Source organism: Dama dama, chromosome 1, assembly GCF_033118175.1.
Source record: "Dama dama isolate Ldn47 chromosome 1, ASM3311817v1, whole genome shotgun sequence".
NCBI classification, from domain to species: Eukaryota; Metazoa; Chordata; class Mammalia; order Artiodactyla; family Cervidae; genus Dama; species Dama dama.
In genome coordinates, this window is record NC_083681.1 from 78,230,082 (window position 1) to 78,374,260 (window position 144,179).

The window sequence follows — 144,179 nt, forward strand, 5'->3', positions numbered from 1 at the left end:
ATAGATTCGCGCCTCCACACCCCTATGTACTTTTTTCTTGCCAGTTTGTCCTGCTTGGATTTGTGCTATTCCACTAACGTGACTCCCAAGATGTTGGTGAACTTCTTATCAGAGAAAAAAACCATTTCCTACACTGCTTGTTTAATCCAGTGTTATTTTTTCATTGCCATGGTGATTACTGAATATTGCATGCTAGCTGTGATGGCTTATGACAGGTACATGGCCACCTGTAATCCTTTGATTTATAGCAGCAAGATGTCCAAAGGGGTCTGCATTTGCCTGATTGCTGGTTCATATACCTACGGGTTCCTTAGTGGCCTGATGGAAACCATGTGGACATACCGCTTGACCTTCTGTGGCTCCAATGTCATTAATCACTTCTATTGTGCTGACCCACCCCTCATTCGACTCTCCTGCTCTGACACTTACATTAAGGAGACATCCATGTTTGTGGTGGCTGGATTTAACCTCTCCAACTCTTTTCTCGTAATCCTCATCTCCTACATGTTCATTCTCACTGCCATCCTGAGGATGCACTCTGCTGAAGGCAGGCGCAAAGCTTTTTCCACCTGTGGGTCCCATCTGGCGGCAGTGACTGTGTTTTATGGGACCCTATTCTGTATGTATGTTACACCTCCCACAGACCAGTCAGTGGAGCAGTCCAAAATCATTGCTGTTTTCTACACCTTTGTAAGCCCTATGTTGAACCCCATCATTTATAGTTTGAGGAACAAGGATGTGACACAAGCCTTTCAGAAACTGATTAGAAGAAAGTTACCTTTGAACTAAAATTGCAATGTCTTTTTCTTTACATATTAAATAAAAGTTATATTTATGGGAACTGGATCCAAGTTTTAGAGCATTCCTGAAATGTCAATTTTAAATCCATGATGAAAAGCTATAAGCTATGACAGACTAGTTAAAGACTCAGCTTATAATTTCACATGTGACACATGAGTGCATTGTGTGTAAAGTGAGTGAAGTCACTCATTCATGTCTGACTGTTCATGACCCCATGGACTGTAGCCCACCAGTCTCCTCTATCCATGGGATTTTTCAGGCAAGAATACTAGAGTGGGTTGCCATTTCCTTCTCCAGGGGATCTTCCTGACTCAGAGATTGAACCTGGGTCTCTTGCATTGCAGGCAGAGTCTTTACCGTCTGAGCCACCAGGAAATCGTGTCAAAGGCTGGGCATTATATTTGTAGGTATTTCACTTTTACGTTTATATCTGAATATATATACATTAATTTTATATTAAAAAGTTATACATTCTCAGTAAAACGTTTAATATCTAAAATAATATAAAGTAAAATATTCCCTTCTCTTTGCCCCACTCTGATCTTCCATTCTCACTTCTTAAATTTACCATTGTTAACAACTCTTTATATTTCCAGAATATTTGTCTATATCCACAAATCAATGTATGGCATGGCCATGTATAAAAAACCACTAATAACACATGTTGACTATGGTGAGCTAAGTTTTAGTAGTTTATAATTTTGCGGTACTTACCATTCAGGTGCTTTGAACACATGGTTGAGAAAATGTGATCACAGCTGCTGATAAGACTTGCTGTTAACTCAGGGGGACAATGCATGATGGCACCCTCTTGTCCATGACTGACATCCGTTTATTTTTCTCCACCTGTGACAGTCATTTTCAAAAAGACATTTTCCTCCTTAGGCCATAATGGGAAGTAAAAATTTCCAAACAATTTATTTTTATGTATTAACTCCTGAAACAAAGAATGGTTCATACAAAGATTGAGGGTTTGCCTCTGGAGGAATTGTACGATCTCTAGAGTTTATCAACGTCATTCCAGCCGCCTATGGTTTTCACGCTTTCTCTCCTCTCTAATCTATTTTTTCAGGATGTGGCAGATATTTTCTGTCAATGCCATAGTTCAAGCTTTACCCACAATTGTCCTTTGTCACAACCAATTCTTATATATCCAACTTGACAATTAATTATGGTGAATTACCTGTAAGTATTTTAATGTTAAAGATGCAAATATTAATACTAGTTGAAGTTCCGTACCCCAGGCAAAGTTGATGAATGTTTAGTGGGTATCTACAATGAGCCAAGAACTGCTTCGTGTACCAGTGAAACTGCAAGAAACACTAGCGTTGCACAGTTTTATGAAACCGTAAAGATACAAGTCAAAAAAATTTTGCTAAGTGCTATAATAAAGAAATAATAAATAAAGAAAATGAAAGGACTGATGCTATAGAAGAAAGAATCCATTTATTCTGAGTAAATTGCAGTGAGTCTTATAATTGCACAAAACAGGAACTTGTTCATCTTTTGTACACCTGTCAAAATGTACCCATAAGTCCCAGTTCAGTATTATGTCACACCAGGCAGGGTCTGAACAAAATCAGTGTCGGATGTTACTTTCAAAGGAAAAGGATGACACAAATTTTATTACCCCTCAACTGACACCTTTTTTTTCTCAATTGTATTTCAAAGCATCCTTTTCACTTTAGACCTTATTTTTGCTCAATATTTCTTGCAGAGTAATGTTTTTATAGTCATTAGTTCCATGCTATCCTGTACAATTATTTAAATCTTTTCATTACTAGATATTGCTTTGAAATAACTTTAATTTGAAAGTTATATTGCCTATAAATTCTGTTAAAACATGCATGCAAATAAATAACTATTCTTTTAACATTTAACATTCAATTTCAATTTATAGCTTGTAGAATTCTACTTAAATATCTAGAGATCTCTTGTTTTTAAGCATGCAAACAATTTCAGTTGTGTAAAACTAGTCCTTTTATTATTTCAAGTGTTGTGATTGAAGGATCCATGTTTCTACCTTTGCAATCTAGCCAGGCTTGACACTAAATAAAGACTCAGTAATGATTGCAGCATTAAAAAATGCCCACTTTGAAAGTGAACAAAGTACATGTCTCCACTTTTACATATATAAGAAAGTTTTTGAAAGGACCGAGTGACTCTGAGGAAACATTTTTAAGCCAACAGTACTGTTCAGAAATTCAGGTGACCCACATTGCCATTGAAGTTTATAACACTAGCAATATGGTGCTCATATTTATGCACTTATTCACACAAGTTTAAGACATAAGAGGATTTCACCCACTACTTTCATGAATTGTTGTTGTGCTATCTAATCATCTCATCTTCTGCCACCCTCTTCTCCTGCTACCCCATGGACTGCAGCACGCCAGGCTTCCCTGTCCTTTACCATCTCCCAGAGCTTGCTCAAACTCATGCCATCCGACCATCTCATCCTCTATCGGCCCCTTCTGCTGCCTTCAGTTTTTCCCAGCATCAGGGTCTTTTCCAAAGAGTCTGCTCTTTGCATCAGGTGGCCAAATTTTTGGAGCTTCAGCTTCAGCATCAGTCCTTCCAATGAATATTCAGGACTGATTTCCTTTAGGATGCACTGGTTTGATCTCCTTGCTATCCAAGGAACTCTCAAGAATCTCCCCCAGTACCACGATTCAAAAGCATCAGTTCTTTGACATGCAGCCTTCTCTATGATCCAACTCTCACATCCATACATGACTACTGGAAAAGCCATAGCTTTGACTATATGAACCTTCATCAGAAAAGTGATGTCTTTGCTTTTTAACATGCTGTTTAGATTGGACATAGCTTTCCTTCCAAGGAGCAAGTATCTTTTAATTTCATGGATGCAGTCACCATCTACAGTGATTTTGGATCCCAAAAATATAAAGTCTGTCACTTATTTTCAAATTGTATTTGCCATAAGTGAGAGGACTGGATGCCGTGATTTTAGTTCTCTGAATGTTGAGTTTCAGGCCAGCTTTTTTTTTTTTTTTTAATTTTAACTGGAGGCTAATTACTTCACAATATTGTGGGGGTTTCTGCCATACAATGACATGAATCCTCCATGGGTGTACACGTGTTACCCATCCTGAACCCCCCTCCCGCCTCCCTCCCCATCCCATCCCTCTGGGTCATCCCAGTGCACCAGCCCTGAGCACCCTGTCTCATGCATCGGACCTGGACTGGTGATCTGTTTCACATATGGTAATATACATGTTTAAATGCTATTCTCTCAAATCAAGCCAGCTTTTTCACTCTTCTCTTTCACCCTCATCAAGAGGCTCTGTAGTTCCTCTTCACTTTCTGCCACTAGAGTGGTATTATCTGCATATCTGATTCACTTTCCTAAGGAGCAGTAACTATGGTAACATAGCTATATTTTCCTTCCCACCTATCAGAAAGATCAGTGGCTGTAACTGATAGTTTTCTTTAATGAAAACCAGTCCTGGTGTATTTAAACAAATAGTTGCATATTCCAGGGAACAATAATGCTGTAAGTCGAATATTTTTATTCATACATATTTTCTTTGGAGTAGTGGATATCTGAAGAATATTTAGACTTTCACACTCACACATGTACACATGGAGGAGAGAGAAAGAAATAATCATACTTTTCAAAGATCAGGCACTGTTTCAATATTGGCTTGGCTAAAATGTTTGTTTGAGTTCTTCCATCAGATGTGGCAGAAAACTTGAACGAATCTTTCTGGCCAACTTAATATCTGTTGTTTCACTTAATGTTATCACCAATACTATTATTTCAGTATTATAGTTCCTGTTTTAGAGATGAGCGTACAGAGACGACAGATTACTCACATAAAATCGCATAACTTGGAAGACTATTTCAAATATGTTTGACTTCCAAGTTTATTGCTTTTTTTTTTTTTTAACCAATTAAACCGTAGTTTTTTCACTATAGTTTGTTGAAGACAAAAACCACGCAATGAATAAAGCTATCATTTGCGGTCTTCCAATAATATTATTGATCAGGTATTTGACAGTACCTGGACGTTATAGTATATGGACAGTATATGGACGCTGAATCATATAGTCCACTATGAGAAGACATTCTATTTTATTATCGTTAACAAATTCAACATGTTTAATAAAGTAAGATTGATAATCAGATCCTGACTCCATCATTTGTCAACTAAATTAACAGTTAAAAGCATGAACTCTGGAATCAGATTCACTGAGCGTGTTCCTCAAACTCTCCCTGCCCCAGTTTTCGCATCTGTGAGATTAATACAGTGCTTTGTCAGAGGGAAGCTGTGTAGAAGAAATGGAGTAATACCTAAAATATTTAGCACAGGGTTTGTTACATAATTTGCACTCCCTCAATAAAATTAACTCATTTTTTATTATTAAATAGAAAATTGCTCACTTGTTTGAAACCCTTTCTTCTCATAGCTTTCTTTATTTTTCCATTATTGCATTTATTGCTGTTTAGATATAACACCCTTACAATTTTAGTTATTTAAATAAAACTTATGTTTCCTGTGACACTATAAACTTTTTAAAAAAGTGAAAAGTGAACTCCTTCAGTTGCGTCTGACTCTTTGCAACCCCATGGACTGTAAGCTGCCAGGCTCCTCTGTTCATGGGATTTTCCAGGCAAGAATAATAGAGTGGGTTGCCATTTCCTTCTCCAAGGGATCTTCCCAACCCAGGGATCAAACCTGGGTCTCCTGCATTGCAGGCAGACTTCTTACTGTCTGAGCCACCTAGAAATCCTTTTTAAGTAAGTGCCTTAAGGTCAGATATAATGTTTGAAAGCAATTATTTCTCCATTACTTAGCCTGGTACATAGTCAGGGTTTCCTAAAACATAGGTATGTGACAGATAGAAGATAGATAGAAGTATAGAGAACTCTTACAAAGTGGAAACTACAATTTAAATCTTATAATGTGAAAAGAATTAGACATCATGTTAACATACTGATGGTATCATAAGTGTGTATAATTTATTCATGTGTAATAAATCTGTTTTTATTTTCTTAGAAAATTTCATCTGGAAATGTTCAGAATAAATCAGACAAGAAAGAAGGATTTTAGCCTCCTGAAATTGACCAGTTGTTCAATTTTGCACCTTTCCTTCTTCATCTTATTCCTATTTCCCTGTATTCTCTTTCCTGTTGAAAACTTAGACCTCACTTTGAGATTAACACCCTCAACAGCCTGTCACTTTGCCAATCTACCAAGCTCGCACTTTCTGGTTAACATTTTGTTTAAAAAGGTCATTTCCTTGTCCAACTTATTTGAAGAGTATAATGTGATTACACCCCTGGTAACTCAAGGTTTTGTTCCTGCTGCTCTCTGTGACCATTACATCCATATGATTACCTACTCTTCATGTAGTTTCATGTATTTGTCATTAGTTAAGTCCAAAATGCATACTTACGTGGCTACCATTGCCTATATATGTGATTTTGCATAGATTTGTATATGGTATTACAGTTGTTTTCTGCAGAGCTGGTGACATGGAGCAACATTATGGTGTCTTGCCACTTTGTAACTACTAAGATGAAGTGAAATTGTTATTTATCATAGATGATATTGGAACTCCAAACTATGAATAAGAATATATGGTAATCTCAAAAATGTACATTTTTTCAAATGAATTTTCCATCTTTTTAATATTTGAAAACCAGAAAAATATCCCTGCTTTTTAATCCTCTTATGAATATGGTATTTCCTGGGAAGAATGAATAGTAAAATTGAATTATTGTCTCTCCTATATGTTTGTGATTCTTCATTTGAACTGCCAAATAAATACAAAGAATATAAAGAATGCCAAAGTTTAATTACTGCATATTTTTCTTTATTCATAAGCATGAAGAATCACTACCTGAAAAATTTGAATGGCTCATATTTAATTACCTTTTTACTATGGGATATTGTTAACATGATTTTAGTTTGTTTTATTTGAATAATACAATAAAATATTATAAAATGTTCAAGAATATTCAATCCAGAGTCAAGAGTACTATTTATATCAGTGATTTATTTAAAATCTTTGGCTCTGAAGCCTTGATTCCTTACTTTAAGACTCCTTTATCTCACATTCTGCAAGTAGATGTTCAATGGAAATTTAATTGTTGAATAAATTTTCCTGAGTATTAAAGAAATATGATACTCATTATTGAGTTTCAAAAATCAGAATGCATGTAAAAGTAGTCATTGATTTGGAAATTGCATCATAGTCAAAATTATTGTTTCTTTTGATGATCTTGGGTTGAGTAATCTATTGCAAAAAATGGATTTTTCCTAGAAAAATTCCTCTATTTCAGTACCTTAATGGAAGCTTGTTTACCTAGGCAGGACTATTTTGAGGGAAAGTTTCCTTATTTCACAGCTCAACTGATAGAGATTTTTTTTTTTCATTTATTTTTATTAGTTGGAGGCTAATTACTTTACAATATTGTAGTGGTTTTTGTCATACATTGACATGAATCAGCCATGGATTTACATGTATTCCCCATCCCGATCCCCCCTCCCACCTCCCTCTCTACCCGATCCCTCTGGGTCTTCCCAGTGCACCAGGCCCGAGCACTTGTCTCATGCATCCCACCTGGGCTGGTGATCTGTTTCACCATAGATAATATACATGTTTCGATGCTGTTCTCTTGAAACATCCCACCCTCGCCTTCTCCCACCCCAGACTACTTTTATTCCTCACTAAGATGTGTAGTTCTTTGCTTTCATCTGGGGATACACTTTACAAAAAAATATATTATATGAATTGGTAATTTGCATGTGTGCTAAATCTCTGCAATTGTGCCCAACTCTTTGCTACCCTATGGACTATAGCCAGCCAGGGTCGTCTGTCCATGAATTCTCCAGGCAAGAATACTGAAGTGGTTACTGTGCCTTTTTCTGTGATATCTTCCCAACCCAGGGGTTGAACCTGAGTCTCCTTCAGCTCCGGCACTGCAGGTAGAGTTTTTACTGCTGAGCCACCAGGGAAGCCCAGTAGGTCATTTATCCCCTGTTTATCTTTGCTGTCACTTTAGCTCCCCATTTATTTACAGATTTAGTGTTGTGTTGACCAGTTCCTTCTTGTCAAGATCCTAAGATGTATTGCTATGAATCACCTTTGTCTTCCAAATCACTGAACAAAAGCTGAGTTCCACTAATCTCTCAGCGGGGAGAAAAATTTAAAAAGCTATTGTTTATGGTATTTTTCTCATAACAGTCCAAGCAAACTAAGACAATAATCCACACAATAATCAGGCATCTAGAGTTCACTAGAAGACAATACATGGAAGAATATATACTGTTTGATTCCAGTTATGTGAAATTCAGAAACCGACACAAGGGCTCTACAGTGACACAAATGATCACATCATCATCCCATCATGTAGTCGCTCAGTCGTGTCCGACTCTGCCACCCCATGGTCTGCCAGGCTTCTCTGCCCATGGGATTCTCCAGGCAAGAATGCTGGAGTGGGTTGTCAGTTCCTTCTCCAGGGGATCTTCCTGTCCCAGGGACTGAACCCAGGTCTCCCACATTGCAGACAGGTTCTTCACCATCTGAGCGACCAGGGAAGCCCATTAAAAGTGAAGATGCAGCTAACTTGAGGAAGGAGGTGAGATGTGGTCTGAAGTAGTGTTCATCTTCTCCTTGCTTTCGAAGCAGGTCTTATAAGTTTGCTTACTGTTACATTTTAACAATTCATTTGACTGTCCATGTTTGTGCTGTGCACATTTTGCATGTGTGTATTAAACTTCACTATAAAGATTAAACATATATAAAAAATGATCCTAGTCTTCAAAGAAGAAAAGCTTCATTCCAATATCAAAGCATTCTGTTTGTAGAACACAGAGCATATCGATTTGCTAGGACTGCCATAACTAGGCACCACACGCTGGGAGGCTTAAACCAGAGAGATGGATTTTCTCCTAGTTTGGAGGCTATAGATTCAAGATCAAAGTGTCAGTAAGGTTGGTTTCATTCTGAAGCCTCTGTCTGGCTTGCCGATGCCTGTCATTCCCCTGTGTCTGCTCTATCCTCTGTGAGTTTCTGTGTACTAATGTCCATTTTTTCTTTTTTTTTTTCAAAAAATAATAAAGACAGCAGTCATCTTGGGTTGGGACCCACTCATATGAACTCCTGACACTTTAGTTTCCTCTTTAAAGGCACTATCTCCAAACTCAGATGTATTCTGAAGTACTGACAATAGAGATGTTGATATGTGGATTATAAAGGAACACAATTCAACCCATAAGACTGTGTAAGGTGGTAACACATTGTGACACAGAGTTATGATAATGGTGTGGAAGAAATTGCATTAAGCTAATAGTATGGCAAATATAATGTAGTATGAGCATCCATGGCAGACGTCAATACCATGGTGTGGATTTCCCGATGTAAGAAGAAAAATACTGAGACTGAAGGTTGGGTCCCATGGTAAATCTGCATTGGGCCCAGTTGTTATTTCTCCAGAGAACTCATGTATTGAGAATAATTATCTTAAAAAGTAATTATTTCACCCTCACATGTTTGTACAATCTCTTAGGAAAACAGTGTCAACCTACAAATGATATAAATTCTGCCTTTTCATTGCTCAGAAGAGCCATTGATATTCTTTCTGAAGACAGTTCTTCCCCCATTGGTAGGTAGATTTCTTTATTCTATGTGTATTTATAACCATCAAAAGCCTACTTATTTGTTCAATCATGTATGATACCAACATTAGACTTATGATTTATAAATAACTAGATGGAAAAAAAAAAAAATGCCAATGACCAGAAAAGTGCAGACTTTTAGTGAATATAGATGAAGTCTACATAGAGAAGCACACACTAATATTTTAGTTATTGTTAGTATGAGTTTTTTTTTTTTTTTCTTTTATTTCTTGCCAAAACAGAAGCCAGCTCTAGCTTCCTCGAGCAAAAAATAAATTGTTTTGGAAACACATGGCCTTGCAGATCAATATGTAGCCAGAATACCAGGTATAAAGGAAAAATCCAATGAGTCTGGAGATCAGTCAGCTCAGACTTCATAGAGTCAGTCTTCCATTGCAGGTTCAGTCTGGCCTTTAAGTCACACTGCAATCAATTTAATGCAAAAATAGTTTTCATTCAAGTGACCACCTTAAGTCACTAACTGACTCATGTAAGATATCTGCGGGCCAGCATTTGATTTCTGCATATTCCTCTTTGAACCAAGAATCTTGGCCCTCAGATTTCACAGTGAAACCAGAACTGAGACCAAGAAGGGAGAATTTTCATCACTGCCAGCTCCAAGCAGTGAAAAACTCTCTATAAAATATCCTAATGGGTTGGTAATGGCTGGAGAATTTAAAAGCTGGCCAACTGTCAGAATATAATTATGTATATATTTTTGAACAAAGTGAAGGAAAATTCCAGCTGTTCACCTAGAAAGTTCTTATTCTATTGAGTCTGAAAAAGTTGGAAAGCATAAAACTTGCCCAACTTAATTATTTTGTATTCTCCAGTAAGCAATTGCTTATGTGAAAATTATCCAAAAAGAACTAGGTCTTTTGGGAAAATATTGTCCTTTGATACCATACTCTTTTCTCTTTTTAAACTCTTTCTCACCTCTTTATTTAATTAGATATAAAGATAAACAAACTTGACTGTGATATTTGAGGATGGTTATGCACATAAAACATATTTTTCAAACAGAAAGACTAGGGCAGAGAAAGAGAAGGAGAAAGTGGATAAAGAAACAAGTGAGAGAAGCACAATTAGTAGGGAAGTAAAAAATAAGGAAATAAAAAATAATGGAGGGCCATGTCAAAAATGGAAGAGATTCTTTGAATACCACAAGATTTCAGTGCCAGACTGAGATTGTACTTAGAATGAGCAAGAGTTGAAATGGTGTAATAAAAAAGAAAGAGAAGGAAAATAAATTGGTGAGAAAGTCATTAGTGACATAGTAATATTAATTTTTCCACTTTATTGTAATCCAATATAAATGTAAGGTTCAATATCTCATGGATGAAATTATGAGAAGAAACTTCACCCCAGTGACTGAGTTCATTCTCCTTGGACTAACTAGTACCCAGGAATTGGAGATTTTCTTCTTTGCTCTGTTTTTCACCATTCATATGGTCACAGTGGCAGGAAATCTTGGCATGATTGTCCTCATCAGGGTCAATGCCCGCCTCCACACCCCCATGCACTTTTTCCTGAGCCATTTATCCTTTGTAGATCTGTGTTTCTCTTCCAATGTGACTCCAAAGATGTTGGGAATTTTCTTATCAGAGAGGAAAACCATTTCTTAGACAGCTTGTATGGTTCAGTGTTACTTTTTTGTTGCCTTGGTCCATGTAGAGATCTACACCCTGGCTGTCATGGCCTTTGATCAGTACATGGCCATTTGCAACCCCTTGCTTTATGGCAGCAAAATGTCTAAGAGTGTGTGCACATCCCTCATCACGGTGCCTTATGTATATGGAGTGCTCACTGGCCTGATGGAGACCATGTGGACCTACAACCTAGCCTTCTGTGGTTGCAATGAAATTAATCACTTCTACTGTGCTGACCCACCACTGATTAAGCTGGCTTGTTCCGACACCTATAACAAAGAATTGTCCATGTTTGTTGTGGCTGGTTTTAACTTCACTTGTTCTCTCTTCATCATCCTCATTTGTTACATCTACATTTTTCCTGCCACGTTGAGGATTCGTTCCACAGAAGGCAGGCGCAAAGCTTTCTCCACCTGTGGCTCCCATCTGACAGCTGTCACCATCTTCTACACAACTCTTCTCTTCATGTATCTTAGACCCCCTTCAGAAGAGTCCGTGCAGCAGGGGAAAATGGTGGCTGTGTGTTACACCACAGTGATCCCCATGTTGAACCCCGTGATCTACAGTCTGAGGAACAAGGATGTGAAAGAAGCTTTGATGAAAGAACTGTTCAGCAGGAAACTGCTTCCTATTAATAAATGAATTCAGTGCTAATGTTCTTAAGACTTTTTATTTTCTATAGACAATGACTTCCTCCTTCTGCTTAGTTCAGTAATTTGTCCAAATATATATCCACTTCTTGAAGAGATGGGGGAAATTTCCATGGAGAAAATCTTGCTAAAATATATTTGAGTATTCATGTCAATAGATAAGAATTTTGAATTCTCCAAGAAACCTTTGCTTGCCCAGACCCAAAAGTAAGAACTCATACATTGAGAAATCAATATCAGTGAAAAAGTTAATTTATATTTTGGAGAATAAAAATATTAATCATAGAATAGTATTTTCTTTTTGGAAGGAATTGGTCATTGTTTTAGACTGTCCCTTAATGGGGTGATTTACTATAAAATGTAGGTGATAACTTTCAAAATTTATTTCTGCTCAACACTACTAAATAAGCATGCCTTCCTTACCACTGGAAATGAACAGTTGAACTTTCAAAAAGGGGGAAATGCCCTCCTAATCTTGCTTGAGTTCTTTTGACTGGTCTATGATTAAGTTTACACAGATACATAAAGAGGAGGGAAAAAAAAAAAAAAAAAAACTCATATGTGCAGAGGTCTCACGCAAAGTGACAAAAGCAAATTGTTTATTTATCAGTTCCAGACAAAGATAATTATTTGTGAATATTTTACACAAAAAAGGGACTCCTGCTTGGGGTTGTGATCTAATGAAAGTCACAGTTGGTTTACGGTTTTTTAACTTGAATTCTCTAACTCTGGTGATAAAGATGATTTCTATCTTCTTGGTATTCAGAAGGTACCCTCACAGGTGAGATTCATTTTCCACCTTTCAGGAAAAGTGGAGGGCTAGAATGTGTTTTTAATTATTTTTCAACAAGTGTTTCTCAAGTAAATTTAATTCAAAATAATCAATAAGCCATTGCAGTTTATCTTGCTGTGACCTTTTCTGAACCTTCATGAACTCATTCAGTCAACAGTATGTCTCAAACCTTTACACTTATCCATCAGCTCAGCACTATACCCTGCTCCCATCAGCACTCTCTTTAGCCTGAAACACACAAGAGACATGGTCTTCAGAAAATCACACTTTTCTCCCATGATCTATATCTGGCTCCCCCCCACCCCTGCCTTGGGACTTTTGGGGGGAGGGGGGAACAAGATTAATTGGTCGAGTGTTACCTAAAAGTCTATGTAAAGAAATATACGTACATATGCATAGCTCCCTTGGACTTGAGGCGTCAAATTCTAATTTCTCCTACAGAAACCCCCGATAAAGAAGTGCCAATCCACTCCAGTATTTTTGCCTGGAGAATTTCATGGACAGAGGACCCTGGTGAGCTACACTCCATGGATCGCAAAGAAGTGGGACATGGCTGAGGAACTAACTCACACACACAAAGAGATAAGATGTGACTTGATAATCAGTCCGGTTTAGTCACTCAGTCGTGTCTGACTTTTTGCGACCCCATAGTCTGCAGCACGCCATGCTTCCCTGTCCATCATCAACTCCCAGAGATTGCTCAGACTCATATGTATCAAGTCGGTGACGCCATCCAATCATCTCATCCTCTGTTGCCCCCTTCTCCTCCCACATTCAATCTTTCCCAGCATCAGGGTTTTTTCAGATGAATCAGCTCTTTGCATCAGGTGGCCAAAGTATTGGAGTTTCATTTTCAGCATGTCCTTCCAATGACTTTTCAGGACTGATCTCCTTTAGGATGGACTGGTTGGATCTTCTTGCAGTCTAAGGGACTCTCAGGAGTCTTCCGCAACACCACAGTTCAAAAGCATCAATTCCTTGGCATTCAGTTTTCTTGATAATACACGTGTCTAAAACTATTAGATCAACCCATGTTGCAAAAATCATATCTATAATAATATAATATAATAGCATAATTTATTATATATAACAATAATAATAATACTTCACATTTGAATGGTAGTGGTGGTGGTGGTTTAGTCGCTAAGTCGTGTCCAACCCTTGCGACCCCGTGGACTGTAGCCCACCGGGCTCCTCTGTCCATGGGATTTTTCAGGCAAGAATACTGGAGTGGGTTGCCATTTCCTTCTCCAGGGGATCTTCCTGACCCAGGAATCGAACCCAGGAATTGAACCCAGGTCTTCTGCATTGCAGGCAGATTCTTTACCTACTGAGCTACGAGGGAAGCAAACCACACAGTCCTTTACCTTATCTCACTTTGTTTCACAGAATATTAAGAGCAGAAAATTCTTATTTTCAATGGAAACCCCATGGAAATGAAATTATTTTTCCTGTTTAGAGGCAAAGATACTGCAATTCAAATCTCACAGTGATGAGAGATAGTCAAATCGAGCACTACCTCTTCCAAGAATGTAGACTTGTGTTTTATACATGTTGAGGCCAACGGGTTGCCTTAAGGTAACCTAGACTTTAAATATAATCATCTGATGGAATATAAGAGGCCAGTTATAAGGTTCACACAAAGCAAGAAGCTAGAATAGACATTAAATTGAGGAAATTAAGATTGCTGCAGGACTATAACCTCTACAGAGATAGAGAGTCAACAGTAACAACGGCAACAACAAAATCAGGGTAATTTACTTAGGCTTTGACTGATGGGCAAACTGAAGATAATCTATTATGGAAACCCCCCCCAAAAAAAATGTCAATTCATTTTTCATTTTGGGTTGAGATTTAAAATGCCTTCATGAACTGTCAAATTCATTTGAAATGGATTTAAGGTGTTCCTGGTTTAGAATAAGCTTTGTGGGACTGAAGAAACATAAATATCGAACAGAGAAAAGAATTATCAACCATTCAAATATGAAGGAACTTCCGTAGATAAAGTCCTTGTTCATGTGAATTTCCAGGAAAATAGAAAAAAAAAAAAAAAAAAAAGGAAGGTTACTCAACTTCAGATATTGAATTTACATTATACAAGTTATTAAAAAACACATTTAATATTTGAAAGAAATAAAGGTTAACATTAAAGCCATGGGACTATAAAGATTAAAAGGGACAACTAGAACTTGTGAAGAGACTTCTTAACTACAACTGAGAACAGGGTAAGCAAGGGTTTTCCTGGTGACTCAGAAGGCGAAGCATCTGCCTACAATGCAGGAGACCCAGCTTCAGTCCCTGGGTTGGGAAGATCCCCTGGAGAAGGAATGTTAACCCACTCCCGTATCCTTGCCTGGAGAGTTCCACAGACAGAAGAGCCTGGCGAGCTACAGTCCATAGGGTCACAAAGAGTCAGATACGACTGAGAGGTTAACATTTAGCACAAGGAAAACAAAATCCATGAATGAGAACAAACCTGTGACTGCTTGTGGCTGCTGCTGCTGCAAGACCCTTCAGTCGTGTCCGACTCCGTGCGACCCTGTAGACGGCAGCCCACCCAGGCCTTCTGTGCACAGGATTCTCCAGGCAAGAACACTGGAGTGGGTTGCCATTTCCTTCTCCAAACTTGTGGCTAAATATACATAAATACAGACCATACGGAACAACAGTATAAATGTGGCTAGCTCAGAGACAGAATTGATTTACTGAAAATAATAACAAATTATAGAGACAGAGGAAGAGATGATAACTAAACGGTTTTTATTATGCATTTTTAAAGCAGAACAAACATTGCAAGTCTTCAGAGTTTACTAAGCTTAGTGTGGGCGTTAGAATAACAAACGATACTAGTGAAAGACCAAGCATAGCATAGTTTGCAAAAGCATCAGAAGGTGTATTAATAGACAATCCGCATATAGTGTCGCTTATATGCCAAAGAATCATCAGCATATATTTTACAGATATTTTCCCCAGATATTCATAGATATTATGTCAATATTCATTGGAACAACTGAGACAGGTGATGTTATTGTCTCAGATTTGTACTTGGGAAAACCTGAAACAACCATCTATTAAATGACTTGCCACAGGTTACAGGTATTAAGTGGCAGAGCTGGAAATATTAATGTGATTTAAGTCTAGTTCATTATAGAATGTTAGAATATTACCCAAATAATTCATGGAAGTGAATGAAAAAAAGCAAGTCATGAACAGGTTCTCACCAAAGATATATTCAAGAAACCAAGTAACATGTCATTTCATTTCAGTTTATTTGCTCAGTTGTGTCTGACTTTTTGGACCCCATGGACTGCAGCACGCCAAGCTTCCCTGTCCATCAACAATTCCTGGAGCTTACTCAAACTCATGTCCATCAAGTTGGTGATGTCATCCAACCATTTCATCCTCTGTTTTCCTCTTCTCCGCCTGGCTTCACTCTTTTCCAGCATCAGGGTCTTTTAAAATGAGTCTGTTCTTTGCGTCAGGTGGCCAAAGTATTGGAGTTTCATCTTCAGCATCAGGTATTCCAATGAATACTCAGGACTGATTTCCTTTAGGATGGACTGGTTGGATCTCCTTGCAGTCCAAGGGACCCTCAAGAGTCGTCTCCAACACCACAGTTCAAAAGCATCAGTTCTTTGACAAGTAACATGGCACATATCCTCAAATTCAATGGTGATTAGTTCAGTTCAGTTCAGTTCAGTTCAATCGCTCAGTCGTGTCCGACTCTTTGCAACCCCATGAACCGCAACACATCAAGCCTCCCTGTCCATCACAAACTCATGAAGTTTACTCAAACTCATGCCCATTGAGTAGGGGATGCCATCCAGCCATCTCATCCTCTGTTTTCCCCTTCTCCTCCTGCCCCCAATCCCTCCAAGCATCAGGGTCTTTTCCAATGAGTCAACTCTTCGCATCAGGTGGCCAAAGTATTGAGTTTCAGCTTCAGCATCAGTCCTTCCAATGGACACCCAGGACTTATCTCCTTCAGGATGGACTGGTTCGATCCACTTGCAGTCCAAGGGACTCTCAAGAGTCTTCTCCAACACCACAGTTCAAAAGCATCAATTTTTCAGTGCTCAGCTTTCTTCACAGTCCAACTCTGACATCCATACATGACCACTGGAAAAAACATAGCTTTGACCAGATGGACCTCTGTTGGCAAAGTAATGTCTCTGCTTTTTAATATGCTATCTAGGTTGGTCATAACTTTCCTTCCAAGGAGTAAGTGTCTTTTAATTTCATGGCTGCGATCACCATCTGCAGTGATTTTGGAACACAAAAAAATAAAGTCTGACACTGTTTCCACTGTCTCCCCATCTATTTCCCATGAGGTGATGGGACCAGATGCCATGATCTTAGTTTTCTGAATGTTGAGCTTTAAGCCAGCTTTTTCACTCTCCTCTTTCACTTTCATCAAGAGGCTTTTTAGCTCCTCTTCACCTTCTGCCATAAGGGTGGTGTCATCTGCATATCTGAGGTTATTGATATTTCTCCCGGCAATCTTGATTCCAGCTTGTGCTTCTTCCAGCCCAGCGCTTCTCATGATGTACTCTGCATATAAGTTAAATAAGCAGGGTGACAATATACAGCCTTGATGTACTCCTTTTCCTATTTGGAACCAGTGTGTTGTTCCATGTCCAGCTCTAACTGTTGCTTCCTGACCTGCATACAGGTTTCTCAAGAGGCAGGTCAGGTGGTCTGGTATTCCCATCTCTTTCAGAATTTTCCACAGTTTATTGTGATCCACACAGTCGAAGGCTTTGGCATAGTCAATAAAGCAGAAATGGATGTTTTTCTGGAACTCTCTTGCTTCTTCAATGATCCGGAGGATATTGGCAATTTGATCTCTGGTTCCTCTGCCTTTTATAAAACCAGCTTGAACATCTGGAAGTTCGGTTCATGTATTGCTGAAGCCTGGCTTGGAGAATTTTGAGCATTACTTTACTAGTGTGTGAGATGAGTGCAATTGTGCTGTAGTTTGAGCATTCTTTGGGATTGCCTTTCTTTGGGATTGGAATGAAAACGGACCTTTTCCAGTCCTGTGGCCACTGCTGAGTCTTCCAAATTTGCTGGCATATGGAGTGCAGCATTTTCACAACATCATTTTTCAGGATTAGAAATAGCTCAACTGGCATTCCATCACATCCACTAGCTTTGTTCATAGTGATGCTTTCTAAGGCCCACTTGACTTCACATTCCAAGATGTCTGGCTCTAGGTGAGTGATCACACCATTGTGATTATCTGGGTTATGAAGATCTTTTTTGTAAAGTTCTTCTGTGTATTTTTGCCACCTCTTCTTAATATCTTCTGCTTCTTTTAGGTTCATACCATTTCTGTCCTTCATAGAGCCCATTTTTGCATGAAATGTTCCCTTGGTATCTCTAATTTTCTTGAAGAGACCTCTAGTCTTTCCCATTCTGTTGTTTTCCTCTATTTCTTTGCATTGATCGCTGAGGAAGGCTTTCTTATCTCTCCTTGCTATTCTTTGGAACTCTGCATTCAAATCAGAATATCTTTCCTTTTCTCCTTTGTTTTTCTCTTCTCTTCTTTTCACAGCTATTTGTAAGGCCTCCTCAGACAACCATTGTGCTTTTTTGCATTTCTTTTCCATGGGGATGGTCTTGATCCCTGTCTCCTGTACAATGTCATGAACCTCTGTCTATAGTTCATCAGGCACTCTGTGTGTCAGATATGGTCCCTTAAATCTATTTCTCACTTCCACTGTATAGTCATAAGGGATTTGATTTAGGTCATACCTGAATGGTCTAATGGTTAACCTTACTCTCTTCAGTTTAAGTCTGAATTTGGCAATAAGGAGTTTATGATCTGAGCCACAGTCAGTCCAGGTCTTGTTTTTGCTGACTGTATAGAGCTTCTCCATCTTTGGCTGCAAAGAATATAATCAATCTGATTTTGGTGTTGGCCATCTGGTGATGTCCATGGGTAGAGTCTTATCTTGTGTTGCTGGAAGAGGGTGTTTGCTATGACCAGTGCGTTCTCTTGGCAAAACTCTGTTAGCCTTTGCCCTGCTTCATTCCGTACTCCAAGGCCAAATTTGCCTCTTACTCCAGGTGTTTCTTGACTTCCTACTTTTGCATTCCAGTCCCCCTATAATGAAAAGGACATCTTTTTTGGGTGTCAGTTCTAAAAGGTCTTGTAGGTCTTCATAGAACTGTTCAACCTCAGCTTCTTCAGCATTACTGGTTGGGGCATAGGCTTGGATTACTGTGATAATAAATGGTTTGCCTTGGAAACGAACAGAGATCATTCTCTCGTTTTTGAGGCTGCATCCAAGTACTGCATTTCGGACTCTTTTCTTGACTATGATGGCTACTCCATTTCTTCTAAGGTATTCCTGCCCACAGTAGTAGATATAATGGTCATCTGAGTTAAATTCACCCATTCCAGTCCATTTTAGTTTGCTGATTCCTAGCATGTCGACATTCACTCTTGCCATCTCCTGTTTGACCACTTCCAATTTGCCTGATTCATGGACCTAACTTTCCAGGTTCCTATGCAATATTGCTTTTTACAGCATCAGACCTTGCTTCTATCACCAGTCCCATCCACAACTGGGCATTGTTTTTGCCTTGGTTCCATCTTTTCATTCTTTCTGGAGTTATTTCTCCACTGATCTCCAGTAGCATATTGGGCACCTACCGACCTGGGGAGTCTCTCTTTCAGTATCCTATCATTTTGCCTTCTCATATGGTTCATGGGATTCTTAAGGCAAGAATACCGAAGTGGTTTGCCATTCCCTTCTCAGGTGGACCACATTCTGTCAGACCTCTCCAACATGACCCGACTGTCTTGGGTGGCCCCTCACGGCATGGCTTAGTTTCATTGAGTTAGACAAGACTGTGGTCCTGTGATAAAGTTGGCTAGTTTTCTGTGACTATGGTTTTAGTGTGTCTGCCCTCTGATGCCCTCTCACAACACCTACTGTCTTACTTGAGTTTCTCTTACCTTCGACGTGGGGTATCTCATTTAGGGAAAGGCAAATTAAAACTATAACTATAACATATTTGTAAGTAAGTAAGTGTTAGTTGCTCAGTCTTGCCTGACTCTTTGTGACCCCACGGACTGCAGTCCACCAGTCTCCTCTGCCCATGAGATTTTCCAGGCAAGGATACTGGAGTGGGTTGCCATTTCCTTCTCCAGGGGATCTTACCAACCCAAGGATTGAACCCGGGTCTCCTGTACTGCAGGCCAATTCTTTACTGACTGAGCTACACACAAACCTATCATACAAAATTTTTTTAAAACACCTTGTAATGTTAATATTGGTGAGACCATGAAACAAAACTACTTATATACAGTTAATGGGTATGTAATTCATATAACCAGTTTGTGAAACTATTTGACAGTATCAGTTTAAGCACAATATATACCTAATCTGTAAACCAGCAATCTTATCCAAAATTCTAACAAACAGAAGTGCATGGATATATTCGTACAGAGACAGGAGCAAGAATTTATTTTGTAATAGCCATATCAGGAAGCACTCAAGACATTTCTCAAAAATAGGCAGAATACATAAATCTAGGTACAGTCATGTAATGGATAGTATGTTGCTGTTGTTCAGTTACTCAGTAGTGTCTGATTCTTTGTGACCCCATGGACTGCACCACGTCAGGCTTCCCTGTCCTTCACTATCTCCTGGAGTTTGCTCAAATTCATGTCCGTTGAGTAGGAGATGGGTGGTCAAAGTATTGGAGCTTCAGCTTTAGCAACAGTCCTTTCAGTGAATATTCAGGGTTGATTTCTCCTAGGATTGATTGGTTTGATGGCCTTGCAGTTCAAAAGACTCAGCACCACAGTTTGAAAGCATCAGTTCTTTGGTGCTCAGCCTTCTTTATGGTCCAATTCTCACATCCATACATTACTACTACAAAAACAAAACAAACAAAAAGAAAAAAAAAAAACAACAAAAAACAACAATGCCGCTTTAACTATACAGACCTCTGTCAGAAAAGTGATGTCTCTGTTTTTTAATATGCTAGCTAGATTTGTCATAGCTTTCCTTCCAAGGAGCAAGTCTCTTTTAATTTCATGACTGTGGTCACCATCCATGGTGATTTTGAAGCCCAAGAAAATAAAATATCACTCCTTCCACTTTTTCCCCTTCTATTTGCCATGAAGTGATGGGACTTCCCATGTAGAACTAGTGGTAAAGTACCTGCCTGCCAATGCAGGAGACATAAAAGATATAAAAGATGCTGGTTCAATCCCCAGGTCTAGAAGAACTCTTGGAGGAGGGCATGGCAACCCACTCCAGTATTCTTGCCAGGAGAATCGCCATAGACAGAGAAGCCTGACATGCTACAGTCCACGTGGTCACAAGGAGTAGGACATGACTGAAGTGACTGAGCATGCATGAACAATGGGACCGATGTCATGATCTTAGTGTTTTGAATATTGAGTTTTAAGCTAGCTTTTTCACTCTCTTCTTTCACCCTAATCAAGAGGCTCTTTAGCTCCTCTTCACTTTCTGCCATAAGAGACGCATCATCTGCATATTTGAGGTTGTTAATATGTCTCCTAGCAATCTTGATTCCAGCTTGTGATTCATCCAGCTCAGCATTTCTTATGATGTATTCTGCATATAAGTTAAATAAACAGGCTGACAATATACAGCCTTGACACACTCATTTCCCAATTTTGAACCAGTCTGTTATTCCATTTCCAGATTTAACTGTTGCTTCCTGACAGACATATAGGTTTCTCAGAAAACAGGTAAGGTGGTCTGGTACTCCCATTTCTTTAAGATTTGCTGCAGTTTGCTGTGATCCTCACAGTCAAAGGTTTTAGTGTAGTCAGTGAAGCAGAAGTAGATGTTTTTTTGGAACACCTTTGCTTTTTCCATGATTCAATGAATGTTGTCAATTTGATCTCTACACTTACAGCAGTAATACAAGAACCATTGCTATTTAGATGCAGGGGCTTTAGGGAAGTGATTAGGTCACCGAGGCTTGGCTTTGCCCTAATGAACTGGATTAGTGCCTGCTCATGGTTAGTCATGTCCGACTCTGTGACCCCACGGACTGTAACCCACCAGGCTCCTCTGTCCATGTGGTTCTCCAGGCAAGAATACTGGAGTGGGTTGTCATTTCCTCATCCAGGGGACATTCACTATCCAAGGATCAAGCTCAGGTCTCCTGCATTGCAGGAAGATTCTTTATTTTCTGAGCCACTAGGGAAGCCTATGAACTGGATTAGTGCCCTCATAAAAGAGCCCAGGGTACTCTCTTGCCCCATGTAACGTACAACAAAAAGACCTATATGATGCATAACAAAAGATAGCCATTACGAGCCAGAAAGAATGCTTTCATCAGAACCCAATCCAATTTTAGACTTCCAGCTTTCAGAACAGTGATAAATAAATGTCAGGTGTTTATAAATCATTTGTTTATGTTATAATTACTATAACAGTCCAAACAAGCTAAAACAATAATCAACATAATGTTCAGATATCAACAGAATTTTCACCAAAAGGCTATACATGAAAGAATATGTTCTGTTTGATTCCACTTATGTAAAATTCAGAAAAAGACACAAACTATGTAGAGTGCTAAAAATAAAGATTCATCTAACTTGAGGGATACTGACACAGGAGATGAGAAGTTTGTCTGATGTAGTGTTGGTCTTCTACTTGGTTTAGAGGTTTGGTCATAAAGGCATTTTTGCTTTGTAAAAATTCAATAAGCTGTAAACTTATATTTTGTGCACATTTTGAATGTGAACTATAAGGGTTTGAAATATATTAAACATGCTACTACTCTTCAAAGAAGTAAAGCTTCCTTTGAATATGAAAGCAGTCTCTTTGTCTACAGAAGGAAGAACGCAGTTTGCGAGGGCTGCTCTAACTAAGTACCACGGACTGGGTGGTTTAAACAAAAGAAACTGCTTTCCTTCCAGTCTGGAGGATGGTAATTCAAGATTGAAGTGTTAGTGGGGTCGGTTTCATTCTGAAACGTCTGTCTGGCTTATAGACACCCACCATCTCCTGTGTCTGTCACAGTCTTTCCTGTGTGTATTTTTGTGTCCTAATCTCCTTTCTTAAAAAAGACACCAGTCATCTTGGGTTAGGATGCACTCATCTGAACCCATCACGACTTAATTTCCTCTTTGAAAACTATATCTACAAATTCAATCACATTCAGAAGTACTGGGAGTCAAGATTTCGATAGATATTAAATAAATTATTCAACCCATAACCCAAAGTGAGATGGTAATAAGTTGTGGCACAAAGTTATGATAACTGTGTGGAAAAAATTGTGCTAAACTGGATTAAGCAAATATTACAGGTAACAGAATATGGCATGAGTATCGATGGCAGACATCAATATTATGATGTGGACTTCCCAATGAATGAAGAAAAATATTGACACTGAATCTAAAAAACCAAAGAAAACACTAGAAAATAGTTGGGTCCCATGGCAAATCTGCATTGCACCGAGTTGTTATTTCTCCAGAGAACTCATTTAGGGAAAAACATTATCTAACAAAGTAATTACTTAATGCTCACCTATATGTGTAATCTCTTAGGGATATGTTATCAATCTACAAATAATATAAGTTCAGCCTGCATTATTGAGCAGAAGAGCCATGACATTGATATTCTTTCTAAAGATGGCTCTTCCTCCATAGGTATGTAGACTTCTGTATTATACCTTTATTTATAACCATCAAAACTCTACTTTCTTATATGGACAATCATGTGCATTACCAAAACTAGAAAACTAGACTTAATGATTCATAAAAGACAAGATGGAAAAAGGAAATGCCAATGACTAGAAAAGTGTGGATATTTACTATTTTAGGTACTGTTACTTATAAAGTGCTTTAAGTCATTTAGGTGGATGATAAGGAAATTGAAATATATTGAATGCCATTTTCTACGATTCTTTATTTAATGACTAATAGCTACCATTTATTGAGGACTAGCCAATCCATGGAGGTACAGTGTCAGAAATGACTGAGTATGCACACATACACAGACATATATGGATAACAATATTTTCCAAATTGCATACTTTATATTGTATAATCCTCAAAATAACCCTACCCATATAACTAATCCATTTTGAGGGAAAAAAAAAAAAAAAAAAAGATGAAGCCTAGAAATATTAAGAAACAGTGTCCTGAGTGCTTGGATCAAAATTGCTAAAGCCAGGATGGGAATTCATCAGGTTGACTCCACAGCCCGTGTTTTTACCAGTCATTTCTATGGCACGTACATTATTTCCTTCTGTGCTAAACCTGAGAACTATAATACTGGATGTTTTTCTGATGGACAAAATAGTAACGGTTGGTTTGAAAGTTAAATGAGGTATTATTTAGATCAGAACTTGGCCTATAAGATATCTTGATCTCAGTGCTTTATAAATATTCATTTGTTTAATCCTCAACCCCACCCTACAGCATCCTGTTCCTCATTAGATATGGATTTAAAACATGGGCTCCTGTGATTAAATGGAAGTAGATCCAAATATACTTTGATTTTGAGAAATAGAATACCATGTGCCCTATCAGTAAACCAAGGATGTCACTGTCACTGGTGGTTTGCAGTCCTACAAAGGTGAGCCTGTGAGCCCTGAGGAAGCCAGGAAGGAAACAAAGACTATCTGACATCTGGCAGCCGTCAGAGGGCTTGCCGGGTAGATCAAACTGGAAAGAATCTGCCCGAAATGTGGGAGACCTGGGTTTGATCCCTGGACTTGGAAGATCCCTGGAGAAGGGCATGGAAACCCCCTCCAGTATTCTTGCCTGGAGAATTCCTTGGACAGAGGAGCCTGGCGAGCTACAGTCCATGGGGTCGCAAAGAGCTGGACGTGACCGAGTGACTGACACTATAAGTCTAGCAGCCGTCAGACTGCCGCCGCCACAGATGGTGATCCCTGAGGACACTCAGGGTTTGAAAACCCATGATACTGGCCCCAAATAGCTGAGAAGGATGTCAAAGGAATGGTTTCAGTGAGCCCAGATTCTTGCACATCCCCATACAAAGAAAAGTGATAAATTCTGAAACTTTTCTTAACTGTAAGCTCTTATTCCTACTACCTGCCCTTCATTGCAAAACATTCTATCTACCCTAGATCACCCACTATCCTCCTCTGAGCAATTTTCTCAAGGTAACTTGGGAGGCTTGGAATCCTAAATATTTCCGCCCAATAAAACATAAATCTCAACTTTTAGGTTGTGCATATATAGATTCAAAGATTCGCTTTCTGTATCATGTTCTTAGTGAATATAGATGAACTCTACATAGAAAAGCAAACACTCATCTTTTAGCCGTTATTATTAATATGAGCTTTTGTTATTTTATTTCTTACAACAACGGAAGTCACCTGTAGGTATCTTAAGCACAAGCAAACTGTTCTGGAAACACATGTCATATTCCAAGTCAATGTGCAGCCACAATACCAGGCTTAGAGAGCAACCCAGGCAGTCTGGAGGCTAAGCAGTTCAGACTTCATAGAGTCAGTCTTCTTTTGCTGAATCAATCTGATTATTAATGTTCACTGCAGTCAATGAAATGTAAAAACCTTTTGTGCGCCTTGCACCACTAATTTACTCAGTAAGATATATAGGAGCAAGCATCTGATTTCAGCCTATTCCTCTATGAATCAGGACTCTTGGCCCTCAGATGTCACAGTGCAGAAGTGAGAGACCAGGAGGATGGGATTTCCGTCACTGCCGACTCCATGCAGTGGGAAATTCTCTGCAAAAGAATCCTAGCAGGGATCTACTGGTAGGAGAATCTAAAAGCTGTCCAACAGCCAAAATGCAATTATGGGTATATTTTTGAAAAAGTGAAGACAAAAGTTCCAGTTCGTCACCTAGAAAGTCCCTATGCTATTGAGTCTGAAAAGGTTGGAAAGCATCGAACTTGTTCAATTTAATTATTTTGGATTCTCCAGTAAGGAACTGGTTAGGTAAACTTATCTAAAATGTATAAGGTCATTTGGGAAAATATTTCCTTTGATACCCCATCTTTTTTTTTTCCTTTTAAACTCTCATATCTTTATATAATTGGAGATAAGAATGAGTAAATCTGAGGGTGATATCTGGGATTAAATATGCACACGAAGTATGTTTTGCAAATAAAAGGCCAGGTCCAAGAAAGACAAGGAGAAATTGGAGAAAGAAAACAGTGAATAAATCCTAATTAGATAGGAAATGAAAAATAAGGAAATAAAAAGTAGAGGGCTATGTCAAAAAAGAAAGAGCTGCCTTGAATACCACTAGATTCCAGTCCCAGGCTGAGATTATGTTTACTTAGAATGAACACCAGTTGAAACAGAGTGAAAAAAAAATTGCTAAGAAGGAAAAGAAATTAATAAGAAAGTCATGAGTGACATAGTAATGTTTATTTTTCATTTTCCTGTTATCCAATATAAATACACAGATCTCTCATCTCATGGAGCAAATCATGAGAAGAAACATCACTTCAGTGACTGAGTTCATTCTCCTTGGACTGACCAATTGCCTGGAATTGCAGATTCTCTTCTTTGTGCTGTTTTTGGCCATTTACATAGCCACGGTGGCAGGGAATTTGGGCATGATTGTCCTCATCCAGATTAATGCCCGGCTCCACACCCCCATGTACTTTTTCCTGAGCCATTTATCCTTTGTAGATCTGTGCTTCTCGTCCAATGTGACTCCCAACATGCTAGCAATTTTCTTATCAGAGAAGAAAACCATTACTTATTCTGCTTGTCTGGTGCAGTGTTATTTGTTTATTGCCTTGGTCCATGTGGAGATCTATATCCTGGCTGTCATGGCCTTTGATCGGTACATGGCCATCTGCAATCCCCTGCTTTACAGCAGCAGAATGTCCAAGAGTGTGTGCGCATCCCTCATCACGGTACCTTATGCATATGGAGCGCTCACTGGGCTGATGGAGACCATGTGGACCTACAACCTAGCCTTCTGCGGCCCTAATGAAATTAATCACTTCTACTGTGCTGACCCACCACTGATTAAGCTGGCTTGTTCTGATACCTACAACAAAGAACTGTCCATGTTTGTTGTGGCTGGATGTAACCTTTCCTTTTCTCTTCTCATCATGCTGATTTCTTACCTTTATATTTTTCCTGCTATCTTAAGGATTCGTTCCACAGAAGGCAGGCGCAAAGCTTTCTCTACCTGTGGCTCCCATCTGACAGCTGTCACCATCTTCTACACAACTCTTTTCTTCATGTATCTTAGACCCCCTTCAGAGGAGTCCGTGCAGCAGGGGAAAATGGTGGCTGTGTGTTACACCACAGTGATCCCCATGTTGAACCCCGTGATCTACAGTCTGAGGAACAAGGATGTGAAAGAAGCTTTGATGAAAGAACTGCTCAGCAGGAAACTGCTTTCCAGGTAAACAGAGTGCTAATTTTATTATTTTTATTTTCTTTATCCAATGACTTTTCTTAGTCCAGTAATAATTTGTCCAAATGTATATCTTTTTCTTGGGGGACATTTCCATGGAGAAAGTTGGACTAAAAAGAAATCTGAGGACCCATGTCATTGGACAGGGATTTTGAATCCTTCAACAAAGCTTTGCTTACCCCGATCCAAATGTAAAGACCTTTTTGTGGTTAGTTGCTAAGTTGTGTCCGGCTCTGCAACCCCAAAGAGAGCAACCTGCCAGGCTCCTCTGCCCATTGAATTTTCCAGGCAAGGATACTGGAGTAGGTTGCCATTTCTTTCTGCCAAAGACCTGTATAGAGAAGGATAAATTTCAGTGGAAAATCCAGTTTACACCTTGGAGAATAAAACCATTAACACTTCCTTTTTTGGAAGAAATGAGTCACATAGCTTTAGACTGTCTCTTATTGGGGAAAAATTGCTTTATTTTTTTTTCTTCCTCTTTTATTGAGATATAATTGACATACAGAACTGTATAAGTTTAAGGTGAACAGCATAATTTGATTTACATATTTCATGAAATTATCACAATAAGTTTAGTGAAAATCCATCATCTCGTACAGATGGATTAAACAGAAGATGTAAACATATTTAAAAAGAAAAAATTAAATAGAAAAAAAAATTGTTTTCTTGTGACGAGAACTCTTAGGATTTACTCTGTTAATAACTTTGACATATAACATACAGCAATGTTGATTATATTTATCATGTAGTACATTGCACCCTTAGTAATTGTTAATATTTATCTTATAACTGAAAGTTTGTTCCTTTTGACTACCTTCATCCAACTTCCCCTCTCTCCACCTCTCACCTCTGGCAACGATAAGTCTGATCTCTTTCTATTAATTGGTTTTATTTAACCTTAAAATTCACCTTACCTATTTTAAAAAATAAATCAGTACTAAACTTCCAGTCACCTCTCTTGACTCATAAAAATTTACATAAAGTATGTTTTAAAATTTTTTTATTTCTTTACATCAATTGTCTGTAGATGACAAGATGCTTCTCAGAACACTGTAGTTGAATGTATATTTAGAAAACCCCAATGTTCATCGCAGCACTGTTTATAATTGCCAGGACATGGAAGCAACCTAGATGCCCATCAGGAGATGAATGGATAAGGAATTTATGGTACATATACACAATGGAATATTACTCAGCCATTAAAAAGAATTCATTTGAATCAGTTCTAATGAGATGGATGAAACTGGAGCCCATTATATAGAGTGAAGTAAGCCAGAAAGATAAAGACCAATACAGTATACTAACACATATATATGGAATTTAAAAAGATGGTAATGATAACCCAATATGCAAAACAGAAAAAGAGACAGATGTACAGAACAGAATTTTGGACTCTGTGGGAGAAGGTGAGGGTGGGATTTTTTGAGAGAACAGCATTGAAACAAGTATACTAGCAAGGGTGAAACAGATCACCAGCCCAGGTTAGATGCATGAGACAAGTGCTCAGGGCTGGTGCACTGGGAAGACCCAGAGGGATGGGGTGGGGAGGGAGGCAGGAGGGGGGATCGGGATAGGGAATACACGTAAATCCATGGCTGATTCATGTCAATGTATGGCAAAAACCACTACAATATTGAAAAATTGCTTTAAAATGTAATTAGTGCAGTGTAAAAAACTTACTTCATCTCAACTTTATTAAGTATGCCTTCCTTAGCACTGAAAGCCAGCACTTGAACCATCAGAGAGGGGAAAATTTCCCCCCATTTCCCTTGATTTTTTCTTTTTTTCTGGTCACATAAGTAAACTGACACAGAACAGAGGGAAAAAATTAATTCATACACATTGAGGTCTCAAAGAAATGAGACGCCCAAAGTAACCAAAGCAAACTGTTTCTATATCAGTTTTAGACAGAGACCTAATTATTTGTGGAAATTTAACAAAACAAAGGGACTTTTGCTCAGGGTAATGAACTAATCAAAAAATAATAGTTTTTAAATGCAGCTTTCTTACTCTTGAATTCTCTACCCCTGTTGATAAGGACACTTTCTCTCCTCATGGTGTAAGGAGGATATTTTCACATGGGATATTTCCTTCCTATTTTTGAGGAGAAAAGGAGGTTCAGACTTTTTTTAACATATATTTTTTCATTACCTATTTTGCCAGTAACTTTGATTCAAAATAATCAATATGTCCTGTGATATATCTTGGGATGAACTTCTCTAAGCCCATAAGTCTCATCCCTTTTTACTTACCTGTCAACGTTGTTCTTTTGTCGATTTGCAGGTCTAGGTTTACAATGGTTTCATGAGCTGTCAAATTACAAGCCAAAAAGTGAATTTAAAGGGATCCTAGTTTAGAAGAAGCTTCATGGGACTGAAACAAACAAACACAAATGCAGGACAGAATGATCAACTATCAATCAGTTCAGTTCAGTCGCTCAGTCGTGTCCGACTCTTTGTGACCCCATGAATCGCAGCACACCAGGCCTCCATGTCCATCAACTCCCGGAATTTACTCAAACTCATGTCCATTGAGTCAGTGATGCCATCCAGCCATCTCGTCCTCTGTCGTCCCCTTCTCCTCCCGCCCCCAATCCCTCCCAGCATCAGGGCCTTTTCCAGTGAGTCAACTCTTCGCATCAGGTGGCCAAAGTATTTGAGTTTCAGCTTCAGCATCAGTCCTTCAATGAACACCCAGGACTGATCTCATTTAAGATGGACCGGTTGGATCTCCTTGCAGTCCAAGGGACTCTCAAGAATCTTCTCCAACACCACAATTCAAAAGCTTCAATTTTTCGGTGCTCAGCTTTCTTCACAGTCCAACTCTCACATCCATACATGACCAGTGGAAAAACCATAGCCTTGACTAGACGGACGTTTGTTGGCAAAGTAATGTCTTTGCTTTTTAATATGCTATCTAGGTTGGTCATAACTTTCCTTCCAAGGAGTAAGTGTCTTTTAATTTCATGGCTGCAATTACCATCTGCAGTGATTTTGGAACCAAAAAAAAATAAAGTCTGACACTGCTTCCACTGTTTCCCCATCTATTTCTCATGAAGTCAACTATCAAACTTAAAAGACCTTCCACAGATAAAGTCCTTGTTCATGCAAATTTGCAAGAAAATACAGGTGAATACTCTCAACATCACATATTAGAGTTATATGATGCAAATTATAAAAAAAATAAAAAATAAAAAAAACAACAGTTAAAAGAAATATGGGTTAGTATTGAAACTACAGGCCTATAAAGATTAAAAGGAATGACTAGAACTTGCAAAGAAACTATCTAGAAGAGTACAAGGAAAATAAGCTTCCGTGAATGAGAACAAACTTGTGACTAAACATGCATAAAATCAGACTATATAGAGCAAAAATATATAACTTGTGGGTTCAAAAGATAGAATTGACTTATTGCTAAACAAATTGTAAAGAGGGAGGAAGAAATGGTAGCTAAAAGGATTTTTAATCAGCAATTTTAAGGCGAAAAAAAAACACATTGGGTAACTTCAAGGTTAATTAAGTTTAGTGCAGTTGTTAAAATACCAATGTTATTAGTAAAACACCAAACATAGAGTCTATTTTGCAAGTAATTAGAAGATTAATAAATAAAAAATATATAGTGTTAACTATTTACCAAATAATAATCAACAGGTATTTTACATTTTTTCCAGATATTTATAGATATGCTGTCAATAGTCATTGGAACAGCTGAGACAGGTGATGTTATTGTTTCAGTTTTTTACTTCGGAAAACCTGAAACAGTGCCATTAAGTGACTTGCCTGATTACAAAGGGAGTGAGTGGTAGAACTGGGAAATGTATTACTTGACTCTAATTCATTACAGTGCATTAGACTATTCCTCAATTTATCCACAACTGCATGAAAAAAATGAATAACAGGTTATGAACAGGTAGGTTCTGAATAAAAATTTTCAAAGAATGAAGTAACATGTCACATGTGTTCAACTTCAGGAGTGATTAGGGAAATGCAAATTATTAAGTTAGTTGTATCTATACATATAACCCAGCATAGAAAAAATTGTAATAACACACCTTATAAGATTAAATACTGGTGAGACTATGAAACAACAGAAGTCACGAGGGCTTGCCTTTAGCCTCATGAAATGGATCTGTGCTCCTCTAGTAAATCTAGGAGAACCACCTTGCCTTCTATCATGTGAGGACACTGCAAAAAGACTGCCACCTATGATCCAGGAAGCAGCCTCTCATCAGAACCCAACTTGAACTTAGACATCCTGCTTCCAGTCAATGAGGAATAAATTTCATTTGTTTACAAGACACTTTTTTATGGTATTTTTTTTATTAAACCATCTAAACAAACTAAAGCAATAACCTGCGTAATGTCCAGATATCAACATAGTGTTCCACAAAATATTTTGCATAGAAGCCAATGTATTCTTTGATTCCAGTTATGTGAAATTCAGAAACAGACACATTAGTTATAGCATTAAAAGTGAGAATATAGTTAACTTGAAGCATAGTGAGTGCAAAAAGAGGTGAGGAGCATGTCTCATGTAGGGTTAATCTCTGTGATTCAGATGTTTGATCTTACAGGTATATTTATTTTGTAAAAAATCCACTAACCTGTCCAGCTATGTTTTGTGTACATTTTCTATGTGTGTATTAAACTTTGTTATAAAAGTTACTTAAAAACAATTAAAAATAAAGCTAGTATCCTAAGAAGGAAAGCTTCATCCCATTATCAAAACATTCTGTCTGTCTATAGAACACAGAGTATATTAATTTGCTAGTGCTGCCGTTAACAAAGCATTACAGACTAGATGCTGAGACAAGAGAGATTGATTTCCTTCCAGTTTGGAGGCTGAAAATTCAAGGTCAAAGTGTTAGCAAGGATAGTTATTTCTGAAGCTTCTGTCTGGCTTGTAGATTGCTGTCATTCCCCTGGCTCAGTATTCAGTTTTTCCTCTGAGCATTTCCATGACCTGATCTCCTGTCATCTTGAGTTGGGACCCACTCGTATGAACTCATGACACTTTAATTTCCTCTTTGAAGACTCTATCTCCAAATTCACTCCTATGCTGAGGTACTGGGGATCAATACTTCAATATATGGGTTTTAAAGAGACATGATACATCCCATAACACAAAGTGAGGTGGCTATAAACTGACACAAAGCCATGTGAATGGTGTGGAGGAAATTCAGCTAATATATAGAAAACAGAAGGTATGACCATCCATGGCTAGACATTAATGTCATGGTGTGGACTTCCCAATGACTGAAGAAAAATATTGAGACTGACCATAAGGAAGAAAAATGCTAGACAGTGGTGTGAGACCTTTTGATGGTATTTCAAGGGGCTCTGAGGAGCTCCAGTCCTATATGCCTCAACACAGAACAAATTCAATTAGAGGCAAAATGATAGATAAGATGTGATTTATTAGAATAAGACATATGAGACTTAAAAACAGGCAGATGATATGGCTCTGTGTCCTGAGAACTTAGTGGGTTGCAGTTTTATAATGCAAAGAAAAGTGGGGATGGGGAAAAGGCCACTTTCTTACTCATTCTTAAGTAGATATTATGTTTCCAACTTCAGTTCCTCTTCCAATTTGGGCAGGGATATTTTCTTGTCCCTACTTGGTCAAGGTGGAACAGTCATGGCACTAAGGAAAATGTATGTTAGGTCTCAGTACAATGAGGGTACATTTCACTTTGAAATGCAACTTTTCCATGAATTTTTTAGTGTGTGTGCTGAGCATGTCCTAGGTGTCATTAACTTACTGAGCTCCCTGGGTAGGATGTGGTCTCATGCCATCATTGTTTGATTATTTGGGGGCATATCTCATGATTATGCTGAACAATTTGTTGCTAAGCAAGTCTGCTTGGTTTTATAGTTAAGAAAACCTGTTTTCAAGTTTAATTAGGTTCCATTTATTTATATTTGCTTTTATTTCCAATATTCTGGGAGGTGGGTCATAGAAGATCCTGCTGTGATTTATGTCAGAGAATGTTTTGCCTATGTTTTCCTCTAGGAGTTTTATAATTTCTGGTCTTACATTTAGATCTTTAATCCATTTTGAGTTTATTTTTGTGTATGGTGTTAGAAAGTGTTCTAGTTTCATTCTTTTACAATTGGTTGACCAGTTTTCCCAGCACCACTTGTTAAAGAGATAATATTTTCTCCATTATATATTCTTGCCTCTCTTGTCAAAGATAAGGTGTCCATAGGTGCATGGATTTATCTCTGGGCTTTCTATTTTGTTCCATTGATCTATATGTCTGTCTTTGTGCCAGTACCAACTGTTTTGATGACTGTAGCTTTGTAGTATAGCCTGAAGTCAGGCAGGTTGATTCTTCCAGTTCCATTCTTCTTTATCAAGATTGCTTTGGCTATCAGAATGGGAGAAAATAATAGCAAATGAAGCAACTGACAAAGAATTAATCTCAAAAATATAGAAGCAGCTCCTGCAACTCAATTCCAGAAAAATAAACAACCCAATCAAAAAAATGGGTCAAATGTGTGTTTGTACATGTGTGTGCATGTGTATGTTTCAGAGTATTCAACTTGATCAATACTTTCTAGGAATTTTGTTTAGGAATTCACCTCAGGGTCAAACTAGTTTTCACATAAAATATTCAACATTAATAACATATAATATTGTATGCTATTTTTCTCCTGTTTATATGTGTAACTCTAAACTGCCTAACTTACCAACAGCAGAACTAATTTCTCTATTTAGCTGTATTCTTGCCCTAGATTATAAAACTTAATCAATTTGAAAGCCAGACAATTTCAGAGGTTATTATGCAACTAGTGCAATTTTAACTACTATGAAAAACTATTTAATCATTCACACAAAAGTTATTGCATTACACATATATTTAAAATATTTATAATTAATTTATATAGTTTGCAATTTAGTTTCTGCATGCAGTCTGAAGCAAGATACCAACACTAATTCTCATAAGATATCCCATTAGCAAATTAATAATCTCTCTATCCTTAATCATATTAAAATGCCAATAATAATATAGACAAACTTGTTTATAATTATTTTGGCCTACTTCTCAACATTTTAACCTGCAGTTGAATTAATTAATTCACTTATTTGTCCAAAGAATATTAGCTGAGTGCTTGTTATGTTTGAGGCTCTGTTTTAGTTATTTGCTATCAATGAACAAAACAGCAAAAGAAATCCTTGATCTCATGAGACTCATATTCCAGTTGTGTGAAACAAGCATAAACCATCAGGAAAATATGTAAATAGATTGTAGAGTATATTAGTGATGTTATGGAAAAATCTGGAAAAAAAAAATCATCTTATAAAGGAGCAAAGGGGTACCTACCTCTGGCTCAGATATGAGAATGAAGGTTGATTTCACTGAGAAGATGATAATTGAACAAAAATCTCATGAAAGCCGTTTAGAGATGAGCCATGGAGGTACTTACGGAGAAGCGTTTTAGACAGATGGAGTAACTAAGGAAAAGGCAGATGCAAGCATTCAAAGAAAGTTTTAAGAACAAATGGAAAAAAAAAAAAAAGAACAAATGGAAACCAGTGTGGCTGCAGCCTAGGGCAGTGAGAAAATTAATGGAATATGAGATCATGGGCAGATAAGGGACCAGAGGCCAAGATCCTGTGAGCCACTGGAAGACTTTTACCCTGAGAAAAACGAGAAGCTCTGAAAAGTTTCCAAGTTAAGAAGCAATTTGAAATGACTTGCTTTTAAAGACCCACTTTGGTTTTCAGTTTAGAATGGAGTGCAATTCAGAGTCTGTGATTGAGGCGAGAGAGATGGTTGCTAGAATATAGGAGTGAAGGTCATGAAAGGCCCGCAGATTCTGGAAATACTTTTCCTGGCTTGATATGCCAAGCAAAATATGTTATTAGATCCCAGAATACTTTCAAAATAACTTGAATTTTGGGGGAAAATAAATTTTGCAAATCTGTTACAAAACAAAAACTCAGAGATCAACTTTTCCTCTAGAGATATACTTTCCCCAGGGTTATTTCTAAAAGAAGATTCTTAATTGCTTTTTTTTTTTTTTTTTTTTTAATAAGGCATTCATTTAAGGGAAACTTCTCTTGTGGACTTCCAGTGTCTTTTCTACCTGGTATCATCTCATCTCTTACACAACATTCACTTTCCCATTCTGCTTCCTTCCTGGGAATACTTTGTTCTATTTAGAGGTTGGTATACAAACACATGTATCTGCAGCTGGAAGATGAAGCTTTCATCATATATTTCATTTTCTTGTATTCTTCATTAATTAACATCAATTATTCCATTTATATTATCCATGTATGGAGGTGTATATTTGTCAGAGAGAGAGAGACAGAAATTTTTATATTGAGATTTGAATATTTGATTATTAAAAGCTATTAATGAAGCTACAGTTTCCACAAGTGCATTCAGTAATAATTGCACCTTCTTATTTATTATTGGAGGAGGAAATGGCAACTCATTCCAGTATTCTTGCCTGGAGAATCCCAAGGACAGAGGAATCTGGTGGGGTACCATCCATGGGTTGCAAGAGAGTTGAATATGTCTTTTCATACTCTCAAGCAATGAAGCTAATACTGTTAATTAACACTTGTCACATAATATTAAGACATAGAGGAATGAAAAACCAAACAAACTAAGAAGAAAGCCTGCCTAAGTTCATAAATAAGTCGTGGAGCCAGAATTCAAACACTTTACAATAGAAACAGAATTCTCTAACTGGAATACTTACTGTTTCCTCTTTTCTGGCCCTGGGGGCGGGGGGTGGGGCGGGAATAATCTACAATTACTGGTAACTTGATTTGAAAGACAGAGTGATACAATATGGGGAGCTTGTGTGTATATTTTTGCCTGAAAAAATGGTGAGTAAAACTGTCTGTCTCCAAATCCTTCTCTTTTTTCCAGTCTCCATAATTCCTAAGATCAGACCTGACTATTCCATTTTCCCTGTGAGTTCATCAGAGCTTTCAATTACCTGTTAAACCACCACACAGGTTTTCATGTATTTTGCCTTTGTGAAGTACTAACAACACTGGTCTATTATACCATCCCTCTGGATCGTCCTTGGTACAGTTAGATGCAGTGAGATCTGACTTTCCAGATAAAAATTCCTCTTCTGCTAGTATTTTAGAAATAAGTGGACACTACTGGCACATTCTGTTGACTCAATATCAATATGTTCTATTGACATATTTGTAATCTGTTTCCATGTTCAGAATCTCTCCTTCATCTTTATATTTTCTCTATCATTTATGATGATGTCTAAAACATATCTTTCATTAATTTCACAATCTTTAAAAATCCCCCCTTTTTTTTTTGTTTAGGACATTCATCTTTTTCTAAAGCTAGCATACTATTTTTAAAACTTTTTTTAAGTTGCATTGTCTGGGTGGTTTACAAGTAGTTCTGTGTTCCATTTTTCTTGTTCTGGTTCCCTTGGATTGAGCAGGTTCACAAGCAGCTCAAAATGATACTGTGGCAATATGGCTCTCCTTTGTATCTCAGAAGGATCACTTCTAGAACACCACCCTCCACAACATCCCCCCAGGATCCCCAGATCTGCAAAAGCTCAAGTCTCTTGTATACAATGGTGTAATGATTGCATAAAATCTATGCACATCCTTTCATATACTTAAAGTCATCTCTATCGCGCTCTCCTTTCTCTTATTTAAAGCTAAGTAAATTCTAGCTAGACTAAGTGTATTAGAATTCTTTCCCAAACAGTTTTGCATAGCTTATGAGGTAAGTTGCATAATTGTAAGAATTTGGATAAGACACAAAGATTTCTCATTATTTGATGAATAAACATTTGTGGATTTTCCTACATAATACTTATTATCAGAACGCAAGGCACTAGTATTTTCTCAGGAAAAGATTCTGTGAAGTACTGTACTAGAAAGGTTCATATGATACAATCTCTATTTGAAAATAAATTTGTAACTATCCAAAAAGCTTCCCTAGACTCCACTGGATCTCCAAAGAAGGGTCAGTCATTCCCTGCTTTCTCCTCTGAGTATAAAACTGTAGGAATACATCATGACTTTACAAGGTTTAATTACATTACTACCACTCTCACTAGTGACACTGATCTCCTGGTCTTATATTTGAATCTGCAAAACATAACAGTGGAGGGTATCTAGTAGATTATAATTACATGCTAGGTTTGTCAGAGTCCTTATCCAGGGAATACACACAATATATGAAAGTGTGTAAGTGATTTAACCCTTTATTTCAAAGATTACTGTGAACAGTTTGTCCCTCTTTAAATGAGGCCAAGTATGAGGTTAGATTAAAAATAAATTTTATCTGATATTCAGGGCCGACAATTTATTGGATTAAATGGTTTTGCCCTAATAATCCTGGAAGTGAAAGTGAAGCTTCTCAGTCATGTCCGACTCTTTGTGACCCCATGGACTGTAACCTACCAGGCTTCTTCATGCATGGAATTTTCCAGGCAAGAGTACTGGAATAGGTTGCCATGTCCTTCTCCAGGGGTTCTTCCTGACCCAGGGACTGAACCCACGTCTCCCACATTGCAGGCAGACACTTTACCGTCTGAGCCACTAGGGAAGCCCATAATCCTAGAGAACATGCTTATATTAAAAGGAGAAAAAGTATTATTTTTGAGTTACATTAAAAAGAGAAATCTAACCCTCTATAAATATCTTAAAATAAATAATTACCAAAATGCCAGTTGGAAGCAAAGGATATTTAAGAAATAGTCTTCAGCTTCCCTGGTGGCTAAGTGGTAAAGAATCCACCTGCTAATGCAGGAGACTCCAGTTCAGCCCCGGGTTGTGAAGATCCCCTCGAGGAGGAAATGGCAAGCTACTCCAGTACTTTTGGTTGGAAAATCCCATGGATAGAAGAGTCTGGAGGGCTATAGTCCCTGGAGTCATAGAGTCGGACACAACTGAATACACACACACACACACACACACACACACATTTGGACAATTATAATTTTTAGGACTAGCATGTTTCAATCACATTTTTGTACAACTCTTATGTAAGTGGGTCAGTGTATTATATTTGTCAATGTAAATACCTTCAGGGAGCTTATTAAACAGCAGATACTCAGAAACAAATTGCTGACAAAGAGTGTCAAAATGAAGTCATAGATATTTAATTAAAAAAATAAAAGGGAGCATGAATAAAATATACATTGATAATAATCAACATTTGATTTTAAACTTATTTCCTCTTAGTTATCAGAGAAGTTTGTATCGAATATTGACTTAGAGGAGAGAAAATGCTCAACTTCACGGATGTGACAGAGTTTATTCTTTTAGGACTAACCAGTCGTCGGGAATGGCAAGTTCTCTTCTTTGTCATTTTCCTGCTGGTCTGCGTGGTCACTGTGGTGGGTAATATCGGCATGACCCTGTTAATTAAGGTCAGTCCACAACTCAGCAGCCCCATGTACTTTTTTCTGAGTCATTTGTCATTTGTTGATGTGTGGTTTTCCTCCAATGTCACTCCTAAAATGCTGGAAAACCTGTTATCCAAGACAAAAACGATTTCTTACGCTGGCTGTCTGGTACAGTGCTTCTTCTTCATTGCTCTTGTCCATGTAGAGATATTTATTCTTGCTGCGATGGCCTTTGACAGATGCATGGCCATTGGGAGTCCTTTGCTCTATGGCAGCAAAATGTCAAGGATTGTCTGCATCCGACTGATTTCTTTCCCTTACGTGTATGGTTTTCTGACTAGTCTGGCAGCAACATTATGGACCTATGGTCTGTACTTCTGTGGGAAGATTGAGATCAACCACTTCTACTGTGCAGACCCACCTCTCATCAAAATGGCCTGTGCCGGGAACTTTGTAAAAGAATATACAATGCTCATACTCGCCGGCATTAACTTCGTATATTCTCTGACTGTGGTTATCTTATCTTACCTGTTCATCCTCATTGCCATTCTCCGGATGAACTCGGCGGAAGGGAGGCGCAAGGCCTTTTCCACCTGTGGGTCCCATCTGACCGCCGTCGTCATATTCTACGGAACGCTTATTTTCATGTATCTCAGACGTCCCACAGAGGAGTCTGTGGAGCAGGGGAAGGTGGTGGCCGTGTTTTACACCACGGTGATCCCCATGTTGAACCCCATGATCTACAGTCTGAGGAACAAGGATGTGAAAGAGGCCATGAACAAAGTCATCGGCAGAATTTTAACAAGTTAAAATAAAGTTCTCTACTATTCATACATATTTGTCAACCGATATAGATAAGTACATAGCTGAAGACTGTGCATAAAAAGAAAATCAAGACAAAGACTAAAATTCAGAGAAAGAAGTAGCATGAACCCATTCATGTTCATATAAGTAATCAAACAACTTAAAATTAGTAAATAAATTAATAGAAAATGTTATTTGAGCCTAAGTTCACAGGTCTAGTCATTTAAGTGGTTCACACTCTTAGCTGGAATGAGATGATTTTACTTTTTTTTTAATTAAAAATTGCAGTGAGTGAGTTTAGGAAAGGCTTATCAGTTCACCTATTTAGAGGTTAATTTGGTGCAGAAAAATAATATTGTATTTAGTTTTCTAGGCTGAATGTGTAAAAATTGTGGCCTTGCTAATGGTTTTGAGATTGTGTGATATTTAATGCTACTTTCGGTGGATGGATCTGTTAAGAGACTTCTACTTTGAAAACACGAATCCTACTGTATTTCATCTTTCTTCAGATTTTTGGTGTTCACAAGACAGAGCAGAGTGTCTCTCTTTACTGATTCCCAAAACTTCTATATTCTAACTCTCAAGTCAACAGGGACCAGACTGGGCACATCTCATGTACCTCAGCTAACATCTTCATTCTCACTTAAAAGTGGGTAGAATTAGTAAATTTCTCATTTTGAAAGCACAGTTTTCCAGACTCCATTTAAAAATTAAATTGATATTCCTGTGGGATGTTTTACCCATTTTTGACCAAATGATTATTTGAAAATATTAAAATATTTTAAAATAATCTTTGCACTGAAAGAAATAAAAATTTTGTTGTGGTCTATTTGCTATTAACAATGACATGATATATATGTGTGTGTGTGTGTGTGTGTGTGTGTGTGTCCATGTGTACATACATATAATATTAACATAATTTAGCTTCTCTTTTGTAATTCAACAGATAAATTTTGTTAATACAAGTATGAGCCAACAACTTTAAAATTTGATTTTCTTTAAAGTTTCTATGTCCTCAAATATAAATAAATAATTCAAACCTACTGAAATGTCATTTGTGCATTTAATTTATATACTTAAGTAATCACAAAATTAGCTGCAAAGATATCAGTATAAAATTATACTGTTGCACTATGAAAACAAACCTTCTTTGTACAAGTGGATATTTTTATTTACCTCTGGAAAAGCAGAAATACACATGAACTAATTTCCACATACAGATAGGTATATCATGAGTGGTATTTTAAAGGTCTTTGCATATTAAAGTTGCTAATTTTGATTAAATTATATTAATATTACCTTGTCTAGGCTTGGAAAACTTAAACCCCTTAGACATGTTAACATCTTACACAGTTAATGTTACTTACGAAGTGAGTTAAAAGTGATCTCTTTTGGCAGTAAGACCATGTGTTTATCATTTGTTGCATAACTCTCAATATATCAACTTAGTTACTGATTATTAATACATTTAAAATCTATTTTAAAGCCTTTTAATTCTATATTAGCAAATGGATTTGAATAACCTTTGTTACCTCTTTTTTGTTTTGTTTTGTTTTCAAAAATGTACTGCTTTCTCTACTTTTTTTTGAAAGTTGGTTTATTGTTACATGGAAAATGATGATGTAAAGTCAATGTTAAATCATGTTACTGACTTTGCAAATTTCACATTACTTTGTGGGTGACCTTGAGCCACCTCACTGATAGCTCAGTTGGTAAAGAACCCTCCTGCAAGGCAGGAGACTCTGATTTGATTCATGGATCAGGAAGCTCCACTGGAGAAGGGATAGGCTACCCACTCCAGTGTTCCTGGGCTTCCCTTGCTGCTCAGCTGGTAAAGAATCAGCCTGCAATGCGGGAGAGCTGGGTTCGCTCCCTGGGTTGGGAAGATGACCTGGTGAAGGGAAAGGCTACCCACTCCAGTATTATGGCCTGGAGAATTCCATGGACTGTATAGACCATGGGGTTGCAAAGAGTTGGACATGACTGAGTGACTTACACTTTGAGCCACTTATTTTTTGTTTGTTTGTTTTTATCCAGTGTATTTGTAGATTGTAGCATCAGATCTCAAGATCTTTCTGGTTCATAATTTCCATGAGTCTGGATACTTTAGCAGAACTTAAAAGCAATTTTGCCACTTGCTGAATATTTGGGATAGCTTTGTAAAATAGATTTTAAGGTTGCATTCATTCTGCATCTATCATATCAAACTCATTATACTTAAGCTCTCCAATGTAAGTTGCATTTATCTTTCTCTGGCTCTCTCTTCTTTCTTCCCTCCCTCTCTAATACAGACAAACACACAGAAGCACATACACACACATCACATTTTATTCTTTTCAAATTTACATTTTTCTTGAGAGAATGCATATTGTGTTGCAATAACCTGGTACAAATGTGTTAACATGAGTCACTTTCTCCATAATAACTGGGAAGAAACTCAGGAGTCCTGGGTACTTGGCCACTTAAGTTATGATTTCCAGCTCTTCTCTCACAGGTTCCTGAAACCCTGTTAGCCATTTTATCTGAAAATACAAAGGTAAGACTTTACTTAAAGTATTCTTAGGCTAAATAGGCTCCAAGTTTCCTGGTAGAATCCCATGTAATACTCTAATGTAAGCCCATTCCATCATCCAAAATATGTAAGAATTCTTACAGATGTATCCCCATGAAAAATTAAATTGCAACCAAAATCTGAGTTCCACTGCTGCCTAGGATGAACGTGTGCATTTTGGAGTGTGTGCTAGTTGAGTGGGGAAATGTGGGGTGGGATTTATGGAGATGGATATGTGGGATATCTATTATATATTCTATGTATCACTGGGTATGCGTCCCCATGTGAATTAACAGGATAGGAACATATGCCTTATACATTCTCCATATGATACCCTCCACATGACCTAGGAAAACACTTTGTATTGAATAATTATAAAGGATGCAAGAAGGAGTAAGACACTATGTCATGTCTCAAATTGTCCATAGTTTCAAAACAGACACTTACACGTGATACAATGTGATAAGAACTCTATAAACAACAAGAACTAAATGCTAAGTAAATTCAGTGGAGGAGATTATTAATTTTATATAGGGAACCTCAGAGAAACAGAGAAGGCTGTTTTTGCAGGAATCACATAACCACACCTGAAGTCATCGTCTTTGTGACCTGGATTTAGAATCCTAAGACTCAGGGCCTTGCTCTGTGGCACTTCCTTGCCCAGATTTCCCTGTGTTAAAGGAGCGGTCCTCATTCACACACTGAGAACCACGTTTGTACCGTAAGACACAGAGGAATCACATGAGGCTGTTTCATGTCTTATAGAGGCTGGCCTTAAAAAAAAAAAAAAAAAAAAAACTAGATAAAACATTTGAGGGGATAAACATAGTTAATTAGCAATTGAAAAAAAAATCTGGGCTCAGAGGTAGGTTACTGTCTAAGATGCTAGTCCCCAAACTTCTGTGGGGAGTAGACTCCTAGCCCTGGGAAGCACACGCATTCTCTTAAGACAGCACTTTTTTCTCTGAAGATCCACATACAGCAGATTCACAAATGCTTGGTGAGCACTCTTCAATTCCAAAATATGGTTTCATTGTAAGCATGGAGCTTTTCAATCTTATCCTGAGATGTATCCAGGTATTACTGAGATATGTGCCTTTCTTACCTGTATAGTTCACTTATTGAAAACATGATAATTGCCCATTTACTTTACTGAAAAAATATTTCTTGTGCATGTAACATGCGCCCAGCATTGTTATAGGTCCTGGGGCAGGGCCGTGAGCAAGGCCCTCTCATCAGAAGTTTATTGCGATGGAAGAAGAACAGGTTCAGAGGACAAGCAGCAATGTCCTCCACAGATCATAAGCTGGAATAGGCTGCTGTTGAAGGAACTGAAGGGGAGGTGGTGTGAGTGCAGTATCCTGATCTGGCCAAGAAAGGAAACATGTTTGAGAGGGGGGCATGAATCCCTAGGCAACTCAAATGCATGCATGTAAAATTACCCATAATTTTTAGGCTGTACAAAGAACACATTTTTATTTCCCAAGTACATAACATTGTTGTAGAACACTTAAAATACATCAGTAATACAGAGGAAATAACACTCTTTGAGGTCAGGACTTGAGTTTTGCTTCGCCCTATTGAAAAGAAAAGAAAGTGAAAGTAAAGTCACTCAGTCATGTCTGACTCTTCGCGACCCCATGGACTGTAGCCTACCAGGCTCCTCCATCCATGGGATTTTCCAGGCAAGAGTACTGGAGTGGGTTGCCATGTCCTTCTCCAGGGCATCTTCTCAACCCAGGGATTGAACCCTGGTCTCCCGCGTTGCAGGCAGACGCTTTACCCTCTGAACCACCAGGGGAGCCCTAATGTTTATTGAGCAATAGAATGGGATGATGAATAGTGCAACTCTGGGATCAGGAATTTAGTCCCTGATTCACTGAAAGTGTGACCTTGACCAAGTCACTGAACTTCTCTAAGACTAAATTTTTGGTCCGAAAATGGATAACAGTAACGATTACCTCAGGAGGTAGTTATGAGAATTAAGATACCATAATGGCTGGCATGCGCTAACTGTAATAAATATTTTGTTGTGGTTGTGATTAAGTTTCTAGTTCTCCTTGTTTATAAAATGAGGAAGTTAGAAAGGATACATTCTTCATGCTTTGAAAAATGCATTTTGAAGATACATTTTTGTGCATTATATTATATGCCATAATTTTGGTTGTAAGGAGTAATACTCACTTCGTCTTTCACTGGAAAAGTCAAGTGGCGCAGACCAAGAAGCCCAGAGCCCGGACTTGGCTTATGCAGGATGACGGACTTCACAGAGCTTAGTGTGATCCAAACCCAAACAAATTATGTTATTTGATCCCAGGACACTTTCAAAGTAACTTGAATTTGGGGGAAAGTAAAATTATGCAAATCTGTTACAAAAAGTAGGACTCTTCCTCAGAGATTTCTAGGGAAATTTCTCTTGTGGATTTCTAGTTTCTCTTTTGCACATTGCCATCTCTTATACAGCAGTTTGTTTTGAATTCTGCATCTTTACTGGGAATGCTTCCGTTTATTCTGAGGTTGGTATACAAATATATCTATCTAGAGCTGCGAGAGGAGGATTGTGCCTTAGTTTTTATTTTCTTTTATTATTTATCAATTAACATTAATTATTCCATATATGTTATCCTTGCCTGGAGGTGTATATTTGTGTGTTTGTCAAAGAGGGAGACAGAGGAAATTTTTTGCAGAGGTTTGATTACTTGACTGTTACAAACTATTGATAGAAACTACTATTGACAGGAGTGCACTTAATAATACTTCTGCCTTGTATATTTATTACATATTTATATGTATATTATTGATGTGTAATGTCTCTTTTCATACTCACAATGAATTTAGCAGTATATTAATATTATATCATATTAAACATAGAGAAAGACAAAACAATAATAAAAATTGCCCAAGTTCATAAAGTAAGTCACGGAACCAAAATTCAAAATCTCACAATAGAGACAGAATTCTCTAAATGGAATACTTAATGTTTCCTCTTTCCTGGCCTTGGGGGAAAAACAATCCACATTTATAGGTAACTGAATTTGGAACACAGAGAAATACAACATGGGAGGTTTTGCATCCGTAAGTTTGCCTGGAGAAGGTGGGGAAAACCATCTACGTGTTTCTAAGTTCCCTAGACTCTTCACTTTTTTTCCAAACCTCATCCCTCCTAAGATCAGACCTGACCACTCCAGTTTCCCTGTGAGTTCGCCAAAGGCAACAATGATCAGACTAACCAGCACTCAGAATGTCACGTATTTACCTTTGGCAAAGCACTAGCACCAGTACCTTCTCATGTTGTTGTTTGTTTTTCCTGTTGCTAGGTTGTGTCCAACTCTTTGTGACCCCATGGGCTGTAGCATGCCAGGCCCCTCTATCCTCCACTATCTCCTGGAGAGTTTGCTCAAATTCACGTCCATTGAGTCACTGCTGTTATCTAACCTTCTCATCCTCTGCCTTCCCCTTCTTCTCCTGTGCTCAAGCTTTTCCAGCATCAGGATTTTTTCCAATGAGTTAACTCTTTGCATTAAGTGTCCAAAGTAATGGAGCTTCAGCTTCAGAATGAGTCCATCCAATGAATGTTCAGGATGGATTTCCTTTAGGATGGACTGGTTTGATCTGTTTTTTCACCTTTTTTTTTTTTCCTAGAGCATCCTTGATATCACCCAATTAGATCTGACTTGCCAAATAAAATGTTCTCTATTGCTTATCTTTTAAAAATGTGTTAGTGTGGGGACATCTCTAGTGGTCCTGTGGTTAATACTCACCACAGGTTAAAATCTGTAATCTGATTTTCTTTTTCCTGCTCCTGTTGGGCAAGTAAGTTCACAGGAAGCTCAAAATGACCCTTGGACGCATTTGAGACAAATACACTCCTCCTTCAGTATCCAACAGGGTTTGCTTATCTGCCCAAGACACCAAACTCTGTAGAGATCCAAGTCCCCCCTACACAATGGACTAGTGTTTGCATATAACCTATGCATATCCTCCTGTATAATTCATCATCTTTAGAATAGGTATGACATTATAGTATTTATACATTAATACCACTCTAAAGATTACCAAGGTTTTTCCAGTGGTCATGTATGGGTGTGAGAGCTGGACTGTGAAGAAAGTTGAGCACCGAAAAATTGATGCTTTTGAACTGTGGTGTTGGAGAAGACTCTTGAGAGTCCCTTGGACTGCAAGGAGATCCAGTCCATCCTAAAGGAGATCAGTCCTGGGTGTTCCTTGGAAGGACTGATGCTGAAGCTGAAACTCTAGTCTTTTGGCCACCTGATGTGAAGAGCTGCCTCATTGGAAAAGACCCTGATGCTGGGAGGGATTGGGGGCAGGAGGAGAAGGGGATGACAGAGGATGAGATGGTTGGATGGCATCACTGACTTGATGGACAAGAGTTTGAGTAAACTCCGGGAGTTGGTGATGGACAGGGAGGTCTGGTGTGCTGCGATTCATGGGGTCGCAAAGAGTCAGACATGACTGAGCAACTGAACTGAAAGATTAGCATTAATCCCTTTGTCTTACTTATTTCTTAATCTGCAGCACATAACAGTGGAGGATATCTAGTTGATTATAATTGCATGTTAAATATGAAAGAGTCCTTAGCCAGGGAATGTGAATAATGAGGCTTGCCTCTTTATTTTGATGACTATTGTTCCCAGTTTATCTCTATTTATTTTTTTTTCTGTTTCTTTTTTTTTTTTTTCATTTATTTTTATTAGTTGGTGGCTAATTACTTTACAATATTGTAGTGGGTTTTGTCCTATATTGGTATGAATCAGTTATCTCTCTTTAAATGAGTGCAACTAGGAGGCTTAGATAAAGGATAACTTTTTATTTGGCAATTAAGGCTGATAATTAAGTTTGAGCAATCTCAAGAGTTAGTGATAGACTGGGAAGCCTGGCATGCAGCAGTCCATGGGGTCACAAAGAGTCAGACACAACTGAGTCACTGATCTGAACTGAGGGATGATAATACATCTGATTAAGTAGCTTCCATTTATAATCTTGGATAATATGGTTACAATTAGAAGGAGATAAAGTAGCATTTGTGACGTGTTAAAAAGAGAAACTAACCCTCTGTAAATATTTTAAAAATGTGTGACTACCAAATATGCCAGTGTTAGAAACAAGGGATATTTAAATTGTAGTTAATGGACAATTGACCAGTTACAAATTTTAGTATTAGCCTGGTTCAATCACATTTTGTACATCTGTTATATAATTAGAGTTATGTATTTATCCATCTAGTATTCATAATTTTCAGAGCTTGTTACATAGAAAGTGTTCAGACATGATTTGTTTAAAAGAATGGAATAACACATTCATAGATAATTAATAAAGTAAAAATTGAAAGGGGCATGAAAAAAATATAAATTAGCAATAAATACTTGATTTTAAATTTGTCTCATTTTAATTATCATAGAGGCTTGTAAATAATATTGACCAAGAACAGAGGAAATGCTCAATTTCACGGATGTGACAGAGTTTATTCTTTTAGGACTAACCAGTCGTCGGGAATGGCAAGTTCTCTTCTTTGTCATTTTCCTGCTGGTCTACGTGGTCACCGTGGTGGGTAATATCGGCATGATCCTGCTAATTAAGGTCAGTCCACAACTCAGCAGCCCCATGTACTTTTTTCTAAGTCATTTGTCATTTGTTGATGCGTGGTTTTCCTCCAATGTCACTCCTAAAATGCTGGAAAACCTGTTATCCAAGACAAAAATGATTTCTTACGCTGGCTGTCTGGTACAGTGCTTCTTCTTCATTGCTCTTGTCCATGTAGAGATATTTATTCTTGCTGCGATGGCCTTTGACAGATGCATGGCCATCGGGAGTCCTTTGTTCTATGGCAGCAAAATGTCAAGGATTGTCTGCATCCGACTGATTTCTTTCCCTTACGTGTATGGTTTTCTGACTAGTCTGGCAGCAACATTATGGACCTATGGTCTGTACTTCTGTGGGAAGATTGAGATCAACCACTTCTACTGTGCAGACCCACCTCTCATCAAAATGACCTGTGCTGGGAACTTTGTAAAAGAATATACAATGATCATACTCGCCGGCATTAATTTCACATATTCTCTGACTATAGTTATCGCATCCTATCTCTTCATCCTCATTGCCATTCTCCGGATGAACTCGGCGGAAGGGAGGCGCAAGGCCTTTTCCACCTGTGGGTCCCATCTGACCGCCGTCATATTCTACGGAACGCTTATTTTCGTGTATCTCAGACGTCCCACAGAAGAGTCTGTGGAGCAGGGGAAGGTGGTGGTCGTGTTTTACACCATGGTGATCCCCATGTTGAACCCCATGATCTACAGTCTGAGGAGCAAGGATGTGAAAGAGGCCATGAACAAAGTGATCAGCAAAACATTTTTAATAAACTAAAGTTGTGTTACTTTTGTTCTCTGCATTTCATCCATATTCGTTTGTCAAAAGATTATTGCTTAGTACACAGCTTTAGAGAATTCACAAAAAGTAAGAACTTTACCCCTTACGAAAAGTAAAAAAAAATTAAAATTCAGAGGGAAAAAGTGAATTTTCTCTCTTATTGATACAAATAGTCAAGCTTAGCTAAAATTAATAGAGATTAATTTCTACATTAATTATCTACATTAATAGAGAAGATTATTTCAGCCCAAGTTCACAGGTATATGTGTTGACATTGTTTACATCCTTTGTTAGAATAAAAAGATTTCATTTTTCTTATTAAAAAATGTAGTGATGAATTTAAGAAATACTTATCTATTTGTTTATTTAGATTATAATCTGAAGTCGAAGAAATAACAACATATTTCATTCAGTTCTCTAATGTAAGGTCATCACGATGGTGGTCTTGCTAATGGTTTTGATTTTCCTGAGGGGAAGGAGAAGCACATGTGCGCTCATTTCCGCTCACTCGCACGTGCATTGTGGGCAACATGTCAAAGCTCTCTGCACAGAAACAAACTGGGAATTGTGTTCAAATTATAATAACATCACTGGGTAGTTGAGAAACTTAAGCCTGATATTTAATGGCTTTTTCAATGTGAAAGGTGGATCTGTTCAGAGACCTTTGTTTTGAAAATAAAAAGACTGTGATATGTAATTATTGTCCAGTACTTTTGTATTTAAGAGACACAACAGCGTGTCTCTCTTCTACTGATTCTAATAGCTGCTATGTTTCAACTCCAAGGTCAACAGGATCTAGACTGTGCACGTGTCATGTACCCCCGCCAAAGTTCCACCATTCTAACTGAGAAATAGATAGAATTAGTGAATGTGTCATTTTGCAAGTACAAAGCTTCAGATTTCTCCTCACAAATTAAATTAATATTCATGTAGATTATTGTGCACATTTTTGACCTAAGTATGATATTAAATATTAATTTCTTTTTACTTGAAAGAGGGAATATTTGGGTGGTCTATTTTTTGTTAGCAATGACACATCCTGACTTAATAGTGTAAACATAGTTTGGCTTCTCTCTTATAGCTCATTTCATCTAATACAATGATGAGGCAACAGGTTTATAACTTGGACATCTGTAATGTTTCTATGTCTTCTGATATAAGCAAACAAATAAACAAACAAATAATCTGATATCTTGACACAGAAACATATAGCCACTGAAATGTCACTCACACATTTAAATCATGCGTTTAAATCATCACAAAATGCATAATTTATCTACAGAGATGTAGATATAAAATGAGAATGATGTATAGAGAACAAATATTTCTCTTTGTCCAGTATTATTTTTATTATATTTATATGTTTGTTGTTGAATGTGCTGGATCTTCATTGCTGTGAGGCTTTGCTCTAGCTGTGGACAGTGGAGGGAATTTCTGTTTGTAAAGGCTGACCTCTAGTTGCGGTTCATGGGCTTTTCATTGTGGTGGCTTCTCTTGTAGCCCAGCACAGATTCTAGGGTGTGTGGACTTCAGTGGTTTCGGGTTCAAGAGTTGTGGCCCCCAGTCTCTAGAGCACAGGCTCAATAGTTGTAGCATTTGGGCTTAACTGCTCTGTGGCTGCCGGGATCTTCCTGGATCAGGGATCAACCCATGTTTCCTGCACTGGCATTCTTCAAATGAGACACCAGGGAATTCCTCTTTGTCCAACGTGAGTCTTTATTTTCCTCAGGGGAAAGCTAAAGCACATGTAAACTCGTTTCCATTCATTCACACATACATCATGGGCAACATTTCAAAGCTATTTGCATGTAAACAAATTGAAGATTTTGATTAAATTATAATATCATTGTGTCTGTAATGCAAAACTTAACCTCCCTAAAGAACTTAAGCTCTTACTTAATGTTACTATTTGGGTGAGCTAAGAGTAATTTCTTTTGTCTCTAAGACCATTTCACCATTTATTGGAAAACTCTTGGTATTCCAAATTAGTTCCTGATTACTAATCAATTTTTAAATGTCATTTTAAAGCTTTTAAATTAAGGATAGCTTTCATTGGAATAGTTTTGTAAAACAGTTTGTAAAACTGGATGCTCTTGTTACATTGTTTCTATGTTTACCGACATCATTATAGTGAAGCATCTTCAGCATAAAGTGTACTTATCTTTCTCGGTCACCCTTCCCTCTTCCTTGATCTCACCCTCACTAACACACACACACACACACAAATACCACAGTTCCTTCTTCTGAAATCTACATTTCCTTGAGGGAGTGCAGATTACATTGTAATGACCTACTGCAAGTGAGTTTACCAGATGCATTTTCTCCAGTTAGTGAGAAGGAATTGAGGAATCCAGCATACTTGGGCACTGAAATTGCAATCATGAGCTCAGCTCTCATGAGTTCATGAAACTCTATTGGCTATTTTGTCTTAAAAATACTAAGCCAAGAATTTATTTCAAATATTCTTAGGTTGAAAAAGCTCCAAAGTTTCTGGGAGAAAGTGAAAGTGGGAGTGAAATTCAGTCGTGTCTAACTATGCGATTCATGGACTATACAGTCCATGGAATTCTCCAGGCCAGTAAGCTGGGGTGGGTAGCCTTTCCCTTCTGCAAGGGACCTTCCCAACCCAGGGATCAAACCCAGGTCTCCCACATTGCAGGTGGATTCTTTGCCAGCTGAGCCACGAGGGAAACCAGGCGAGGATAGGTAGGGATGCATTTGGTGTGTCTATTATGTGCTCACTGTGTCTCTATGTGTTCCAATAGGTGTGAAGTGTGTATATGTGTGTGCTCAGTCATGTCCAGCTCTGTGCAACCCCATGGACTGTAACCCACCAGGCTCCTCTGTGCATGGACTTTCCCAGACAAAATCACCGGAGTGGGTTTACGACTTCCTTCTCCGGGATCTTCCCGGAGCCGGGATTGAACACTTGTCTCTTGTGTCTCCTGCAGGATTCTTTACCAATAGTCCCACTTGAACAGGATACGATGTGTTACACACCTTCCTGCATCCTTCACAGGACCTAACAAATGCTTTGCAGTAAACAATTGTGAAGAGTGCAATAATAGAACACTATGCCTTTTTTCAGATTGTTCTAATTTCACATTATGAATCAGGCAATTGAAATTATATGTGATACAATGTAATAAGGACTGTATAAGCAATATGAGCTAAATATCCTATGTGGCTCAGACAGTAAAAAATCTGCCTGTGATACAGGAGACTTGGAAGGTCAGGAAGAACTCCTGGAGAAGGGCATGGCAACCCACTCCAATATTCTTGCCTGGAGAATTCCATGGAACTAGGAGCCTGGTGGGTTATAGTCCGTGAGGTTGCAGAGTTTGACATCACTGAGTAACTAACACTTTCAGGGTGGAAATGCAGGTGAGGAAGTTATAAATTTTACATAGGTAGCCCCAAGGAAATGGTGGTGAAAGAGAAGGTCATTTTTATACCAATTTAAAAAGTAGATTCTGATTTATCTACATCTTTGAGGCCTGAAGAATAGAATCATGAAACTCAGTCTCTTGCTCTGTGAGTGGTCCTGCCTAGATTTCTCTGTGATAAATGAGTGATCCTTATGGCTACTTATACTGAGAACCATATTTGTACCATAAAACCCAAGGGCATCACATGAGGCTATTTAGTGTCCTGTAGAGGATGGCCTTAAAAATTAAAGTTAGGAAAACATTAAGGTGATAAAAATCAATTGGCAGTTGAAAAGAATCCTGGGTCAGAGGTAGATTTCTCTGAAAGATACTAGATCTAAGACTTCTGTGAGGAGTCGATTCCTATTCCTGGGGAGCACCTGGATTTTCTCAAGCTAGAAGTTTTTCTATCTAAGTGTTACTTAGATATATGCCTCTCTTCCCTGTGTCAGTCACCTATTGAAAATCTGATAATCACTCATTTTCTTTATTGAATGAATATTTCTTGCACTTCTACCATGTTCCCCGTGTGTCATGGGTCCTGGGGCAGGGTCATGTCCAAGGCTCTCTAATAAAAGCTTTCTTGCAACAGAAAAACAAGAATAGCTTTGGAAGAAAATCAGCAATTTCCTTCATAATTCTTCATAAGCAGAAATAAGCTCTTGTTATAAGAACTGAAGGGGAAACAGTGTGAATGTACAGATCTGGGGAGGAAAGGTCACAAGTTTGATGGATGGGCATAAATTGCCAGGCAAATGAGTTAAAATGATCGAATGTATATACCACTATAATATTACCAACGATTTTGTGGTTGTACAAAGGACATTGTCTCTGTGTGGGGAGCATGCTGCTAAGCTTGTATGATTTTAGCTCTCCACCCAGGAACCTGGGGCCACGACAGTGGAAGCACCTAGTCTTAACCACTGGACCACCAGGGAATTCCCACAAAGGACATATTTTTGTTTCCCAAGTACATAAAACCATATACGTGCATGCTGAGTCACTTCAGTTGTGTCTGAATCTTTGAGACCCTATGGACCTGGACTGCAGCCTGCCTGACTTCTCTGTCCGTGGGATTCTCTAGGCAAGAATACGGGCCTGGATAGCCATTCCCTCCTCCTCCGGGGAGTCTTCCTGACCCAAGGATCTAACTCCCCAGCATCTCTTAAGTGTCCTGCATTGGCAGGCAGGTTTTGGGTTTGTTTGTTTGTTTCACCACTAGCGCCACCTGGGAAGCTCACATAAAACCAGAATAGAGCATGAAGTGTACACCAGTCATACAGTGGAAGAGGCTTCCCTGGGGGCTCAAATGGTAAAGAATCTGCCTGCAGTGCAAGAGATCTGGGTTCAATCCCTAGGTCAGGAAGATCCCCTGGAGGAGGGAATGGCAACCGGCTTCAGCATTCTTGCCTGGAGATCCCATGGACATTGTCGCCTGGTGGGCTACAGTCCACAGGGTCACAAAGAGTTAGATACAACTGAATGACTAAGCACACACAAATATAGTGGAGATGGGATTCTCTGGGGTCAGGAATTGAGATTTTTGGTATGCCCTATTCATGTTTACTTGTTGGCAATAGAATGAAATGATTAACTGTATAAACTCAAGAATCAGGAATATAGCCCCTGCCGCAATGAATCAGACTTTGAGCAAGTCACTTAATCTATCTAAGGCTCTAAATTTTTGTCTGTAAAACAAGAATAATAATAATTAACTCAGGAAGTAGTTGTGAAAATTTAGCTAGCATAGTCCCTGGCATGTGGGAACTTTAATAAACACCTTGCTGTTCCTATTATTCAATTTCTACTTCTCCTTGTTTACAAAATGAGTGAGTTGGAGAAGATATATTTTTCATGCTTATATATGTCATATTTTTGGTGACAGGGGATGATATCTACTTCATATTTCATTGAAAAAGCCATCTCACAGAGACCTAGAAGCACAAAGCAGGGTGTTGGCTTATGCGGAAACAATGACTTCATCACCGAGCTTAGTGTGATACAAACCCAAATAAAATTATGTTCTTTGATCCTAAGACACCCTCAAAGTTACTTGACTCTGGGGGGATAGAGTATTGTGCAAATATGTTACAAAAAAACCCCCAAAAAACCTGGCTGTGGACTCTTCCTCTTGAGATGTACTTTCCCAAGGGTCATTTTTCGGTGAAGACTCTTAATTGCTTCTTTTTTTCTAAGGCAAATGTTTAAGGTAAACTTCTCCAGTGGATTTCCAGTTTCTCTGTTGCTTAATACCATCTCTTACACAGCACTTATTTTTCAAATGTGCATCTTTACTGGGAATACTTCATTCTGAGGCTGATATACAAATCCATCTATCTGGAAATGGAAGATAGAGGTTGCATCTTAGATTTTATTGTCTTTTATTCTTTATTAATTAATATTAACTCCATATGTGTTACCCATGTATAGGTATGTATGAGCAGGAGTAACAGAGAGAGATAGAGAAAGAGAATGAGATTTTCTTTAGAGATTTGATTATTGCAAACTATTAATGGAAGCAAAACTTTCCAGGAATGTATTTAATAATAATTGTGCTTAGTATGTTTATTATGTAATAATGTGTAAAGCTATTTTAATACAAACATACCATTAATTTAATACTGTAACTATTGTAATATCATATTAAGATAAATAAATGAAAAGCAAAAGAAAATAATAATAAAATTTGTCCAAGTTCACAAAATAAGTCATGAAGCCAGAGCTCAATAAAGTCTGACAATAAAACCAGAATTCTATAACTGCAATACTTAGGATTTTCTCTTTCCTGATCTTGAGGGGAAAAGAGTGCAGCTATTGGTAACTGAATTTAAAATGCATATAGATACAATATGGGAAGTGTATGTATATATTTTGGCCTGGAAATGGTGAGGAAAGTCCTATAAGTGCTTCTAATATCCCCAAAACGTTTAATTTTTTGAGACATCATACCCTGTATGATCGGACCTGACCACTTTACCTCTCCTGTAAGTTCGTAATTGCTATCTACTTCCTGGCTAAGCACCACTCAGGTTTTCATATATTTAGCTTTTGCAGATACTTACCTGCCTCCTGACAAACCTGTATGCAGGACAAGAAGCAACATTTAGAAATGGACATGGAACAATGGACTTGTTCAAAATTGGGAAATGAGTAGGTCAAGGCTGTATATTGTCACTCTGCTTATTAAACTTACATGAAGAATACATCATGAGAAATGCCAGGTTGGATGAATCACAAGCTGGGATCAAAGTTGTGAAGAGAAATATGAACAACCTCAGATATGCAGAAAAAGCTATTATGATGGCAGAAGGTGAAGAGGAAGTAAAGAGCTTTTTAATGAGGGTGAAAGAGGAGAGTGAAAAAGCTGGTTTAAAATTCAACATTCAAAATATATCCAGGCCCATCACTTCATGGCAAGTAGATGGGGAAAAAGTGGAAGAAGTGACAGATTTAATTTTCTTGGGCTTCAAAATCACTGTGGATGATGACTGCAGCCACACATTTAAAAGATGCATGCTCCTTGGAAGAAAATCTCTGACAAACATAACAGCATATTAAAAAGCAGAGACATCACTTGGTCAACAAAGGTCCCTATAATCAAAGCTATATTTTTTCCAGTAGTCATGTATGGACGTGACAGTCGGACCATAAAGAAGGTTGAGGGTCGAAGAATTGATGCTTTTGAACTGTGGTGCTGGAGAAGACTCTTGAGAGTCCCTCGGACTGCAAGGAGATCAAACCAGCCAGTCCTAAAGGAGATCAGTCCTGGGTGTTCACTGGAAGGACTAATGCTGAAGCTGAAGCACCAATACTTAGTTCACCTGATCCAAAGCGCCAACTCATCTGAAAAGATAGTGGAAAAGATTGAGGGTAAGAGGACAAGGGGCAACAGAGGGTGAGATGGTTGGATGGCATCACTGACTCAATGGACATGAGTTTGAACAAACTCCAGGAGATGGTGAAGGACAGTGAAGCTCAGCGTGCTGCAGTTTGTGGGATCTCAAAGAATCATACGTGACTTAGCGACTCAATAACAACAAGCTTTTGCAAAGTATTGACACTACCATTTTACCATATCTTTTTTTTTCCCCCTGGGTTAATCTTGGTCCCACGGAATTAGATAAGTCTTTCTAAATAAAAATTCCTCTACCATTAATTTTGAAAAGTGTGGAAGGGTGAAAATCACAAGCAGTCAGAGGCTCATTCTGTTGAATCAATGTCAGCATGCTCTGCTGACATGTGGGTAATGTTTCTCAGGAATCTCATCTTCTTCTTTGTATTTCCTCTATCATTTATGATGGTATCTAAAACTTATTTTTTTCACTAATTTCTCTTTGAATACTAAGGTGGCAAACTTTAAAAATACACCTTTTTTCTTGTTATAGAATCATCTTTTTTCAAAACTTAACATGTTACAGGGAAGAAAAAATCTGACTACCTTTTGGATTTGTTTATTTTACCTTAACCTTTGCTACCTATGGCTTTTGTTCACTAAAAAGACACTGTCTATACACAATAAACTGTGGAAAATTCTGAAAGAGATGGGAATACCAGACCACCTGACCTGCCTCTTGAGAAACCTGTATGCAGGTCAGGAAGCAACAGTTAGAACTGGACATGGAACAACACACTGGTTCCAAATCAGGAAAGGAGTAGTTCAAGGCTGTATGTTGTCACCATGCTTATTTAACTTATATGCAGAGTATATCATGAGAAACGCTGGGCTGGAAGAAGCGCAAGCTGGAATCAAGATTGCCAGGAGAAATATCAATAACCTCAGATATGCAGATGACACCACCCTTATGGCAGAGAGTGAAGAGGAACTAAAAAGCCTCTTGATGAAAGTGAAAGAGGAGAGTGAAAAAGCTGGCTTAAAGCTTAACATTCAGAAAACTAAGATCATGGCATCTGGTCCCATGACCTCATGAGAAATAGATGGGGAGACAGTGGAATCAGTGTCAGATTTCATTTTCTGGGGCTCCAAATCACTGCAGATGGTGATTGCAGCCATGAAATTAAAAGACGCTTACTCCTTGGAAGGAAAGTTATGACCAACCTAGATAGCATATTAAAAAGCAGAGACATTACTTAGCCAACAAAGGTCCGTCTGGTCATGGCTATGGTTTTCCCACTGGTCATGTATGGATGTGAGAGTTGGACTGTGAAGAAAGCTGAGCGCCAAAAAATTGATGCTTTTGAACTATGGTGTTGGAGAAGACTCTTGAGAGTCCCTTGAACTGCAAGGAGATCCAACCAGTCCATCCTAAATGAGATCAGTCCTGGTGTTCCTTGGAAGGGCTGATGCTGAAGCTGAAACTCCAATACTCTGGCCACCTCACGCGAAGACTTGACTCATTGGAAAAGACCCTGATGCTGGGAGGGATTGGGGGCAGGAGGAGAAGGGGATGACAAAGGATGAGATGGCTGGATGGCATCACCAACTCAATGGGCATAAATTTGAGTGGACTCCAGGAGTTGGTGACAGACAGGGGGGCCTGGCGAGCTGCGATTCATGGGGTCGCAAAGAGTCGGACACAACTGAGCGATGGAACTGAACTGAACTGAACTGATACATAATGGGCTTCCTTGGTGGCTCAAACTGTAAAGAACCCACCTGCAAATGCAGGACACGCAGGAGACCCAGGTTCAATCCCTGAGTTGGGAAGAGCCCCTGGGGAAGCAAATGGCAACCCACTCCAGTATCCATGCCTGGAGAATGCCTTAGACAGAGGAGCCTGGTAGCCTTCAGTCCATGGGATTGCAAAGAGTTGGACATGCCTGAGAAACCAGCCAGCACAAATAACACATAATGGGCTGCCTCGGGGAAACCTGCTTCCCCTGCCTGAATGTCAAATCAAAGTGCCTTTGTGCAGGGAAGCATTCTGACCCTGTCCAGCTGAGCCAAAAATAAGAAATTAATGTATGCCCTCCCTGAGGCTGGCTATTCCAGGAGATACTTGGAAGATTAATCTTTTTACTTTACTTCCTTACCTCCTCCCACTTTGTTGCTGTTGTTCAGTCACTAATTCATGTCCAATTCTTTGCCACCCCATGGATAGCATCACGCCAGGCTTCCCTGTCCTTCATTATCTCCCTGAGTTTGCACAAACTACTCTTCAGAAGTAACTGGCATCCAGACCCTGATAATATGGTTACTTTCGGTTATTAGTCTGCCATCTTCTTGCTCTGCCAGTTGTCCAAATAAAGCCGTTATTCCTTGCGGTAGCACCTGGTCTGTCTCCAATTTATTGCCTGTCGTGTGGCAAGTAGGGCTTCCCATATGGCACTAGTGCTAAAGAACCTGCCTGCCAATGCAGGGGCCATAAGAAACCCGGGTTCAGTCTTGGGTTAGAAAGATCCCCTGGACAAGGGCATGGCCACTGTCCCTAAATTCACAAAGATTTAGACACTACTGAAGTGACTTAGTGCATAAGCAGGTGGTGAGTAGGGCAAGTTTGGACTGTGCAACATACTCTTTTTGTTTGTTTGTTTTGTTTTAATAAAATAGCGTTGCTTGGGCAATTTACAGTTAGATCTGTAAACTACTTTTCTTGATGCTGTTTCCATGGACTGAGGATGTCCACAGGCATTTCAAAAATGATCCTGCAACATACTGGGGACAAATATAATCATCCCTAAGTATCTCAAGGGAGATTGGTTCCAGGATGGCCCTTCCCCACCACTCCCCCAGGACACTGAAATCCACATGCTCAAGTCGCCCCTACAAAATGGTATCATGTATTATTATACAGAACCCATGGACTGCAGCCTGCTAGGCTCCTCTGTCCATGGAATTCTTCAAGCAAGAATATTGTAGTGGGTAGCCATTCCCTTCTCCAGGGGATCTTTCCAACCCAGGGATGGAACCCTGGTCTCCTACATTGCAGGTAGATTCTTCACTGCATGAGCCTCCAGGAAAGCTCATTATTATAATCTATGCACATCCCAATATATATTTTGTCATCTCTAGGTTACATGTATACTTACAATATTTAGCTACGTCATTACCACTATTAATAGTGATATTAATCTCCTTGTTTACATTGCTCTTCTTTGTTTACTTTGCAGAATATAACAGTGAAACATACACAGTAGATTTAAATTGCTTGTTAGGTATGGAAAAGTCTTTATCCAGGAAATATATATAATATATGAATGTGTTTGGGTGGTTTACCACTTTATTTTGAAGCCTATTGTGATCAGCTTGTCCCTCTTTAAATGAGTACAAGTATGAGATTAGATTAAAAATAATTTTTGATCCAACATTTAGGGATGATAGATTATTTGATTAAATGGCTCCCATCTCTAACCATGGAGAATATGATTATAATAAAAAGAGGTAATATGATATTTTGAGTTATATTAAAAAGAATATTAACTGTCCATAAATATCTTAAAAATAGGTGACTATAAAATATACCGGTATTGGAAAAAAGGGATATTTAAGAAGTATTTTTGGACTTCCTGGTGGCTCAGATGGTAAAGAATTTGCCTGAAATGCAGAAGACCCAGGTTTGAATCTGGATTGGGAAGATCCTTGGGAGAAGGGAACAGTTACCCACTCCAGTATTCTTGCCTGGAGAATCCCATGGGCAGAGGAGCCTGTGGGCTACAGTCCATGGGGTCACAAAGAGTGGCATAAAACTGAGAGACTAACATTTTCACTATTTTCTCTTTCAGTCTTGGATAAATGGCCATTTATCCAATTTATCCATTTAAAATTTAAATGATTTTTAGTACAAGCTTTGCTCAATCACTTTTTGTAAAAACCATGACAACAGCAACGGGGTCTGTGTATTTCTCCATTTAGGTAACCTTCAGAGAGTTTGTTAAATAGCAAATGCTCAGAAATGATTTTCTGAAAGGAGTGTCAAAGTACAGCCATAGATCAGTCCAGTTCAGCTGCTCAGTCGTGGCCGAATCTCGACACCATGGACTACAGCATGCCAGGCTTACTCGTTCATCAACAACTCCTGGAGCTTGCTCAAACTCAAGTCCATCAAGTCAGTGATGACACCCAACCATCTCATCCTCTGTCATCCCCTTCTCCTCCTGCCTTCAATCTTTCCCAGCATCAGGGTCTTTTCCAATGAGTCAGTTATTCACATCAGATGGCCAAAGTATTGGAGTTTCAGCTTCAACATCAGTCTTTGCAATGGATATTCAGGACACATCTCCTTTAGGATGGACTGGTTGGATCCCCTTGCATTCCAAGAGACTCTCAAGAGTCTTCTCCAACATCACAGTTCAAAAGCATCATTTCTTCTGCACTCAACTTTCTTATGGTCCAACTCTCACACCCACACATGACTACTAGAAAAACCATAGCTTTGACAAGACAGACCTTTGTTGGCAAACTAATATCTGCTTTTTAATATGCTGTCTAAGTTGGTCATAGCTTTTCTTCCAAGGAATACTCATAGATAATTATTAGTAATCAAAATAAAGGGTCCATAAATAAAAAGTATAAATTAATAAACAATCAATACTTGTATTTAAAATTTGTTTCCTTTTTATTATTCCAGAAGTTTGTATCTAATATTGACCAAGAACAGAGAAAATGCTCAGTTTCACAGATGTGACAGAGTTTATTCTTTTGGGACTAAGCAGTCATCAGGAATGGCAAGTTCTCCTCATCATTTTCCTGCTGGTCTACATGATCACCATGTGGGTAGTATCCGCATGATCCTATTAATTAAGGTTGGTCCCCAACTCTGCAGCCCCATGCACTTTTTTCTCAGTCATTTGCTTTTTGTTGATATGTTGTTTTCTTCCAATGTCACCCCTAAGATGCTGGAAAACCTGTTATCCGAGACAAAAACACTTTCCTATGCTGATTGTTTGGTACAGTGTTTCTTCTCCATTGCTCTTGTCCATGTAGAAAATTTTATTCTTTCCATGATGGCCTTTGACAGATATATAGCCACTAGTAAACCTTTGCTCCATGGAAGCAAAATGTCAAGGATTGCCTGTATCTGACAGATTACTTTCCCTTATGTACATGGTTTTCTGACTAGTCTGGCAGCAACACTATGGACCTAAGGCTTGTACTTCTGTGAGAAGATTGAGATCAACCACTTTTACTGTGCAGACCCACCTCTCATCAAAATGGCCTGTGCTGGAACCTTTGTTATATACACTATATATATGTATATATACACATATATACACATAACCTTTGTTATATACAACAGTTTGAATATAAAATGATTATTCATGCCTACATTAATCTCACCTATTCTCTGGCTATAGTAATCATATCTTATCCATTCATCCCCATTGCCATTCTACAGACACATTTAGCAGAAGGGAGGCACAAGGTCTGTCTAGTCAAGGCCATGGTTTTTCCAGTAGTCATGTATGGATGTGAGAGTTGGACCATAAAGAAAGCTGAGTGCCGAAGAATTGATGCTTTTGAACTGTGGTGTTGGAGAAGACTGTTGAGAGTCCCTTGGACTACAAGGACATCCAACCAGTCCATCCTAAAGGAGATCAGTCCTGGGTGTACATTGGAAGGACTGATGCTGAAGCTGAAACTCCAATACTTTGGCCACTTTATGCAAAGAGCTAACTCACTGGAAAAGATCCTGATTCTGGGAAATATTGAGAGCAGGAAGAGAAGGGGAAGACAGAGGATGATATGGTTGGATGGCATCACCGACTCGGTGGACATGAGTTTCGGTGGACTCCAGGAGTTGGTGATGGACAGGGAGGCCTGGCGTGCTGCGGTTCATGGGGTCACAAAGAGTCAGACATGAATGAGCAACTGAACTGAACTGACTGAAAAGGAGTGAATGAAAAATATACAAATGAGACAATTTAGGGAATGGAGTGAGACAAAAACGGAGCATGCTGATAAACACAGAAATAAGAAGAGGCAGGATGCACACAGAATGGCCAAAGATCTCTTTGAGGATATGACTTTTCAGTTATGGGCAAGTAGCCAGCTATGTAAAATATTGAGGAAAAAGAGAATGAAAATACAAAAACTTAAAAAAGGAACTATTTTAAAAAGTGTATAAACTCTCTCCAACTAATAGCAACTCACAATTTGGAAGTTGATTAATCACTGTGAACTATTTTCCTACCCCTCAAATTATTCATATGGGAATTCAATACACCATAGAGAAAATGAATTGGGCACATAACATAGGCACTGATATTTCAGTTCTGGTCTGGGTTCACCTGTGCCCTATATTTTCATGATTGTAGACCATCATTCTCTGATGACTCTCAGTCTAGCGTTACTTTTATTAGAACTCTGTGAGGTTAACATCACTGTAATAGTTTAGCAAAAATAATTGTCTAATACTAGTAGTATATGAATGTAATTTTCTGTTTTAGAGTTAAGAAACTAATAAATATTGCAATAATTACCTATAAGGCCTGTTAAAGGAAATAAATGTGATTATATAGTCTTATGTTAGATTTTGTGCAAAGTCTACATTGATTTTTATATTATTTGAACTAGAATATTGATAAACAGGACTCAAAATTTTCAAGAATAAAATAAATCCATTCATTTCTTTTAATCTTTCCATAGGCAATACAGACTGGGTCTAAGTGAAGGCAATGCCAAATTTCACAGATGTGACAGAATTTATTCTTCTGAGGCTGGCCAGTCATCAGGAGCTTCATTTCTCTTTTTTTGTGGTGTTTCTAGTAGTTTACATGATCACTCTGATCGGGAACATTGCTATGATTATTTTGGTCAGCATCAGCCCCCAGCTTCAGAGTTCCATGTACTTTTTCTTGAGTCATTTGTCTTTTGTGGATGTGTGGTTCTCTTTCAGTGTCACTCCAAGGATGCTGGAAAACGTACTATCAGAGACAAAAACCACTTCCTACGTGGGGTGTCTGGTGCAGTGTTACTTCTTCAGAGCCCTTGTCCACGTGGGAGTATATATCTTGGCTGTGATGGCCTTTGGTCGCTACATGGCCATCTGCAACCCTCTGCCTTATGGCAGCAAAACGTCCAGGACCGTCTGTGCTGGTCTCATCTCTGTGCCCTGCATCTATGGATTCTGTTAGCCTGATCTGCACTCTGTGGACGTATGGCCTGTACTTCTGTGGGAACTGAAATCAACCACTTCTGTTGTGCTGACCCTTCTCTTATCAAGATTTCCTGAGGAGGGGTCCACATTAAAGAATACACCATGATTGTTATTGCTGGGGTTGATTTCACATATTCCCTCTCTGTGGTTCTCATTCCCTATAACCTCATCGTAGCGGCCGTGCTGCGCATGCGCTCTGCCGATGGCAGGAGGAAGGCTTTCTCCGCGTGTGGGTCCCACCTGACGGCTGTCACCAGGATTTACGGACTCTCATCTTCATCTATCTCAGGAGGCCCGCTGAAGAGTCTGTAGAGCAGGGGAAGATGGTGGCTGTGTTTTACACCACAGTGATTCCCATGCTGAATCCCATGATCCACAGTTTGAGGAACAAAGATGTGAAAGAGGCGGTCAACAAAGCAATCCTCAAGACAAACTCGAGGCAGTGAACCTGCAGTACATAATTCCGTGTATGCCACTTCCTGTTATAAATGTCCAGGCATATAAATTTCCTGTTTAAAATAGACTGTGTACAGGCAACACTTAAATATGCTAAGAGGTCCAGTCTAACACAGCGATGGTTTATCCCATGAATGGACTCTCAGGACTAAGCCTCCTTTATCTACATGTGCAAACATACTAACACTGACCTATTACTGTTAGTCACAGTGAATGTAAATTTGTGCTAAGTGTAGTTATCAGATAACTGATAAATACATTTGGATAAGCACATGTTAATTTGGAGGTATCTTTGTAAGAGCTGAATATGATTTCTTAGGATATTTTCTATATATAATTGCCTTTCACTTGTTTTATAAGTAATATATAATTTCCTGAGAAAAAAATAAGACTTCATCACTTTTCTATGAATATAAAAGTTGATGGATCCTCATTTACTAAAAAAAGCTTTCAATAACATTCATACATGCATGGACTTTTGAAAACAAAAATATATTCAGAATCTTCAACTAGTGTCATGAATCAATCAGAAGGTTAATTCTCAGTATGTATTGCTCTATAATTAACACTATTTGTGTTTCAAACAATCTGTTGGCTCACCGTAATTCTATTCTTTGGTTTGGATTTTGGCTAGTTATTTTTCTCTTTATTAATTTAAATAGGTGAAATATTTATGACTAAAGCCTATCCTGTCCTTCTCATAGTTTAAAAAGATGAAGCAATATGGATTTTTGTCATTTAAAATCTGACCTTTGATCAGAAGAATGTCCTGTTAAACCTTTGATTGCTATGATAAAGCTATTGTTTGATTCCAAATTCTTGTCACTAACATTACACTCTTAATTCTGTGTTTAGCTGCTTAAATCAAGCTTTTAATAACTACAGTGGGTCAACCAGATAAGAATCTCTGTAAAACCGAATGCCAATGCACTAGACATGTGTTAAAACATGATCAGCACAGCTCAAACTGGTATCCGTTGGGTTCTGATGACAAGTTTATGATTCAATTTATGTTGATTGGTGTCCACTTAATCTACCTTCATTCTTATTATAAGTAGAATACATTTTTCGTCCTTGTTGACTCTTGCTAATAATACCAACATAAAAGCAAATCAGAAACAGAAGTAATTTCTCATGAATGAGTTTATTCTTGTTTAAGGGCTAATCCAATTAAAAGGGGTGCACAATTGAACATGTGTAGAAAGACTCTGAGAAGTAGCATTTACTTGTGATAATATCACTGGAAAGATGGATTCCTTTTAACACAGAAAGTATTGTTACTCAGGCTAATATACTAAGTGCCCACAAGCCACATTCCCTCAGATTGGTTCTGAGAAAAGGCAGATGGTGGGAGGAGAGTTCTTTTTCATAACTTTAGGTTCTGAGCAGGAAGAAAGAGTACTGTTTGATTAGTGTTGGAAACTACATTAACAAAGGTTTTTTGTTTGTTTGTTTGTTTGTTTGTTTTATGTTTGCAAATTATCCAAATTTGCTTTTAATAAGTTGGTGTCAAGTATGAAATGATAGGCTGCTCAAGAAACAATCGTATTGACAGAGATCATTATAACTCGACCCTTTAAGATCACATTTTCTGTGATCCTTATGGCAGACATATTCCTCAGTGTCCACTACTTTATATTTTATTTTATAAGTAAAACATTTGCCATACAGCTGTTAACCACCATTCCCTTTGTCCCTTGTCAGTGAGATACATAATGTTGTCCAGTCTTGGCAACAATCTATCAGTAGAAAGTGATGCCTAAAACCCAAAGATCATCTTCTCTGTATTAAAGCCGTTAGATACGGACTTTTTTCTCTTCCTTCCCACTTGAAAATGTTGCCACTGAAATGATCACTTTTTAGACAAAGATGGAAACCACCTACTGAGGGTCTAATTGCCTTTCCCAAACCCCTTAACTCACACTGCTGCCTGAGAAAGGAATAAATTATTAAGTCACTTCATCTTGTTGAGTTCACTTAGCTATAGTGCTCTGCTTGTTCTTATAATACTTTCCATAAACACATCCTTGGCACTTCACCTCTGCATCTTACCACTCACTAGGATGACTTTTACCTGAGAATGATCAAGTCTCTTCAGAAACTATTCTGGTATTGAGAGAAGGGCATCTTGTCTTCTGTCTTAACCAGAAGGAGAGAAACTCAAACTTCTGATCTATCTCAGATATTAGGTTATATATCCCTTTGTCCTAACTACTTGATGAATCCTTGGGCTTGTTACGACCTTTAAGACTCCAGTTTTCACATTAACTGGTTTTGGATCCCTTTTGACCCATCATCTAGGCCATTTCACTAGCCATTTTAGGTACTTACAGGTCTCTTCCTTAAGGTTAGGAAACCTCAGCTATTATTTTTTTTCTGCACTGTACTTACAGGTACAGATAAGATGTGTTTTCACCAGACATTTGAGCCAGCACATCTTTAACTGTTCTTACTTATTAGTGGGGCTTCCCCAATGGCTCAGCAGCAAAGAATCATTGGCAATGCAAGAGTCATGGTTTCAATCCCTGGGGGAACATCCCCTGGAAAAGGAAATGGCAACCCACTCCAGTATTCTTGCCTGGAAAATCCCATGGACAGAGGTGCCTGGTGGGTTACAGTCCATAGGGTCACACAGAGTCAAACACAACTGAGCATGCACACACTTACATGCACTTATTATGAGTGAAATTGTTCCCCCAAAAGATGTGTTAAGTTCCTAACCTGAAGAACCTCGGAGTTTGGTTATAGGGGCATTGGGTTATAGGGTCATTATTTGGATATAGGGTCGTTGAAGATGCAGTTGTTAATATGAAGTCATACTGAAGTAAGGTGGACCGTTAATCCAGTGTGGGTGACGTCCTTACAAGAATGAAGAAATGTGGACACAGATGTAGAGGGAAGAAGACCATGTGAAGACAGCAGAGACTGGAGTGATGTTTACAAGCCGAGGAATGCCTGGGGCCATGAGCGGCTGGAACAAACAAGGACGGAACCTCCCCTAGAGCTTCACAGAGAGCATGGTTCCGCCAGTACCCTGACTTCAGACTTGTAGGCTCCAGAAATGTGAGAATATAATGTTTGTTGTTCTAAGTCAACGAGTGTGTGGTATTTGTTAATGCAGATGGATGAATTAATATATTAATATATTTAATTAATTAACATTATATATTAATAGTATACATTAATTAATATATATCTGTTAGTATATTTGATTAGTAATTAATACATTAATATATTTCTTTACTGTATTGTTTCAGTGTTAGAACTTTGGTTTTACTTTAGTCTTTTTTAGCCTCCCAGGCTATCATCCTTTCACCTCTGGGAGCTCTTCAAATGTATCTGAACTGTCTTTGGTAAACATGTGGTTTTGCAGCAACCTCCCCTGAATCCAGTGTGCTACCCAGAAGGGGCACCAGCTTCCTTTTGAAAGCTTCACTAACCTTTAAACCCTTCTCACACTGCCAGTCTCAGGTTCAGCCCTTACTCTGCAGTTTGCTATATAAACTCAATGCTGTGTTTTTAACTATTTAAATTATACTTTGGGAATTATTTAAAAAGTTAGCAATGACAAAGATGTTCTCTTTTCTTGAGTTTTATCTTTGGCAATTGACAGTCATGATTTCCAAGATTGATTTTTCTGCAACTGTGCTCCCTGACTCCAAAAGAAGTTGAATTAAGAACTTGAAAATCAGGATTGTAACTCATTGCTTCTGTTCAGAATTTGTATAATGTACAGCCACTTAGAACACCTTTTTGCTGCTTTAGTAATGGCATATATTAAAAGCATATATTAAAATAGAGGCATATTTAAAATAAAGTTTAATATAAATAATTTAACATAGCAATTTTGATGTCTTCACATAAATCTGAAATCTAATTTAACAATGAAATGTGTACTAAGATAATTTGGATAAAATAAGCTAAAATGCTTCTGAATAACTTATACAATAATTTTTTTTTTGCCAGTATTTTCCAAAATAGCAGACTGTTCAGCATATTCAGGAGTGTTTTTGATTTTGCCCTACAAGAATAGCTCACAATATCACCCACATGGTAGACACCAAACATTTGAATCTGAATTAAATATATATATATATATATATATACATATATATATATATATATACATTCCAGTTGATGGTTTAAGTGGGTCTTAGATTGCATCACTTTTCAACCATCCCAACATAAAACTATACTCCTGACATCTGACAGCAACCACATTTATAACTTGGTTTTAAACTACTGCTTCCTGTCCCCTCAACCCTTGGTAATTTCTTCAAATCCCTAAAATATAAAAGTATCTTAAGCTTTGCTGAGGGAATATAGGGTTATGTCTTCATTTTTGTTTTGATACAGAAAAAGAGAGTATGACTTTACAAAATCTGACCCTGATTCCCAGATCTGCATGGCAAAAAATGATATCTTTTTGAACAACATGAGAACCATAGAATTACAGAGAGTGACCAACAGTGAATCTAGTGGGAGTCAGAAGCAGAGAGGAATGATTTTTAGCAGACAGGATACAGTTGAGGAATAGCTACTGCAAGGAATGATGTGGGGATGGACGGGAAATTTACTTTACCACCTCCCTTTTTCTGTCTCCACAATGTATAAAATAGAAACATTTTTGAAGGCAGTGGCTAAATCTTATTATCAGTTAAATAGAAACTCTCCAGGTCAAAACTGTCAAGTGACACATATGCAAATAGAAGCAATTTGTTAAAAATGTGCATTATAATCTTTTAAACTTTTCATCTTATAAATTATGTGAAAAATAGAACACATGTGCAAAGTCATTTTGCTCATATAAAAATGGTAAAAATAAAATTAACTTATCAAAGATAATAAAAACAACATATCTACATGTGGCATAGTTCCAAGACAGTCAATGTTGCAAGTTACATTCTAATGTTTATTAGAGACAGGAAATAACATTTTTCAAAGGCTTTCCTCAAGGCATTTTTTACCTCTTGGTTCCTCAGGCTGTAGATCATGGGATTCAACATAGGAATGACTATTGTGTAGAAGACAGAGGCCATTTTGTCTGTGTCAAGGGAATGGTTGGATTTGGGCTGCAGATACATGAAGATCAGAGTCCCATAGAATATAGAGACAGCAGTCAGATGAGAACCACAGGTTGAGAACGCTTTGCGCCTCCCTTCTGCAGATTGGATTCTCAGGATGGCAGCCACAATGTATAGGTAAGAAATAAGGACCGTGGTCAAAGAGCTGATCATGTTGAACCCAGCAAAGATAAAAATCAAGATCTCTTTAAGGCTGGTGTCTGAGCAGGCAAGGGCCATCAAAGGGACATCATCACAATAGAAGTGATTAATAACATTGGGGCCACAGTAGATCAATCGAAAAGTAACAACTGTGTGGAGGAAAGCAACAGAAAAGCTGTATAAGTAAGGGCCTGCTACCAGTTGCACGCACACCTTTTGGGACATGATCACCACGTAGAGAAGAGGATTGCAGATGGCCACATAGCGGTCATAAGCCATCACTGCAAGAAGGAACATCTCCAAAATCAAGAAGCTCAGGAAAAAGCCCAGCTGTGCCGCACATGCATAGAAGGATATGGACCTGTGCTTGGTCAGGAGGGTCTCCAGGAACTTTGGGGCTATTGACGAGGAGTAACAAAAGTCTACAAAGGCCAGATTACTGAGAAAAAAGTACATGGGCATGTGAAGGTGAGGATCCAACCGGATTAAGGAAATCATGCCAATGTTTCCCACCAGAGTTAGAGCATATACCACTAAAATGAGAAGAAAGAGAAGGATTTCAATCTCTCTCTGGACTGAAAAACCCAAAAGAATGAATTCCATCACCCTGGTAATATTCTCTTCAATCATTTGTTCTAGTCTCTGAACTGCTGAAAAGAGACAAGTTAAAGACAGAAAAGTTATCAGGAGTAAGGAATTGTCATCAGATCCCAAAAGGTGCATGTTTTAACTTGAAGTAGAATAGCAGAACAAATAAATATTTCCCATCTCAAACTCTCCTGTTTGACATTTATAGTTTTCTGAAGCCAAAAATTGAGGTTTAATAAAAATACTGTTTATAAAGATATGTAATATTTTAGGTTTAGATTATTTAAGCTATATTTAATAGTAGAGACAATAGAGATATTTTAAATATCCTGCTCCCATATTTACATCTCAGTGGAGTGAAACTTTATTTTTTTATTTTTGGAGTAAAACTTTAATATGTAACACTTTATCTGTTTTAATAGACATTTAACAAATGTACATTATGCTAAATATAATACAAAGCTAAACAGGATATTCAATGGATAGAAATATTTATATTTGTGAATTAGGCAAATTTTGGATTCATATGTAATTTATACTTTTTCAAATGCTACTTTCTAAAAGTTAAAAAGTACACTTGTAGTTAGAGTTAGAATACACATATGTTTAAAAGTAGAGTTCTTTATAATCATTTATTCAATGAACATGAGTTTGAGCAAACTCCAGGGGATGATGAAGGACAGGGAAGGCTGGCATGCTGCAGCCCATGGGGTCACAAAGAGCCAGACACGACTGAGTGAGTGAACAACAAATAGTTTTACATTAATTATTATCAACACTTATTATCAGTAATGCTTTCTAAATTATCTGGCAAATTTTTAGTGTAACAATAGCAAACACTCTTACTTTTAAAAGGTAGCCATCTCTTTGACAAGAGAGATAGCAATTATATGGAAATGGTACTCCTATCATGATGTTCAACTTGCATAATATGGTTTTTGAGAGTTCTATGCCTCTTTCCACTTCTGAGGCTAAGAAAGATAACTAGCTAATTTAAATTTCAGGAGTAAAGTTTAAAAAAGAAAAGGAAAAAACAAAAAACAAAAAACCTCACCATATCAAATTAAAATGAAGTGTGCAAAATAGAAAGAGTAACCCCTTACTTTTCCCCTAAATATTTTACTCAAAGGGAAGATTTGCTTTTTCTTGTTGCTGTTTTTTAACAAGTTACTGTGAGTAGTTAGAAAACGTGTCCTTTTAGTTTTTTCTTCTCTTTGTACTGACTCAGCTTAATGCGATGACTTGTAACTAATGTGTTTTCCAGAAAAAAGAAAAAAGTACACATGCACATATGTATACATATGTGTGTGTGTGTTAGGTCACTCCAGTTGTGTCCGACTCTATGCGACACTATGGGTTGCAGTCTGCAAGGGTCCGCTATTCACAGGAGTTTCCAGGCAAGAATACTTCAGTGGGTTGCTGTGCCCTCCTCCAGGGAATCTTCCCAACCCAGGAATCGAACCTGCATCTCCTTTGGCTTCCACATTGCAGGCACATTCTTTACCGCTGAGCCACTGGAGAAGCCCATATATACATACATACATATACGGTAAATTATCTGCCTGCAATGCAGGAGACCCAGGTTTGATTCCTGTGTTGGGAAGATCCCCTGGAGGAGAAAATGCCAACCCACTCCAGTATTCTTGCTTGGAGAATCCCATGGACAGAGGAGCCTCATGGGCTAGAGTCCATGGGATTGCAAGAGTTGGACACAGTTTAGTGACTAAATTACCACCACATATATACACATACATATGCGTATATACAAACACACACACACTTACACATAAGACATACATAAAATGTGACGTGAAAACTGTTTTCCCCCATCCATCTGTTTTTCTCTTGCTGGAGGCAAAACCCAGCTTCTGAAAGGTGTGTTTCAACTAACTTACCTTCCTAAGCAGACAGCTTAACAGAGCTACCGGCACTATAGCTCACCAATCTGGCAAAAGACTGGGAAATACAAAATATTGGTCTGAACATCATTTGCCCGTTTCCATGATGGTAATATAATAACTCTAGTCTCACTTTGGTCTTCCATGATAACTATCACTTTGGATATTTTAGAGGTAATTAGCAGAAATTTTGATACTGAGTTACTTTTCTTTGAGTATACATTGAAATCAGGCTTATTTTCTTATATTTCTTCTTTGTAATAAAAGGCAAAAATGCAAAACCCACACAGCCTCATCAATTCTGAAAAAGGGAAAGAAAAAAAAAAAAAAAACACTTCCCTATTTTGTGAATTACTTTCAGCCACAAATGTCTCTTTTTTACATTTTTTTTTAAACCATCAAAAGTTTCCCCTAAGAGAAAGGCAACACTCACACATACAAATGCTCTTCTTCCTTAGGAATTGGCTTCCACAATTTCATCAATAGGGTTTTCTCCTAAAGGAGACCCAAGTCTTGGGCAGAAGTCAAAGAGGATACTTCATTTGGGGTGGGCTAAGAAAGGTATTTCACTATTGTGTATACATGTCAGCTTCATCCAGTTGGAGCAGAGTTAGACAGGGTCATCTACTTTCCTCTAAATGGCAAAAAGTGTAGAGGCTTGGAAAAGGAGGGTTATGAAAATGACCGACAGTGCCTCTTAACCCATCAGGTTGTAGAAGAAATCTTCCCCTGAAAGTTGAAATACCCAGGGTACCTGAATTTGTAGAGTAGGCCTTTATAAAGTACAGTCTCTATTCCTTGGGGAGTTAATTCCTAATATTCCCCAGAGATGACTGCACCAGTTTCACTGACCCTCCAGGGTTCAACTGTGATTAGAAAACTTCAATTAGAAAAAAAAAAAAATAGCTTATAAAGACAAAGGTAACAATAGGTCTTATTTTAAAATAGAATGATGTCATCATGAAATGACTAATCCTTGATTCAGTTCAGTTCAGCCACTCACTCATGTTCAACTCTTTGCAGCCCCACTGACTGCAGCATGCCAGGCTTCCCTGTCCATCACCAACTCCCAGAGCTTGCTCAAACTCATGTCCATCAAGTCAGTAATGCCATCCAACCATCTGATACTCTGTCGGCCCCTTCTCCTCCCACCTTCAATTTTTGCCAGCCTCAGGGTCTTTTCTAGTGAGTGAGGTCTTCTTAGCATCAGGTGGCCAACGTATTGGCATTTCAGCTTCAACATCAGTCCTTCCGATGAATATTCAGGATTGATTTACTCTAGGATCCACTTGCTGTCCAAGGAACTCTCAAGAGTCTTCTCCAACACCACAGTTCAAAAGCATCAGTTCTTCAGCACTCAGCTTTCTTTATAGTCCAACTCTCACATCCATACATGACTACTGGAAAAACCATAGCCTTGACTAGACGGACCTTTGTTGGCAAAGTAGTGTCTCTGCTTTTTAATAGGCTGTCTAGGTTGATGATAGCTTCTCTTCCAAGGAGCAAGAGCCTTTTAATTTCATGGCTGAAATCACCATCTGCAGTGATTTTGGAGACCCCCCAAAAAAGTCTCTCACTGTCTCCATTGTTTCCCCATCTATTTGCATGAAGTGATTGGACCGGATGCCATGACACTTGTTTGGTGAAAGTTGAGTTTTAAGCCATCATTTTCACTCTCCTCTTTCACTTTCATCAAGAGGCTGTTTAGCTCTTCTTCACTTTCTGCCTTAAGGGTGGTAAAATCTGCATACCTGAGGTTATTGATATTACTCCCGACAATCTTGATTCCAGCTTGTGTTTCATCCAGCCTGGCATTTCTCATGAAGTACTCTGCATATAAGTTAAATAAGCAAGATGTCAATATGCAGCCTTGAAGTACTCCTTTCCTGATTTGGAACCAGTGTGTTGTTCCATGTCCAGCTCTAACTGATGCTTCTGGACCTGCATACAGATTTCTCAGGATTCAGGTCAGGTAGTCTGGTACTCCCATCTCTTTAAGAATTCTCCACAATTTGTCATGATCCACACAGTCAAAGGCATTGGCTTAGTCAGTAAAGCAGAAGTAGATGTATTTCTGGAACTTTCTTGCTTTTTCTATGATCCAGTGGATGTTGGAAATTTGATCTGTATTTCCTCTGCCTTTTCTAAATCCAGTTTGAACATCTGTAAGTTCACAGTTCACGAACAGTTGAAGCCTGGTTTGGATAATTTTGAGCATTACTTTACTAGCGTGTGAGTTGAGTGCAACTGTGTGGTAGTTTGAGCATTCTTTGACATTGCCTTTCTTAGGGATTGGAATGAAAATTGACCTTCCCGCCCTGTGGCCACTGCTGAGTTTTCCAAATTTGCTGGCATATTGAGTGCAGCACTTTCACAGCATCATCTTTCAGGATTTGATATACCTCAACTGGAATTCCATCACATCCACTAGCTTTGTCCGTAGTAATGCTTCTCAAGGTCCACTTAGCTTCACACTCCAGGATGTCTGGCTCTAGGTGAGTGATCATGCCATCATGATTATCTGGGTCTTGAAGAGCTATTTTGTATGGTTCTTCTGTGTATTCTTGTCACCTCTTCTTAAAATCTTCTTCTTCTGTTAGGTCCATATGTTTTCTGCCCTTTATTGAGTCCATCTTTGCATGAAACTTTCCCTTGGTATCTCTAATTTTCTTGAAGAGATCGCTAGGCTTTCCCATTCTTTTGCTTTCCTGTGTTTATTTGCACACATCACTGAGGAGGTCTTTCTTATCTCTCCTTGCTATTCTTTGGAAATGTGCATTCAAAGTGATATGTCTTTCCTTTTCTCCTTTGCCTTTAGCTTCTCTTCTTTTCTCAGCTATTTGTAAGGTGTCCCCAGATAACCATTTTGCATTTTTGCATTTCCTTTTCTTGAGGATGGTCTTGTTCACTGCCTACTGTACAATGTCATGAACCTCCACCCACAGTTCTTTAGGCACTCTATCAGATATAATCCCATGAAACTATTTGTCACTTCTACTGTATAATTGTAAGGGATTTGATTTAGGTTATACCTGAATGGCCTGGTGGTTTGCCCTACTTCCTTCAATTTAAGTTTGAATTTGGCAATAAGGAGTTTACAATCTAAGCCACAGTCAGCTCCCAGTTTTGTTTTTGCTGACTGTATAGAGTTTCTCCATCTTCGGCTACAAATAATATAATCAATCTGATTTCAGCATTGACCATCTGGTGATATCCAAGTGTAGAGTCTTCTCTTGTGTGGTTGGAAGAGGATGTTTGCTATGACCAGTGCATTCTCTTGGCAATACTGTTAGCCTTTGCCCTGCTTCATTTTGTACTCCAAGGCCAAATTTGCCTGTTACTCCAGGTATATCTTAACTTCCTACTTTTACATTCCAGCCCCCTATAATGAAAAGGACCTCTTTTTTGGGTGTTAGTTCTAGAAGGTCTTGTCAGTCTTCATAAAACCGTTCAACTTCAGCTTCTTCAGCATTACTGGTCGAGGCATAGACTTAGTTTTCTTTGATTTTGATATTGAATGGTTTTCCTTGGAAACAAATAGAGATCATTCTGTTATTTTTTGAGAGTGCATCAAATACTCTTGTGGAATATGGTAGCTACTCTATTTCATCTAAGGGATTCTTGCCCACAGTAGTAGATATAACGTCATCTGAATTAAATTCACCCATTCCAGTCCATTTTAATTCACTGATTCCTAAAATGTCAATGTTCACTCTTGCCATCTCCTGTTTGACTGCTTCCAATTTACCTTGATTCATGGACCTAACATTCCAGGTTCCTATGCAATATTGCTCTTTACAGAGCAACTGGTGATTCCATCACCAGTCACATCCACAACTGAGTGTTGTTTTTGCTTTGGCTCCATCTCTTCATTCTTTCTGGAGATATTTTGCCACCAATCTCCAGTAGCATATTGACTACAACCTGGGGAGTTCATCTTGCAGTGTCCTATTTGTTTGCCCCTTCATACAGTTTATGGGGTTCTCAAGGCAAGAATGCTCAAGTGGTTATCCTTGATTGCGCATGTCCAGTTCAGTTGCTTCAAACAAAACACACACACAAAGTGGTAAACTATTTAAATATCCCAACTATTTCTGATGCATCGTCATCATTTGTTTACATCTGTTTCTTCCATTCCCTGTGATCGTCCTAATTGAAGGGATTCTGATTCAAACTATCTGCTTTACATCTACTAACTGGGTTTTTCACTTAGATGTTATAAATCCTAAGCTGTTTTCTTTATTCTTTGCTATGTGTAGACCTAAGAACAATAAATACCCTTTGTCTACATCATATGTCATTAACATTCAACTTTTAAAATTACACAGCATTAATTTGTTTTGTGACTTGAGGCAAGAATCTAAGCTATTGTTTTTCCACACAGCAAATTAATTTCCCTAAAATTATTAATTAAATAATCCATCTCTTTCTTACCAATTTATAATTAACAAGACTTTAAAAATATTACCTCATTTACTAAAATAACTCAATAAAATCCATGAGCTCAGAGTTTTAGAAAACTTGATAGGTATAGGGCATTTTTATATATGCATTACTTTATGAAAAGAAAATGTTCTTTTCAGAACATAAATAAAGTACATTTGACACCTGAACAACATGGGTTTGAACTGCATGGACCCACTCATATGCCATTTTCTTTTCAATAAGTACTACTACAGTCCAACTCTATCCAAAGTTGTTTGACTCTTCAGATGAACTGCATACCTCCTGCAAAGTTAAGGCAAATTCTCCAACCAGTAGGGTTCATGTCCCTAATCCTACATTGCTCACGGGTCAAATGTATATGTACGCATCATAGTATTTGATATACAGAAAAACATGAAAAATAAACTGTATAAATCATCCACTACATGTAACTACTCTTTAAGTTTGAATACAACTTATTTTTCCTTCATGATTTATGTACTTTATTAAAATATGCTCATAGAGTGTATGATGATTTACTACTTCTAATGCCCCCCCTTTTTTTGTGCAGCGAGTCAGTCGTTCATCAATACCCGGGGGGGAATGGATGCAGGACACCTCTCCTCTCTCCCCACCAAATGCAGGGCTGATCAAGGCCCTCATACAAAACGGCATGGCACAGCACAGTCGTCCCTCCAATTCAGAAGTTCTGCATCAGTGGATTCACCATGTTTCCAGGATGAACTGCCAGATTCAGGACCCACAAATATAAAAGTCTGACTATATATCAGGATTCTGGGCTTCCCTGGTGGCTCAGATGGTAAAGAATCTGCCTGTAGTGCAGAAGACTGAGTTCAATCCCTGGGTCGGGAAGATCCCATGAAGAGAATAGCAACCGATTCCAGTATTCTTGCTCGGAGAATCCCATGGACAGAGTAAGCTGGCAGACTATAGTTCAAAGGGGTGCAAAGTGTTGGACACCAGTGACTAACACTACTGTTACTACAATATCAGGAGTTTATATACCATGTAAGAGTCTTTCCAAAATATGTTTCTAGTAGACTGTAATATATCCAATTTTAATATTTTGTTATTTTTTCTAATTAGTAAAATGCTTCCCTGGTGGCTCAGTAGTAAAGAATCCACCTGCCAACACAGGAGACACGAGTTCTATCCCTGGGATAGATCCCACGGAGAAGGAAATGGCAGGAAGATCCCCGGGAGAAGGCAATGGCAACCCACTCCAGTATTCTTGCCTGGAAAATTCCCTGGACAGACGTTGCTAGCTGACTACAGTCCATGGACATGACTTGTGACCAAAGGAGTAGGACGCGACATAGTGACTAAACAACAACAAACTAGAAAATAATAGTTCTATAATAAATTCTCTTTGAGTATAACAAATTTGAGTCTAACAAATAAATAATATATAACAATAATACAAATAAAATAATAATACATATTAATTTAGGATATATTAATATACATACTATATTATATTATTATATACATTATTATTATAATATATTTAATTATGAATATAAGCTATTATATTTGCATTATATTATAATATTTTGTAATTATATTATATATTACAAACATATAATATAATATATTTTATAATATAATTATATTTAATATATTGACAGATAATGATATATTATGCATCATTATATAATATATATAGTATAAATATATATAATATATATATAATATATAACATATAATATATATAGTATATATATTATATATACTATAATATATATTTAATATATAGCATATATCATTATCTGTCAATATATTAAATATATATATAATATACATTATACTATATGATATAATATATACAGTAGAGTTTATACATTTATATAGTATATATATATAATATATCTTATATAGTATATATATAGCATATAGTATATATTATAATATATAACATATAATGATACATAAAATACTATTATATGTTAATATATTAAATGTCATAATTATATTATAAAATATACCATATATTTTATAATATATATCATATATTCTTATATATTATATACATTATAAAATATATAATTGTATATGATATATTATTTATATGTTTATAATATATATATTTATATAATATACAATATCACATATTTATATTTTATTATAATGTATACTTATATATTCATAAATATAAATTTTATATTATATTTATTTAAATTTAACTTATAAATATATAATATATTACAAATATATTATGTTATATATAAGATATAATAATATATAATGTGATACATAATATTTAATAATATAATTATTATGTAACATATGATATTATATATAAATATAAATTGTTATATTTGAAATATTATTAATATATAATAAGAGATTATATCATTGTATATCATATGTTATTTTATATTTATTATATATAATTTTTATATTATAATATAGTTAATTATAATATGTAATAAATATATATAATAAATATATATTATTATACATAATATATTATAATGTATATTATAATATATAATCAATAATATATAATAATATATAGTATAGTGTATAGTATAATTATAACATATATAAATGTATATAATTCTATTTATAATGAATTTATAAACATAAATTATATCTGCATTTATATATTTATTTATAAATTTATAATAAATATTTATAAATAACATATAAATTATATATTATATATTTATTTAATAATAAATATTAATAATATATTACATATTTTATTTTATAATATATGTTTATAATATAATGTATGGATTTATAAATTTATTAACTTATAATAATTTATTATTATTAACAGAAATAACAAATAATATAATAAATTCTCTGAGTATGCAAATTTGAATATGAGAAATTAGTCAAGATTAGTTTAGAATTATCAAATATTTTTAAGATTAAACTGAAAAATAGAAATGTTGAGTAAGACAGTAAGTCTGCTTTAAAACTTTTTGCTCTTGTTGTTCAGTCACTAAGTTGTGTTCAACTTTTTGACCCCGTGGACAGTAGCATGCCAGTCTTCCCTGTCCTCCGTTATCTCCAAGTGTTTGATCAAACCCATGTCCACTGTGTTAGTGATGCCATCCAACCATCTCATCTTCTGTCGCCTCCTCCTTCTGCCCTCAAACTTTATCAGCATCATGGTCTCTTCCAATGAATTGGCTCTTCGCATCAGGTGACCAAAGTGCTGTAACTTCAGATTCAGCATCAGTTCTTCTAATGAATATTCATGGTTAATTTCCTTTAGGATTAACTGGTTTGATCTCCTTGCAGTCCAAGGACCCTCAAGAATCTTCCCCAGCATTACTATTTGAAAGAACAAATTATTTGGCCCTCAGTTGTCTTTATAGTCCAAACCCCTCGTCTGTACATGACTACTGGAAAAAAGAATTAGCCTTGTACTTACTTTACTACAAAATTATCTTTTATGCATCATTGTTCTTTGCAAAGTTGTTTATGTTTGTATGCTGCCTCTGTGCATGTCCTCCCACCTCTCATGAAATCATTCCAATCAGCCTTTAATTCCCGTTATTCTATATAAAGCCCACTTAACAAGATATGAAGAACTGACTCATTGGAAAAGACCCTGATGCTGGGAAAGATTGAGGGCAGGAAGAGAAAGGGGTGACAGAGGATGAGATGGTTGGATGACATTACTGACTCAGTGGACATGAGTTTGAGCAAACGCCTAGAGATGCTGAAAGACAGGGAAGCCTGGCATGCTGCAGTCCATGGGTTTGAGAAGAGTCGGGCACGCTTAGGGGCTGATTGACAACTCCTTCTCCTCCTGTGTCCACAGGCCCTTCTCTATGTCTGAGTCTCTGTTCCTGCCCTGCAGACAGGTTCCTCAGCACCAGTTTTCTAGATTCCATATGTATGCAGTAATATATGATATTTTTCTTTTTCTGACTTACTTCACTCTGTATCGCAGGCTCTAAGTTCATCGACATCACTTCAAAACTTTTACAGGGGTCCACAGAACTGGGAATAATTAGGCTGTTTATGGCTTTCTGACTACATTTATCTTAATTCTTCCCCCTCCCCCCATTCCATTCTTTCTATCTATATATATATATATATTTTGGGGCATGCCAGCCTGTGTGTGTGTGTGTTCTAGGCTCCTCTGTCCATTGGATAATCCAGGCTAGGATACTGGAGTGGGTTGTCATGCCCTCCCTCAGGGGGATCTTCCCAACCCAGGGATCAAACCCACATCTCTTATATCTCCTGCACTGGCAGACTTACTCTTTACCATCGACTCACCTGGGAGACCCCATGGTTGCATTTGTTCCCTCTGCCTAGGATACCTTTCTTTGACACCTCAATCTTTCACCCCCTGGACACTTTCACCGTGTGAAATGTGAGAACACTAAAGTTAGATTCTCTAGGCCCAAATTCTGGCTTTGTTGGTGTGCCATGACAATACTTATTCACATAACACCCTGTGTTTTGTTTTCAACATCTTTGAAACAAAAATGGACAAAGTAACTGCTTCTGGTGTGGCTTTAAGGATTAAATTTGTGTGTAAATTATGTAAATATAAAGGATGTAAATTGTGTAAAAGATCTAGAATCATGTCTATATTATCATAAATGTCACATCAGCATTAATTACTAGTACACTATTTCTCTTGTTTAACTTACATTTTTTCCCCAATATCATTTATCATTATACCAAACTTTTAGTTGGTTTGTTTCTTCGTCTTCTCTGTTATTTATCATGTGGGAAGAAGTTTTGGTCTCTTATCAGTCTCTTTGTATGTATTTGTTGACACAAACTGGAGGCTCAATAAAGATTCCCAACAGAACTGTAAGAGTTTACATTTTTTTCTGCACTTGTATTAATAACTATATATATAGTTTTCACTTGCCAAGCTCATTCGTTAGAAATGATATTTTTTCTTTGATACCTATTGCTTTTATGCCATTGCTGTGGTTTAGTTGCTTTGTCATTTCCAACTCTTTTGCAAGCCCAAGGACTGTAACCCACTAGGCTCCTGTGTTCATGAGATTTTCCAGATAAGAATCTGGAGTGGGTTGCCATTTCCTTCCCCAGAAGGTTTTCCTGACCCAGGGATTGAACTCGTGTCTCCTTGATTGGCAGGCAGATTCTTCCTCACTGAGCCACCAGGAAAGCATTAAATCTTTAGTAAATTGTATGTTAATCATTAGCAAAATTTAAATTTTACTAATAATTAAACAAACATAAAAGAGGAAACATACTTTGAAAATAATGAGATTGGTATTGTTGGGAGTCAGACTGCCAAAACTTTTTGAGAAATTCATTTATTGCTCAACAATAATTTATTAAGTCCCCAGTTGTGTCAGGAACTACAGATAAAGTGGCTAGAAAATGACTGCATTTAGTTATGTTTTCTTTTTTGTTGTTGTTTTTTAATTCCTAAATCAAGTTACCTAAGGCTTTTTATTTTTTTTGATCCAGTTTTTGGTACTTAATTTCTAATATACCTAGTTTCAATCTTTCTTATTTAACTACGAAGGAGGATACGGCTATTCATGAATAATTCTCTACATATACCTTCATTTGTATTCTTTTAGCTTTTATTTGGACTTCCCTGGTAGCTCAGATGGTAAAGAATCTGCCTGCAATGTAGGAGACCCTGGTATTAAACATACACACATACACAATTATTTCTCTGATACTTCTAAGCTGAAAATTTGACTTTTTCCTTGAAGCAAGTTTTTTACTTGTTTTCACAGAGTAAGTTGGTTTGAGGGCTTCCCAGGTAATGACAAAGAATCTGCCTGCCAGTGCCAGAGACACAAGATGCATGTTCCATCCCTGAGCTGGGAAGATTCCCTGGATTAGGAAATGATAACCTGCTCCAGTATTCTTGCTTGGAAAAGTCCATGGACAGAGGAGCTCGGCAGGTTACAATTCATGCAGTAACGAAGAGCTGGGCATGGCTGGATGCTGGGCACTGGCGCTGACTGGACTTCATTAGACACCTTCATATCTTGTTTTCATTGTGATGAGATCTTTGTGCCCTGTCTAATTTCTAGAAAATGATCAAACCATAAATATGAGCATTTTAATCATATATTGGTTCATAATTTCCATTCCAGAGTTATGAAGAAACCAAAACTTTGTCTAATTATTGCAGCTCACACACTATCACCTAATCCAAACTATGCATGCATGGTATATGGCATCTCACATTGGTAGTACATATATTTTACATTTGCTATTTCAATCCTATCTCCATCTGAGTTAGCTTTTACCTAGCTGACTCTTCAGGATTTTTTTTTTTTTAATTCAGGGAAGTATTAAACCCATTGGTATCCTTTAATGCATTCTAGCAGGACCTTCCCTTATATGTTAAAAATCTGAATTATGAAAAAAAATTGTAGCAGCATTGAATTTGAAAAAAATAATCAGTGATTCTATTACCAAATTATTTGGCATTAGTGAATATGAAGTATCTTTCCACAAAATTTACAAGTTCCCAAGTGCTTATTGCTTACCCATAATATATGAAAGAAATTAGGTTAATATTTCCATTTCTAGTCAGTTTGCAAAAATTCAGAATATGTGGGAAAACTAAGAAAAATATATATTTTTTGTAGAAACCATTCTTTACTTGTCTATTTTAATTGAATAATTGCTGATCATTAAGTAAAGAGAAACTGAAGTCAGAGTGTGCTTAAGTGTCAGTGATGAAACTGTCTCTCTGGGTCTTATTACAAAACTCTTCCCTGCAAACAGAATTCCCTACTGTAATTGATAATTCACCTTTTAATCAGTTTCAAGGAGACTTATTAAAATGATGTTTCCCAGCTTTTTCTTGGGGATGTATTAACAGAAACCAATTTCAACAAACAAAGTTTCAGCTCAGGATTAATGAATATGGGGTGCAGTTTGAGTGTGTTGAAGTAATCATCTGACTCCTCAGGGATGACTCTGTCCTCAGCCTTGGAGCATCTTCCTTTGGGAGATCAAACTGCAGGCTGCACTGGGAAGCTCAGAGGTTTTGGAGCAGGATGTAGGTTTGACTCAGGCTCATCAATCACCTCCCCACACACACTTGGGAAAGTCATAAACTCTGAGTCCCAATTAAGAAAGAAATATACTATTTATAACACCAGGCACTTTTGATGAGTAAACCTTTAACGGACAGTAAATGAATTTGCAAACTGCAAATTGACGCTGCTGTAATAATTGCAAGTAGAATGATAGTAATGATAACTGTGACTAAGGTTTATTGGGTCCTAATTACGTGCCAAGCAAGGCACTAAAAAGGTCTACATGCGGTATACTGTTATTCCTTACAAAACATGACGGTGATGAAAAACATGCCCGTGTTTTAGACAAGAGAAGCTCAGATAATTTAAATAATCTGTCTCAAGTCACTGCTGATTAAATCATTAGCTAGTATCAGGAATCAAGGTCGAACTGCAGAATGGCTATATATTTCAAAGTTAATGCAATCTAAAATTCTCAAGGATGTACTATTACTGTGTCCCTTTCAGAATGTCTAACAAAGTTCTTGGATACTTGTGTCATCTGCAGTAGTAGGATAATAGATGGATGATAGATAGACAAATACATACATACATATATACCTATGTATATCATTAAGTTGTCTTAAATATCTCAACCACAGAAATCATTTTTCTTTCCTCAAGTTAGAATCCCACTATAGAACCCCTCATTACACCAACATACACCAGAGAGCAATAAGCTATGAAGGTACATCTCTAAATTCTCTTCTTTTTGAAGTACACACACATCATCTATAATATGTGTTTTTTTCATTTTGAATTCCATTTTTTCTATCACGTTCAGAGGTAACAACTGTAAGGACAGTTTGAAGGTATATATATATTTTTGTGTGTGTGTGAAGATTTGCTGACCTGTATGATAATAGTTTTAATAAAGATCTATTAGAATTTCAAACCACAAGCTGAAACAGCTACTTACAGACTTTCAATGATTTTTATCTTTTTACTAAAAAAAAACTAATTATCATATAATCAGGTTTTTTACTGTGGAAATGTTCAAACCTATACAAAATTGCAAGATTAGATACAATAATTTCCTCCATAAAAACTGTCAGCTTTAACATGTCTGTTCATTGTCAGATATGTTCCATCCATACCTCTTGTCGTTCAGTGGCTTGGTTCATCTGTAGGTCCTTTCATGTTGCTGCAAATGGCATTATTTCATTTTTTCTTTATGGCTCAGTAGTAGTATTCCATCGCATATATTTTAATTGTAAGGACATATAGGATGGATAAACAACAAGGTCTCACTGTATAGCACAGGGAATTATATTCAATATTCTGTGATAAACCATAATAGAAATGAACATGAAATATATATATATATGCATATATATATATGCAATATACATAATGCATGCCCAGTCACTCAGTCATATCCACCTTATTGCGACCCCATGAACTGTAGCCTTCCGGGCATTATATATATATACACATATATATATACACACACAGAGATATGAATCACTTTGCTCTGCAGAAGAAATTAGTGTCAGTATCCTTTAACAAAAAAAAAAATTAAAAAAAAAAAAAGAAAATGTGGCATATACATATGTAGCAATATCAGCCTTAAAAAGAAATACGTGACAACATAAATGAGCCTGGAGGATATTTTAAGTAAAATAAGCCAGTCAGAGTAGGATAAATTGCTCATTATTCACTTATATAATGTATCTAAAATAGTCCTTCAAAGAAATGGTAGAACAGTGGTTGCCGGGACCTGGGAGGAGGGGTCAATAAGAGTTGTTTAGGAAAGAAAAGTATCAGTTATAGAAGATGAATAGCTCTAGAGGTCTCCTGTACAACACTTTGTCTATAGTTAATATCTTATTGTGTACTTAAAAATTAAAGTGGGCAGATCTTATGTTAGTGTCCTTACTACAGGTTAAAAAAAAAAAAAAAAAAGTAGAAAAAGAAAGAAAGAAACAGGGGCTTCCTTGGTGGCCCAGTGGTTAAGTATCTGCCTGCCGATGCAGGGGACACAGGCTCTACCCCTGGTCTGGAAAGATCCCACATGTTGCAGAGACACTCCGCCTGCGCACCACAAGCTCCGACTTCCGAAGCCGTGCTCCTAGAGCCCGAGCTCCATAACGAGCACGGCCGCTGGAGCCGGAAACCCACACACTGCGATGAAGACCGAAAGGAATGAATTAAAAATGACATAAAAAAGAAACAAATCAAGGCAATCATGGTATCATAAATGACAAGAAGTGAGACAATGTACAGCATTTGCAGATTTCAGAGGGATCTAACTAAGACTTGACAAAAGCTTATTGTGGGTATCGATCATATAATAATCATACAAGCTAGAGCGGACTGGGGTCAGCGCTGTGGGAAAAACTGGGCGGAAAGGACAGGTTAGGAGAAACCGGAAGCAGCGGATAACTTTTTCAGGAAGTTGGTCTACTGCTGGGAGTGCCGTTTTCATGCACAAACATATTTTGAAATTGGTTTAAAGTTGATTTTCTACTTTGAAATTTGTGAAAAAAAAAAAATCTGGATTTCACCATTAATGATAACGTTTACTTTCCTGTGCAGATTCACCAAGATAGAGTCTGACACTGTGTTGAAATGGTTCTGTTTTTCAGGTAGTTTTTTGGAGTAAGTATGTTTATTTTATTTTTTTTTAATGTTCTGATTTACTTCCCTTTTTAAAGCAAATATCTTTTGAGTATTCACTATTTATCATAGAGTTTACTGAGTCTTTACATACATTAATACATTCAATAGTCATTAAAACATAAAACATGTTTTACTTGAGTTTACAATTGAGGAAGTTGAGATCTAAAAAGAATACGGACATTACCCACATTCTCATAATTTACTCAGAATTTAAATGCTGGTCTTATCCTTTCACAAAACTTGAGTTCTTATTTAAATGAATGAAAGTGTATGGCCTTTTTACATTGCTGTTTTTAATACAGCCTACTTTTGCTTCTGTGGAAATTTTCTAATAAGTAAACTTGAAGTATAGTTCCTTCAGGAATACAGATAATTATATTTTCTTCAAATCCCAAGTATACTTTGTTCAGCTCATCATACTTTGAGAGAAACAGAGAAGGAGATATTACATCTTTCAGATATCTCTAGAGGTTCAAATTTCGACTCAGAGGGATCTAGGAGCTATTAAATCGCCCAGACAACTTTGGAATGAGTACATTTGGAGCCAGAATCATGGCTAAGCAGGTGAGTCACAAGAAGTTTGTAGAGTGAATAGTCAACTGTCCACCTGGAACTTAGCTTTCCACTAGAAACCTTTCTGCTTTATAAGCTGCAGTATTAAATGGAATCATAATGCCTCCAACACCTTAACTGCATTTCTTACTTTCATACTCTGTATTTCAGTCCTTCCTATAGGATATCTATGTGTACTTCAAATACTTTTAGAAAACTTTTTAGAAGTTTGACCTCCTGAAATTTGGCTCAATTACAGTTTTCATGTTTGACTTCTCTAATCATTAGGTTCATACCAGAGCAAAACGGACTTATCCTCCAGTATTGTTACACATTGGGTCGCATAGCTTGATGGATTAGGAATATGGGCTCTGCAGTCAAACAAACCCAGTTACACCCACACTGTACCATCTACTCTCTGTGTTGCTGTTGCTGTTTAGTCGCTAAGTCATTTCCAACCCTTTGCAACCCCATGGACTGCAGCCCACCAAGCCCCTCTGTCCATGGGATGTCCCAGGCAAGAGTACAGGCGTGGGTTTCTATTTCCTCTTCTAGGGGATCTTCCCAACATAGGGACTGAACCTGCATCTCCTGCACTTGCAGGCATATTCTTTACTGCTGAGCCACCAGGGACGTCCCTACTCTGTGACCACAGCTCTAAGCCTGGGTTTTCTCCATTGCTACTCAGATATGATGGGATAGAAATTTCATCAGAATATGTTAGCAAGGAACTATGAAAAGTGAAAGTGAAAGTCGCTCAGTTGTGTCCAACTCTTTGGGACCCCATGGACTTTACAGTCCATGGAATTCTCCAGGCCAGAACACTGGAGTGGGGAGCCTTTCCCTCCTCAAGGGGATCTTCCCAACCCAGGGATTGAACCCAGGTTCCCCGCATTGCAGGCAGGTTCATTACCAGCTGAACCACAAGAATACTAGACTGGGTAGCTTATCCCTCCTCCAGTGGATTATCCCCACCCAGGAATTGAACTGGGTTCTCCTGCATTGCAGGTAGATTCTTTACCAACTGAGCTGTCAGGGAAGCCCACACCACAAGTGAATTCATGTTCTGCACTATGTACAGTATCTGTACAGACAGTCCTCAACTTCAACGGATAAATAATAATAGTATTAAAAATAAAATTTGAAATATGAAGGAATTATACACAGCAATGTCTTGAGGCTCCTTTTTTTGTTAATATTTCATGGTCCCACTATGTGTGAATAAAGACAGGATCAAAAATAAAATCCAAATAGGCTAACATTGGACTTAGACAAACTAGTCTTATTTTTCCAGAGCTGTCCAAAATACAAGTAATTATTCTGAAGTATTCATCAAGAACTACTATATATGCTTCCACAAAACTTCGTTTACAACTCAAGGTAAGTACTTTGGATATTGTAAGCCCCTGAAATACACTGACACATGTTTATGGGAAAAGGTGTTTATCTACATATAGTATAGAATAAATTATCTAACAGACTACTTAATTAATGTTATCTCTCAGAAATAAACTACAAAATGAGGTAAATTTTTGAATTGGAAAATAATGCTAAGTCTTTTTAATTCCTGTGCAAATAAAATTATATTTTCCCATAGATCTGATTAATTGCCTTTTAACTTACATAGCATCAAGTACTTATTTTATAAAAGTAAGTAAATCATGCTAGATCATTATTATATTTTAAAGGTTTGGGGACTTACACAAAATTGAAAAACAGGGAAATATAAGTGTACTTTCATTTATCTATTATGTATTTTTAACTGCCACATGTGTTACCTAATCCAAGCTCACTCTGCTTACTGCAAGGCAAGCCAATTAACTGTGAGTTTAGGTGTTGAGGCAAGGAATGTTGACTTTATTCAGAAAGCCAGCAGAGAAAGAAGATAGCAGACTGATGTCTCAAAATAATCACCTAATTAGGGTCCAGATGACAGGTTCTTTTATAGAACAAAGATGAGGGGAGGGCGAAGAAGTAAATTAAAAAGGCAATCATCTCCTGGAATGGCAAGCCTTGGGCAGAGGATGTGTTAATTCCTTCCCTCCTGTAGCCATCCACAGGTGAACAGGGTCTTGAACAAATGCACTTTGGTTTAACATTTAGGCAGACGGGCAGGGTTTTCCGAAGTAGACCAATATGTATGAACAGTATTCTTTCAGTGAACAAATGCAACAGGAAACAAAGGTTAAAGAAAAGAAATATATCCAACATGGAGTAAGTTTTTCCTGTAACATATACATGGAAAACCTTGGTGGCACCAAAAACACTGGAATATTACTATTAGTTGTCTCAAGTGCTTTCTTTCAGATCCTATTTAATTTTTCGTCAGCATCTTCCCATATTTTCTACATCATAAAGCAAAGCACCACTGCTTTGTAAAGCTAAGTAAGGATCAAGAAGACTACTCAGAGAGTAATAGATTCCTTTCCCTGGAGCAAGAATGGCACGTCACTGGAGAGCTTCAGCTACCTTTTGCCCACAAGATGGTGTGACTCACGGATAGAAGATGCTAACGATCACCTTCCCCAACACTGGCAGAGGCCGTAGAAGGTGTCATTTTTATTCTTCAACTCACAACAAATTCTGAAAAGTCCATCAGATTAAATGGCTAAAGTTAATCTTACTTTTGTCACTGAATTCATTCTCAAGGGAATTACAGAGCGGCCAGAGCTTCGGGTCCCCTGCTTCGTGGTGTTTCTGGTCATCTATCTGGTCACGGTGCTGGGCAACCTGGGCTTGATAACCTTGATCAGACTTGACGCTCGACTCCACACACCCATGTACTGTTTTCTCAGTCACCTGGCCTTTGTTGATCTTTGCTACTCCTCTACTATCACTCCAAAGATGATGCTGAACTTTGTTGTGGAGCACAATGCTATTGGTTTCTATGCTTGTGCAACGCAACTGGGCTGTTTTCTCACCTTCATGATCACGGAGTGTTTCCTCTTAGCTTCCATGGCCTACGATCGCTACGTAGCCATCTGCAGTCCCCTGCATTATTCCACACTGATGTCAAAGAGAGTCTGCATTCGATTAGTGGCAGTTCCATATGTGTACAGCTTTCTGGTTGCCCTGTTCCACACCATCATCACCTTCCGTCTGACTTACTGTGGCCCCAATGTTATTAACCATTTCTACTGTGATGACCTCCCTCTCTTGGCCCTGTCATGCTCAGACACACACATGAAGGAAATTCTGATCTTCGCCTTTGCTGGTTTTGATATGATCTGTTCGTCTTCCATTGTCCTCACCTCCTACCTCTTCATCATCACCGCCGTCGTAAGGATCCGCTCTACCCAGGGGCGACGCAAGGCCATTTCCACCTGTGGCTCCCACATGGTGGCTGTTGCTATTTTTTATGGCACGCTGATCTTTATGTACCTACAGCCCAAGTCAAACCACTCCCTGGACACAGACAAAATGGCCTCTGTGTTTTACACAGTGGTGATCCCCATGTTGAACCCACTCATCTATAGTCTAAGAAACAAAGAGGTGAAAGATGCCTCCAAGAAAGTCTTGGGAAAAGGTTGTGAAACTTTAAAGATACTAAAATTAAGAAAATAATAATAATATTGCATTAAATGCAAGAAGAAAAATAAGTCAGTCTTTCCCTTTTTGACATTGCTTGTAATTTCTTTACCAGTAAACTGAAAATGTGATCGCTACTTCAGCAGACCCTGATAAGTACTACAAGGACCCAGGTCAATTCTGGAAAGTCAGTTTGATTCTGAGTCCTGCTCAGGACATAGTAGCATTTGAAGACCATGAGATCATCTTCAAATACAAACACAAATACACTCCCAAACACATATACATGCATCCCAAACAAAGGTAGCAGCATCTTTTTCTTAGAACTCAGGACTCTAAAACCAAGACTGCCTGAGTTTGAATTCTGTCTTCTTTTATTAGCTGTGAAACTTGGGACAATTGACCTGAACTCTGCATGACTCTTTTTCCAACTTTACAAAATAATGGGAACTGAATGGTTGACTGGTTTTGAAGGTTAAACAGGTTAATGTTTATGAAAGTCTTAGAACAGTATTCTGTTGTAGTAAGTGCTATGCCTGCTACGTCACTTCAGTCATGTTCAACTCTCTGTGACTCCATGGACTACAGCCTGTCAGGCTCCTCTGTTCATGGGATTTGTTGGGCAAGAATACTGGAGTGGATTGCCATGCCCTCCAGGGGGTCTTCCCGACCCAGAAATCAAACCTGCATCTCATATGTCTCCTGCAGGCAGATTCTTTACCACTAGTGCCACCTGGGAAGCCCGTAAGTTCTATGTGTCATTATATAAATGCTTTTATGTGTAATTAAAAATCAATCAGTTAAGTTCTTAAAAGTTTATCAGTCTTAAATAAGAAAGACAAAGCTTAGTTAGATTTCTACTACCTTCCAGGATTTTAATCACCTAGTTCCACTTAATCCTATGTGTCAAATCTACTGGAGTGTAAGGTTTCACTTCTAGGTCTCAATAATTTATAAATTGTCTAAGGTCACATAACTAATAATAAGATTATTCTAAGTTCAAATTCAAGTCTATTTAAAGTTTATTTCTTAACACGTTGGAAGTGAGGAGTAAAGGGTACTATAAATTGCACTCTTAATCTCAGTCGTGCCCAGTTCTTTGCAACACTTTGGACTGTTCCCTACCAGGCTTCGAAGTCCATTGAATTCTCCAGGGACGAATTCTGGAGTGGGCTGCCACTTCCTACTCCAGGGGATGTTTCCAACGCAGGGCTTGAATTTGCCTCTTCTGTGTCTCCAGCACTGCAGGCAGAATCTTTACCACTAGAGTCAGCTGGGAAGCCCTAATTATAGATCATTGTGTTATTGTTATTTAGTTTGCTAAGTTTCATCAGATTCTTTGTGACCCCGTCCATGGGATTTCCCAAGCAAGCATACTGGAGTGGGTTGCCACTTCTTTCTCCCGGGGTTCTTCCTGACCCAGGGATTGAACTTAGGTCCCCGGCATTAACAGGCAGATCCCTTACCACTGAACCAGCAGGGAAACTAATTATAGGTTATCTATATTTAAATGTGTCATTATCAGATTTTTAAATATAATTGGAAAACATGGTTTATAAGAACTTATATTTTAAAAATGAATAAATTCTTATATAAATTCAAATAGAAATAATCTTAGGCTACAATGGATTCTATTCAATCACCCTTATAGGATCATGACATGAAATTTATTTATTTATTTATTTATTTTTGACATGAAATTTAAAAATTAGTGATTCTAAGCTTTTTTTTATTATTATTTTGACAGTTCATAAAAATTAATTAAATTACTGATCTAATATTATCATTTTACCATTTTGGAAGGCGATTTTGGTAGTCACAGTCATTATATAAAATACAGTTTGAGGTTTGTAATGTTGTTGTTGTTGAGTTGCTAAGTCACATCTGACTTTTTTGTGACCCTATGCACTCTATCCCACCAGGCTCCTCTGTCCATAGCATTTTTCAGGTAAGAATACTGGAGTGGGTTGCCATTTCCTTCTCCAGGGGATCGTCCCAATCAGAGATCAAACCTGAATCTCCTGCATTGGCAGCTGAATTCTTCACCCCTGAGCCAATAGGGAAGCCTTGAGGTGTATTATACAAGGGAATTATTTCCTCTTCTGCACTTAATTTGTAAGGAACCCATGTATGTTGCCATGAGGTGTGTTTGGAACCTTGTGAGTTGAATGAATTCTCAGATTTTTAAATCAGGTTTGACAGAGAACATGGTGCTTCTATTCACTGCACTATGACTGTGAGTACATGTTTATATGATGGATATTCACACATATTCTCACATATCACATACAAAACACATAGAAACAACATAGGAAGTTTCTCTTTCACAGGTAAAGAAGTTCAAACCTAAAGAATCTTAATGCCTCAGTTGAGGAACTCTGCTCTTTTGGAGTTTCACTTTACCTTTTTGCATCCAATAATTATTTACAATAGCAATGTTGTAATTGGAGTTTTCACGTCTACACAACTTTAATCCCTTACTATTAGCAGTCATTTCTTAAAGTAATCCTGACTTTTCTCAGGGAAGTTCAAGAAGAAATTCACATGTAATCAATAGTTACGTTATTCAGCTTCTTCCTAAACAGACACGTACAATTCTGTGCGACCTTTAAAACTGTGCTGTGAAACATCATCCCCTCAGCTAAAATACCAAAACCCACATTCTTATGCAGCCCTAGGAGCAGCACTCCCAGGTCCATCGCAGGCCTGCACTCACTCCAGCTGGAGTCAACCAGCCAGAGTCACCAGTTACAAGCGGCAGACAAAGAGATGCATCCACACAGAGATGCTCCTTCAGGACAAGGGGAGAGAGAGGTTTTGCCTGCTTAGTAGAAACAGAAATCAAAAGTCAAACATAGTGAGGAGACAAAGGAGTGAGTTCCAAACAAAAGAGTAAAATAAAGCCCCAGAACAAACCCTAATGAAATGGCCTTTAGATAAGTGTTTATCTGATAAAGAGTTCAAAGAAATGATCAAAGGAGGCCCACCAAACTCAGAAAATGAATGGAGAGATTCAGTGGGAAACATCAACAGAGACAGAAAATATAAGAAAGACAACAAAATTGAATACAATAACTGAAATTTAAAAAGATATGTATATATATATACATGAGAGGGAATCAATGTTCATGTCAATATCAAGATTCACATTAAAGGGGTCCTTGAAAGAGAAGAGAGAGAGATGGGGCAGAAAATGTATTTGAAGAAATAATGGTATAGAGGTATGTTTTTTTTTCCCCATAGTTCCAGATTTGTTTCTAATGAACAGTCATGTTTTAAAACAACTGGACTATATGGTGATCTCTTACTTTTACCTAGTTTGTTTCACTTTTTCTATTTCATAATCAGTGCTCCCATTTCATTTAGCTTATGTTTTCCAATTTCTCCATCTCTTCTTTTTTTTGATGTTCTTTCTTAAACCTTTTTCAAATGTAATAGAAAAGCTTTTGTATACACTTATATAAATAATATATATAATATATGTATTTTAGAAAAATTATGAGTTTTTGCCAAACTAAAAAATGTATGACATTTGATTCTACTTGTTTGACTTACTCTGAATAGAATGTTAAATTTCTAATGAAAAAATAGACATGCAACAAAGGTTTACTGTGTAGCAGGGAACTATACTCAATATCTGGTAGTAACTTATAATGGAAATAATTTCAAAAATAATATATTTGTATATGTATTTTTTAAAAAGCAGAAAATTACCTTAACCTGAGGAAGAAAACAGACCCTTTGGTATAGAAAGCAAGCTCCTCTCAATTCTTTTCAGTTTCTTGAGTGACAATTGAATCATTTTAAAAAGGACAGCACACTTTCTTTACTACTTATTTTTATGTGATATATTTAAACAAAGACCATCACTCACTTATACAATTTATTTACTAGCAACAAAGAAAAAGAAGAAAAATACCTGACATTTATTGAGGGCTTGCTATTGCTTAGCCTAATTTTGAATTTTATCAACTCATTTAATCCTTTTACCAATGCTAAGAAATAAGTTGTGTGCATTTAAGTTTAGCAATGTGAAAATCAGGATTTACAAAATAAAGAAAGTGAGCTTTAACCCATTTTACCCTTTTGAAAATGATGAGTAGAAAACATATGAAGTTAAATTGTCTTGAAAGTATGATTTATTAATTTAACAAAATAAATTGTTGTAGAAGTACTAGATTTTCAAGAATACGTTTAGAATGTAAATATTCCGATGAGTTTAATTTTTTGTTGCTTACCTATAAGTACCTCATATTCCCTCAATTATATTTTTTTATTTGCATATTAGTTCAGAGAAGCCCACGTTTTAATATAGTTTGACTGCTTCATAGTAACATTACAGTGTTATCTATGAAGAAAAACCGTTAGTGATTATATATTTACAGACTGATTTTTTTCCCTCAGACCTTCTTGTCACTTAATTTGGTTTTTAGATAATTAAATTAAGCATAGGATGTTGATATTTTATTATATAAGTAATATCCAGGCTGAGGACCATTAGAGTTCATGTCTCCTGAATATCTCAACTTACATGAAAAACTTGTACCTCAGAGCTGTTAAAATCCTTTCCTTATATTCTAAGCCAAAGCAGTTATGTAATAGCAAAGGGACCAAATAACACCAAAGTGTAGAAGTGAAATATGGTTAGACCTCTTAGAAACTATTAAGAATCTAGCTTTTGGGAGATGATGGAATATTCTCAGAAACTTCTGAAATTAGCATCACTGGAAGGCAAAGAAATGATAAAAGAAAAGAGTTTTTGCCCCAAGTGTGGTGACTTTTCCCTCCATTTTCTTTTCCAGAGTATGTGAACCCCATGAAAGATTCATTCATTGTGCCAGATTCAGGCTCATCTATCTTTCAAATTATTTTTCTAATTAAGCAAATAATTTAAATTTAGTTTTTAAATGAATTTGGATCAATGTTCAAAAGCAGTTCAGTTCAGTCGCTCAGTCCTGTCCAACTCTTTGTGACCCCATGGACTGCAGCACCCCAGGCTTCCCTGTCCATCACCAACTCCTGGAGCTTACACAAACTCATGGCCATCAAGTTGGTGATGCCATCCAGCCATCTCATTCTCTCTCATCTGCCTCTCCTCCTGCCCTCAAACTTTCCCGGCATCAGGGTCTTTTCAAGGAGTCGTCTCTTTGCATCAGGTGGACAAAGTATTGGAGCTTCAGCTTCAGCATCAGTCCTTCCAGTGAATATTCAAGACTGATATTTTCCTTTTGGATTGACTGGTTTGATTGCCCTGCAGCCCTAGGGACTCTTGAGAGTCTTCTCTGACACCATAGTTTAAAATGTTTAAAATAGTCACTAAAAATCTGTTTTAACAAAATTAAATTCATTTTTTTTCTCTAGTTATTAGCCACATGCTTATTAAAGAACTACATAAACTGTTTTGGACTTTTTTTATTTTTTAAATACCTGTCTCAGTAGAGGGTTATAAAAATTAGCTGCTACCATCCATTTAAAGAGTTTCATCCAGCACCAGACACACAGAAGATTCAACTGATTTTATCTCTGTTTTTACTTTGAAAAGCTTGGAACTAAATAAATTAATATTTTATTAATGCAATCCTTACTAAATGCAACAAAGATAGTTTAAATTTTGTTTCAAGAAAATATATGCTTATTTTAATAGCAGGAATGGAAGAACCAAAAAAATTCAGTTTCAAATATGCTCAGAAACAAAAGAAAAACTAACTTTAAAATGACCATTCAAAAATAAATTTATCATGGCCAATTAGGTAAGTGAGTGAGTGAGTGATAGTTGCTAAGTCATGTCCAACTCTATGAGACCCCACGGACTGTAGCCTGCCAGACTCCTCTGTCCGTGGAATTCTCCAGGCAAGCATACTTGAGTGGGTTGTCCTTGCTACCCAACTATAGTTTTGATATGCATTTCACTCACAGTGATATTGAGTATCTTTTCATGTTGGTTTTTTTTTTTTTTACTATCTATATATCTTTGGAGAAATGTCTATCCATCTTCAAAATATCTACAGGCAGTGCATGCTAGAGAGGGTATGGAGAAGAAAGAGGCCTCCTATGCTGCTGGTGGGGATGTGAGTTGGTATAAGCTCTGTGGGGAACAGCATGGAAGTTCCTTAAAGTAAATAAAACTGCAGCTGCCGTGTTGTTCATTCACGTCCGATTCTTTGCAAACCTGTGGACTGTGACCCACCCGGCTCCTCTGTCCGTGGGGATTCTCCAGGCAAGCACACTGGGGTGGGTTGCCGTGCCCTCCTTCCAGTGATCTTCCCCACCCAGGGATTGAAACCAGGTCTTTCAACTTTACCAGCTGAGTTACTGGGGAAGCCCACCTGGGCATATATCTGAAGAAAACCATAGTTTCTAAGAATACATGCACCCCAGTGTGCATTGCAGCACAATTTTCAATTGCCTGGACATGGAAGGAATTAAATGTCGATCAACAGAGGAAGGGATAAAGAAGATGTGGTACATATGCACAATGGAATATTACTCAGCCATTAAAAAGAATGAAGCAATGCTATTAACAGCAACAGGGATGGACCTGGAGACTGTCAAAGTGAGTGAAGTGAGTCAGAAAGAGAAAGACAGATGTATCATATCCCTTATGTGGAATCTACGAAAATGGTACAGATGAATTTGTTTCCAAAACAGAAATGGAATTACAGAAATAGAAAAGAAACATGATTGCCAAGGGAGGAAAGAGAGATGAGTGCGTTGGGAGGTTGGGACTGACCTATACACACTCTTGTGTATAAAACAGATAACTGAGAAGAACCTGCTTTAAGGCACAGGGACCTCTCCTCAGTGCTCTGTGGTCCCCAAATGGGAAGTGAATAGGAAAAAGAGGGGGTATATGTATATATATATGTGTGTGTGTGTGTGTGTAACTAATTCACTTTGCTGTATGGCAGGAAACTAATGCAATATTGTAAAGCAACTATACCCCAACACAATTAATTAAAGCATTTGTGATGAGATTTAGGGGCAGTGGGAGGTAGGATGGGCTTCCCAGTTTGAGCTGGCAGTAAACAACCCGCCTGCCAATGCAGGAGAAGCCTGGGCCCCTCTTCCATCCCTGGATCAGGAAGATCCCCTGGAGGAGGGCATGGCAGCCCACTCCAGTATTCTTGCCTGGAGACTCCCATGGACAGAGGAGCCTGGCGGGCTACAGTCCACGGGGTCACACAGACATGACTGAATTGGCAGCATGCATCCATGCATGGGCGGTGGACTGGCCTTAGAAAGCTCAGTGGTGTGGGCGCCGCACGGCATCCCAGCAGCGTGGGCGATGCACTTTCAGAGAATAATTATGCCAAATATTCAACATGAAGCTGTTTGCACTTCTGAGATATGAAATGTCTTTGTCTTAAAGAGTTCGTATTGTTGATTCCATTTATATAAAACTGTAGGAAATTAGCAGTTAGACATAACTGAAGCAACTTCGCATGCAGCATGCGTGGAAGAATCGCAAAGCAGTCCACAGTGAGAGGATCCAGACTGGCGGCCGCCCAGGGCCAGTGCAGGAGGAGCCTCGGGGGAAGGGACAAGCTCGCTCAGCGTTTTCACGGCCGTGATGCTTCAAAACTCATCAAGTTGAGCACTTCAAATATGCACAGTTTAAAAAGGTCATTTATATCAATTTGAAACAAAAATGAAAAGGAATGAAATTGTTTTAATGATGACAATACAATAACTAGTTAGCTTTTATATTTTCATTTTGTTGATTTTAAAATAAAGCAAATCACGTTGCCAACTCTTTCTAAAAGGGCTATGCATGCAATAACAATGCTGAAAATTATGTTACTAATTAGGTGTAATAGTCAGTGCTCATGAAGTGCTTGGCATGTACTACTAACTATGTAAGCCTTTTATAGTCATAATCTTATTTAATCTTCACAATCAGTCCAGGACAAAGGAACTATTACTATCATAGATGAAGAAACCAAGAAAAAGAGATGTGAAATATAATAATTTGCCTAAGATAACATCTATTATTTGGAAAAACTAAAATCACACAGCAAACTGTGTGAAGGAAGACTCCATGTTCCTAATCGCAACTGATACAGAACAAGCAAGGAGTTATATGGCAGGAAAGAGGTCCAGTGAACTAAGCTGACACAGGGTCAGGATCGGTTTCACCAAGGGCTCAATGGCAAGGTGGCTCTGCTGGTGCTACTCTTTGAGCTGAATGCAAGGAGAGGAGTGTGAGGAAGATAATTCAGAGTGTTGGGGAAAAAAATCTTGCTATTAAACTTTGCCTTAAGCAACCTAGACGAATGGATAAGGAAGCTGTGGTACATATACACTATGGAATATTACTCAGCCATTAAAAAGAATTCATTTGAATCAGTTCTAATGAGATGGATGAAACTGGAGCCCATTATACAGAGTGAAGTAAGCCAGAAAGATAAAGACCAATACAGTATACTAACACATATATATGGAATTTAAAAAGATGGTAACGATAACCCTATATGCAAAACAGAAAAAGAGACACATATGTATAGAACAGACTTTTGGACTCGGTGGGAGAAGGCGAGGGTGGGATGTTCTGAGAGAATAGCATTAAAAGAAGTATACTATCAAGGGTGAAACAGATCACCAGCCCAGGTTGGATGCATGAGACAAGTGCTCAGGGCTGGTGCACTGGGAAGACCCAGAGGGATGGGATAGGGAGGGAGGCGGGAGGGGGGATCGGGATGGGGAACACATGTAAATCCATGGCTGATTCATGTCAATGTATGGCAAAAACCACTACAATATTGTAAAGTAATTAGCCTCCAACTAATAAAAATAAATGGAAAAAATAAATAAACTTTGCCTTATTTTCCAGATTATCTATGCAGCAAACTTGAAATATAAGATACCAAATGTTGGCCTATCTTAGTATGACCCATATGACACAGAATTCAGACAAAGTCACTATGCCCGATGTTCCATTTCTTTAATTATAAAGATGTCTTTTCAAACAGGTTAAGATATCTCTATCTCTGTTTCTCTCTCTGTCTTTCCTTGTTTCTCTGTCTCTTTCTCCTTTTACAATTTAACATCTCAAAATTTACAAAATGCCTTTCACGTGTAAATCACAAAGAATGACAGAGTGGGTAAGACCTATTGAGTAAATATGAACACTGGAAGTGAGGAATTTGGCTCTATCATTTATCAGCATTTTGACTCTAGATACGCCACAACTCCAAGTCCTCTGATTCCTCCCTGTCCTTGATTTTTCAGTTATTTGATAGCCAAATGCAACTTTTCTATAATTCTCTTCAGTGCATTCTTTACTTCCTGATTCCTCAAACTATAGATCAATGGGTTTAACATGGGAATCACCACCACATAGAACACCGAAGCAAATTTATCTGTGTTCAGAGAATGACTTGAATTGGGCAGGAGGTACATAAAAATGATTGTTGCATAAAATATGGTGATGGAGGTGAGATGGGAAACACAGGTAGAAAAGGCTTTTTGCCTTCCTTCAGCAGAACGGATCCTCAGAATGGCAAAGAGGATAAAGATGTAAGAAATGATCACGATCAGTAGAGAGCAAAGGGTGTTGAACCCAGCAATGATTAAGAGCATCAGCTCTTTGACTTGAGTGTCAGAGCAAGCCAGTGCGACCAAGGGAACATCATCACAATAGAAGTGGTTGACCCTATTGGAGCCACAGAAAGACAAGAGGAATGTTGCGACTGTCTGTGCAAGACCCACAATGAACCCATAAACATATGTGCTAGCAATGATCCAATTGCAGAGTTTTTTAGGCATGAGGATGGCATAGAGTAAAGGGTTGCAAATGGCAACATACCTATCATAGGCCATGATTGAAAGCAAATACTGTTCGCAAACTACAAATGTGATGAAACAGCACACCTGAATGGCACATGCATAAAATGTTATACTTTTAACTTCACACAGAAAATTCACCAAGGTGTTTGGGGTGACAGATGAAGTAAAAGAAAAATCAATAAAAGCGAGATGGCTGAGAAAAAAATACATGGGTGTGTGAAGCTGCGGGCTGACTTGAATTAGCACAATCAAACCAAGATTACCCAGGACACTGGCTAAATAGATTACTAGGAATACACCAAAGAGAGTGGCTTGAAGTTCTGGATTATCTGTGAGTCCCAAGAGGATAAACTCAGACACTGCAGAATAATTGCCTTTTGCCATAGTAGAGATTTAATTTTTTTTCTAACAATAAAACCCCCTAGAGCACACAGTCTGAGTATTCCTGTCTCCCTTAGAGATAATCAGGCAGATGTTGGGAACTGATTCTCATCCACCCTGATCTTATGTTGGACACATTCAAAGGTGACTCTCCATGCAAATTCTGGTTTCAGAATGAAGTGATTTGTTCTCTGCAGAATTTCCAAAGTATGAGATTCTGTGGGGTTTGGAAAGATAGAAAGATGGCAGTTTATTTAAAATCTAACATAATTGAATAATTTCTTATCTATTTTTAATAAAAGAAAATAAAGACAGAGCTATTTGAGCACAAATTTTTTTTAATTATTGAAATACTTTAAACAAATATGCTGATTCTTTGAAAATTGTTAATTAACAGAAAACAATGAATTAAAAAAATAGTTTCAGAATGAGTAGTATGAAAGGTAATTTTAAATTCTGACTATCTCTATATGAACTGTTCAGGATAATTTTTATTTTATTTTGTTCTCTTACTATGGCTTCTAGTTTTCTTTCAATTACTATGTAATATTTGGGAATTAAAGGGAGAAAAACCCTTAGAAACATAGATAGTCTTGTTTTTTCAGAAATATGCATGGGATGATTAAAAATACATTAAAATAATTCAGAAAACATATTTATTAAGTGGCTCCTAACATCTAAATGCAGAACAGGAGAAGAAAAAAATCAAGATAATTTTGTAGAACTAAAAACCGGTTTCTGGCTTGTTAAAAGAAACAGTTTGATTTTTTAAATTTTTCTACTACTCCATCTCAGATCATCTTTCCATCAACCCTATCAATTGGTGATAAGCTATTGTCTTCATTTTCAGATATGGAAACTGAGAGAGAGAGCTTAAACCCTCTTCCTATTTCATGATTAGTGTGGGGTGAAATAAAATAGCTCGTGAACTGGTTCTGGACTCCCTGACCTCAATTCATAGTTTATAGAAATGAACTCTTTTCATAGAGGCAAGAATTTCCCCATTAATCAGAACATTTTGGAAAGGCGATATCTAAGTCTGTCCACCTTAAGTGCTTGAAATAGTGCCTTTCATGCTGTATGTGCTAAGTGAGTAAATTTTAGCTCTTAAAATGGGCTTCCCCACGTGGCAGCACAGTAGCAAAGAATCCTCCTGTCAATGCAGGAGATGTGGGAGACAAGGGTTGGATCCGTGGGTCGGAAGATCCCCTGGAGGAGGAAATGGCAACTCACTCCAGTATCTTACCTGGAACACCCCATGGACAGAGGAGCCTGGCTGGCTAAAGTCCATGAGTCAGACACGACTGAGCACACGCACATGGTTTTTCATTTCATTAGTATTAATAGTATTCAGATTTAGGCTTATTCTCAAAAGAAGTGACTCTGCAATCCCATCATACCAATGACTGTAGGTTATTCTTTTTGCAATATTTTAAGGTGAGGTCTTTGTCCATTGCCCCATTGACTTGTGCTCTCAGATCATTACCTTTCCTGGCTCTCAATTTTTCTGGTACTTATATTTCTCTGATGTGTTGGCATCTGTGTAACTCTTGCTCTGACATTACCAAATTCACCAATATCTTCAGTCACTTTAGTTTCCTCTCTTTAAACTGAAACTTGGATCATCCTTGAAAATGTATTTCTCTCCAGGTTTCCAAAGGCTGTTCCATTTGAAACTATCCACATATGTTAAATCTGGCAGGTGAAATAAGGCACTGTTCATGTTGGAACACTCTTTCTTGGTTTTTGCTATGTCTTGCATTCAGGTACAATTCCCTGATGCTTAGAGGCTTATCCGCATATTCACTGTCAACACATATGCATCCAGGTCACTCCCTCTTATTCACTGAAGGCTCTGGTATTGATGCCATCGTGCTTATCTTCCACAAATTTGCCATCAATGTCCTGAACACCACTTATGTCATACCTTGGCCTCTTAGATCCTTGATCTTGGAATCAGCGACCCCACTGCTATTCCACTTGAGCATCCTACTCCCGTGATTCCATTTTGAAGCTTATTTTATGTGACAATTAATAATAGTAGCTATTCAAAATAAAAAACTTATCTTATGACCACAACTTTCTGAACTTTCCTTTCACATCAGTTATGACACTACAACTTTGTATGTATCCACTCAATCACTTTAACCCTAAGTATCCTTTACCTACTGTTGGCTTCTTTATTCAATGCTCACCCTAAACAGCTTAGACTCTGTGATCAATTGCCACAATGACTATTCGCAGCATACACATTTCTCTTTCTAACATATAAACTTATATTTTGGTTCCCAAGCTGTTTTGTTCATCCCATATGTTCATCCTCTACTAATTTATTTGATCTTCCCCATCAGTTTAAAAACAAGATACATGCTGAAATCGTTACTAATGACCTGTGACTTCTTTTCCTTGTCCTCTATCCATCAACCCCTCTCCTCTTCATTCTTTCAGTACTAAACATCTGGAAAGTCATTTGCTTCATCTTTAGCATTTATATATCAACCTGTATTCTGAAATTGTTCTCACCATAATTGTAATACAATTACTAATTCCAAGTTCACCAACAATCTCCTTCTTCCCTTAGGCAACAGAGATTTCTTTTATGTTGTCTCTGTAGCCCCAAATATCATTGACATTAGTTTTCATGAAAACCATTGTTTTGTTTTGGTTTGGTTTGGCTTGCAAATCATAAGAATCCCATCTTTATGTCCACTTTTGCTCTTTTTGGTGGCTCCACTCCCTGTGTTTGTGTTTTAATTAAAGCATTACTTTACATTTCGTTCCTAAGCCATCTTGTGTCATTTTTTGCACACTCTTGTGGAGCTCTAATCAAATGTTCTGGGGATAGTTGTCACTTTTGTGTCACAAAAGTCTAAATTTCTAGGCCGGATTTTGCCTCTGATCTCCAGGTATATATTCAAGAGATTCCCAGACAACTTCATTTAGGTATTCCCAAAGTACCTAAATATGGCATGCTCAAAAGAGAATTCTGCAATTCAAAATCCATCCTATATTTTTCATCTGCTTTGAAGCATGCATTTTCTAACTCAGTGAGTGGTGTCATCTTCCAGCCAGTTATTCAGGCACAAAGCCAAGAAAATATATTTCATATATCTTTCTAAACTCCACTGATAAAAATTAGATACTGAACACACTAATTATTTAACGTATTTTTTTTCAAAACTTGTAATTTAGGCCTCTATCACGACTTACCATATTATTGTCCAAACATTTATCTTATCCATCCTTTCTCTGTTCATTGTGACTAGAGTGTACTTTCTAACATGCAAATCATAGCTTAGTGTTTCCTATTGACGTAGGATAGAGTACAAAAGCTTGGCTAACTTAACCTTTGATAAGGAACCCCTTCTTTTCACACTGGTCTCACTTCTGTGACATTTTTCACATAATTCCCAGGCTTCAGCCATCATGATACTATCAGTTTCTCAGATGTGACCATGAATTTTGTACATAGTTGAAGCAGAAACTCTTCCTTCTGTCTTTACAATCTAGTTGGCTCTATCTTTCTGTGTATCCATCAGATCTCAGGTGAGATTTCACTTCTTGCTAGAGGTGTTTCATTACTTCTCAAGGGTTATGTCTAACAATTCATTCATCTATTAATTACTTTGTAAAATAATCTAAATTTCAAATTTTTGAAAAAACAGATGGTTATTTTTCCATCTCCCCCAACCTTGTAGGAGCTAGCACTGTTTAGAAACTCCAAATATACTAGTAGAATAATGGAACAAATAAATACAAGTTTTGTGTTACCCTAAACCCTTTTCTACTTCTTCCATTACCTTGATTTTTCCTCACTGCCTGCTGCCTTTGAGCAACTCACAATGAAACCAAAAAGGGGTCCAATATACCTTGTGGCAAACTCTGTGAATGTCAACAAAACTTAACATCACTTAACTGTAGTGAGTGTATTTTCTATTATTTGTTGGTCCCTCCAGAATGTGTCCCCTGTGTTGCATAATTTTAAGCAATTTCTGAACAAAACAATGCAATGATGTCTCACAAGCATACACAATCATTATGGTTAATCTTTTGGGATTCAGTTTGCTTAACAGACAGGGACTGATGACTTGAAATTTCTGATCATTATGCCGAATCTAAGTAAAATAAAACATTGATAATTACCAGCAAAGATTATTTTAACATGTGGGAAAATAACTCAGAAATGTTTAACTGCTTTTATTTACTTTTTATACTTTAGTATGAGCTTTATTGGGGTTTGCAGGGGCACTAGTGGTAAAGAACTCTCCTGGCAATGCAGGAAACATAAAAGACAGGTGTTCAAACCCTAGGTTGGGAAGATACCCTGTAGGAAGACATGGTAACCCACTTCAGTATTCTAGCCTGGAAAATCCCTTGGACAGAGGAGCCTGGTGGGCTACAGTCCACAGGGTTGCAAAGAGTCAGACACAGTTGAAGTGACTTAGCATGCACACATGCACATGAGCCTTATTAAATTTTTAATTTTATAAGAAGTCAGTGCACATTAAAGCAATGAGTTAACTTTGCTGTTGGACTTTGCGAGGCTAACAAGTAATAGTTTATACTGCACCAAAGATCCAGCCCTACATCTCCAACCCACTCAATTGTCTGTTGGGTTGTAAGGAAATAATAATTAAGCCATGAGTTTGTTTGAACATTCTGTTCAAAGAAGAAAATAATTTAAAATTAACTTTATTTTTTCCTGAAGTCTAATGGAAAGCACTTAAAGGCATGCAAATCAGAGAGAAATGAGCACTTCTTTGCTTCAAACTCTCTATCAAATTCTCTTCATTCCACACATGTATAGAGTGATAAATAGAAAGACATACAGATAGAAAATTCATAGACAATGCTTATTACAAAGAAAGAAAGAACAATTATTATTAAATGTGGATATTTTATCCTAGGAAGTTGTTATGATTTTTATAACACCATTCTCTCTAGTAGAATAAAAGCATAAATGACAAAGAACCTTAAACATAAATTGTACAGAAGTCATCATATTTGTTTGCATTTTATTTCTAACCAATCTGTAATGATTTAACTCTGTGGTTTTTCTTAGAGGCTTGGTAGAAATTCAAGAAAGTTGAAAGGAGATCTAACAGCATGAACAAGGCTATGAGTGTCTAAAATACATTCCTCAATTATTTTAGGAAAATATTTTAAACATTTTCTTCCTGTCAAAATCATAAAGTCTATCTTCCAGATTTCTTATTAGAGTTAATTTCACTTCAAAGTTTTTTTGCAATCCATTCTATGATCACTATTGCTTCATCTAATTGCTTTTTTGAAGAAAACCCCCAAGTTTTAGAGTCCTGAAGCAAAAATGATTTATTATCTCTCATAATCCTGTGGGCTAAGGACAATCTCTCTCCACATTGTGGTGTCAGCTGGGCAGTAGGCTGGCTGTATAGTCCATGAAGACCTCAGTCACGTGGCTGATATTATATTTGATGAAGCAGACAGTTGGATGTGGTCCATGTGATGAGTGTCTGGCTTGGGCTTCCAATGAAAACATGGTGGTTGAGTTCAAACATTTAAAATTTCTCTGGAAAAAGGTTCTATCCTTAGAAGTTGTACACTTTTAAGCATTCTATTGAATAAAGCAGGTCACAGGGACCATAGCTCTGAACTACATGCTGGATATTTCAAAAGACTACCAGATTTGATTTAATCTCAGAAAGTAGCTTCTGCAAGTAATCCAAAAATATTGGAAATCTCTGTGTTGGAAAAGAATGATGTTTGAGTCTCTGGAAAACTGAAATCAGCATTACTGCACAGACCTTGGAGAAAAGCCAGACCTTCTGATGAAGAAATAAAATGGTTTTCTGCGTTCTAGTGCACCCTAGTAGAAACAGTGCCAGATGATGAGACAGCAAGTAAACATTTAGCATCTGCTGCTTATTCTGTGCTGGATATTACAGGATCCACCAACTCAAATTTCGGTCCAACCCAATAATAATCCATCAAATGGAAGTCATTTGCTTACAACCTGGTTAAATTAGGTTGAGATGTTAGTAACAAATTATATGAACAAGGGATGCAGATTTTATATGCCTGTCTCTGCCGCACAGACCCCCACACAGTCCATGCTACAGTTTAATAAGCTAAGGGTTCCAAATTAGGAGGTCCCAAATAATATCCCGAGCTTCAGTTCAGTTCACTCAGTCATGTCTGACTCTTTGTGACCCCATGAAGTGTAGCACACCAGGCCTCCATGTCCGTCACCAACTCCCAGAGTTTACTCAAACTCATGTCCATCGAGTTGGTGATGCCATACAACCATCTCATCCTCTGTTGTCCCCTTCTCCTCCTGCCTCCAATCCCTCTCATCATCAGGGTCTTTTCCAATCAGTCAACTCTTCTCATGAGTTGGCCAAAGTATTGGAGTTTCAGCTTCAGCATCAGTCCTTTCAATGAACACCCAGGACTGATCTCCTTTAGGGTGGACTGGTTGGATCTCCTTGCAGTCCAAGGGACTCTCAAGAGTCTTCTCCAGCACCACAGTTCAAAAGCATCAATTTTTCAGCACTCAGTTTTCTTCACAGTCCAACTCTCACATCCATACATGACCAGTGGAAAAACCATAGCCTTGACTAGACGGACCTATGTTGGCAAAGTAATGTCTCTGCTTTTTAATATACTGTCTAGGTTGGTCATAACTTTCCTTCCAAGGAGTAAGCATCTTTTAATTTCATGGCTGCAATCACCATCTACAGTGATTTTGGAGCCCAGAAAATAAAGTCTGACACTGCCTCCACTCTTTCCCTATCTATTTGCCATGAAGTGATGGGACCTGATGCCATGATCTTAGCTTTCTGAATGCTGAGCTTTAAGCCAACTTTTTCACTCTCCTCTTTCACTTTCATCAAGAGGCTTTTTAGTTCCTCTTCACTTTCTGCCATAAGGGTGGTGTCATCTGCATATCTGAGGTTATTGATATTTCTCCTGGCAATCTTGATTCCAGCTTGTGCTTCCTCCAGCCCAGTGTTTCTCATGATGTACTCTGCATATAAGTTAAATAAGCATGGTGACAATATACAGCCTTGATGTACTCCTTTTCCTATTTGGAACCAGTTTGTTGTTCCATGTCCAGTTCTAACTGTTGCTTCCTGACCTGCATACAGGTTTCTCAAGAGGCAGGTCAGGTGGTCTGGTATTCCCATCTCCTTCAGAATTTTCCACAGTTTATTGTGATCCACACAGTCGAAGGCTTTGGCATAGTCAATCAAGCAGAAATGGATGTTTTTCTGGAGCTCTCTTGCTTTTTCGATGATCCAGCGGATGTTGGCAATTTGATTTCTGGTTCCTCTGCCTTTTCTAAAACCAGCTTGAACATCTGGAAGTTCACAGTCTACGTATTGCTGAAGCCTGCCTTGGAAAATTTTGAGCATTACTTTACTAGTGTGTGAGATGAGTGCAATTGTGTGGTAGTTTGAGCATTCTTTGGGATTGCCTTTCTTTGGGATTGGAATGAAAACTGACCTTTTCCAGTCCTGTGGCCACTGCTGAGTTTTCCAAATTTGCTGGTACATTGAGTGCAGCACTTTCACAGCATCATCTTTCAGGATTTGAAATAGTTCAACTGGAATTTGGAGCTTAAGAGCATTCAAAGAAAGAGGTTCCAAATAAGATTGGAGTGGTAAGAGTGTTAGTGAATCTGCCTGCCAATGCAGGAGTTGCAAGAGATGGGGGTTCAGTTCCTAGGTCGGGAAGATTTCTTGGAGTAGAAAATGACAACCCACTGGAAAATTCCATGACAGAGGAGACTGGCCGGCTACAGCCCACGGAGTCGCAGAGTCTGACATGACTGAGCATACACGCACAAATAAGATTTGAGCCAAGTGCAAAGAAAGGCTTTTACACCATGTAGGAAATAGAGGTGGTCCTGATTGATAGCGGTGAAAGCCATTTATCTCAGTGGGTAGAACATGGTCTTCTATTTCAAATGGGGAGACTGGCCTGAAGATCATGGCCACTTTCTGACCCGTAGACAGGGACAAATAGTGCTGGACACTTGTTTATGGGACTGAGGATATCAAGTGTCCAAGAGCATAGCACTTTGAAGAAGAGGACTTTAGATGAACTTGTGAAAGAGGCACGAAGCATGCTGATTTTTTTTTTTTTTTTAACTACCAAGGAGTCACTGGGCTTCCCAGGTGGCTCAGTGATAAAGAATCTGCTTGCTAAGCAGGAGACAAGAGTTTGATCCTTGGATCAGGAAGACCCCCTGGAGACGGAAATGACAACCCACTCCAGTATTCTTGCCTGAGAAATCCCATGGACAGAGGGGCCTGGTGGGCTACAGTCTGTGGGGCCACAAAGAATAGAATATGGCTTAGTGACTAAACAGCAAGGAGTAACTACTGCAGAAGAGGTCTGCAATGATGAGGATTGGAAAACCCATCACAGGCATATTCGCCACCTTCCCTTCTCCCTCACAGCCCCAGGGACACCCTGGACAGCATAGTCACAGTGTCAGGAATGAAGACCATGAGTTACCAAACACATGGCTCCTTCCTACTGCTGCCAATGTTGAGTGCCCAATTTTTAGAGTCAGAGACCTATGCCAAGTCCTGAGTGTGGCGCCCCTCTTTTGAGAAGGTGTGCCTCTGATTTTTCATAAAAATCAGAAGCACATGATACAACAGTTATATCAGATCCCTTCAATGTTGGATGGGACAGCAGTTTGTCCTCACTGAAATCAATAGATTGAAAAGGAATTTTTCTTCCCAAGACCCATTATCCTAGGATGTGTCATCTTTCAATAGTTTACAGGGCGTTTTGTTCTTGAAATAATATTCCCTCAGAAGAAATACACTCACTCTAAAGCAATGAAATTTGACATGGCCATGGCATATAATGAATGGTCTTAACCGTTTATCTCTTGTCAAGACTCGGTTGGCTTGATTCGACTTATGAATGGCAACCTGACATCACAGGCAAGTCACCAGCTCAGAAAATGATTTGACTACATTGGTGCACCGTCCTCCATGATACACTGTAGGTAATGAACCAATGAGAACATAAGTTATAGTGTCCCTAAGAGCATGGGATCATGGGTCTGGAAATAAAGACATGATAGTAGAATTGATCCTTCTCATCATTACATCCTGTGACCAATTTTCTGATTTTATGTCTCCTATTCCTATAATATTAGGCTCTCTGGAATGCAGGATGAGGATCCCAGATGGCAAATATTTGCACTAGCAGCTCAATTACTGTTCTAAGAAATTGGAATCTGTGACTATTTCACACTAACAGACTGGGAAACAAGAAGGACTTAGTTTGCCAGTTAAAGTAATCAACTCGGATTTACTTAAGAAATTAGGGGTACCCATGCACAATGGAGCCAGGAAAAATATATATGAAACACAGGAATTCATATGGCATATTTAGAACTTCTGTGTCCAGTGATAATGTCACTGCCAGTGGGAAACTGCACAAGCTGTTAATATAAATTAACAAAGATCAGGCAATTAATTTCCCAGTAATTATGCAACATAAAATTTATGTCACTGCACCCAAATTTAATCAGTGGAGCTAAAGTACAGGCTGAATATAGAAGGGGCATTGCTTAAATGATCATGTTAAAATGTTCAACCAGCAGAGTTTGGCTGTTTCATACAAAAATAAACACTTTTTTTTTTTTTTTTTTTTTTACCATACAAATCAGCAATTTTTCCAAAGGATTTGAAAACATGAATCTACATAAAAATATGCATAAAGATATTTATGGCTAATTTATTCATAATTGTTAAAATTTTAAAGCAACCAAGATGTCCTTCAGTAGGTGAATGGATAAATAAACTGTAGTACATCCAGACAAAGGAATGTTATTCCAAACTTAAAAGAAATGAGCTATTAGCTATGAAAAGACACAGAGGAACCTTAAATGCGTGTTACTAAGTAAAAAAAGACAACCAGAAAAGGCCACGTACTATATAATTACAACTCTACGACGTTCTGGAAAAGGCAAAACATCGGAGATGATCAGAAAAATCCATGTTTGCCATGGGTGAGGGCAGTGGAGACAAGATGAATAGACAGAGCAGAGAGGATCCTTAGGGCAATGAAAATACTCTGTGCAGTAGTACAATGATGGATTAAATCATTACACATTTGACCAGAATCATAGAATGCACAATACATAAAGTCAAGTCCTAAGGTAAATTATGGACAGTATGTTATTAAGATATATCAGTGAAGATTCATCTATTGTAACAAGTGCACATTTTGGTGAGTGGTGTTGATAACTGGGAAGTTATACATCTGTGACAGGAAGGGGTATAAGACAAAGCTCTGCATCTCCCTCTCAATTTTGTTGTAAACATAAAACTTCTCTAAATAATAAAGCCTTTCAAAAAATGCCCAACCATATAAATGTAACACTGTAAAGATAATAATAAGTTCATTTTATGGACATTTTAAAACCAAAACACTTTCACCAAGCAACATATTATATTTAACTTTGGTTCAACATGGAGGAAAAAATTTACACAGTGTTTATATTATTTGTATACCTCATGCCTCTCAAGATAGCCTAAAATCTTCAATATTAGAGAGAAATGAGACAAAATTATGGTTTTAAAGTGCTTTATTTTTCATCTCTATTGACAAAGCATTTTATGTTCAAAGAGAATGGATAGTCTTTATCTCTTATTTAGAATTTGACCATTAAAATATTTATGAGATATCTACTATATGTGAGACAAAATAGGGAAATATCTGTTTTCAAGGAGGAAATAAGACATCAGAAAACTGAATTACAAAAGACAAAGTCTCCCCTGCCCATTGATACTGAATCATTGTACAAGCCTTGATTTAAAATGTCCTAAATCTATACTCTGATGGCATAAAGTGAAGAAGAACTGAAGAGCCTCTTGATGAAAGTGAAAGATGAGAGTGAAAAAGTTGGCTTAAAGCTCAACATTCAGAAAACTAAGATAATGGCATCTGGTCCCATCACTTCATGGCAAATAGATGGGGAACAGTAGAAACAGTGGCTGACTTTATTTATTTGGGCTATAAAATCATTACAGATGGTGATTGCAGCCATGAAATTAAAAGATGCTTACTCCTTGGAAGGATAGTTATGACCAACCTAGATAGCATATTAAAAAGCAGAGACACTTTGCCAGCAAAGGTCTGTCTAGTCAAAGCTATGGTTTTTCCAGTGGTCATGTATAGATGTGAGAGTTGGACTATAAAGAAAGCTGAGTACAGAAGAATTGATGCTTTTGAACTGTGGTGTTGCAGAAAACTCTTGAGAGTCCCTTGGACTGCAAGGAGATCCAACCCATCCATCCTAAAGGAGATCAGTCCTGGGTGTTCATTGGAAGGACTGATGTTGAAGCTGAAATTCCAATACCCAGGCCACCTCATGCAAAGATCTGACACATTTGAAAAGGCCCTGATGCTAGGAGGGATTGGGGACAGGAGGAGAAGGGGACAAAAGAGGATGAGATGGCTGGATGGCATCACCAACTCAATGGCCATGAGTTTGGGTGGACTCCGTGAGTTGGTGATGGACATGGAGGCCTGGCGTGCTGCGGTTCATGGGGTCGCAAGGAGTCGGACACGACTGAGCGATTGAACTAAATTGTAATCTATACCCAGCATATCTTTAGGAACAACACAATTCTTATTTTTTATTCAAATACATCTTTTCAATAATTTTTCTCAAAGCATCTTTTACCTCCCGATTCCTCAAGCTGTAGATCAATGGATTTAGCATAGGAATCACCACAGTATAGAAAATTGAGGCAAATTTGTCTTTATCTAGTGAGTGGCTTGACTTGGGTTGCAGGTACATAAAAGTGAGGGTCCCATAGTACATAGTAATAGAAAACAGGTGAGAGGCGCAGGTAGAAAAGGCTTTCTGTCTCCCTAAAGCAGAATGCATCCTTATGATGGCAAAGACGATGAACACATAGGATATGAGGACAATGATAAGGGAACAGAAGACGTTGAAGCCTGCAATGGCTAATAACATCAGCTCTTTGACTCGTGTGTCAGAGCAGGCCAGAGCGATCAAGGGAACATCGTCGCAGTAGAACTGGTTGATCACATTAGGGCCACAGAAAGTCATTTGAAATGTAGCCACTGCTTGTATGAATCCCACCAGGACTCCATAAATATAAGAGCTAGTGACCATTTGGATGCAGAGTTTCCTAGGCATGAGAACTGCATAGAGTAAAGGGTGGCATATGGCCACATACCGATCATAAGCCATGACAGACAGCATTAATAATTCCCAAACTGAAAATGTGATAAAGCCACACACTTGAGTGGCACATGCATAAAGTGACATGCTTTTAATTTTACGAAAAGTGTTTACAAGGGTGTTTGGTGTGATGGTGGAGGAACCATAAAAATCCACAAAAGCCAGATGACAGAGGAAAAAATACATGGGTGTGTGAAGTTGAGGACTCACTTGTATCAACACAATCAAACCAAGATTACCCAAGGCAGTAATCAAGTAGGTCAACAATAAAACACAGAAGAAAATGAACCGAAGCTCTGGGTTATCTGTGAGGCCCAAGAGGATGAACTCAGTAACCGCTGAGTGATTGCTTTCTGCCATGAAATAAACGATTCTACAGTAAATTCCACCGGAGCACAACTCTGAATAGTCTTGACTTCGTAAGGAAGTGTGAGAAGGTATCCCTCTCTCTCCAGAATGTTATGCTAAATTCAGTTAAAGTAGAATCTTGATAAGGACTCTGAATTATGTGTAGATTTACTTGTGAATTTACTGTAAAAAACATTTGGTCCAGGTGGAAATTCCACTAAGAAGCTGCAAAAGAAGAAAGGGAGAATTTCAATTAAAATTTTACAATTAAAAAAATACAATAGCAAAGCCTGTGTTATTTTCTTTAAAGAAAATAAAAGCATTCAGGATATATCAAAGTGACTTTGATAGCAAATACATTAACATAATTTCTTAAGTTGTAAATTTCTTTCACAGAACTGTCATTTTATCATTTCATAAAAATATTAAAAATTAGCAAAATCAAACATGGAAAGTATAAGTTAAAAATCAAAATACTAACAGTATGTATCTTTTGGGAACCAGTTTGGTATAATATTAAAATTTTCTTCATTTTGTTTATCTTAATATTCTATTTTTCAATACATACATAATATTGATATTGTAAAATTTTCTGGCTATCTTTTGGGAAAATACACACCAGTGAACATTTTCCCAGATTGTAAAATGTTTTTAAATAATTAAGATATATGTTTTTAAGCTCTATCTTGAAGTATCAAATAGTTCCAAGTGAATAGCATTTGGACAGCATTTAGAAGAACCTCATTTCACAGAAGATTTATACAGACCCAAGGTGGATTCTCAATGCTCAAAAACTGGTACAATTGAATTTGTTCCCATCCTTTCTTAACAGGGCAGAGGATAAGTTAATATGATTTTCCTTTATCATTGTATTGTCTCAGGTTACTTCACATACACCTTATAGATTTTCAAGACAGTAAAAAACATGACAAAATAAACAAAAAGCTCCTCCCATGTTAAATTTGGATTGACATCCCCTTGAAAACTTATCTTGGTTATTCCTTTCTCTTTCTGTTCCCCTCACCTATTTTCACCTATTTTCAACCAAACTTATTGGAACAGGTATCTGTCCCCAATTTCTCAAATATATCTATAACTATTTTCAGTCACTAAGTTGTGTGACCCCATGGACTGCAACATGCCAGGCATCCCTGTCCTTCACTATCTCCCAGAGTTTGCTCAAATTCATGTCTTTGAGTCATTGATGCCATCCAAACATCCCATTCTATCTTACCCTCTTCTCCTCCTGTCCTCAATCTTTCCCAGCATCAGGGTCTTTATCAATGAGGCTGCTCTTCACATCAGGTGGCCAAAGTGTTGCAGCTTCAACTTCAGCATAAGTCTTTCCAGTGAATATTCAGGGTTGATTTCCTTTAGGATTGACTGGTTTGATCTCCTTGCAGTCGAAGGGACTCTCAAGAGTCTTCTCCAGCACAACAATTTGAAAGCATAAATACTTCGGCACTCAGCCTTCTTTATGGTCCTACTCTCACATTTATACACGACTACTGGAAAAATGATAGCTTTGACTATGTGGACCTTTGTCAACAAAGTGATGTCTCGGCTTTTTAATATGCTGCCTAGATCTGTCATAGCTTTTCTTCCAAGAAGCAAGCATCTTTTAATTTCAAGGCTGCAGTCACCATCCACAGTGATTTTGGAGCCCAAGAATCAGTTTCCACTTTTTCCTCTTCTATTTGCCATGAAGCATTGGGACCGGATGCCATGATCTTGGTTTTTTGAATGTTGAGTGTTAAGCCAGCGTCTTCACTCTCCTCTTTCACCCTCCTCAGGAAGCTCTTTAGTTCCTCTTCACTTTCTGCCATTAGAGTGGCTCTTTGTGACCCAATGGATTGTAGTCCACCAGGTTCGTCTGTTCATGGAATTTTCCAGGCAAAGATACTGGAGTGGATTGCTTTTTCCTACTCCAAGGGATCTTCACAACTCAGATATGTAACCTGCATCTCTTATGTCTCCTGCACTGACAGGCAGACTATTTTACCACTAGTGCCACTCTGGAAGCTCCATTTATAACATATCAAGCTGTAATCCACCTCTCTTTCCCATTAAAAAAAAAAAATTCCCTGAGTATGTTTATTATCAACTATCCTATTCTCAAATCCAACAAAACCTATATTTTGTGGCAGCACTGTAGCACTGAACTCTATTGAATACAAGTTTGGGCTATAAAACAAAGCAGTCTTTTGAGTTTGTTTGCCCATTTGATTCTCAACCTTGGAGTCTGTTCCTATTACTATACCTTAGATGGCATGTTCTTCATGTTCTCTCCAAAGCTCCTTCCTCTCATTTTGATACCTTCTTGATCAATTATCCAATCTTATGTGCTCAATAGACATCTAAATGCTGATCATGAACAAATATATTAATAAATTATTTTTCCAGCTATCTTTTTTTCTGCTCCACCTTTATACATCTAAATATCTCTCAGAAATTACCATTTAGATATTCACCAAAAGTATTGCACACAGAAAAGAACTTGATATTTTTGCACATGGGACCCAAAACTCAAGGCTTGGAATATATATTTTCTAGCGCAATGAACAGTCTTCCCAGATAGCGTTAGTGGTCAAGAATCTGCCTGCCAATGCAGGAGACATAAGAGATGTGGGGTCAATCCCTAGATAGGGAAGATCCCCTGGAGGAGGAAATGGCAACCCACTACAGTATTCCTGTCTGGAGAATTTCATGGACAGAGGAGCCTGCCGGTCTCTAGTCCATGGGGTCACAAAGAGTCTCAATGAACATTGCCATTATCCACTTATTATCCAAGTCAGAGAGCAATTCTTGCACTATGCTTTCCTGATCCTCATGCCAATGTTCAATTTGCCCCCTTACTACTGATAAAGAATCTGCCTGGCAAGGCAGGAGACTCAGTAGATGCGGGTTCAATGCCTGTGTTGGGAAGATCCCCTGGAGAAGGAAATGGCAGCCCATTCCACTCTCCTTGCCTGGGAAATCCCATGGACAGAGGAGCCGGGTGGGCTACAGGTGGGCTATCCAGTGAGTCAGACATGACTGAGTGACTAAACAACACCACTAACAATTTTATCCCTTACACAATTTTAAAATTTAGTCATATATACTGCTTTATTTGTCCAAGCACAGTGATGCTTTGTTTGTTTATTTATTTATTTATTTTTGCAAATGAAGCCTAACTTTTAGTCTTGCCTCCTATCGGTCTTATTTTTCTCTGTTCCTCAATTTTCAGCTTATATGAAATTTTACGGAAACTTTATTCTTATTTTCTCCTGATTAAATCCTTCAGTGTCTCCCCATCACCGTTTGGATAAATTTCAAGTTCTTTCTCACAGCTAACACAACCCTTGAAAACTTCATTTCTGCATCTCAGATCAGGTGCCTCCTGAAGCATTTTTTATCTAGTTTCTATGTCAGAGGTATTCCAAATTGCAGTATATATTTAAATATGAGATAGAATTTTATACATCCTTTATTCTCTTCCTAGAACACTTTTCCTCTGCCATCATTCATTTTATTTGTCTGATTTTCCTTCTACTTTATTTTCTCTACTCTATTCAATCACTTCCTCTTAGAGGATTTCAAGGCAGTTTAAGTCCTCCTCATATATACATTCTTGCAGCTACTGATTCCTTCATAATACTTACCACACATATTGAAGACAATTATCAATATGTTTATAACACATCCTAAGCTTCAAGTCCTTTTGGCAAGCAATAATATTTCTATTTTATGTTCAATCTAATCATTACCTCCACTGTACCTAGTATACAGAAGATGGTCAATAATTATCTTTTAATGATTAAGTGGATAAAAGTTATATTTTTGTAAGTCCAAATTCTTTCCCAATAAAAGGGATGGAGCACATTTTTCTACTACCTGATGCTTTTCAATATTCAATATATCATCATTCAATTCAGTAACAAACCCCTAAATAATTTGGTGTACCTGAAAGGAATCTTTGTGAAGCCAGTAACATTTTAAATTACCTGGGTATTTATGAGACAACTTTGTATTTTGTGTATATAGTCCCTCAGGGAAATTTCTTTTTGTACTGCATTCTTTTTAACAAACATTGAAAGATAATATAATTATACATACAAGAACATAATTATTTAATGTTTAGTAACTGGGGAAAGAACTGTTTCCCATGAAATGGTAGATCACTTTTTCAACTATGTTTAGTTAAAGAATCTAGAGAAAAGGAAAATTTTAATGATCTCTGTTGGGAAAACAATTTGATTAGTTGCTATGTCTGCTTTGATTATTTGTTTTGAAGCATGTCACATTGGCTTTATATTAAAATTATAAATTTATTTAAAATAAATGTTACATCTATGGGCCTTGTATTTAGTAGCAGTTTTGGGAAACCATTGGATAAAATTGACTTTCCCAATAAGTAACTTTTATTCCTTCCTTCTGAGATTAATGTTCAAATCAATAGTACGATTGATGTTTCAGTTCAGCTGCAAAGATTAAAATAATATTCATTTATTTCTCTTCAGTATCTAGAAGACAAAAACATACAAATCATAGGTCAGTTGACATTTCACAGAAATATATGGACCACTCCATTCACAACTTGCTTCAGATATCCAGCCAGATGATACCACATGTCTAAGAAGAAAAGATAATAAGAGTTTTCTTCACATAATGGGGCTTTCTAGGAAGAGAAGGGTGAATTCCCAGTCTGATCTGAAAATATGGCTAGGAGGAGCCAATAATGGTTATGGGGCTTGAGGTTTTTTATTGTGATGAGTGAGTGGGACTGAGTGAGGATTCCCACGTGCAGGAAAAGACTTGCAGTGTTTGAATCTTTTGCAAAGGAAGGAGCAGTGGGTTCCTTACTCCAGTTATGGACTAAAAGGACACAAAGTGGTGAAGCTGGAAAGCTGTAACTGGTCAAACAGGAGAAGACAGAGTGAGATACTGCTCTGCACACCTCTTTTTTTCATCAGGCTCCCCATCCTGTGATATCAGAGATGAATTTTATAATCATGTATTTGAATACATCCTTTTCTGTCCCAAAGTGGAAAGAATCTTTCTGTGATATAGGGTAAGATTATTTGTGTAGTAAAATAAAGGGATCAAGTCAAGGAAGAGTGAGAAACAAAATTCTATGAGTTGGGAGTTGACTGAGGTTTGGACAAAGGCACCCAAGAGGATGTGCCCTCGGGGCTGCACCAGCCTCTCTGGTGAGCACGCGCGGCCAGTGGAGACAGCGTCCTGACCAACAAGCCCCTCAGGAGCCTGTGCCAGGAGTCTGGGAGGTGAGCCTGGACAACAGTCTGACCATGTCTCAGCACAGAGTCCATCAGCTTGTCATCCGAAATCTCCCAGGCCATGTCCAGCACACGCTGGTCCACTAGTGGTCTCCCATGGGAGGAAGGGATGACACCCAGATTGAGGAATGGCAATACTCAAGGAGACGCTGGTGTCTAGGGAGCCTTAGTCAGGAGCTTATTTTAAATGGAACATTCTGAATCCCTTGGGGGGGGGGGGGGAAAGCTTGCTATATATTACTTATTGTATTTTTGGTTCCTGGGCTGTTGCCAATGGCCTCGCTGCTTAGCCTGCCACATGGAAAGCTGCATACAGAGAGATCTGTGGCCCCACACAGTGGAAGCAAGCAGTGGTTGCTGATAAATTTGCCTTAGACTTTCTCCAACTGGACTAAGGTGAAGTCCCTGAAATCTAACATATCCTGATGCACTGGATTAATGTCGTGAGGCAACAGGGAAGGTCACTGAAAAAAATTTCAGGTGAAAAGGTCTCTGCCTTTCTCAAATATACTACAAATTGGGGAAAATTTGGGGAGCTTGGATTGGCTCCCGAAGAGCATGTCTGAGGTTTATATGAAGACTGGCCTCACCCTGCTTTTTGGAACCTTGTGACTGTGTATATGCTTGCTCTGTTGTGTCTGGTTCTTTGCAACCCCATGGAATGTAATCCACCAGGCTCCTCTGTCCATGGAGTTTTCCAGGTAAGAATATTGGAGAGGGGTGCCTATTCTAGTGGTAAAGAATACGCCTGCAATGCAGGAGATGCAGGAGTCATTTGATAACTGGGTTGGTAAGATCCCCTGGAGGAGGAAATGGCAACCCACCTCAGTATTCTTGCCTGGAGAATCCGATGGACGGAGGAGCCTGGTGGGCTAGAGTCCACGGAGTCAGAAAGAGACACGACCCGACCAAAACAAGTGGGCAGACAGGCAGGCGTATCTATGTAATCTCCCTTTTCTGGTACTGTGTGTATGCAGGCGTTGAAATATAATGGTGTACACTTGAAACTTTTATAATATTGTAAACCAATGTTACCTCAACAAATAAAGAATGTAAACATGTCAGTTCCTTTTACACTAATGGGAATTGTACCTTCAAGCAAGAGACTGTATCATAAACCATTTTTAAAATGTATTTCAGCTTTGAATTACCTTTTATAGATCATCACCATGGGTCTATAATATCTTGAAACATACTTGAGAAGACCCGTCTAAGGAGTACATAGCACGTAGTACATAGTGATGCAGGCCCAGTGGAATCTGTGGAGGTGACCCAGAATCTGACAGGTGCTGGCTCTGATTTAAGGCTTCTCTGCTTGGGCCAGGAGGCACTCCAGGCACAATAAAAGTGATACAGTGGACACAGAGGTTGGTTTTCCTCTGTCATGTCTGCAAAGTACTTACCTCCCAACATGAAGTAATGAAATCGAGTCTAACAGAGCTGTATTTATCCTCCTAACTTAAAAAAGTTGAATACTTGAGAAAAGGCCTTGATATGTTCATTACTGTGGCTGTAATTTTAAGGCTGATCATAAAATTATTAACAAATATACAGCCATTTAAAAATAGTATACAAAATTGCCATTTAAAGTTTTCTTAAAAAGTATAGTATATTGCTTTGTAACAGATTGTGACAAATGAAAACTACAATCTTAGTAATAAGCCCTTATAAAGAAAAGGCAATTGTGTTAAAATAAACTTTAGGGAAGATGGATGAATTGTTTTGTTTATTTTCTTAAGGAAACATATATTACTTTTAGGTATTACTGGTGAGAAGTTATAGCCTTTTAAAGTTACAAAGGATTATGAATCAAAACATCAAAATAAGAAATGTGTTAAAAATATTGTTCAATTAAAGCATTAAATTAAAATTAAATAGCAAATGCTAGATTACTTATTTAACTTTTTATTTTAACATAAATTCAGAGTTTCAAAAAAAGGTGCTAATGCATTGCAAAGAATTCTGGTACAACCTTCGCCCATATTCCTTAAATGTTAACCATTTTAACACATTTTTTTTTTTGAACTCTTTGATTGTCAAAGACATGAAACCTCTTTATTTTTATAATATTTATTGTCTTCTTTCTAATTATACAAACAATATTTTTCATTGCACATGAATAGAAACACAGAAAAACCTAAAGTAAAAATTAACCATAGCCTATAATCTCCATTCTCAGAGATAACCTTCATTTGCTTTTACCCCAGTACCTACTTTTTCTTTTTTTTTTTTAAGTTGAATTATAGAATACTCATTAAAAGGAGTGATGCTGAAACTGAAGCTCCAGTGTTTTGGTCATCTGATGTGAGAGTTGGACCATAAAGAAAGCTGAGCGCTGAAGGATTGATGCTTTGAACTGTGGTGTTGGAGAAGACCCTTGAGAGTCTGTTGGACTGCAAGGAGATAAAACCAATCCATCCTAAAGGAAATCAGTCCTGAATATTCATTGGAGGGACTGATACTGAAGCTGAAGCTTCAATAATTTAGCCACCTGATGCAAAGAACTGACTCATTGGAAAAGACCCTGATTCTGGGAAAGATTGAAGGCAGGAGGAGAAGGGGGTGACAGAGGATCACATAGTTGGATGGCATCACCGACTCAATGAACATGAGTTTGGGTAAACTCCCGGAGTTGGTGATAGACAGGGAGGCCTGGCATGCTGCAGTCCATGGGGTCACAAAGAGTCGGACACAACAGCAACTGAACTGAACTGAACTGATGCAAATAGTTGACTTATTGGAAAAGTCACTGATTTGGGTGAAGATTGAAGGATGAAGGAAGAAGGAGAAGAGGGCATCAGAGGATGAGATGACTGGATGGCATCACTGATGCAATGGACTTGAACTTGGGCCAACTCGGGAGATGGTGAGGGATAGGGAGCCCTGGGATGCTGCAGTCAAGGGGATCTCAAAGAATCGGACACAACTGGGCGACTGGACAATAATAACAAAATAACTGACTTGCAACACTAGGTTGGTTCCATCCGCACAACATGGTGACTTGCCGGGAGCCAGCACACGAGATCCCACCCATGACAAGGTCATGAGGAGAAGACCTGACAAGCAAGGCAGATCAGGACTTCATGGATTTCGAAAAGCTGCCCCGGCGCTCACCTTAAAGATGATCTCTGTCTTTCTGATGCTTGCTATATTAGACTACTCCCTAATTTCTGTGACACAGGCAGAAGGCCTTCCCCGATCTCTCTCCAAACAGAGTCAACTTAGAACTTTAATCAGTATGTCCCCTGGATGGTGGTATCCTATAAGATTATCCAGGATGAAAGGAGTGTTTCAATTTAGACCCCTTTGCTGGCATTCTAGCCTGCTTGGCAAATGAGTACTAACGCACATGACTGCTCACAACACCTTAATCACAAACAGCATAAAGAACCTGATCACACAAAAGGCCCTAATAGGCCCAGAGCCCTTCGGGGGTGAGGAAGCCCTATTAGAGAACAAAAAAATATTATTCTAAAAGTGGTTATAGTTAAAGATTTAGAAAAATAAGAGTTCAGAATCATTCATTTTAACCAGGAATGCTAAACAGGGGCTGCCTCACCGGAGCTGCAGAGTCTTTGTGTGGGAAACCCTTTAGATAAATTGAACTGATAACTTCTGCAAAAGGACTGACCTTTGTGTTCATTAAAGAATAGATTACTGAAGAAAACAGCTTTGCATTCACCTAGGTCATAAAATGTCAGTAGGCCCCGAGGCCAGAAGATAATGTACAAGACTCTCACAAAGAAGTATGCAGAAAACACCCTGGTTTCGTGTAGGACAAGCTGATGTAATATTAAACTATCTTCCCCTTAAAAATGTACTAACTTAGAATATAAAAGCTATGGTAAAAAAAAATAAAGATTTGCCAGACTGCTGCACACCCCCAGTCTGGTCTCTCTCTGTCTCTCTCTCTCTCTCCCTCGCAGACTTGGCCCTATCAAGGCTGATCTCAGGTGTCACATCTTTCTCTCCGACGCTGTTCATCCTGAGGGTACCCCCTGGATCCTGCCGAGGCTGGACCCCGGCAGTGACTGAATACTCTTATACGTTACAGAACAGTCAGCATGATTTGTCCAGTTACTGTCTGTTACCATGCACATGTCTTGCAATGTAATTGATTTTATTCCCCATGCTGGCTGCATTTCATACAGTGACTCGTTTATTTTGTAACTGGAAGTTTGCCCTTCTTAAGGTCTCTCACCTCTTTCACACATCTCTCCACTCCAGTTTCCTCAAGAAACTACTTATTCTCTGTTTTATTATGTTAATTTGATTTTTAGATTTCACATGTCAGTTGAATTGTATGGTATTTGTCTCTTTCTATCTGACATTTCACTTAGCATAATACCCCCTAGGTTTATCCATGTTATCACAAATGACAGGATTTCTATTTTTTTTTTTTTTTTTTTTATGGCTGAGTAAAATTCCTTTTTCTTTGGTGGATATTTATGATGCTTTCATAAATTGGTTATTGTAAATAATTCTGCAGTGAACATAAAGGTACATATATCTTTTCAAATTACTGTTTGTTTCCCTTAGGAAGATACCCAGAAATGGAGTTCGGATCCTATGATATCTACCATTAATTTTTTGAGGTGTCTCCTACTCTTTTCAGTAGTTGCTGTATCAATTTACATTCCTATCAGCAGTGCACAAAGGTTTCCTTCTCTCTATTTTATTGGCAGCATTTGTTATTTGTTACATTTTGGTAATAGTCATTCTGACAGATGTGAGGTAATATCTCATTGTGGTTTTGATTTGCATTTCCCTGCAACCTCATTTTACAAGGCAGGTATTGCCTTGATACCAAAACCAGATAAAGACACTACTAAAAGAGATAATTACAGGTTAATATCCATGATGGACATAGATGTAAAAACCTTCAACGAAACATCTTCCTTTTAAAGGGAAGAAGTAAAACTGCCACTGTTTGCAGATGATATGATATTCTATATCAAACATCCCAAGAGGTCACCAAAAAACTGTTAGAATTCATCAATGAATAAAGTTGTTGGACACAAATTTAATAAATAAAAATCTGTTATATTTCTATATAGTGATAACCATCAGAAGAATTAAGAAAACAGTATCATTAACAATTGAATAAAAAGAATAAAATATCTGGGAATAAATCTAGCCAAAGACTTTTCTCAGAAATCAATGACATTTATGAGTAAAATTAAAGACAAAATAAATGGAAAGATATATTCTGCTCATTAGTCTTGTTAAAATAACTATATTCTCCAAGGTAGTTTATATATTCAGTGTAATTGTTTTCTTATAGTCATAGGTATATGTTACTCAAAACAAGGACATTCTTCAAAGACCAAATAACTTCAGTAAAAATCAGCAAATTAACTATATTATTGGATCTATAGACCTTACCCTGTGCAGAAGGATATGCTTCCCTTGTTAAAATTCAAGTTACTGTTTCAGTCTTTTTAAATGAAATTTTCTGTCAGTGTTGATATCAGTGTCCATGTTAGAGTTTTAGAATCAACAGTTCTTTTCAGATTCTTCTAACTCTGTGTGTGTTGTGTATGTGTGTGTGCATGAGTGTATTTTATGCTATACTAATAATTGAAAGCTGCTTTAGCAATCTGAAGATGATAGGGTTTTTTATCATGTAAGATTTATGAATTGAAGCATTCAAGTCAAAATTCCACTAGGAAAAAAAGAGAGAGATTTACAAAAGAAAATTTAATCCACTATTTGCAACTGAACTTATTTCAGCCTCATATCTTTCAATATTGCTGTTGTAGTTCAGTCACTAACCATGTCCAACCCTTTGCAGCCCCATAGACTAGAGCACCCCAGGCTTCCCTGTCCTTCATTATCTCCTGGAGTTTGCTCAGACTCACGTCCACTGAGTCGATGCCATCCAACCATCTCATCTTCTGTCCTTCTCTTGTCTCACTGCCTTCAATCTTTACAAGCATCAGGGTCTTTTCCAGTGAATCAGCTCTTCACGTCAGTTGGCCAAAATATTGGAGCTTAAGCTTCAGCATCAGTCTTTCCAATGCATAGTTAGTATTATCAGAAGTTATAATTTACAAAATAATAAAATTAGAAAATAAATGTATCTTCTGTATTAATGTTAACTTTCCCTTGGTGACTCAGATGGTAAAGAATCTGCCAGCAATGTGGGAGATTGGCTCCATCCCTGTGTCAGGAAGATCCATGGGAGAAGGGAATGGAACTCACTCCAGTCTTCTTGCCTGGAGGATTCTTTGGGAAGAGGAGCCTGGTGGGCTACAGTCCATGGGGTCACAAAGAGTTGGACAGGACTGAAACAACACTATCACTTTCACTTTTTAAATATTGCAGTGTTAGAAAGCATGTTACTAAAGGCATGATCATGCAGAAAAATTTTGTTTTTTGTTTATTTGCTTTTTTTTTTTTTTTGGCCTCCTAAATGTGAAGGCTTTCAGTTAAAGCATGGATCACTTATATTATAGTAGAATACAATTTTTCCATAGTTCTCGCCAAAGCATGTTTTACTTCCTTGTTCCTCAGGCTATATATGAGAAGATTTAGCATGGGAATCACCACTATATAGAATACAGAAGATATTTTATCAGTATCCAAGGAATGGCTTGTTTCTGGCTGCATATACATGAAGATGATCAGACCATAAAATATAGTGATGGAAGTCAAGTGGGAAGCACAAGTAGAAAAGGCCTTTTTTCTGCCTTCAGCTGATTTAATCCTTAGAATGGCAAATAGAATAAATATATAGGAGACAAGGACTATAAAAAGAAAGGAAAAGATATTGAACCCAGCAAGTGTGAACAGTAACAGCTTTTTGATATGTTTATAATGGGTTTCATGACAGGCCAGGACAACCAAGAGGACATCATTACAGTAGAGTAATTTATTATGTTTGAATGACAGAAAGATAAGTGGAATGTAAGAACTGCTTGTAGGAGTCCCACAGAGAAGCTATATAGATATGTGCTAAGCATATATTTTTTTTTCACGACATATTTTTCACGACATATATTTTTCACGACATATATTTTTTGTTCATGACAGTGGTATAGACCAAAGGATTACACATGGCCATCTACCTGTCACGAGCCATGACTGGGAGCAAATAAAATTCACAAACCACAGCCTGATAAAGCAAAACAACTGAGTGACTCAAACAGGTAAGGATATCCTTTAGTTTCTTGGAGGAAGTTCACCAGAATGTTAGGAGTGACTGAGGAGGTGTAGCAAAAATCAACACAAGCTAGGTGGTAAGGAAATAATACATAGCTGTGTGAAGCTGAGGACTGACACGAATTAGCATGATTAACCCAAGATTACCCATGACACTAATTAAGTATATCACTAAAAAATCCCAAAAAGAAGGACTTAAAGCTCAGGACTGTCTGTGAGTCCCAAGAGGTTGAATTCAGTTACTTCTGAATTATTGTGTTTGGCCATGAATTGTATATAGAAGCATATCATACTGTTATCTCCAGAACATCCATTGCAGATAATCTTTCACTTTGTGGATTAAGGACTTCACTCATGCTTATTTTATGGTGATCATATTGGAAAGATAAATCCTCACTGGTCAATGGGCCATTCTCAGAATTCAGTGCTGCCTGCTTTGGATTTGAAGGGATTTGCTGCAGGCAGGAATTCCAACACACTCAGTAGTCAGGATATTTGTTAAGGAAGACAGAATATCTTGAATTAAAGTATAGGATATCATGTACACAAAATTCCAGCATCATAGCTAGTATAGCAGGATAAATATTTCAAGAGTTAAAGAGATGGCCATGAATATATTAATAGTAATATATTAAGATGAAACACTAGGCATTTCAACTAGAATTAAGACAATCATGATTCTTACTAAATATTATTCTTAATGTGCTAGCCAATGCACTGAAGGAAAGGGTGAAATATAGTTATGTATAAAGTATGAAAGTGTATCTAAAAATGTTTAGTGAAAAGATAATATTGAATTTTTTTATGATTGTGACAATGTCTTCTATTACAATGCTATGTAATGAAAATTATAATTTTCACAAAAATGTGCAACTTCAAAGAAAAGTAAAAACGTAGTTTTCAGAATTTCACTTCATATGATAAACAAAACCTTTAAACATAAAGCTTAATTTAATATTGAGCTTAGCAATATTAAATTGCTATATGCATCTTATATATTCATGTGATTTATATTTCAGTCAAATAAATTCATAGTTTCACATTATTTTTGGTAGAATGGCATTTAGAAAAGAAATTCATCTATAGTCTTGATCTCATGACAATAGATTTAGTGTTTGTTATTAGTTTCACATTCACACTGTTGAAGAGATGGAAGCATACATAAGTGTCTGAGATGTTTTGATTCCTCAAAGGTCAGGACTAGCATTCAGATTTGGGCTTTCAGACACCAAGGATTATGCTCTTTAATTAAATAGCTGTGTCATGGTAAAAGCTCCATCTTGCCAAGACAGGACAGTGTGAATTCAAAGACATTAATGACAGGCTTTGAGTATATAGAATAGAGACTCATAATTTGCTGCAGGAACCACTGAAATGTTCAAATAGTGGGTAAATGTGTCTAAAGAAAAGACAAAAAAAGAAACTTTTGAGAACTGTAGATTAAGTCAACCCTGTATCTCTATGATTCACCAAAATATATACTGTATTTCCTTTCTCTGGTTATGTTTCATTAAACATTCAAATGGCACACACACACACACACACACACTCACACATATGGTCTTCACAGGTGGTGCTAGTGATAAAGAATCTGTCTGCCAACTCAGGAGATGCAGGAAAAACAGATTTGATTGTTTGGTCAGGAAGATCCACTGGAGTAGGAAATGACAACCCACTCCAGTACTTTTGCAGGACAAGTCCATGGACAGAGCAGCCTGGTGGTCTACTGTCCACTGGCTTACAAAGAGTCAGACACAACTGAGCAAATGAGTGCACACGCACACACACACACATTCATTAACATATATTAAAATGATATGCAAATTACAAACTCAAAACAATTTTCTGTGTAATTGCAAATTCAAATTATCATTACACTTATCTGAAATTATATATGCATACCTGTATATCTATATCTATCCATCTATCTATATCACAGTTATCAGTTGTGTACATTAATCCTCATTTATAAATTGGCCTCTCAAGTATAGTATAGTTGGAACTAGAATTCAGGTTCTTTAGCAAGAGAGATGATGTGCAAATGCTTATGATTTATTATTACTCTTTTGTGTATTTAATATTTAGAAGACTCCAAATTTTGTAATGCTGTCCTTATTTAATTGACAAATAAGCTACAGGAAGCCCACACACAGTTCAAGTCCATCCTTTAACTACAAGGAATGTTTTCTTTTCAGAACTAAGCTGCATTGCCTGATGTGCTCATCATATTATAAACTATACCTTACCCAGTAATGACCAACTTACCTAACATCTGCCCAATATAACTGCATAGGATCCTTGCTACTGGAAAATGATCTATACTGTTTCAATTATTTTGTGTATATTAATTTAGAATATATGATACCCCTGGGACTCCATTCTTGAGTTACACCTTTTTAGATACATTGAAAAAATATAACAAGATCTCATAGGCTTTAAAAAAAGGAGTTAACTTAAAAATTAGTCTTCAGAGATCAGACCAGATGCCAGGCCATGTTAAATCAGTGACTCAGGTAAACTTAGGATGTAGTATTACTCTTCTCAACAAAGACAATTTGAGAAAAGAAAAAATAAAGACAATTTCTTAAATGTATAAATATGGAGCAGTTTTATTCATTCATTCATTAATTTAAAATTATTTTTATTGAAGTATGCTTGATTTATGGAACAGTTTTATAATGTTATATGTTTCTAAGAAATTAGCAAATCAGGGAAAGAAGTGCAATGTGCATCTTTGCTCTTCATATGGGATATGATTAATGGAACTGGAGAATCCTGAACCAGGGATTTTAAAGTGGTGAAAGGGTGAAACTTTTGTCCTATAACTAGTTCTATATCCAGATAATGGTTTGTTATGCAATTATTCATTTGAGAAATAAAAAAAAATTGGTATAAAGTCTTATTGGAACAAAGAATTATTTTTTTAATATAATTTAATTTGAAAATGAGAGAATTGGTGAAAATTCTAATGGACACTTTTATATCTGAAATCTCATTCTAAGTGAAAACCTTTAGAAAATTTTATTACACAATGAACAGACATGTAGAAATCCAGTATTATGAATAGGCATTTTGGTAGCTTAAGAGAAAAAAATCAGACTGGAGTAAAATTCTGTTTTTATTCATTCAAGTCACTTTCTTAATTTCATGAACATAAAAGCCTGGTTTCTATTCATGATTACTTTTTTCAAGGCATCTTTCACCTCCTTATTTCTAAGGCTGTAGATTAAAGGGTTCAACATGGGAATGATCACTGTATAGAAGACAGAGGCCATCTTATCTGTGTCAAGGGAATGATTAGAACTTGGCTGTAAGTACATAAAGATGAGGGTCCCATAGAATATGGTGACTGCCAGCATGTGGGAGCCACAGGTGGAAAAAGCCTTGCGTCTGCCTTCAGCGGAGCGCATCTTCAGGATGGCAGAAATAATGTACATGTAGGAGACAGAGACAACCAGAAGGGAAGAAATGAACATGAGACCAGCGCAGGCAAAAATCCATAGCTGCTTGGAGTGAGTGTCTGAGCAAGTGAGCCTGAGAAGAGGCATGTCATCACAATAGAAATGATTGATGACATTGGAATGGCAGTAGGAAAGGTGAAAGGTGAGGACGGTGTGAAATAGGGCAACCAGGAAGCTGTAGCCGTAGGGGGCAGCCACAAGCTGAACGCAGATGCCTGGGGACATTACGACCATATAGAGGAGAGGGTTACAGATGGCCACATACCGGTCATAGGCCATGGAAGCCAGCAGCAAACACTCAGCAGTCATGAAGGCCAGGAAACAGCCCAGCTGGGCAGCACATCCATTGAAAGAGATAACATTCTGTTTGTACAAGAAATTCCCCAGCATTTTGGGTGTAATGACAGAAGAATAACAGAAATCAACAAAAGCCAAGTTACTAAGGAAGAAGTACATTGGTGTGCTGAGTCTTGAATCTGTTTTGATGACTAGGATCAGACCCAAGTTGCCTGCTACTGTGAAGAGATAGATGGATAAGAACAGGACAAAGAGGGGCATCTTCAACTCCTCACGGTCTGTGAGGCCCACGAGAATAAATTCTGTCACCTGGGTGCAATTTATCTGGATCATGTGTCTTCAGTATGTCTGGGTGAAGAGAGGAAAATGAAATCCAACTTAATTAAATTCAAGTCTGAATATCCTTTAAAACAATTGTTATTATCAACATGAAAAGGCTAACAGTAAAAGTGCTAGCATCCTTGAGTCTGGCGATGGGACAAAGAGTAAACGAAAAAAAATAAAAAATAAAAAAACAAACAGTAAATGAAGATGTTTTGTAGGAGAGACATGTTTATCTCCCCCAAATCAAGTGCATTTTATGAAATTAACAGCTGAAGATAGAATTCAGTCCACACTGACTCTTTGCTCAAAGCTCTTATGTTGTTTAAAATTTAACATTATTTTTAAAAAACATTAAAGCTATCGCTTTTATCAAAGATATCCTAACATTAATAATATAAAGGAAAATGAAGCCCCTGCAGTGACATCACTCTGACAGACTTGCATATATGATACAAACCCCACATCATTGCAGTGCTGACAGAGCAATGAACAGCATGGCCTAGCCATCTATTCTATACTCATGACTTATTGCAGGGAGGCCACCACGGATTGCTACATAATCTTCACAAACGTGTTAATAATGCAAATACTGAAAATGGGCAACTTTATGAAAGACTATAGCTATCTCATGGGTTGTTTGTTATTTTTTTTTAAAATAAATATATATATATATTTAAATTTTGGCTGCCCTGGTCTTCCTCGGTGCACTCAGGCTTTCTCAGCTCGCAGTGAGCAGGGCCCCCCTCTGCGGCGCCCGGGCCTCCCGTCTGGCGGCTTTCCCTGTTGCAGACACAGGCTCCGCGGTTGTGACACATGGGCTCCGTTGTCCCACAGCATGTGGGATCTTCCTGGACCAGGTATCAAACCCATGTCCCCTGCATTGGCAGGGGGATTCCTAGCCACTGGACCATGAGGGAAGTCCTATTTGCTTCTTATATTCCCATCGTATAGACAAGGAAGGGACGTTGAGAGGTAAAGCAACCGAAGTAAGCTCGGCCAGGCTGTCTGTAGCACAGCGGGTTTCAAACGTGTTTTTCTGACGCAGGAGCCCACCCACTGCTAGATAACTACAGGGACCTACCTCATAATGCAGGGTAGTCTACCCAGTACTCCAGAATGGCCTCTATGGAAAGAATCTACAGAAGACTGAAGATATGTACATGTGAAACTGAGTCATTTTGCTGTTTACCAGAAATTACAATATCATAAATTAATAAACATTATATTCCAATAAAAATTAAAAAGTAAATGTAAAATTTCTATTTGATTTGTTATTCTATTATACCTATGAGAAAAAAATTACAATAGAGTCTCAGTAATGAACAGCTGATTTTCTAATAACAGATAAATGTTGAAAAATGCCGTTTCATTGAGATTTATGCCAAGAAGGGCACAGCAGAAAGAACCCTGAATGAAATTGGGAGGTCTTTATTTGAATGCTCTGTCGCCCTCAAAATACATTGGTTTTAGCATGTCAAAAATTCAGTTTGTTCCTCATATTCCTAATTTCAAGTGGTACCTATTTTATCAAAATCAAAAATAATTTTTAAGTGCACATGTATGGATGTTTCTACAACTTTCTATGGGAAGAAGATGATTTTTAACAGTATTGATCAATACATGAAGCAAGTCATTGGAGTGTCTAAAAGCCTAGTTAGTGGACCCACAGATAGATGAATTCCACTTTGAATTAATTAAGCAAGTATTTGATTGGAAGTTTGCTTTAGTAGTTCCAAGACAGCAGCTAAGACTTCACTGTTTAGCAGCTAGAAGTGCTTCAGTATGACATTTTATCTTATCTTAAATGTAGCACATGCATATAGTTGACAATACATTTGAAAGTATATTATATATGATCTTTTATGATCCAACTCATGATATTTTATATTCAGATTCCACTCACATCTCTTATGCTTCAGTCACCACACAATAATTAGAATAATTATTTTGCAATCCTCAGTTGCAATATGAATTTCCATTTTTCCCTACTTTCTATGTGTTTTATCCTATGCTTATCTCTGCAAGGTGAATGGTATTAAAGAGTTGGAAGAAAAACTCCTATTTATTCTTCAAAGCCTATCAAAACTCAACCTTTCCTAAAAGGAGATCTCTTTAAATTTCAGTTCCTCTGCTACTTACCAGTTTTCATTTTTGTGTTCTGGAAACATTTTATACATAATTTATTTTCATATCATTTCGAATTTCTGTTTCCATATTTCTTCTTTCAATAGATTGTAAATTCCTTGGGTGTGAGCCATGAATTTTTTATTCATTTCTTAATATAGCCCCTTCTACATGCTTGGTGATAATGAATTAAATATTAATTTTTGTCATACTATTTCAATTTATGCTCCCATTCATAATTCATATTTGTATTTGTATCAAATATATTAAGGGTCACAATGATGATTTAATTTTAAAGTGCTCATCTCTCATTCTGGGTAAAATGACTAGATTTGCTAAAATGGAAAGGAGAGTTTTGACATAGTTTACAATCTAATCAGTTAAGTGCCTAACATCTAAATGTTTGAATAGATTCTATCTCAAAGATTTTAAATATTTTTTTTCATTCCAAACTACTAAAAGTCCATTTTATATAAGACCACATGTCTGCATAACTGAAATAAGATTAGAGGAAACATTATTTTCCCTTGTTTCCAAAATACCATCCAAAATATTTTATTCTAAAATTGATTCTATTCTAACTCATTTTAAAACTGTTCATTTTTATGCCAATTTTTAAATATACTCCTCTAAACTATACCTGGGTAGATCGTGTTCCTATTTCTTCTCCACATAGATCTGGGCATCAGCAAACTGCAAGGTTTTGTTGCTGATGAATCCCAAGGGATCTTTCTTACTTAGAGTATGATGCAAGTAAAATAATCGGAAAGCTTAGAGCCAACACCTGAAATGAATCCCAAGGCAGGCTGGAGATCAATTAGCATTATTATCCTGTTTTGAAGAACTTCAGGCCTACAGTTCCACCTATGATATTATTGCCCTAAGATTTTCTAGCTTTTGAATTGCTCTTATTTGTTGTTTTAATTGTTACATTGTTGTTTTTGTTCAACAAAAGGATTTAAATCTATCCTTGGAAGAAAGATAAAAATTACCTTGTGAACTTTCTAACTACGTCTCTTTCAAAGAATTTGGAGAACTCCCTCAAGAATCTATTTCTGAACATCATTGTCCTATTCTTTGAAATGTTCATGAAGTGTTCATTTCCTCTTTAGGTTGTCTCTGTCCATCATTACTTGATTTCACTGGTGACCTAGTCTAAGAGCACTCTCCCAGAGAGCTTTCTTAGCTCTTCTGTGTCAATAACAAAGGTGTACAGATAGAAAATGGTTTTAACATTTATTTGGAAACAGTGTGTCTGCTATAAGCTGAGTTCATAGATTGAGGCCCCAAACCCAGGGTGATGGTATTTGCAGATGGTCCTTAGGGAGGCAGGGTTGCATGATAATGAGAACGGTGTCTTCATGATAGAATTAGTGGCCTTATAAGGAGAGACTCTAGCCTGCTTTCTCTCTCCTTACACATAAACACACACAAACATCACACTCTTTCATACACACGGAAGAGGCCACGTGAGCACAGTTAGACAGCAACCACATACAATCCAGGAAGAGAGTTCCTACAAAGAACTAAATTGGTGAGGACCTTGATCTTGGATTTACCAGCCTCCAAAATTATGAGAAAATAACGTTCTATTGTTAAAAAAAAAACAAAAAACACTCATTTTTATAGTATTTTGTTATGGTAACTGGAATGGACAAAGACAGCATGTTTATGGGAACAATAATTCTCTACATTGAAAAAGTTTTTGTTGGGTTGGTGGGAGGGGGTGATGAAAGAGAAAGGAATTATGGAATTGTATTTATTTTTCCAATATAGTGCAATTTCTGTTGCCTTCTCAGTAATTTATGATGTCCAGCATTTAACTGAGGATGCACCAGATAATTTAATTGTATCTTCCAGAGGTTTCAAATAGATAGGAGGTGAAAAACAAAACTTCTGTTATGCATAGTAAACCTAAAAGACATAAATGAGAGGATCAGTAAGACATTTGATGCAAAAGGTGATCTCCAAAGCAAGGAAAATTTATATCCCTAAGGATTCTGGATTAATGTTGGATAACCAGATTATCCTGCATATGGTTTGTGAGGACACAGGGAGGGATTAATCTGCTTTGTATAGTGATTTTGTATATAAATTTTACCATGTAGTTTTCTATGAAATAAATTTCCAGTGATAACTATGGACTTTAATAAAATGGCTGCTGGGGAGTGGCAGTGTTAGTGTCTAACATTGTTTGTACACACTGCGTTAACATATGTAATTCAGTGAACAGGAAAAGCAGCAAATCCTTGCATTTTACAGCTTGACATGATCACGATTTGTCAGCATCAATCAGGATTATATGAATTATCATGAATTATGCTTAGTAAATTGCATAATTATTCTGTAACTATGCCATACTTAATTTTGTTTAAGTGACAAACATACTTAATACAGTTGAAAAAATGTTCTGGTTTCATTTATGTTTTACTGTACTTGACTTTATCTTGGTATAGAGATGTTGGAAAATTAACTAAGTAGAAATCTGTATAAATCTCTGCATGCAAATATATTAGATTGACTTCAAATGACAATAAAGAGGAGTTATTAACCACAGCTTGTTAGTATTGGGTTTTTATAATGCTATTTCAATATTAGTTATGTATATAGCTATATGTGTGTGTGTGTATATATATATATATATATATATATATATATATATATATCATCAAAGACTCTTCTGAGGGAAAGATTTATCTTTCCATTTCATAAACTTTAGGAGAAAGAGTTCAGCTCAGTTGATCAAAGTTTTGGGAAGGGGAGAGTATTTGACTAGGAGATGCATTAAGGGAATTTTTAAGGTGAAGGAACTGTTTTGCATGTTACCTAGGGAGTTGTTACTTGATTCTATGCAATTACCATAAATTCATAGAACTGTATATTGCAAAAACTAAATGATATGCAAATTAATAAAAAGTTAATGAGATTGTCAGCCAATGCCAGGAAGAAATGAACACAAATATATTTAGCTGCATTATAAATGTATGCCTTAATCACAGTCAAGATGGGGGATTTATTGTTATGAGTAACTTTGGAAAATGATTCTTTGATTAGACACTGTAAAATTACAAACAAAAGGAACTGGATATAAACTTTGCATTATGGTTTATAAATCTGTTTCTCATGGTGGTTCAAGTTAATTCTGAAAGTGCTGTACATGCATGTTGGAATTGAACAGTAATTAAATGGCTTTTAAGTAGTAAAACAAGATTTCTCACTGCTGGAGAGAAACTTGACAAATAAGCTTGCAAATGAGTAAAGCATGCCATTGAGGCAAGAGTTTTACAGATAAACATGCAATTAGACAGTGCTCTTAGCAACTGTTCCCTGGAAAACAGTCCTCATCAATGGGATTTTCACTTGTATAGAGAAAGTTTGGGAGATTTTTTATTTTTTATTTTTTTTTCTCCCCAGATCTTCATTTGAAAGCCCATTAGAACCTGAAAAAAGATTTCATAACATCTCCATGAGAAAGTACCATTGGGACTCATTTATCTCACATTCTTTTCTGAGTTGTCACAAGAGACTGATCTGTGAGAACTTGGGAATTGAGCCTCTGTAAATAAAGCAAATGTGTCACTACAATTATTTAGAAACTTCTTTGTGGAATAGACCACGACAAAAATTATGACAGATGGTGCTCATTGAAACCTTGAATCCCCCAAAACACATGAATAAAGTTAATCTCATTTCAATAACACATTTTAAATCAGACCCACAGCAATTTTCACAATTTCATATTTTCCTTAACAGCATTACTAAAGCAAATTATACTTAACAGTTTGAAAATCACAACTGTTTTCCAAGCAGTGCTAGTCACCTAGATCTCAAAGTTTTCAAGAGATGAGGTTTTTCTGATATTCCCTGGTGGTCCAGTGGCTAGGGCTCTGGCTGCTCACTGCTGAGCACCTGGGTTCAATCCTTGTTCAGGGAACTAAAATCTCACAAACCATGTGGCCAAAAGCCAACAAACAAGCAAAAAAAAAAAAAAAAAAGTTTCTTTTTCAAATTTATGTTTTGCAACTTTCAGGCTGGTAGGAGTCCTGGTAGAATTTACACCCTTGTGAATGATACTACATTTAAGAAAGTTTATAATTGGAAGAACAACTGAACATTAATATTGTGAGGATTGGAGGAGATTTAGGAACAGGTCAGAAACAGCACTGGTTAGGGAGATTTCCCTTGTCAAAATAGAATTCCTATGATGCTTATAAAAAGATTGAAAATCAAAGAGCTAGCAAGCAGCATGGGACCATAGATTATATTTAGGCTCACAGTTTTCAGATAGTGCTGTGAAAGCAACTTGGTCTTGTGGCAATGACTCAAGTTGTTTCTGAGTGACCTGAAGGAAGATCTCTGGAAAATGTATTAAGAGGAAAAATTGGTCAGAGCTTTGGTTCTATCACCCCACTCCACCAGACTAATCTTAGTTATTATTGTTTATCAGGGCTTCCCAGGTGGCGCTAGTGGTAAAGAACCTACCTGCCAATGCAGGAGATGCAGAGATGTGGGTTTGATCTCAAGGTGGGGAAGATCCCCTGGAGGAAGGCATGGCAACCCACTCCAGTATTCTTGCCTGGAGAATCCCAAGGACAGAGGAACCTGGTTGGCTACAGTCCACAGGGTGGCAAAGAGTCAGACATGACTTAGCACCCCTGCACACATTGATATTATTATTAATAACATTAAAAAGCTCTAACCAAAATAATTCTACAAAAAATAAAATCATGTATCTAACACAACCCAACCATTTACCAATGAGAAAGCTCACATCTTAAATAGGAAATAAAGTTAGTGGTTCTATCAGGAGTCAAATTCATTCCTCCTGATATCCATATCCATTCAGTTAGCTTTCTTTTTCCAGAGGAAAAGAAAGAAAATGAAGTCACTCAGTCAACAGAGAGTCATGACGTCTCAGTCTCTCTTTGAGACCCCATTGACTATAGCCTGCCAAGCTCCTATATCCTTGGGATTCTCCAGACAAGAATACTACAGTGGGTTGCCATCCCGTTCTCCAGGGGATCTTCCTGACCCAGGGATCAAACCTGTGTCTCCTGTATTGCAGACAAATTCTTTACCATCTGAGTTAGCAAGGAAGGCCCCAGAAGAAAAAGGACCCCGAATTTCATGGCTAAGAGCAAACTAGATTTGTCAACATAACCTAAATAATTCTTCAGACGCTTGCTTTTTCAAAGCTTTGTTTTTAAACTTCTGAGCCCTTTTTGTGATAAGAAGAGGTGCTAGAAGTACTTCATATTAAGTAGGCTGAAAAAGTTGATGAATGTTAAACAATTTTAATGTTCAAATATATGACTATCAAGAGGACTTTTCTTTCTGGAAAATTACACAAATAATATATTGCAAAAATTTATAATACCATCTTAATTTGGGTTCCCCCAAAATGAGGCACTGAATCAATGATTGGTGTAAACGTGATTTGCTAAGAATTTTTCCCAAGAATAGCTATTGGATTGAATGGGAAGTGGCACCTGGTAAGAAAGTAAGCCAAGCAAGGATATAATATCAAAGTCCCCATGATAAGAATTTTGGTTAGATTCTAGGGAAGAATTCTGGAGAGAGATAGGTCAAGTTGATCTGAGTGGGCAAAGGAGCTTGAATATATACAGCTGACCCTGAACAACCCGTAACTCATAAATGTATGGATTAATCTGTGTATAACCTAGCACTGGCCTGCTGTATCAATGATTCCTCCCCTCATCATTGGATTAAAGCAATCAGAGACTTATAGTACTGTGATATTTTTACTAATGGAAAATTATTCTCATGTAGGTAGACCTGTGCAATTCAAACTTGCAATGTCCAAGGGCCACGTGTATGCTCCTGTGCCCATATCAATCATTGGCTAAGGGCTATTCCCCATGGGAGGTAAATTTCCAGTTGCTTCTGTCTTACCTGGCAAGCAGGTGTAACAGCTTCAGGAAACCTGATGCAGTTCTCCAATAAAGAAATGTAGGCACTTACTCTTAAGAGAGAAAAGCCACCAGCTGAATACAGATATGGTAAAGAGATCATTTGAGGCAATGGCTATCAGAGTGGAGCTCTGGACAAGCAACATCAAGATAACTTGGTATTGGTTTGCAAACATGAGAGTTTCCCGGGTGAAATCTGAAACTAGACAAGCATACATGGAGGGCGGGGTGAAACGAAAGAAGCAGATCATCCCATATTGGTCAGTGGTGATTTTAAGTAGCAAGGGAATATACCTGAGTCTTGATTTGGGTGGCTATAAAATGAGTAAATCTCTACAAAGACCCCCTGGACTCTTAAAAGTTCATATAGAAGACTCACGGGTTCACTCATGCAGACCATCCATATGGTTTCAGCACCTCAGGCTCTCCAGGCTGCATCCTTGACAATGGCTCCTGCCATGGAAGTGACAGGGAGGAAAGTGTACTCCAAAGGCATGGAGGGAGGGATTGATAGTGAGGACCCTCCGATTGTCCAGGTCCAGATCAAGAGTCAACCAAAGGTCACATCCTCCCAGTGACCTCATTCAACACTTGGAAACTATAAGTAACTATCGAAAATGCAATTTTTTTTTTTCTTGCTCTGTATCAGACCTACGGACTTATAAACGCTGATCCAGCAATATGTGTTCTAACAAACCCTCCAGATGTCATTAAGGAGAAAGGTACTAATAACACCAATCAAAAGGGATATATATTTAGTTACTTAAAAAAGGCAAAATCCAACTATTGGCTGTCTAAAAGAGACACAATTTTCACTCAGTTTTTGCCACTGCGAATGCAGGAGACATGGGATCAATCTCTGTTCCAGGAAGATTCCATATGCCTCAAGGCAACTATGTCTGTGCATTACAGCTACTGATACTGCGCCCAGGAACCAGAACTCTGTAACAAGAGAAGTCACACAGTGAGAAGCCTGGATACTGTAGCTAGAGAGTAGCACCACTCACCACAGCCAGAGAGAACCAGCTCACAGCAATGAAGACCAGTGCAGCCTAAAATAAAATCATAAATATATATTAAAAATTTTTTTTTAATTTTTATTTTTTTTTATTAGTTGGAGGCTAAATACTTCACAACATTTCAGTGGGTTTTGTCATACATTGATATGAATCAGCCATAGAGTTACATGTATTCCCAATCCCGATCCCCCCCTCCCACCTCCCTCTCCACCCAATTCCTCTGGGTCTTCCCAGTGCACCAGGCCAGAGCACTTGTCTCATGCATCCCACCTGGGCTGGTGATCTGTTTCACCATAGATAATATACATGCTGTTCTTTTAAAACATCCCACCCTCACCTTCTCCCACAGAGTTCAAAAGTCTGTTCTGTACTTCTGTGTCTCTTTTTCTGTTTTGCATATAGGGTTATTGTTACCATCTTTCTAAATTCCATATATATGTGTTAGTATGCTGTAATGTTCTTTATCTTTCTGGCTTACTTCACTCTGTATAATGGGCTCCAGTTTCATCCATCTCATTAGAACTGATTCAAATGAATTCTTTTTAATGGCTGAGTAATATTCCATGGTGTATATGTACGACAGCTTCCTTATCCATTCATCTGCTGATGGGCCTCTAGGTTGCTTCCATGTCCTGGCTATTATAAACAGTGCTGCGATGAACATTGGGGTGCACGTGTCTCTTTCAGATCTGGTTTCCTCAGTGTGTATGCCCAGAAGTAGGATTGCTGGGTCATATGGCAGTTCTATTTCCAGTTTTTTAAGGAATCTCCACACTGTTTTCCATAGTGGCTGTACTAGTTTGCATTCCCACCAACAGTGTAAGAGGGTTCCCTTTTCTCCACACCTCTCCAGCATTTATTGCTTGTAGACTTTTGGATAGCAGCCATCCTGACTGGCGTGTAATGGTACATCATTGTCGTTTTGATTTGCATTTCTCTAATAATGAGTGATGTTGAGCATCTTTTCATGTGTTTGTTAGCCATCTGTATGTCTTTTTTGGAGAAATGTCTGTTTAGTTCTTTGGCCCATTTTTTGATTGGGTCATTTATTTTTCTGGAATTGAGCTTCAGGAGTTGCTTGTATATTTTTGAGATTAATCCTTTGTCTGTTTCTTCATTTGCTATTATTTTATCCTAATCTGAGGGTTGTCTTTTCACCTTACTTATAGTTTCCTTTGTAGTGCAAAAGCTTTTAAGTTTCATTAGGTCCCATTTGTTTAGTTTTGCTTTTATTTCCAATATTCTGGGAGGTGGGTCATAGAGGATCTTGCTGTGATTCATGTCGGAGAGTGTTTTGCCTATGTTCTCCTCTAGGAGTTTTATAGTTTCTGGTCTTACATTTAGATCTTTAATCCATTTTGAGTTTATTTTTGTGTATGGTGTTAGAAAGTGTTCTAGTTTCATTCTTTTACAAGTGGTTGACCAGTTTTCCCAGTACCACTTGTTGAAGAGGTTGTCTTTTTTCCATTGTATATCCTTGCCTCCTTTGTCAAAGATAAGGTGTCCATAGGTTCGTGGATTTATCTCTGGGCTTTCTATTCTGTTCCATTGATCTATATTTCTGTCTTTGTGCCAGTACCACACTGTCTTGATGACTGTGGCTTTGTAGTAGAGTCTGAAGTCAGGCAGGTTGATTCCTCCAGTTTCATTCTTCTTTCTCAAGATTACTTTGGCTATTCAAGTTTTTTTGTATTTCCATACAAATTGTGAAATCATTTGTTCTAGTTCTGTGAAAAATACCGTTGGTAGCTTGATAGGGATTGCATTGAGTCTATAGATTGCTTTGGGTAGAATAGCCATTTTGACAATATTGATTCTTCCAATCCATGAACACGGTATGTTTCTCCATCTGTTTGTGTCCTCTTTGATTTCTTTCATCAGTGTTTTATAGTTTTCTATGTATAGGTCTTTTGTTTCTTTAGGTAGATATACTCCTAAGTATTTTATTCTTGTTGTTGCAATGGTGAATGGTATTGTTTCCTTAATTTCTCTTTCTGTTTTTTCATTGTTAGTATATACTACCAGCAGCTCTATGCCAATAAAATGGACAACTTGGATGAAATGGACAAATTCTTAGAAAAGTGTAACTTTCCAAAACTGAACCAGGAAGAAATAGAAGATCTTAACAGACCCATCACAAGCAAGGAAATCGAAACTGTAATCAAAAATCTTCCAGCAAACAAAAGCCCAGGACCAGATGGCTTCACAGCTGAATTCTACCAAAAATTTAGAGAAGAGCTAACACCTATCTTACTCAAACTCTTCCAGAAAATTGCAGATGAAGATAAACTTCCAAACTCATTCTAATAGGCCACCATCACCCTAATTCCAAAACCAGACAAAGATGCCACAAAAAAAGAAAACTACGGCCAATATCACTGATGAACATAGATGCAAAAATCCTTAACAAAATTCTAGCAAACAGAATCCAACAACATATTAAAAAAATCATACACCATGACCAAGTGGGCTTTATCCCAGGAATGCAAGGATTCTTTAATATCTGCAAATCAATCAATGTAATACACCACATTAACAAATTGAAAGATAAAAACCATATGATTATCTCAATAGATGCAGAGAAAGCCTTTGACAAAATTCAACACTCATTTTTGATTAAAACTCTCCAGAAAGCAGGAATAGAAGGAACTTACCTCAACATAATAAAAGCTATCTATGACAAACCCACAGCAAGCATCACCCTCAATGGTGAAAAATTGAAAGCATTTCCCCTGAAATCAGGAACAAGACAAGGGTGCCCACTCTCACCACTACTATTCAACATACTGTTGGAAGTTTTGGCCACAGCAATCAGAGCAGAAAAAGAAGTAAAAGGAATCCAGATAGGAAAAGAAGAAGTGAAACTCTCGCTGTTTGCAGATGACATGATCCTCTACATAGAAAACCCTGAAGACTCTTCCAGAAAATTACTAGAGCTAATCAATGAATATAGTAAAGTTGCAGGATATAAAATTAACACACAGAAATCATAAATATATATTTTTAAAGTAAAATGATAGAAAATGATTCCATGCAAATAGTAGCTATAAGAGAGCTGAAATTTTATGTTAAAGTCATAGAAAAATAGGACTACAGTAAACAAAGATGGATTTTTAATAATAATAACAGGAAAACACAGTAAACTTAGCAATTATAAATTCATGAACAAGTGACACAGTCAGCTCAAGATTTATGGAATAGAAAGTGACAGATGTGAACAGAAAAGCGTAATTCAATTGGGGGTTTAATGGCACTTAATAGTTGATGAAAAAAAAAAAAAAGGGAAAATCAGCAAGTCTATAGGAGACTTTTCAAGTGACTAGTGGTAAAGATTCTGCCTGCTAAGGCAGGAGACAACCAGAGAAGGAAATGGTAACCCACTCCAGTATTCTTGTCTGGAAAATTCCACGGACAGAGGAACCTGGTGGGCTACAGTCCACGGGGCCACAGGGAGTCGGACAGGACTGAGTGGCCAAGCACGTCGGAGGCTTTAGTAACACCATTCACCAGTCTGACCAGGATGAAGTCTACAGTTCTTAGGAAACAATTGTTGAGGGCAGACTTTCTCAGCATTGAACCTTAGCATAACTGAAGCACTGAAACTTAGTGTAATTGCTCTGCTTGTGACGGATTTTTCATGCCCACTCTAGTAGCAGCATCCACGCCCTTGGAGAAGGAGATGGCAATCCACTTCAACATTCTTGCCTGGAGGATTCCATGGATGGAGAAGCCTGGGAGGTTATGGTCCATGGGGTCACAAAGAGTCAGACTTGACTGAGTGACTAACACATCCACACCCTTGGAGAAGGAGATGGCAATCCACTTCAACATTCTTGCCTGGAGAATTCCATGGGCGGAGAAGCCTGGGAGGTTATGGTCCATGGGGTCACAAAGAGTCAGACTCGACTGAGTGACTAACACATCCACACCCTTGGCTGTCTACATAGCAAGGCTACTCGTTTACACCACCTTGTCATGGTGAAAATCAATAATATTTCCAGGCATTGTCAAATAGCCCCTGGGGGAAAAATCAATTCAGATTGAAATCACTGATATACAGTTGTCTTTAATTAGTGTTTAATTCAGAATATATTATAAAAGCATTCTAAGATACATTATTAAAGCATTCTTATAATTTTAAACTGAGTATTAAAGGGAACTCAGTTTTGTCTACCTTTGGCCTACATCTAGTTATGTTGATATCAGATGAAATGAATTTTTATAAATATATAAATATATATACTTTTATGTGTAAATATATATATATATATATGCATATATAAAATTTGAGAAATGGCATGTAAGTTTCTATGATACTTTCTACATATAAATTATGATTTTAAGTCATTTGATTACAAAGAATTCAGAGAATGAATTTATTTTAGTTTGAAGAAATCTTTATTAAACACCAAATAATGTCGTCATTTGACTAGTTTTTCATAGTTAACTAAAAAAAAAATGTACCATGAGAGAAAATCCACTTTTATTTATTCAAATCATGTTTTAGATGTTGTGAACACAGAGCCTGGTTTCTATTGGTGATGACTTTTTTCAGGGCATTTTTTACATCCTTATTTCTGAGGCTATAAATTAAAGGATTCAACATGGGAATGATCACTGTATAGAAGACAGAGGCCATCTTATCTGTGTCAAGAGAATGCTGAGAACTTGGTTGTAAGTACATAAAGATGAGGGTCCCATAGAATATGGTGACTGCAAGCATGTGGGAGCTACATGTGGAGAAGGCTTTGCGTCTTCCCTCAGCTGAGCGCATTCTCAGGATGGTAGAAATAATAAACATGTAGGAGATGAAGACAATCAGAACAGAGGATATGAAAGTAACACCAGCACAGGCCAAAATCCATCGCTGTTTGGAACGTGTATCTGAGCGAGTGACCCTGAGCAGAGGCACGTCATCGCAGTAGAAATGGTTGATGGTATTCGAGTGGCAATAGGAGAGACGAAAAGTGAAGATGGTGTGAAACAGTGCCATTAGAAAGCCGTAGCTGTAGGGGACGGCTACGAGCTGAGTACAGACGCCTCGGGACATTGAGGCCACATAGAGGAGAGGGCTACAAATGGCTACGTATCGATCGTAGGCCATGGAAGCCAGCAGTAAGCACTCGGATACCATGAAGGTGAGGAAACAGCCTAGCTGGGCAGCACATGAGTTGAAAGAAATAACATTTGGCTTGTACAAGAAATTTCCAAGCATTTTGGGTGTAACGACAGAAGCATAACAGAAATCAACAAAGGCCAGGTTACTAAGGAAGAAGTACATTGGCGTGTGGAGTCTTGAATCTGTTCTGATGACTAGGATCAGACCCAGGTTGCCTGCTACTGTGAAGAGGTAGATGGATAAGAACAGGACAAAGAGGGGCATCTTCAACTCCTCTTGATCCGTGAGGCCCACGAGAATAAACTCCTTTACCTGAGTGCAGTTGATCTGTGCCATATCTCTTTCAGACATCTGCATGAGGAAGTAGGAAAAAAAGAGTTAAATTCAAGTTGCCATTTATAAGTGGTATTTTTATGCTTTGATATCTTATAAGGAGATGTAATGCTTAAAATTTTCCACGACAGGCTTTAGCAATACGTGAACTGAGAACTTCCAGATGTTCAAGCTGGTTTTAGAAAAGGCAGAGGAACCAGATTTCAAATTGCCAATATCCACTGGATCATCAAAAAAGCAAGAGAGTTCCAGAAAAACATCTATTTCTGTTTTATGGACTACACCAAAGCCGTTGACTGTGTGGATCACTATCCATGGAAAATTCTGAAAGAGATGGGAATACCAAATCACCTGACCTGCTTCTTGAGAAGTCTGTATGCAGGTCAGGAAGCAACAGTTAGAACTGGACATGGAACAACAGATTGGTTCCAAATAGGAAAAGGAGTACGTCAAGGCTGTATACTGTCACCCTGCTTATTTAACTTATATGCAGAGTACATCATGAGAAACGCTGGGCTGGAAGAAGCACAAGCTGGAATCAAAATTGCCGGGAGAAATAGCAATAACCTCCTATATGCAGATGACACCACCTTTATGGCAGAGAGTGAAGAGGAACTAAAAAGCCTCTTGATGAAAATGAAAGAGGAGAGTGAAAAAGTTGGCTTAAAGATTAGCATTCAGAAAACTAAGATCATGGCATCTGGTCCCATCACCTCATGGAAAATAGATGGGGAAACAGTGGAAGCATTGTCAGACTTTATTTTTTTGGGCTCCAAAATCGCTGTGGATGATGACTGCAGCCATGAAATTAAAAGACACTTACTCCTTGGAAGGAAAGTATGACCAACCTAGACAGCATATTAAAAAGCAGAGACATTACTTTGCCAACAAAGGTCCATCTGGTCAAGGCTATAGTTTTTCCAGTGGTCATATATGGATGTGAGAGTTGGACTGTGAAGAAAGCTGAGTGCCGAAAAATTGATGCTTTTGAACTGTGGTGTTGGCGAAGACTCTTGAGAGTCCCTTGGACTGCAAAGAGATCCAGTCCACCCTAAAGGAGATCAGTCCTGGGTGTTCCTTGGAAGGACTGATGCTGAAGCTGAAACTCCAGATCTTTGGCTACCTCATGCGAAGAGTTGACTCCTTGGAAAAGACCCTGATGCTGGGAGGGATTGGGGGCAGGAGGAGAAGGGCACGATAGAGGATGAGATGGCTGGATGGCATCACCGACTCGATGGACATGAGTTTGAGTGAACTCCGAGAGTTTGTGATGGACAGGGAGGCCTGGCATGCTGCAATTCATGGGGTCGCAAAGAGTCGGACACGACTGAGCGACTGAACTGAACTGAACTGAACTGAAGGAGATGTAATGCTAACATATAGTTGCCATACAGGGATTCTGGGAATGGGATAGAAAGCTCAGTTCAGTTCAGTTCAGTCACTCAGTCCTGTCCGACTCTTTGCGACCCTATGAATCGCAGCATGCCAGGCCTCCCTGTCCATCACCAACTCCAGGAGTTTACTCAAACTCGTGTCCATCAAGTCGGTGATGCCATCCAGC

General features: G+C 37.7%; 9 protein-coding genes and 4 pseudogenes across 9 annotated transcripts in view; 7 read left to right on the forward strand and 6 right to left on the reverse strand.

Annotated features, from left to right (window-relative positions):
* LOC133067327 (olfactory receptor 5M5-like) overlaps window positions 1-789 on the forward strand; it is a 957-nt gene extending 168 nt beyond the window's left edge. Inside the window, exon 1 of the mRNA XM_061158486.1 lies at window positions 1-789. This exon is cut by the window's left edge and continues 168 nt beyond it. Within this exon, the coding sequence (XP_061014469.1) occupies window positions 1-789 (789 nt within the window).
* Window positions 790-10,795: 10,006 nt separating this feature from the next.
* On the forward strand, window positions 10,796-11,740 carry LOC133067433 (olfactory receptor 5M8-like; annotated as a pseudogene).
* Window positions 11,741-25,974: 14,234 nt separating this feature from the next.
* LOC133056033 (olfactory receptor 5M8) lies at window positions 25,975-26,916 on the forward strand. Its single transcript, XM_061141121.1, has one exon. It carries the CDS (start codon window positions 25,978-25,980, stop codon window positions 26,914-26,916), a length of 939 nt encoding a protein of 312 aa, XP_060997104.1. The 5' UTR covers window positions 25,975-25,977.
* Window positions 26,917-38,164: 11,248 nt separating this feature from the next.
* Window positions 38,165-48,023, forward strand: LOC133067573 (olfactory receptor 5M3). Its single transcript, XM_061158536.1, has 2 exons — window positions 38,165-38,779; window positions 47,091-48,023. Exons 1-2 carry the CDS (start codon window positions 38,165-38,167, stop codon window positions 48,021-48,023), a joined length of 1,548 nt encoding a protein of 515 aa, XP_061014519.1.
* An 11,991-nt stretch (window positions 48,024-60,014) lies between these two features.
* Window positions 60,015-62,021, forward strand: LOC133067723 (olfactory receptor 5M3-like; annotated as a pseudogene).
* Window positions 62,022-62,026: 5 nt separating this feature from the next.
* Window positions 62,027-62,954, forward strand: LOC133056043 (olfactory receptor 5M9-like; annotated as a pseudogene).
* Window positions 62,955-67,862: 4,908 nt separating this feature from the next.
* LOC133067776 (olfactory receptor 8U3-like) lies at window positions 67,863-68,819 on the reverse strand. The gene has a single exon (XM_061158715.1). It carries the CDS (start codon window positions 68,817-68,819, stop codon window positions 67,863-67,865), a length of 957 nt encoding a protein of 318 aa, XP_061014698.1.
* Window positions 68,820-87,903: 19,084 nt separating this feature from the next.
* LOC133056053 (olfactory receptor 8U3) lies at window positions 87,904-88,863 on the forward strand. The gene has a single exon (XM_061141139.1). It carries the CDS (start codon window positions 87,904-87,906, stop codon window positions 88,861-88,863), a length of 960 nt encoding a protein of 319 aa, XP_060997122.1.
* A 9,192-nt stretch (window positions 88,864-98,055) lies between these two features.
* LOC133056064 (olfactory receptor 5AL1-like) lies at window positions 98,056-98,997 on the reverse strand. Its single transcript, XM_061141150.1, has one exon. It carries the CDS (start codon window positions 98,995-98,997, stop codon window positions 98,056-98,058), a length of 942 nt encoding a protein of 313 aa, XP_060997133.1.
* An 11,641-nt stretch (window positions 98,998-110,638) lies between these two features.
* LOC133056071 (olfactory receptor 5AL1-like) lies at window positions 110,639-111,580 on the reverse strand. The gene has a single exon (XM_061141164.1). The coding sequence runs from the start codon at window positions 111,578-111,580 to the stop codon at window positions 110,639-110,641; it is 942 nt and encodes a 313-aa protein (XP_060997147.1).
* An 11,714-nt stretch (window positions 111,581-123,294) lies between these two features.
* On the reverse strand, window positions 123,295-124,278 carry LOC133067829 (olfactory receptor 5AL1-like; annotated as a pseudogene).
* A 2,864-nt stretch (window positions 124,279-127,142) lies between these two features.
* Window positions 127,143-128,102, reverse strand: LOC133056076 (olfactory receptor 8U9). Its single transcript, XM_061141178.1, has one exon. It carries the CDS (start codon window positions 128,100-128,102, stop codon window positions 127,143-127,145), a length of 960 nt encoding a protein of 319 aa, XP_060997161.1.
* A 13,547-nt stretch (window positions 128,103-141,649) lies between these two features.
* On the reverse strand, window positions 141,650-142,621 carry LOC133067898 (olfactory receptor 8U9-like). Its single transcript, XM_061158960.1, has one exon. It carries the CDS (start codon window positions 142,619-142,621, stop codon window positions 141,650-141,652), a length of 972 nt encoding a protein of 323 aa, XP_061014943.1.
* Between the last annotated feature and the right edge of the window lie 1,558 nt (window positions 142,622-144,179).

What these genes read in the sequence shown, in the direction of transcription:
- LOC133056033 (XM_061141121.1), top strand. Translation starts at nt 25,978, where the DNA reads ATGAGAAGAAACATCACTTCAGTGACTGAGTTCATTCTCCTTGGACTG.
- LOC133067573 (XM_061158536.1), top strand. Translation starts at nt 38,165, where the DNA reads ATGCTCAACTTCACGGATGTGACAGAGTTTATTCTTTTAGGACTAACC. An exon ending in TACTCGCCGGCATTAACTTC is followed by an intron (nt 38,780 to 47,090) that starts GTATATTCTCTG and finishes CCAAGAACAGAG; the next exon opens with GAAATGCTCAATTTCACGGA.
- LOC133067776 (XM_061158715.1), bottom strand. Translation starts at nt 68,819, where the DNA reads ATGATTGAAGAGAATATTACCAGGGTGATGGAATTCATTCTTTTGGGT.
- LOC133056053 (XM_061141139.1), top strand. Translation starts at nt 87,904, where the DNA reads ATGGCTAAAGTTAATCTTACTTTTGTCACTGAATTCATTCTCAAGGGA.
- LOC133056064 (XM_061141150.1), bottom strand. Translation starts at nt 98,997, where the DNA reads ATGGCAAAAGGCAATTATTCTGCAGTGTCTGAGTTTATCCTCTTGGGA.
- LOC133056071 (XM_061141164.1), bottom strand. Translation starts at nt 111,580, where the DNA reads ATGGCAGAAAGCAATCACTCAGCGGTTACTGAGTTCATCCTCTTGGGC.
- LOC133056076 (XM_061141178.1), bottom strand. Translation starts at nt 128,102, where the DNA reads ATGATCCAGATAAATTGCACCCAGGTGACAGAATTTATTCTCGTGGGC.
- LOC133067898 (XM_061158960.1), bottom strand. Translation starts at nt 142,621, where the DNA reads ATGGCACAGATCAACTGCACTCAGGTAAAGGAGTTTATTCTCGTGGGC.